This window comes from Homo sapiens, chromosome 7 (assembly GCF_000001405.40).
Source record: "Homo sapiens chromosome 7, GRCh38.p14 Primary Assembly".
Taxonomy (NCBI): domain Eukaryota; kingdom Metazoa; phylum Chordata; class Mammalia; order Primates; family Hominidae; genus Homo; species Homo sapiens.
In genome coordinates this window covers 1,648,099-1,759,385 of record NC_000007.14, presented here as the reverse complement: position 1 = coordinate 1,759,385, position 111,287 = coordinate 1,648,099, and the positions used below count along the sequence as shown (strand labels likewise).

Genomic DNA, 111,287 nt, shown 5'->3' with positions numbered 1-111,287 from the left:
GAGTGTGCTGGGTAGGATGTCAGGCCAGGCACAGTGCAGTTCCGTAGCACAGGGCAAGACCGGAGTCCCCGAGCAGGGCCACGCCGCAGCGGGGAACCACATCCAATTCCAAAACAGCAGCTCCTGGCGTGCTGGGGGGCCTGGTCCTGGCCGGGCAACTAACCACGGGGTGTCCAGTGACCGTGCCGCCTGCAGGCTGCCGGCCCTGAGCCAGGGGCTGAGAAACCCAACAAGCCACGGGCACACACTGGCCCATCAGCAGGACTGGGCTTGGCCAGCTACACAGAAGGATGGCCCGGACGCCAGCGTCTCCTGATTGTTTCTCCCATGGCTCTGTATCAGCTCACGCCTGTGGGTTCAAAGATGGGCTGATGAGAGACAGAAGGCTGGGCTTGTGGGAGCTGAGAGCACGCAGCCCACCAGGCCACGCTCCCCTGTGCAGAGAGAAGGGACGCAGGGTAGGGATCCACACGGACTCATGAGCAGCGGCAAATGGCGTGGCTGCTGGGCTGGGGAGGCGGAAGGAGCAAGATTGGAATACTGGGGACAAATAATTTTGGAAGAGACATGGGGGACCTGCAGGAGTGGGCGCAAAGTACGAGAATCTTTGCAGCTCACTGTGGCACCCACCAGAGGGAGCCCACGGCAGACGAGGCTCTGAGAAACCAGGTGGAAAGGATGGCTCATGCCGGGACACCAGCCAGCCTCCACCCTCAGCCAGCCAGTCTCCACCCTCAGCCACCCCAGCCTCCACCCTCAGCCAGCCAGCCTCCACCCTCAGCCAGCCAGCCTCCACCCTCAGCCACCCCAGCCTCCACCCTCAGCCAGCTAGTCTCCACCCTCAGCCAGCTAGCCTCCACCCTCAGCCAGCCAGCCTCCACCCTCAGCCCAGCCTCCATCCTCAGCCAGCCAGCCTCCACCCTCAGCCCAGCCTCCATCCTCAGCCAGCCAGCCTCCATCCTTGGCCACCCCAGTTTCTATCCTCAGCCAGCAGCCTCCATCCTCGGCCATCCCAGTCTCCACCCTTGGCCACCCCAGCATCGCCCTTGACCACTCAGTGCTGGTGCGGTGGCTCTTATTTGGCACAGCCATGGTAGCAGGGAGGGAGGTTCTGCAGGGCCCAATAGCAAGAACTTCCCCTCACCAGGGTTCATCTAGCTTCTGCCACTGCCAAATGTCTGAACCTCGCTATGAGGCCGTCTCTTGGTGGTGGTGGCAAGTGGATTTCAGTGGACTCCTTCCGGCCTGGACTCGTGCTACCTGGGATTCAGCCAGGACCAACCCCAAGGCCCATGGAGTGTCTCATGCGCTGGCACGAGGACCCACCTAACCTCACTCTGGCTTAAGGGACCCGCTTTATGGAGGAGAAGGTGAGTCGGTAAGCACAGGACCCCGGGATTCTCTGATCCCACCACACAGTACAGCACCCCAAAACTGCCAGCTGGATAGAGTGGTGGGTGGAATTGTAATGACAGCAAGGGGACCTGCTTGGAGATGACGCTGTGAAGACAGGGACACGTCCTTCGGCATGTGGCTTACACGTTGACACGGTGGTGCTATTTATACAGGGCTGTTTCCCCAATGAATAGAAGACAGGTTCCCGAGAGCCAGACGGGAGGAGGCGGGGGTGACCCCACGGTCCGTCACCACTGGTGACCCACCTGGGGAATGTCTGCTTTCCATCCCACAACTTTAGGCTCCGCGGCTCCCAGGATCCTGGCTCCCAGAGGCAAGAGACTTCCACCAGGGGACACAAGCAAAAGGATTACTTTTGAGATAAGAAAAAAATCAATAAAAGTTATTATTATTTCACATACTGGCTGGGCGAGGCAGCTCACACCTGTAATCCCAGTACTTTGGGATATCAAGGCGGGCGGATCACTTGAGTCCAGGAGTTCAAGACCAGCCTGGGCAACATAACAAAACACCGTCTCTGTGTCTCTATTTTAAACGTCCCACTACATTTAAAACGATTGCAACAGCGAAACAGCCAACTGACTCCATGTTTTCTAAGGGGACTTTTCCTTCTGCACCTAGGCTAGGATAGTTTTAGAGCACTGAGGCAAAAATGCAAAAACAGCAATCATGTGACTTTTAAAACTAACTCTGGGATTAAAGGGAGCTGTATAAACAGATAACTAGGTTTTGTTAAAGATTTACAGGAGCACTGTGACCTGGTCAAGGACTAAGAAGTGTCCAGCATCCTTGGACCCTCCCTGGCTCCCAGATGTCTGTGGTCATCAGTCACCTCTTGGTCCCAACCACCCTCCCCCACATGTAACATAAACCAAGGCTGAAACTTGTGCTGACTAAAGATGGTGTTTAGGGCGCTAGTCCACCGTCCTTCCGGTCGGCTGGCCCTCCGAATACGCCTGCTTTTCCTCCCACCAGCACCCGTCTCCCAAGTTTTGCCTCCTATAATAACAGCAAGCAGGTGAACCTGGGTTTGATTACGTGGTAGATGCTACCTGTTTACCCTGAGCTCCTTTTACCAAGATAGAAACAAGCAAAGAAAGCACTCACCTGTGGCCGGATGCGGTGGCTCACACCTGTAAACCCAGCACTTTCGGAGGCCAAGGCGGGTGGACCACCTGAGGTCAGGAGTTCAAGACCAGCCTGACCAACATGGTGAAACCCCATCTCCACTAAAAATACAAAAGTTAGCCGGGCGTGGTGGCGGGTGCCTGTAGTCCCACCTACTCGGGAGGCTGAGGCAGGAGAACCGCTTGAACCAGGGAGGTGGAGGTTGCTGTGAGCCGAGATCGTGCCATTGCACTGCAGCCTGGGCAACAAGAGTGAAACTCCATCTCAGGAAAAAAAAAAAAAAAGAAGAAAAGAAAAAAAGAAAGCAGTCACCAGCTGGCAAGAGTAATGGACCGTGATCAGCATGAGAAAGCAAGGCTGCCTGTGATGAGCGCTTATGGTTGGGGTTAGGGTTAGGGTTGGGTTAGGGCTGGGTTAGGGTTAAGTTAGGGTTAGGTTTAGGCTTATGGTTAGGTTTGGGTCATGGTTAGGTTTCAGTGGTCAGCCTGGGCGTACTGCACCTGTGGGTTAGGGTTAGGGTTAGTTTGGTGTTAGAGTTAGGCTTATGGTTAGGGTTATGGTATGGTTACAGTTACAGTTAGGTTTCAGTCTTGGGCCTGGGCATACTACACCTGTGGGTACTTGTGTTCACCCCTCTACCCCTCTCCAAATGTCTCAGCAGGTGAACCAACTAAAATGCAGGCAAGCTGTGTCGGATAGAAGCCATCTAATGCGAGAATCAAATGCATTTCAATAGTGCAAAGTGAGTCGGCAGCAGATGCTGTTGGTGACCTACCTACATGCTGTGGGATTCCCCCAACCCCTCTGGGGTACCCATGCTCCAGCTGCTGCCTGGCGTCTCTGCTGAGGTTCACACCTGCTTCCCCTCTGGAGGGTTTTCCTCGGGCGGTTTGCACCACCCCTCTCGCAGGTGCCCAGGGATCCTGCTCCCTCACCCTGGGGCAGCTTGTTGTCAGTGACCACCTCACAGCAGGGCACAAAAGCCTCACCGTCTTGCAGCAGGACAGGCTGCATGACAGCCTTCCCCAGCTGAAGTTCCAGGGAGGAATTAAGTCCTTCAGAAAAATGATTTGAGTGACTGTTTTCTCAAGCCTGCCAAGGATGGTTGATAGATAGTACCATACTCGATGCGTGGGAGAGAACATAGCTGATTATAGATGGTCCAAATCTTAGGGCTAAAGTCCAGAAGATTCACTGATTATATTAGTTTAAAAGGCAACACCAATCACAATGGGTGGCTGTCCTTGTTTAGAAATTTAGTCCCAGGAAAGGAAGAATCACGAACACTTTGGACTTAAGGACACTGGGCACAGCTGAAGGTGACGGCACTTATTAAAAGCAGAGGGATTGGCTGGGCGTATTGGCTCACGCCCACCATCCCGGCGCTTTCGAACATTAATCCGAAATAGGCCACGAATTTAAATGCAAAAAGTAAACTGTAATCTTCTAAAATAAAATATAGCAGAAATACTAGAACATCTTCAGGACCACTGGCTCGGCAATGTGGTACCAAAAGCATGATCTACGAAAGTGAAAAATGGATCAACTAGACCTCAAAACGTTAAAAAAAAATGCTTGCATTCAAAGGATGAAAAGACAAGCCACAGGCAGGGAGAAAATGTTTGCAAAGCACACATCTGACAAAGGTGTCGTTTCTAGAAAAATGTAAAGAACACTTAAGACCCCACAGTAGAAACAAACGAAACATTTAGAAAATGGGAAAAAAGGCTGGGCACGGCAGCTCACGCCTGTAATCCCAGCACTTTGGGAGGTTGAGGTGGGTGGATCACCTGAAGTCAGGAGTTCGAGACCAGCCTGACCAATATGGTGAAACCCTGTCTCTACTAAAAATACAAAACTTAGCCGGTTGTGGTGGCGGGTGCCTATAATCCCATCTACTCGGGAGCCTGGGGCAGGAGACTTGCTTGAACCAGGAAGGCAGAGGTTGCAGTGAGCTGAGATCATGCCACAGCACTCCAGCCCGGGTGACAGAGTGAGATTCTGTCAAAAAAGAGAAAGAAGGAAAGGAAGGAAGGAAGGAAGGAAGGAAGGAAGGAAGGAAGGAAGGAAGAAAGGAAAGAGAAAGAAAGAGAAAGAAAGAAAGGAAAGAAAGAAAAAAAGAAAGAAGAAAGGAAGGAAAGAAGGAAGGAAGGAAGAGAAAGGGAAAAAAGATGTAAGGAGACATTTCATCAAAGAAGAGCTACAGAGGGCAAATAAGCACATGAATAGGTTTCACATGAATAGGTGTTCACCATCAGTAGATACCAGCAAATAGAAATTAAACCACAATGAGATCACTACACCCTATTAGAACGACTGAAACAGAAAATAGTGATACGACCCAATGCCAGTGAGGGTGTGGAGAAACTGCATCTCGCATACATTGGTGGTGGTGATAAAAAATGGCGCAGCCACCCTGAAAAACATTTGAGCAGCCAGCATGCACTTACTATGCACCCCAGCAACTGCATGTCTGTGCATTAACCCCAGAAAAATGAAAACTTAAGTTCACACCAAGGCCTGCACGTGAATGTTCATAGCAGTTTATTTGTAATGGCTCCAAAGTGCAAAACCACCCAAATGTTTTTCCACAGGTGAATATGGTTAAATAAACCTGGGTGTGTCATCTATACAAAGGAATACTACTCAGCGATGAAAAGGAACAAACTAAACTGTTGATCCCATAAAAGAACTTGGGTAGACGAGGTGCGGTGGTGGCTCACGCCTGTAATCCCAGCACTTTAAGAGACCAAGGCGGACAGATCACCTGAGGTCAGGAGTTCGAGACCAGCCTGACCAAAATGGTGAAACCCTGTCTCTGCTAAAAATACAAAACTTAGCCGGGCGTGGTGGCAGGTGCCTGTAATCCCAGCTACTTGGGAGGCTGAGGCAGGACAATCGCTTGAACCAGAAAGGCAGATGTTGCAGTGAGCCGAGATCGTGCCATTGCACTGCATCCTGGTCAACGAGCAAAACTCCATTTCAAAAAAAAAAAAAAAAAAAAAAAGAATTTGGGTGGATCTTAAGGGCCTTACGCTGAGTGGGCGAAAAACACCTCAAAGGTTACACAGGGCATGATCCCATTCATATAACCTTCTCAAAATGACAGAAACGGAGAAGAGATGTGTGGCTGCCAGGCAGGGGTAGCGTTGGGGTGGAGTGGGGGGGACAAGATCCCTGTGGTGACGGAAGAGTTCTGAATCTCGACTGGGGCGGTGGTTACTGAAATCTATATACGGGGGGTAAGTTTGCAAAGAACTACACACACGTCCACGCAGGTGAATGCGTGTACAGGCTGCTAGGAACTGAATCAGATCTTAGTCTAGTTAACAAAATTACACCCAGGTGCAAGCCGACTTCCTGGTTTTGATACTGTACGCCAGTTACGTAAGGTGTCACCGCTGGGGGAAGCTGGGTGACTCTATTTTTACAACTTCCTGTGACTCTATAATTACCTCAAATTTAAAGTAAAAATTTTAAAGACTCCTAGAAAGTAGAACAAAAGGGCAATGCAATGGGGTGAGAAGAGATGCTGAGAAAATCGCAGTCACCCAAAGAGACTGTCCCTACGCCCCGCGTGTGCCCCCAGCTCCCACGCCAGAGCCCACATCCCCACCTTCTCTCCCGCTAAGGAGGAGCAACGGCCAAGTCCAAGACCTGTCTGGCCAAGCCCGGCCCTTCCATGGAGCACAGTGTCTCGTCCCGTCTTACTCAAACATTGCTCCAGCAATTCTTTCCCTCTTCCGTTCGCCATCAACGTTTTCTTCTCCACTGGATCCTAAAACACACGTTATTTCCCCATCTTCATGCACCACGCCCTACACCCCATCTGGGGGAAACAGAGGCTACAAACACCTGTTGTTACAGAAAATAAAGAGATACCTCTTTGCATATCCACCTGCGGGGTAGAGATTTCAAGCCTGCTGCATTTCTAGAGAGAAAGGGCTAGAAAGGCAGATACCAATATATTCCCATGGTTAGCTCAGGGTGGGGAGAGTAAATGATTTCTGTTTCCTTCTTTAACTGTTTTCTGAAGTTTATGTAGCAAAAGGATTACTTTTGAGATAAAACAAAAATCAATAAAAGTTATTATTCTTTAACATACTGGCTGGGTGAGGCAGCTCACACCTGTAATCCCAATACTTTGGGAGGTCAAGGCAGGTGGATTACTTGAGTCTAGGAGTTCAAGACCAGCCTGGGCAGCATAGCAAAACACCGTCTCTATAAAACAAACAAACAAACAAAATAGCCAGGTGTGGTGGCGCGAACCTGTGGTCCCAGCTACTTGGGAGGCTGAAGCAGGAGGAACACCTGAACCCAGGAATTTGAGGCTGCAGTGAGCCATGATCGTGCCACTGCACTCCAGCCTGGGTGACAGAGCAAGACCTTGTCTCAATAAAATTAGGATAGAATAGAATAGAAGACTTCAATGGCTTCCTATGCACAGAGGCCGACTGTCATTTCTTCACACTTGCAAAGCAGGCCTCTGAGCCTGGCTCCGCCCCATCCCTGGTCTCAGCAGGCCGGGCCCCCTCACTGCCCCATGGTGGCCCCTCTGGGTGGGGTCGGGGTCTGTGCTCTCTGCACCTTGGCCCCCGCCATCCTTTCTGGGTGGAAGTCCGCTCCCCGTCCCTGCCGCCTTGTCTCTGCCAAGCCAGCTCCTGATTGTCCTTCAGGGTCTTTTTGTCTGATTTTTGTTGTTGCTGTAGTTGCTTTGTGTACTTTTTTTTTTCTGTGAGACGGAGTCTCGCTCTGTCGCCCAGGCTGGAGTGCGGCGGCGCCGTCTCGGCTCACTGCAACCTCCGCCTCCCGGGTTCAAGCGATTCTCCTGCCTCAGCCTCCCAAGTAACTAGAAATACAGGCGCCCGCCACCACACCAGGCTAATTTTTATATTTTTAGTAGAGATGGGGTTTCACCATGTTAGTCAGGCTGGTCTTGAACTCCTGACCCCAGGTGATCCACCCGCCTCGGCCTCCCAAAGTGCTGGGATTACAGGCGCGAGCCACCGCGCCCGGCCACCTTCAGTCTTGAGCGATCACCTCCTCTAAAAGCCTCCCTGTCCCCAGTGGAGATGACGGCCCCCTCCTCTGTGGCTGCCCCCAGGCCAGCCTCCCCCATCACCCAGTCCGGGTTGTCTCTGAACCTTCTCACCCCTGCTGTCTGTGGACTGAGCCCTGCGGGCCCCATCACGGGCTCCCTGATGTCCTGGCCATGCAGCCAGCAGGGAGCCCAGCAGGAGATGGGAGGGAGATCGGGGGACAAGCGGGGGTGGGCATGTGTCCCCAGTCCTCCTGCGAGGCTGCTGAGGCCCACTGGGAACTTCCCCTGAGGTCCCTCTCCAGGGCCCCGTGGGCCTCTCTGCACCTCTCTCTCTCCCTCCGGGTTCGGGGGCTCTCCTCCTCCCCCTCTCCCAGGGGGCCAAGGTGTGCCGTCAGCTTGGTGTCTCTGGAAATGGCCCCTTTGTAGGTAACCCCTTGAAGGATTCTACTTTGGGGTGTCTGCTCTTTCCTGTCGGGACCGTGGCTGACACATTCTTGGTGGGGAGCGTGTCTGGTACAGGGTAGGCCACCGCAGCTGAGGTGTTCTCGGTGGGGAGTGGCAGGCAGCGTGTCTGGTACACAGTAGGCTCTTTGCGTTTGGGTGCTGAGTGAATGCGTGGGTGGCAGAGACCTGGGGCCTTGGATTTCCTGCTCTTCTTGCTCTGCCCTCTGCCCCGGGAGGGGACACCTGGACTCAGCCATGCCTTAGGCCTCGGTGCACAGAGGCCCCCCCTGTCTTTGCCCTCTGTGTCTGCAGCCTTGGCCACAGGCCCCTGGGCTGGGGCGCCCTGTCCACCCTTTTCCTCTGAGCTCGGCCCCGCGGCTCACCCTGGCCTGTGGGATGCCAGCAGATGTGACCCTGGGGTTTGCTCCCTCGGCTGTCGCCGCAAGAACCAGCCCGTGCTGGCTCGATGGAGGATGGGAGACTGTGGGGAAGAACCCGGTCCTCCCTGTGCCCCGTGACATGAGAGTGTGCCCTCTTGCCAGCCGCCCCCCGAGGGGCCATACCGCACTGTGGTTGTGGGTTAGGCAGCATGATCACGGCAATGGATAACCAGTGCACTGCAGGAGGGACAGGCATCGGCATCCCCCCCACTGGACAAACGAGGAGACTGAGGCAGAGAGGGCCAGTGGCTTGCTATGGTCACACGGTCGTAGGGGTACGGCCTGGGCCTGAGGCCTCGCTGTGGCTTAGCCCTGGTCTCACAAACGAGCAAGACCTGCCCTCCAGGGCTGCCCCTCGGAAGCTGGGCACCCATCCCAGCTGCAGGGCAAGGCTGGGTCTGGCAGGTTTTTCTCCTGCTCCTGAGCCCAGCTCTGAGCCCACAGGGCACCAACCCCTCTCACCTTGGCAACCTCCACCTCCTTCCTCGCCCAAACCAAATACCACCCCTTCCAGGAAGCCTTCCCGGCTCTTCCCAGTCAGGAGTTCCCATCCTTCCCAGACCTCCAGCGCCTCCCCTGCTGCCCTGAGCCGGGTCACCCACCTCTGCACTGAGTTCTCTGCCAGCCTGTGAGCTCCCCGGGGGGCCGGGGCCGGGCTGGGCTCCTCCCTGCGCCCACACAGAGCTTGGCACAGAGCCCTGCACACAGTAGCCGCTTCCTAAGTGTGTGTCTCCTCCTGCTTATGTCCTGTCACCCCCACCATGACACCTTCAAGCAAGGGCACGGGAACTCGGGCCTCTTTTTCCCAGGACTGGCTGGGCGTTTGCAGACACTCGGGGCCAAGCCCCGCGGCTTCCAGGAGGGCTGAGCTCCCGGGCGGGGTGTCCTGGCTGTTGAGGACCCCGCACCTCGCTGCCTGCCATTTTCCCTTGTTCCTCTGTGGGCCGTTGACTCCTGGCCAGCTGCCCGGTGTTCCCAAGGCAGGCGCCTCTCTTCTGTGTCTGCCCTTCTCCCGCATTTCCTATAAATAGCCCATCTTCGCTCCTCAGTGAAAGGGAGCAGCGGGCTGAGAAGGCCTGGCCACCTCTCTGTCCCATGACCAGACTGTCATCGAGTTGCTATGTGACCTTGGGCAGGTTGGGGCCCTCTCTGGGCCTCCACCCGTCAGCCCTGGAACCCGCTCCTGGTCCCCGCTCCTCTCCCCTGGGCCTGGCGTTGTGGTCTCCAGCGGTCTCTCATGCCCTCCCGGGACCCCTCATGGAGGACAGGGAGCTGCCCAGGGCTGAGAGTCCCGGGCTGGCCAGAAACCTTGGGTCAAACGGCGAAGAGCTGGTGATGCAGCGTCCTCAGAAATGGCCCCCTTTGGAGGGCTGAGTCACAGGGTGCCCGTGGAGCCCACCCGGGCGTGCACCCCCGGAGCAGGCCTCACACTCTCAGGTCCCTGGTGGGGTGACCGGGGTGCAGGTGGCAGGATCGGGCTGGCTAACCTGGAGGGGACAGATGGGCCCTCAGTTCTGTGGCCCCTGGGGGACAGCCCCCTGGGCTTCTGCTGTAAGGGAGGTCCCGAAAGCTGGAGACAGCTACAGAAGAGAGGGGTGAGCTTCCCGTCACCCAGGGCGTGCAAGCAGAGGCTGCCCCTGCTCCTACCTGCACTGGCCCTTCCTCCCTCCCTCCTTGTCCCCCACTGGGTCAGACTGAGACTGGGTCCTTTCTTGGGGGACCCGTCAGAGCCTGAAAACCGGCTTCATCCCTCCGGTTCCTGCCCTGGAGTCTCCCGGGTTCCTGTTGCCTCTGGGACCCGGCTCCAGCCGCAGCCTCCTCCCTCCCTGGGTCTGTGCCAGAGTTCAGAGTGGGGGTGGGTCTGCCATCAATGGAGGGGTGGGGTGGGGGCTCAGCAGCCGGGACTTTAGGAAGGACAGGGGAGGGGCCATCCAGACAGGAAGAGAGGGGTGACAGGGAGCTTTGACTCAGCAGTCCCGGCATCAGGCAGGTGTCCGGGCCCAGGGTGAGGTGTTCCCCTTCCTCACAGGGCCCTCCCCCTGAGCAGAAAGGCAGCTCTGCGTGGGATGCAGGGCTGGGGGCTGTTTCCCTGGGGTGGGTACAAAACCCCCACTCAGCTGGCAGGTGGATTCGAGGGCCTGGGAGTCCAGTCTCGTCCTCAGCGTCTCCCTCTGGCTCCTGTAGGTGGGATGAGGGGCACCCTGTGCTCTGGGCAGCAGGAAGCCAGGGACTCTCTCCATCCTCCCCTGGGGATGCTAAACAACCTGGTGCTCGTCCCACATGGACTCCAGCCTCTTATTCACTCAGAACGGGGGCCCACACCAGGGCGTGCTGCCTGGAGGGGTGGTGGGTGAGATGCATATGGAGGGGGCTGCAGTGCAGGGTCTGGCTCCGGGCTCAGCGTCCTGAGAGACCCCCGAAGAATTAGGGGTCTCTGGGCACTTCCTGTAGGTGGGGCTCTGGCGACAGCAGGGGAACCCGCCCTCACACAGACACACCCTCCAACCACCTCACGCTCACGCTCAATCACATGCAAACCCACACCATCGGCTCACCCGGAACCTCACTCAAGAGCCTCTGGGCGTCCCAGGCCCACTCACACCCCCTCGGCTGCTGGGTTCTGCACACACCCCGCTGGCACGCACAGCCAGACACACACAGAAGCAGCCCCGCACCGTGGATCCACCACACCAAGACCCTGCTCCCGCCCGTCCTCCCGCCGCCACCTGAGCTTGGCTCCCGCCTACCCTGTCCACACCGGCTCTCAGACACGCTCCAGCCCAGTGCGGGCCGCCCACCTCCCAAGGGTTCCCACGTGCACCCCCCTGGTCACACCACGCTCTAGCCAAGAGAGCACAGCGTGTCCCCACCCCAAGGCCAAAATCAGTAAAACCACCCCCTAAACGGGACATAAAAGAAACCTCAACTCTTTCCCTGAAACCCACAGTAAAAACCCAGGACAAACAAGCATTTGATTTGTTTTCCTTTGCAGATTTTTTTTTAAGTAGACATAGTCTTTTTTTTTTTTTTTTTAGTAGACATAGTCTTTTTTTCTTTCTCATTTTACAGCAAACATTGCAAATATAGAAATATTTTTTTCTGTACAATAGAACGACTACAGTGTACATGGGGGCTGGGCTGGGGGACGTGCCTCCCAGCCCTTGGCCGTCCTGGCCACCCCGGCCGTCCACAGGCACAGCCTCCACCCACCCTGAGTCCAGCAGGGCTCCAGGACCTGTCCCGGAGGCCACTTGGCCGCCGGCATTCACTCTGCCCCTCTGCAGTGGACTCCGGAGGCGGCAATGAAGAGACGGACTGGACAGAGAATCCACAGAAAACCACGGACCGAGGAGATCACGTGAGGGGCCCCGAGGTGGCCACGCCGGCCACACCCCCCACGGATGGCATTTTATGTCTTTTTAAAATAACTTGTCTTTTATTATATTTTTTTAAAAAAGGAAGAAAGTAAAGAGATAGAGAGGAAAAGAAAAGGCAGAGAAGACTCAAAAGAGGAAAGATAATGAAAAAAAAATCCCCACCCCCACCCCCCATCCCTAAGACACAGTTTTCCGAAGTCCCTCGTGTGTGTGTGTGTGTGTGTGTGTGTGTGTGTGGACACGTGCCACCCGGGGCGACAAGCGCATCCCAGGACCGGCCACAGGAGCTCGGGACGTGTCCCCCTTGTCTGTCCCCACTCGCTCCCCCCTCGCCTCTGCAGGGCCCCCCGCTGTCACAGTTGCTGTGGTGGCGTGCGTGTGTTGGGTTTGGTGCTGAGTCTCTGGGTGGATCCTGCATCCTTTTTGGTCCAGTGGGCATCGCCGGTCTTGGGGGGCTCAGGACTTGTGCTGGGCCGACACGCCCTTCCAGTAGTCCAGGATGTCGTGCAGATCCTCGTCTTTGGCGAACTGAACCTTCTTGCGCAGGGCATGGCCCGCGGCCATGAACTCCTCTTCCTCCTTGTGCCGCCGGCGGCTCAGTCTGAAGCGCTCCCAGATGCTCTGGGAGGCCCGGCAGGTGTACTCGGGGCTGGAGGAGTAGCTCAGGCTGTGGTACTGCGGGGACAGCTGCGAGTAGGCGAGGTCGCGGGGCCGCGGCCGGGTGAGTGGCTCCAGGATGGACGCCTTGCGCCCCAGGCCCTCGTGCGGAGGCGGCGGCGGTGGCCCGGGGGGCGCAGGTGGCTCGGCCGGGTGGGAGCCGGGGTACGAGTGCCGGTGCTCGCCGTACTGGCGACCCTTCTCGGCCTCGGCCCGCAGCACGGCGGCCGCGGGTGTCACAGTGAGGATGGCGTCGGCCGCGGGGGAGCCCTTCTCGATGTACTTGGCCTCGGCGGCCGCGGCCTTGTGCACCCCGACGGCCTCGGCTCGGAAGGCGCGGGGGCTGCGCACGGAGCCGCTGGACGAGGTGCTGGCACGAGGGGGCCCGGCGGCCTCCACGCTGTGGTGCCGCTGCAGGCTGTGGCCGAAGGCGTCCTTGTACCCGGGCGCCAGGAAGCCGTGCTTGGCGGCCAGCGGCTCGGACAGCAGCACCAGCGGCGGCTCCGCGACGGACACGGGCCCCGACTTGACGCCCTGGAAGGAGGTGGACTCGGACTTGAGCGCGTCGATGCAGTTGTTGATGATCTGGTTGACCTTGTCCACCTCCTTGGCGATGGTGGAGATCTCGGCCACCGAACTCTGGCTGTCGGGGCCCGGCCGGCCCAGCTCACAGTCCCTGCGTTCCGGAGGGTCCCCGGTTCGAACCTCCATGTAGCTGCCCTTGCTGGCCTTGGGGGTGTCCGCGCTCTCCACCAGCTTGTACTGCTCCACCTCGCCGGCCGCAGGCAGGTAAGGGATGCGCGTCACGGCCTCGGGGCCCAGCAGCGGGCCCTGGGACAGCGGGGCCAGGCCGGGCGCCTCCAGCTCTGGCCCGTACTTGAGCTCGATGATGGTCTTCTTGAGGCTGCCAGCTGCGGCTGCCGAGGCGGCCTTCTTGTGCTTCTCCTCCTGGCGCCGCCGCCTGCGCAGGCAGTAGTAGACGGCGCCCAGCACCAGCACCATGCCGAAGAGGCAGCCCAGGATGGTCATGATGTAGTGGGTGGCCGTGGAGGGGCTGGGCACCGGACCAGGCGGGCTGGGCAGCCGGGGCAAGCAGATGGTGAGGCAGGTGTGGTTGTGGCGCAGCCCGGCGCTGGTGGACACCACGCAGTAGGTGTAGTTGGTGAGCGTGAACAGGTTGGTCAGACGGATCTCCTCCTGGGCCTTGGTCAGCCTGGACACGGTGGAGGCCTTGCTGTTGTTGAAATGCTCCAGGGTGTACATCCGGTGGAACGGGCTGGGCAGCTGGACGGTGATGGTGGCCGAGTTCTGAGTGAGCTGCTTGACCTTGATGAGGGGGCGGGCCTCGGCCTGCGTGGCCAGCGTGGGCAGGGCCACCAGTGGCGTGGTGCCGTCCCCGGAGAAGCACTCATCATCGGCACAGGGCATGTCACTGGGCTCCGGCGGAGGCGGGGGCGGCGGGGAGCGGCCCGGCTGTGAGCGCCCGGATGCTGGACGTGGGGGCCCGACCACCTCAGCCGCGTACGAGTCCTCGGTGCAGACTGACTGCAGTTTGCTGAGGATGCTGCGGTGGCCGCGGCGGCCCTGGCCCAGGAGGTAGTAGCCGGAGTAGACGGGCGGCGACTCGCACTGCATGCGGTCGTACGTCTGTGTGGCGTTGGTGAAGGCGGCCAGCCAGCGCAGGAAGCCCAGCAGCTCGCAGGAGCAGTAGAAGGGGTTGCTGTAGAGCTCGCACACCGACAGCTTGGCCAGGCCGGCGAAGGTGCCGCTGTTGAGCTGCTGGATGCGGTTCATGGACAGGTCGATGTTGACGATGTTGGGACACTCCCAGAAGCTGCTGGCCATGACCACCTCGATGAGGTTGGCCTGCAGGTACAGGTACTCCAGCTTGCCCAGGCCGCGCAGCATGCCCTCCGTGAGGTTGCGCAGCCGGTTGTAGCCCAGCTGCAGCACCTGCAGGTTGAACTGGCCCGAGAAGGCGCCGTCCTCGATGTAGCCGATCTCGTTCTTGGTGAGGTTGAGGTACGTGAGGTTGCCAAAGCGGCTGAGCGAGGCGTACTGCACGCTGCGGATACGGTTCTCGTTGAGCCGCAGGTCCACGATGGTGCTGTTGATCTGCTGTGGGATGGCCTCGTAGGGGGGTTGGTTCTGGCTGCAGATGGCCAGCCACACGAAGCCCTTGTCGCCCTCGATCAGCCAGCAGTCTGCGCGGGCCAGGCCGCCAGCGTGCAGCAGGGTGGCGGCCGCCACGCACACCCACAGCGCGCCCCACCCACGCCCGGCCATCGGGACCGCCCTGCAGGGAGCCCCAATTCAGCCTGCCCAGGGGGACCAGGTGGGGGGCCAGGCGCCAGCCCCCAGAGGGATGGAGGGGCGGGAGGGGGAGGTGCCTGCACTCTCAGGGGTGTCCTGTCCCAAACCGCATGGCCGCGCGACGTAAGCGCGGGGAGGGAGGGCGCCTCCCTCACGGCCGGCCGCCTCTCGTCTTCCGCCCCAGTCCTGTGGTGACCGAGGCCTCCTGCCCCATGGGCCTGGGTGTCCTGATGGCTCCACTGACTCCTCCTGCTCCGACGTTCCTGCTGCAAGACAAGAGAGAAGACAGCGGTCAGGGGACAAGAGAGAAGACAGCGGTCAGGGGACGGCCGGCATCTCACAGCGGCGGCATCCCAATGTGGCCTGAGTCCCTGCTCCGCTGAGCCCCCTGAATCTCTTCTGTAAAACACAGAAAAAACAGAAGCTCCTTCCTCAGAAGCCCCTGGGGGGTCCTGAGACAGGTCAGGATAGCGGAGGAAATGCTTCACCCTCCCGTGGAGGGGTCTCCTCGGCTCTCGGCCTCAGTTTCCTCATCTGCAAAATGGACGGGGCACTGCCTGCTTGGCCATGTTCCAAGGTACTGACAGCCCAGAATCGAGGTCCCTGAAGCCCATTTCACTCTCGGCGCAACCCCGGTCGGATAAGGGAACTGAGGCAGGGGACTGGGACCTAAAGTCGCTTGGCTGAGGAGTGACTGGGCTTCCGCCGGCTGGCTGCGGCCAGGGATGTGCGTGTGAAGGCCCTCACTGGGCACGGTGCCTGTCACCTGGGGCTTCTGCTCCCAGGAGGCCCGGCCACAACGCCCCTGGAGCCGCCTGTAGGAGCTACCCTGCGCACTCACCGCAGGGTCCGCAGCCCTCAACACAGAATCCTTCCGGGGCGCGGGCTCCTCTCCAGCCCTCTGGGAGGGAGGCACCGGGAGGTATTCTGGCCTGTCCGGGGACTCGTGTCTGCCAGGTCTCGGTCTGAGCTCGCCCGCCCTGTGTCCCTGGCACGCTGTGCCCCCTCTGGGCCTCAGTTTCCCCAAATGAGCCAGCTGGATGGTCTCTGAGGGCGTCTACCCGGCACTGGGACTTGGCACTGTCTGCACCTCACCTTGGTGGATAGGGGCCACCTCCCTTCTGGAAGGAAGGGAACTGCTTGCTCTGCGGAGAATTTCCAGGCTCCACACATCCTCCTCAGGCTGGGAGAGGGACAGCTCCGAGGTCCCTGGGGGAGCCGCATGCCTCTCCTGCCATCCTCCCCACCACCATACGGGGTCCTCTGCTCTATTCCTCAGCCTCCACTGGACCCTGAGGGTCTCCAGGCAGGACGGTGCCTCCTCCATCTGCCTAGTGTCTGCTGAGCCTGGACACAGAGGATGTGGCGACCGAGCTGTAGGCGGGGAAGCCCCAGGCAGGAAGGACCCTGCAGACGGGGCTGGAGGTACGTCCGGGGAGCGAGGCATCCCGCTGGGCTCCTGCTCCCCCATGGACCCCCCCACCACTACCCTCGAGATAAGGGGGCCCCTGGTGTGCGACCTCACCTCCCGGCCGCCTGTGTTTTCCCTGCAGGATAGAGAAATGGGTGTGTTTGCTTGTTAATATGTGGATTTACAGTCGGCCTCTGTCACCGAGCCGTGGCCTGGCGGGCAGCCAGCTGGGTGTATTTCACTGATATTGACGTTTGCAACTAGTCTGCACTGAAGCGGTTTAAATTAGAGAAAAAAAATATAATGATGTAAAATGGGTTTTTTCCTCCCTTTGGAAACTTCATAAAGAACAATTTTGTTCCGGCTCCTGGAGAAGAGTCTATTTCTGATTTAAAGAGAGGGAGAAGTCAGACGGCATGGGGGCTACAACGAGGTCCTAGCGGGCCTCGGGGAGCTAACCCAGGGCTTGGCCTGGAGTGGCCAGGGGACGCCAAGCCCAGCCGGGCAGGACCTGGCTAGGCCCACTCAAAAATGGCTCAGGGGGCTGCTTGGGTAGGGAAAATGGGGTCCCCACGTGGTCCGGTTGGATGTGAAATCCACCATCACGGGAGTCAGCGCTGTCTTGGTCACCATCATGCCGTGTGCACCTGCCAGCTCGCACCCACGCCAGCCCCTCCATCCCTCCCCACCATCCCTGCACCGTGCCCAGACAACCTGTGCCAATGCTGGGATTTAGCTTTCCCAAGCCTCCTGGGGGCCCAGGTCTCAGGCAGAGGCGCGTGCTGGCCGGGGGCGGGCCAAGGGCATGGGGCGGATGGCGTCCGGCTGTGCCCGGCCTCCGGAAGGGCGGGTCTGGCCAGCGGCCGCACAGGAAGCGTGTAGGAAGCGTGGCGCCTCAGCCACAATCGTAATCACCTTTAATCTCTTGCTCAAAATAACCCAAAGTCAAGGTAAGGAGGATTACAGGGCCTAAGAGCCCTCACCACAGGCACAGGGAGGAGGCTTGGGGGCCTGGGGCTGCTCCGGCTCTCCTGGGCCCGCAGCTGAGGGCTGGAGGGCTGCATGCACATGGGGTTCACGTGTGTGTGTGTGCATGTGTGTTTGTGGACACATGTATACCTGTGTCCACCCACACACGTGTTTGTACACGTGAGCCCTCGTATGTGTGTGCCAGGTTGTCTGTGTGTGTGTACAGATGTGTGTGCACAGGTGTGTACACAGGGCAGGTGATTGTGTACATGAGTGCGCAGGCCATGCTCACTGGGGCCCTGGGCAGAGCAGGTGTCACTGAGGACCCCCTGTCTGGGCAGCGAGGCCTGGGGCTCTGGTGCGTCTGGGGCTGGGTGGAGGCAGGTGTGGGTGGCACCTCGGTAGTGCAGCTCGGAGCCCCCCAGATTTCCTCCTCATGTTCACACATGCACGGGGGTCTGTATGTCTGGCATGTTGCATGCATGCAGGAAACACGCTCTAAGTGTGCACCGGTGGCTGACATCTCCAGGGCCTGGCTGGGTGCCACACTCTCTCCCCCTTCCTGGCTCACCTGGTTCATCCCCTGCCAGCCCTTTCCGTACCACCATGCCCCACTCCCCCCATTGTGAGTATAAGAATCTGTGCATCAGACTCCTTGGGAGTGGTGCTGGGAACGCAGCCTCACCTCCCCACCCAGCTCTGAGCCCTCCTCCATCAGGCTGGGGAGCCTGTGTGATGAGGGAGGCAGGCCGTCCCCAGCCCAGAGTCCAGCCCTCACCTTCCTGCTCGGCCCCTGCCCCAGAGTACAGGTGAGCAGCAGCCTGGCCTGCAGGGGCTCAGGGAGTCCTCCCCCCACCCCCAGCCTGGCCTCGCTGCCAAGTCTCCTGGGCAGGGAGATCTTTAGGGCGTGTGGGCACGACTTCCCAGTGTGGCCAGCGCCCTGCCAGGGAGGAAGGGTGGGCCCACAGCCCCTTAGGAGGCACAGATTTTGCCCCCTCTATGGCCCCCAGCTTTGGAGGGACCCCAAAGTTTTCTTTCTTCTTTTTTTTTTTTTTTTTTTGAGACAGAGTCTTGCTCTGTCACCCAGGCTGGAGTGCAGTGGTGCAATCTCAGCTCACTGCAACCTCTGCCTCCTGGGTTCAAGTGATTCTCCTGCCTCAGCCTCTCAAGTAGCTGGGATTATAGGCACACACCACCATGCCCGGCTAATTTTTGTACTTTTAGTAGAGACAGGGTTTCACCATATTGGTCAGGCTGGTTTCGAACTCCTGACCTCAGGTGATCCACCTGCCTTGGCCTCCCAAAGTGCTGGGATTACAGGCGTGAGCCACCATGCCCAGCCAAGGGGCCCCGAAGTTTTCATTCTGCAGCTCACTTTACAGCGGGGAAACTGAGGCACAGACACAGAAGGACTTGTCCGAAGTCACACTGTGAGTCAGCCCTGTGCAGCCTCCTGTCAGGGGCCGGGGGGGAGAGGCTGGACAGGTGCTGTGCTAGGAGGGGTTCGGGGGGTGGCCCGGGTCCAGGAGTCCCCAAGGGCAGAGGCTGCGGACCTGGCACAGGAAACAGGGAAAGGCCGAATCACCTAGGAAGGTTCTGGACAGACCACAGGCCCCCCCAAAGCCCTTTCCAGCTGGGCTCGCTCACTCAAGTCACTCTCGATGCCCCGCCAGCCTGTGCCCTCGCTGATCCGCACTCACACCTGCCGCTGCACCCCACGTCCAGCGATCCGATCATTAAACAACATTTCTAGAAAGGAGTGCTGTCTGGCACGGAGGGCAGGTGCGGAGACCCCGCATGGGCGTTACTGTCCTTCACAGACCCAGCTCCAGCCCTGGTCCCCTCCTCAGCACACTTGCTGCCTCAGACCCAGAGGCTCGTATGGGCGTGGACCACAAGGCCCCAGGGAGGGCAATAGGCATCCCTCAGGAGGGCGGCTCCCCACTGCCTGAAAGGAGCTCCCTTCCTCTCAGCCCATCTGCACCTGCTCCCAGGGCCTGGCCTCCTGCCTCAGGGAGACACAGAGGCCGTGGCGCCTCTGGAATGGGCACCCCTCAGGTCTGATACCTCCAGCCCTCTGCAATGCCATCCTGCCCACACCACTTTCTTGGATGCACAGAGGTTCTGTACTTGCGCTGTCCAACAGGGTGGCCACGGGTCCCCTGTGGCTCTGGAGTGCCAGAAACGTGGCTAGTAGCTGCCGTATTGGAACTCGTAGTTCTAGAACCTTCCATAAAACAAACCAACTTGACCTGTGTAACTTCCAGCCTCTGCCTCATTGCAGCAGGTTTTCTTGGAAGGATCGCCAGCAGTTTCCATCCCCCTCCCTCACCTCCTCTTCCATCCTCAGCCCCGCCCCACCGGGCGTCCCCCCTCGGGCCCTCTGAGCCGCTCTCACCAAGGCCACCGGTGACCTCTGCCCTGCCAGGGCCCATTTTTGTCTTGCTCAGCCTCTCGGCAGCCCTTGGCCCAGGAAGCTGCTGGCTCCCTCCTGCCGCCCTCTCCACTCCAGCATCCCAGCCACCGCCCTCTCTGTCCAGCCTCCTTCACCTTCCCCACGACTCCACATGTTCCAGGCCAGGCTCGGTCCTCACTGCCTCCTCTCCCCAGCTCTCCCAGGGGGTCTTGTGCCCCGTGCTCTTGTCTCTGTGCAGCTGACCCTCGGTCTATCTTGAGGCCCTCGGCTGCCCCCGACTTGAAGATTCTCCCCCGTTGCGTCTAAGTGGCTGCTCCAAGTTCCCGTCCCCGCTGGCATCTCCCTGCCTCACCATCCGCCACATTCCTACACCAAAAGTTGACGCCGCATTCTGGACTCCTCTCTTTCCTCCCCCCACACCTGGTCCAACTCCAGCAGCATCTAATCCACCTGCAGAAGCATCTGGAATCACTCCACTCCCACCACGACCGCCCAAACCCACCTCCAGCGGGGACGACGCCCAAGGTACCACCTGGTCTCCTGGCACCCACAATCCATTCTCCCTCCACAGCCAGAGGGAGCCTCGCTAACCACCAAGGCGGTCCTGCGGCCCCGCGCAGCCCTGAGGGCGTCCAGTCCTCCACGCGTGGAGGAGAATCCGGCCTCCAGACACAATCTCCAGGGCCCACTGGATGGGCCTCCGCTCCTTCTCACTCCCAGTCCTCTGGTGCATGCCCCCTTCCTGGCTGAAGAACCTGCACCAGCCGCCCCTCCGCCTGGGAAGCTCCCTCCTGTCATTCACTCCGAGACGCAGCAGCGTTGCCCCAAGAGCCCTCCCTGCTCTGCACCCCGAATTCACTCTCAGCCCCCACCTAGTTTAAATCCTGGCCCTTCTCTCTCCCTGATGTTCTGCTTGGTTATTTACTTTTAATTCATGTTGGAGCTCCTCCTGCCACTGCAAGAGCAGGAGCTGTGTGTCCTGGTCACTGCTGTGGCATCCCAGGGCCGGCGCGGTGCCCAGCAGCCAGGACTGGACAGACTCGGGCCACGCTGCGCACGGGCTGGGATGCGCTGGCTCTGCTTCCTCTTCCGTTGAATGGGAGTAAAGACCACTCCTCCCAGGGAGCTTGTGGTTTCTCACAAACATTAACTTCCTTTTGTACTTTTTTAAAGAGGTGGGTCTCGCTCTGTTGCCCGGGCTGGAGTGCAGTGGTACAATCATAGCTCACTGCAGCCTTGGCCTCCTGGGCTCAAGCCATCCTCCTGCCTCAGCTTCCCAAAGCACTGGGATTACAGGTGTATGTCACGACACCCGGCCATCCACTTCATGTTTGATCAAGCCCATATGCTTCCCTGTTACCCCCTCAGGAAAGATATGACATGCCCGCAGGGGGTTAGGGGGTCCTAACCCTAACCCACAGGGGGTCCTGCATCTCAGCTTTGGGCCATACCCCGCCAGGTCTCATCGGTCTGTGCACATCCGTACCAGCTTCAGTGTCTGACGCCCCTCACCCAGATGGAGAGAGGCCTCCACGTGCCCGGCCCTGGGCAGCCACAAGAGCACCACAGGCCACGCCATGGGACATGGGACCACGCGCCCTCCGTGGTCTGGGTGGGAAGCCCCTCGAGTGAAGGGACTGGCCAGGGTCGCCTGGGCTAGCGGGGGAAATGGGCTCCCAGAACCGCTGCGTTCACTCACAGCCGCTGGCGAGGTCTGCTTGTCGCACGGGGACCTCGGCTGTCCTGGGGGCATCTGCCTGTCCCAGGACTGAGCCTACCAGGCTTCCACCTTGGGACAGCTCTGCCTCCCACAGGCAGGGCCTGGAGGGAGCTGGAAGGGGTGGCCGGCATACCCTATTCACAGAGAGTGCTGATCAGGGGGACAGACACAGAAGCCGGGAGAACAGAGAACGGGGTCAGACTTTAGGCCAGGTGACCCTGGAAATGTGCTCGGCTCTGGGCCTGTCTGGAGGGTGGAGAAGGGGCAGGAACCACCAGTGGCCTCTGGAAACAGGAGCACTCCTGGGACCCAGCTCTGTCCAACAAGCTGTGGCAGGTAGTGAGCCCCCCATCAGCAGGGGTGTTCAAGCAGGAGCTGGCGCAGAGGACAGGGCTGCGGGGAGGTGGTGTGAGCGGGAATGCCCCCGATGGAATGAGCTGGCCACTTCAGGGAACGTTGAAGGTGGAGGGAACACTCAAAAGGACGGAGTCTGAAGCACATTTGACCTTCCCGAAGAAGCTCTCTCTCCTGGATGGGTGGAGGGCGAGTGGCTTCGCATCTGAGAGTGGGACCCACCCGCCTCGGACAGCAGAAAAGACCCCGACTCCAGCTGGAATCTGCTGGGATTCAGAGCCAGGGGCCAGCCAGTCTACCGCCTGCTGTGCCCCCGAGACCCGGAGCAGGAGGGTCCGTGTTCATCTCCTGGCCTTGCTCTGTCCACTGAAGGTGGGTTGCCAGGGACTGGACATCTAGGAACCACGGGGCCCCTGAAGGACTTACAGACCACCGTGGGGCCTGCAGGGAAAGAGGAGGCTTGGCTGGGCTAGGGAGGTGTGCGAGACGGGGTGTAACCAGGCAGGGCTTTGGCAGGAGCTGCGCTCGAAGGGCCCCAGCAGAAGAGTAGGAGTTAGGGAAGGAGGGTAACAGGCATCCCAGGGAGAGGGGGTGTGTTCGAGCCATGAAGGCAGGAGGCCCCTCCAGGGAGTGTGGGGTGTCCAGGGCACAGGCAGTGGCGGGCAATGCTGGGCGGGAGGTGGGGCTGCAGGGGTAGCTGGGGGCAGGTGGAAGGGCTTGAGTGCTGGGAGAGGAGCCTGTTCTTTAACTGGATCATCTCCCCTCCCTGGGCTTCTCTGCTCAGAAGGGGTGGGAGGAGAGAGTGCAGCATTGCTCCCTGAGAACCCTCTCCTGGGAGACCCTCTCCCGTCTGAATACTGGAGTTGCTGGGAGAGCTGGCCACAGCAGGAGAGGCCAGGCATCCGGGCCAGAGCCAGAGTCCCAGGTCTCCAATTCCCACCTCCAGGCCTCAGTTTCCCCCATCCTAACATGAAATTGTTGAACCAGATGCCTCCAAGGACTCTTGGGATTGTGTGCGGCGCCTGGTGTCTCCCCAGCTGGAGCCCTTATGACATCTCGTGATCACCCTCACACACACTGCCCCCTGCAGAGAGCACCCCGCTGTCCCCCAGGGGACGATGGGGACAGTGCGTGTGAGGTGGGCACCAAGTTCCTTCCGCGGCCTGTGTCATCACTAATGAAATCAAGAAATATGGTGGTTCCAGGCTTTTAAACTTCTTACGACTGAATTTGCATAATCACAACAGCCGTGCTGGGACGGGCGTGCATCTGTCTAAAAATATTGTTCCTCGTCTCGATCATTTAAACCAGACAAGAGGCCAGGGCTGGTGTGGGGCCGGGGCCGGGGCTGGACTGAGGATTCTGCTGATGGAGCGAAGTTTCCAGCTCCAGGGGGAAAGGTGGGCGGAGGGCCAGACGTGTGGGGGAGGCGGGGAGATGGTTGGAAAGCTATAGATCGATAACTTTTCATCGTTCCAATGTTTTGCCGATAGATCATGTTTACTGCTAACGTCTGCCTGCCTCTGCAGCTTGGCTCTCGCCCTGTCTGTCTCCCTGGGCTCTGCCGCAGAGCCCATGAGGCTGTGATAGGCATATCAGGGCAGTTGGGCCTCGAGCCGCAAGGCCTGCCACGGTGACCCGGCCCAGCTAGGAGCAGGTGGGGGGCCCGCCTGTGCACCTGCTGCGTCAGGGGACACAGAACCATCGTGGGCCAGGAGATGGTGTTGGCTCTGCCGTGCGCCTGCTGTGTGACCTTGGGCATGTCACTTAACCTCTCTTAGCCTCAGTCCCCTCATCTGTCAAACAGAGATCATCACGGTGTCCGCCTCCCAGGGTTGTGGTGGGGGATGCATCACCAGTTACTGAAGGCTCCTGGCATGATGCTGGGTACAAGGGGGTGCCCAGTAGACACTCATTTCCTCCTCAGTAGGGGAGGGAAGGTGAGTGCAAGGCAGTATGGGAGATGGAGCCGCACGCTGGACATATGTGGGTTTTCCTTCAGCACAGTTGCCGGACCTGGTGCCCACAGAGGGGGGCCCATTGAGGGATCTCACCAGCTCTGGGGGCTCCCTCATGGCTCCCCCAGACCCAGTCCTCTCTTCCGCTCCCTGCTCCCATCCTATTGTCCAGGGGAGGCTGGCGGGGGTTGCAGGCAAGGCCAGGGCTGGGAGGGCTGACTCGGCGGGGCTGGCTCCTGGGGACATGGCCGCAGGGTTGGGTCTAGCAGGCCCCTGACCTCCGCCTTGCCCTCCAGGAGGCCGGGCTGGGGAGTAGAACGGAGGGGACTGCTGCCTGCACCACGTCCCCACTGTGTGAGGACTCGGTGAGTGCTGGGGAAGGTCAAGGGGCTATGGGAACGGTGCCGAGTGCCTGACGACCTTACCATGTGACCTTGGGCCATCCACACGACTCATGGAAGCTGCAGGGCTCCCCCTGCCCTGCCCCCAAGAGCAGGAACACCCTACAAGTGTGCAACAGAGAAAAGCTCCTGTTTCCTCGACGGTCCGCCGGTGTGCAGCACCTCCCGCATGCAAAGCCCCTCCCCAGGGTTCAGGGAGGCAAAGGTTAGTGTTACCTCAATTGGACAGATGGGGAAACAGAGGCTCAGCATGGGAAAGTCTAGCCAGGAAGTTGAGACTCCCCCACGGCAAGGCCCAGGAAGGCGGCAACAGCACTCCACTGCTACTTAAAAATGCAGATTCCCGGAGCGGGCGCAGTGGCTCACACCTGTCATCCCAGCACTTTGGGAGGCGGAGGCAGGAGGACGGCTTAAGCCCAGGAGTTCGAACCCAGCCTGGGCAATGTGAGACCCCATCTTTACAAAAAATAAAAAAATTTGCCGGGTGTGGTGGCGTGCGCCTGTGATCCCAGCTATTTGGGAGGCTGAGGCAGGAGGATCCCACCGGCTCAGGAGGTTGAGGCTGCAGTGAGCCATGACTGTGCCACTGTGTTCCAGCCTGGGTGACAGAGATCCTGTCTCAAAAAAAAAAAAGAAAAAAAAAGTGAAAATGCAGATTCCTGCCTCACCCCAGAATATGCAGAGGCAGGCCCCGGAGTGGGAGCCCAGGGCTGGGTGAGACAGACCCTCCCCAAGGCCCTGGCCCTGGAAGGTCGGGAAGGGGGTGCCTGGTCCCCTCTGCCTCCTCCCGACCAGAGCGGGGAGGGCTCAGGGCTGGGGCTGGGGCCCTGAGTGCTGCCTCCTGGGATACACCAGGCTTATTCTGCCATCCTACCTCTGGGCTCGCAGCCCCGGGCTGCTCTGGAGTTAATTAGAGACTCAAACATTTAATGGTCTGTTATGCTTCCACGGGGCATCTTTTAAATTAAAAAACATGATGTGTGGCGCCGTTGGAGGGAGAAATCACTTTGCAATGGTTCCCTGCTCCGGCGCTGGCAGGGATGTGGGGTGCGGGTAGCTGGCTGGCCCCGGGAGAGGAGGAATGACCCTCTCCAGGAACACTGGTCCCCCTCCCACCACCGTCAGAAAGCGCATCACTTATGCCAGGCAAGGGTCTAGGTGTCCAAGGATGCCTGGCACTTTCCTCATCACGCCCTCATAACCCTGGCAGCTGGAAGTTCTATCTTTAGTCTGACCTGAATCTCTCCAGTTGCTTTCAGGGATGGCTGGTTTGAGACTGAAGGCAGACAGGTGCTGGTTCTTCTCTTCCTAGTAGTACCCTGACCTCCAGGAGCCCCTGAGCTCTGGGAAAGCCTTTCTGATGATCTCAAGCTTGCAGATTCTGTCCCTGTTCTGACCGGGGGTCACAGCCTAGTGGTAGAACAGGACCTCCTGCTAAGATGCTGGAAGGACCCTTTGGGGGAGCTGAGGCCTGGCTCCCCTCTCCCCAGGCGCAGGTGCACAGGCGTGTGGGCTGTCTGCAAGCACAGATCCTGCCTCACAGCACCATTACCACAATGACTGAATCTGTGTTTCCTGGCTGCTGTTAATTGTGCTAGAGATTTGGGGCATGGTTTTGGGGTGAAGGTTAGAAATGAGCAATTAGCCCTCAAATGTTAAACTAATAAGGGAAATAAATGATCAAGCAAAGTCTAGCCTAGGAGGTTTCAGCAACGGAAGATGGGCTGGGACGGGGCTGGGATGCGGCCGCCCCAGGCAGGGAGTGGCCCAGCCCGGTTTGCTCAGTGACCAGGATGTTTCCACAGTCGGAAGGGGTGCTATCTCCTGTCTGTTACTAGAAAGTTCTATCATAACCCCAGGGATGCTGACATAACACCACGAGACAATTACTGTCCTACCGCCCAGGGCTCCTCCTGCCTCAAGAGGACAGGGAAGGGATTTGCTGTCCCCACGCCCATCAGCACCCGAGAGGCCTGTCACTCCCTCTGGAGGCTTCCCCGGCCACCAGCCCTCGCTCACACGGTCACACCATTTCCACTCCCCAAGGCCACCTGTCGGGCACTGCGTGTCCCGGGGACTGGTGTCCCGGCTGCCAAGGAACCTCAGCTGGATCTGGCTGAGCTGTGAAAATAAAAATGTGGGCTGGGTGCGGTGGCTCACACCTATAATCTCAGCATTTTGGGAAGCCGAGGTGGGTGGATCACTTGTGGCCAGGAATTCTAGAACAGCCTGGCCAACATGGTGAAACCCCATCTCTACTAAAAATACAAAAATTAGCCGGGCGTGGTGGCAGGTGCCTGTAATCCCAGCTACTCGGAAGGCTGAGGCAGGAGAATCGCTTGAACCCAGGAGGCAGAGCTTGCAGTGAACTGACATTGTGCCACTGCACTCCAGCCTGGGTGACAGAGTGAGATTCTGTCTCAAAAAAGAAAAAAGAAAAGAAAAATGAGATGTCTCTTGACCTCATCACACAGCCTTTCCCCGAAGCTTGTTCAGCGCCGTCCCCACTGTGGCTTGAGCTCACTTCCCAGGAAAGAGGTTTCTGCAGACAAAGCTACTGCCACAGCCTGGAGATGCTTGCTTTTGACTTGCTTGTCATCAGCTCCGTGGGGCATATTTCTCCCCACCGACATGGCCTTCCCCTGCTTTGCGGCTCGGGGAACTCCATGCCATCCTGAGACAGGACACCCGCCTCTGTCTACCAACCTCTTTACTGTTTGAATTCTTACATTTAACTGTCAATCCACCTGCAGACTATTTTTCTGGTGTAAAGAAGGATCAAAATTGATTTTCTCCCTTCCCCCAAATAGGCAACAAATTGCCCTGACACTATGTTGAGTAATCTATTCCCTCGGGCTGATTTCTGGTGCTCCATCTCCACCCAGGCTGGAGCATCTCCTGCCTCTCCTCCTACCCCCTGCAACCTTACGTGGCTCCCCAGTACCCTGGAGAGAGTCCGCACTTCTTAAAGGGGCTGACTGGGCATCAGTGAGGGTCCTTGCTGTCTCTCAGCTCTCATTTTGCCATTTGAGGCTGTGATTCGCCTGGACTTCTTGCATTTTTGCTGACATGCTGTTTCCTCTGCCTGGGACGTGAACCCCTCCCAGCACCCCAATGTTCCCCCACTCAGTGGGCTTCTCTGTTCAGCCCCCAGATTGGGGCTGGAACCTCCCCTCTGTAACCGGGGCTGCCTGTGCTTGCTCCGCTGTGACCCCACGCTGCCAGGCTCTGATTCCCATCTATCTCCACCTAGAGTCCACCTTCTGCACCGAAAGCTCGGGGCAGGTAGGGCTGGAGCTGGGGTTTCCTTTCCAGGCACTGAGTAGGCAGTGCATGCTGAATGAATTCAGGGAAATATTAACTCCATAGCTGCCTATAACGGAAGGCAACCAGGCCAGGCACCTGGCTCATGCTTATAATCCCAGCACTTTGGGAGGCCGAGGCGGACAGATCACCTGAGCTCAGGAGTTCCAGACCAGCCTGGCCAACATGGCAAAACCCCGTCTCTACTAAAAATACAAAAATTAGCCAGGCGTGGTGGTGGGGGCCTGTAATCCCAGCTACTCAGGAGGCTGAGACAGGAGAATCGTTTGATTCTCCTGCGGAGATTGCAGTGAGCTGAGATCGCACCACTGCACCCCAGCCTGGGCGACAGAGCGAGACTCCGTCTCAAAAAATATATAAATAAATAAAGGAAGGCAATCCGAAATCGGCATATGTCACGGTTTTCCTGGGATGGGCCCTGTGCATGTCTGTTTCCCCGTATAATGGTGAATACATCCTCTTGTCACTCTAAAAGTATCCCATTTGGGGCAATAAATTGTCATATGGTCACCCTCTCATGAGGCCTCTGTGTGGGACCATTTCTCCTATTTCTATTGATAACACCTCCCCTCTCTTCTTTTACCAATTTCAGCACAATATCAATCACCATAACTCTATAAAAAGCTTCCATACCTGGCAGGAAAGACATCCTTCATCATTCTCCCTTTTCTGCGTTTCTTTAGTCTTGCCATTTGAATATTCATTCAGATGAACTTTTAGAATGATTTTATCTCGCTTTGTAAAACTCGCTGCGAGCCTGTTGATGGATGGTGGTAAACCTGTGAATTAATTCTGGAAAGACTTTCGGGTAATATTCCAACACGGCACATCTCACCACTCTTGTTTTCTTTGATATCTCTCAGGATAACTTTAGAGAGTTTTTCATAATGATCCTAAATTTCTCTTGTCGATTCATTCCTGGGAATTGGGAGGGTTTTGTTGTTTTATTGGTGCCGTTGTAAGTGGGGACCGTTTATTTAATTATGTGTCTCGACTAGCTGTTGTTAGTTCAGAGAAAAGTTATTGATTTGTATATGTTGGTTTGATTTCCAGCCCAGCACCTTCGTATTAAATTTTTATATTAAGTCATTTTTTTTCTCAGTTGCTTCTCTTGGGTTTCTAAGATCTTGAATCATTTTGTCAGCAAATAATTACAATTCTTCCCTGTAGACATCCCATTTAATTCTGTTTCATGTCTTATTGCTATGTCCAGAATTTCTGGACAATGATGAAAGCATTGCTGTTTTTTAATATAAGTTTCTGAATGGGAATCATTAAAAAATCTCATCACCTAGAATGATTCTGGCTGTTGAACTGAGACAGATTCTTGACTTCGATAAAGACGTGTGTTTCTGGTTCTATTTCTAGCAGTTACTTTAAAATCCGAAATTGGCACTGGATTTTATCAAATGCCTTTCGTCATTATGAATGTGCATTCCAGCTGACCTGTGGACACTGTGTAGTTTATTAATAGATTTATCTAATATTAAGCCAACTTTGAATTTTTTGTATAACTTCTACATAATCATGGCCGATTCTTATCTCTGTGATATTCTGTGGAATTGGATTTCCTTGAGTGTCTTTGAGGCTTTTTGATCCAATATTCACGGGTGAGATCAGGGTGGGGTTTCATTTCCTGCAGGGTCTTGGCTGGTTTGGGGTTTGAGGCTGTCCTGGCTTCCTCCTCCAGCTCATCAAACAGTGTTGCTGCTGGAAGCCCCTGGCTCTGTAGGCTTGGCCCCCCTCCCCAGTGGATGTGTTCCGGAAAGTCCTGCAGGCAAACACCACACACTGCTTTGTAAAGTGAATGATCATTTTCTCAAGTGAAATGTCACGCCTCATTTGTCTTCTGTGCTTTCCAGATTTTCACGATTCAGGGTCAGCTCAAAGCAGGGTGAACGATAGAGAAGCCTCCTCTGGGAGAGCTCATGACCGCCTGGAAGGCATCCGACGTGGCGGATTCGGAGATGGCATCTGGGAGGGGCTGGTCCCCGGGTGGGGCTGCCGAGGGCCTTGGAGGGTGACCCCAGCTCCCTGCCCTTGAGGCTAGGCCTGTGAGACCACCCCCGCCCACCTCCTGGGGCCTGCTGGTCTACGTGCCTCGGCATCCGTGCTGACAGATGGACATCCCAGTAGGCATTTGAGAGGGGAGGGCACAGACAATACAAAATGAATAAACTGCAATCTCAGCCCCTTCGGGACGGCTGTTCTAACATAGGAGAAAAGGAACAGACGCAGGAAGTAAATAGGGGCTCAAGGCAGGACTACTAGGGCCGACCCTGTCTGCAAAAGACAGCTGCGTCTCTACCTCCCACCTGGAGTCTGCAGAGACCTTGACACCCCCTGCTGAGACACAGGGTCTAGCTCAGCACGCCTGAATCTGGGCTGGCCTGAGACAGCCTTAACCAAGGCGCTGGTAGAAGCGAAGCCGTGTCCGTCCTGGGCACAGCCCCTAGCTAGGCCGGCCACCCTGCCTCCTGTGTCCTAGAAGCAGCCACCAGGTGAGAAAAGCGACTTTCCCAGCACCCTGCTGTGAGGCCTGGGTGGTGGGGGGTGTGGTCCCATCGAGACTGAGAGGCTAGGGCCATGGCACTGGCTTGGGAGTGAAGGAGCCGCTGCTGAGCAGAGGTGAACCGCCCTGCTGAGCCCTTCCCAGTGCCTGACCCAAGAACCCTGAGCAAAAGAAGCTGGCCCTGAGCCCCGGGGTGCAGGACTTTGTGGGACAGTGGAGGATCACTGACTCACACCAAACCCAAGTCCTCAAGTAAGAGGGAGTGGGTGGGGAGCCCCAGGCCTCCTCCAAGCTCACGTTCCCCATCCACCACAGGGGGCCAAGCTCTGGCTCTAAGAATCCACTGGAGAATTGGAGGGCTCCTGGCAGTGAGTTGAGCAGAGGGGCCCTGTGTGGTGTGAGGGCCAGAGGAAGCTGGCAGTGGCAGCTCCGCGGGGCAGGAGGAGCTGGGCTTTAAGCTGAGTTTGCCTCCTGAGCAGCCGGCTGCTCCCCAGCTGGGTGATTTGCAGAATGTCCTTAAGTTCTTTGAGCCTCAGTTTACCTTTCTGACAAATGGGGCCACTGATAGCCATCATGAGATGATGGACATCATGAGATGATGAACAGGACCATCACGACAGTGAGATGCGATGGTGTTTGTGAACACGCTGGACACACGGAGGAGCTGGTGTGAAACTCCCCTTCCCCGACAGGAGCTGGGACCCGGGTGGAGCTGGATCCTCCCACTCAGTTCCTGATACTCACAAAACTCTGGGTCTTTCCCAGCCTCTGTTTTCTCTCCTCTGAAAACTGAAAATACTAACATCACCCTGGGGTTCCTGGAGGGGGGAACGTGAGAAAACGCATGTGCTGTGTGCTGCCTGGGGCGTGAAGTGGTCCAAAAGCCATCGGTGGGATTTGCATGGACAGAAGGAAAGGTGGGGGGTCTGAGCAAAGCCCAGGAGGTGCCTCCGAACCAGGGGACCCTGAGCGCTGGGGCAGTGGCTTTCTGTGAGGGAAGGTGGCCAGGACCCTGAGTGAAGAGGACTGGGTGCCTGTTGGCAGCAGCTGGCTTCTGCTCGCCCAGCCAGCTCTGCAAACCCTCCGCATCTCAGAGCCTATCAAGAATCTCTCTAATAACACAGCAAACATTAATTACAGCTGAAAGGCCGCAGAATGCGGTTGGTCTGAAAGAGGCTGCCCCTTGTTAGTCAGTGAGCCTCTGGGAAGGGTGCAGGCCGGGGCTGGGCTCCCTCCACAGGGGCTACTGCAGTGGCAGGGGGATGGGGAGCAGGAGTCACTCCCAGGGCTACAGTGCAGACCACAGGTCCTGGGGGAGACCTTCTGTTCTCACCCGTTTGGCGCCCTAAGGGAAAGCCTGTCCTCGCAACCTGGAGCAGGAGAGGCAAAAAGAGAGGCCCCTGGGTGGAGCAGGAAGGTCTGGGATCCAAGTCCGGCCCTGCCTCTCAATGGCTCTGGACAGAAAACCGCCCATGCAAAGGGGTGGTGCTTGGACCTCTCGGCCTCTCTCAAACCGCTCCCCTGCACACAGGGTGGAGAGAAGGCCCATTCCCTGGGCATTCAAAAGTCCAACAGGCTGCAAATAAGGACTAGGGGAGGTGAGGCACAGTGGCTCACCCCTGTAATCCTGGAGCTTTGGGAGGGCAAGGTGGGAGGATTGCTTGAATCCAGGAGTTCAAGATCCGACTGGGCAACAAAGCAAGACCCCATCTATGCAAAAAATAAGAAATCAGCTGGGCATGGTGATACATGCCTGTAGTCTCACCTGCTTGGGAGGCTGAGGCAGGAGGATTCCTTGAGCCCAGGAGGTGGAGGCTACAGTGAGCCATGATCACACCATTGCATGCCACCCTGGGTGACCAAAAAAAGACTACTGGATAAGGCCAAAGCATCCAGGCAGACAGAATATTGGAAGGGAGTGGAGTCCTCGAATTGAATGAGGAAATGAAGGGAGGCCCCTTGAGTGGGGCTGGGGAGACAGCTTGGGGCTACCCTTCTAGGGCAGCCCAGGACTGACCACAGGGGCACCCCACTACTGAAGGTCCCAAGACTTAGTTCCTTTCCCTGCCCCTCTCATGGAAAAGAGAAAAGGGAGGATTCAGCCCTAGTTTCTTGGCCTCTGGAAACAGCTGAGCTTCAAGAGATACCCCCACCAGAATAAAAGCCTCAGGAGATAACCCCATCAGAATAAAAGACCTTGTCTCATCATTTCTAGCTACCCCAGGGAGAAGAGCAAGACTGCATGGTGGAGAGGCCTGGCTGAAGCTTGGGGACTCACACTCACCATCTCCACCCCCCTCGTGTGCTCATTCATTCTTCATTCTCACAATCATTCATTCACTTGGTATTTATTGAGTGCTTGGGTGTGGGCAGGGAAGGAACCAAGATGGACGGAACAGGGTTGCTGTCTTCATGGATCACAGAGGCTATGAGTGCTGAAGAGAACACGCGTGATGGAATCCCACAGCCCGACCCCGATGCTGGACACCGATCCTGTTGCCTGCTGCTGTGTGCCCCTGAGTAAGTAGCCCACCCACCCTGGGCTTCAATCTTTGTGCCTGTAAAACGACCCTCAGAGGACTAAACAAAAGGACAAATGATGGGAAGAACCCAGCCCGGCTCCTGTCTCAGCAGACATGGGTCCCCTACGGAAGAATCGGGACGTGCAGGGGCGAGTTCTGGTGGAGGAGGCATCCCAGCCCGCCTGTGGGCCCTACGGGTAACAGCTGGGCTCATGTCCCACCTGAGGCTGGGACGACGGCCCCTCCCCTCTTCTCAGGGTGACACCCTTGCCGTGCCTCTGGCTGTCACCTCCCACCTGCTCACCTGTCTGTATCCAGGAGGTAGAGGGAGAAGGGACTTGGGGGCCCTCCCTGGACAGAGCCTGGGCTAGAAGCGAGTGGCTGGCTAGCTCTCCCTGGAGGCCTGGGTCCCCTCTGCAGCAGCTGCCACACCCCAGGGGATCCAGGGACCCCGGGGAGCACACTCTGGTGGGCGTGAGGCCTCGGGGGAGCTGGGCCAGCTTGGCCTTGGGGAGGGACTTGGCGTGGTGTTGGGCTGAGCGTGCCGCCAGCATATGTCTGAGCGGGCACATTTGGCAGGGTCCATATGCTGACTGCTATAAATAGATCTTCTCATTTAGGCTTCAAAGGGCCAAGGTGAGGAAGAACTGACAGGGTTTGGAGAGGCACGGTGCAGGCAGGGCTGCGGCTCTCGGCTTGGGGTGGGAGCACCACCCAGAGACCCACAGTGGCTCATGTCCCCATCCCAGCATAGTGGCCGGGACAGAGCTTGGGTGCGGTGGCCACAGGGCAAGGAGGGGTCAGGACCGTGGCGGGTGCGGACCTTGGAGCCCTGCGTTCTCCAGCCGAAGACCCACTAGGCCCTGGGAGAGAATAGTGCGTGTGTATGAGTGTGATTTTTGTGTGTGTATTGTGTGTGTGTGTATTGTGTGTGAGTGTGATTTTTGCGCAAGTTGTGTATTTGCGTGTGAGTGTGATTTGGGGTAAGACTGTACTATGTGTGTGTGATTTTTGTGTATTGTGTGACTTTTGTGCGTGTGTATTTGTGAGTGCGAGGGTGTGTTGTGTGTGATTTTTGTGTGAGTGTGTATTTGTGTGTGATTTTTGTGCGAGTGTGTACTGTGTGTTATTTTGAGTGTGTATTATGTGTGTCTGAGTGTGACTTTTGTGTGAATGTGTACTGTGTGTGTGCGCATGTGTGGGCATGTTCTCTGGCCCCTCCAGCCATGGGTCTACCACTTGCCCCGCCCCACCCTTTCCCGACGTGCACACACAGACGTGCACACATGTGTTACACACAGGAGCGTCTAATTACTGCCTCACAGCAGGCGGGCGTCCGACAGCTGGGGCAGCCAGAGGACATTCCATTTTCGGTGAAGCCGACAACACTGGAAACCACCCAACTGGGGTGTGAGTGCACCCTCTCAGGAGTGACTTAGTCAATGAGAGGCAGCCGGCCCGGGAGGGAGGCCTGTGTTCTGCTCCCACCCCACCCCCGCTCTGCCTCACACCTGCTGCCCTCCCTCCCTCCCGTCTGTCTCGCTCCCGCCTCTCTAAGGCTGCACCGACCTGGCAGACACACGCACCTGTCACCGGCCTCGCCTGCGCCCTGTCCCGTCCCACTGTCTCCTCTCCTCTCCACACCACCAGGGCCCCCGCCAGCTGCCAGGAGCCCCAGCACCAGCTGTGGGCGGGATTCTGGCCGGGCAGCCTCCCTCTGGGAATCATCGGCCTATTCCCTGGGTTCCTTCTTCCCTAAAGACAGTGCCTGGCCCCTGCTGTGGGCCAAACTGCCTGCACCCACCAGGTTTTGGGGTCTCAGGGTCACCTGCTTCCCCTCCCTAATCCTGGCCTCTGCCCCACTTCTGGGAGACCCCTTTTTGATCCCCAGCCCAACCTTGCTCAGGGACAGAACCACCCTCTGGGGTGCAGGGCTGGGCTGTGACACCTTGTTCTGCCTCCTGGGCTGTGCCCCTCCCCACAGGGGCCTCGCCAGGGCCATGCCCGGCATGGTGGGGAGGGGGCTAGCACCTCACATCAGGGCAGGGCCAGTGTCCATTGTGAGGTAAGGCGATGAAGATGATGATGCCCTCAGAAGTTGGCAAAGAGGCTGACACAGGCCAAAAGGGGTGCCAGGGGTGCAGGACGGGAGGTGGGTGTGAGGCACAGGTAACCTTGACCTTGAGGAAGGGGCAGTGGTGGCCGTGAACCTGCGAATCCACGGAGAAGAATCAGGTGAGACACACCCGGCCTCTGTGACAGGCCCTGGGGGGAGTCGCGTTCATGGGGCCCCGGGCTCTGGCAAGGCTGTGGTCAGTGATCACTTATGCTTGAGTCCCTCAAAGGGCGGGGGTTCCCCAAAGGGGGTCCGGGTGGGGGTCACAAGCTCTGTCCTCACCTGGTTCTACCTGGGAGCAGCAGTTTGGGCGAAATTTGAGAGTTTGCAGGAGGGCCAGGACCAAGATCCAAGCCTTCCCTCCTGCTGGACTGATTGAGGGTCAAATTCATCTCCACAAGTCACACAGGGCAAAACTCACACCCACGTAGCCAGCCAGCAGGGAGGTGGGGCCGCACGGCACCTCAGGGAACAGGAAGACCAAGAGCAAGTTCAAGGGTAAACACGGTCACCTGAGAAGGCAACGCGGGCTGACTTAATAGAGATCTGTTAGGTAGAATAGAGGAGGTGATCTGGTTCTGCCCAGCACTGCTTAGCCACGATGAAGGGTTTGGTTTCAGACCTCCAGGGAGATCACAAAAGCTCATGCTGACATTGCACCTACCACGCGCCAGGCACTGTGCTAGAAACTCTGCATATATTAACATGTTGGATACTTATGGTAACCCTGTGACGTCTGTGCTGTTATTTCCATTTTACAGACGAGGGGCAGACATGTTCGTGAACTTGCCTGAGTTCCCACGGCAACTAAGTGGTGGGGCCGGGGCCTAAGCCAAGGCAGCCTGGCCCCATAGCCCCTGTGACTAACCACATCCCACGTGGCTCACAGGTCAGCGTGGGCATGTTTCCGGGTGAATGAGTGGCCTCAATGGGAGGGGACACAACGTCAGCTCATCCAAAAAAAAGTGGGAGGAGATGGGGTGTCTGGCTGAGGGCAGGGGCGTCAGGTGCACTGCAACTTGCAGAGCTGCCTATAGCAGAAGGCTCCCCAACCCCGTGCAGGCACTGCATGTGGCCACTCCTCATCCTCCCAGAGACTTCTCCATGCCTGACAATGACAGCAGGACCCAGTACACAGTGCTGGAAAACAACTAGGCAACATCTCACCAAGGCAAAGATGCTCGTGGCCCACGAGCCCAAGCCCCAGGCCGGGGCACAGCCCTGGAGAAGCTGGGAGAGCTGCCCAAAGATGTTCATAACAGCATTGTTTATAATGGTGACAGGGCAGACACCAGATGTCCATGAGAGAGTGGACCAGAACCTTGTGAGGCGTGGGCCCGATGGAGTACTATGCAGCAGTGAAAAAGAAGGAACCACAGAGCCATGTGCACAGAGTGGATCCCACTCACAAATACGCCTCCCAGCCAACAAGCAAGCTCTCCAAGATACCTGCTGTACCACACGCCATATCCAAAGCGTCAGAGCCTGCAAAAGCGTATTACATAGGCGTTTGTACAAATATGGTCAAAGTATACAAAATGTGTCACGATAACGTTGTGGAGGTCTGTCGCACAACACCGCAAATCCACTGAACACCACTGAACCGCGTGCTGAAATGCTTAAGATGGTGAATTTTATGTATATTTGACCACTATGAAAAAAAATTTTTTTTGAGATGGAGTTTCACTCTTGTCACCCAGGCTGGAGTGCAGTGGTGCGATCTTGGCTCACTGCAACTTCCAACTCCTGGGTTCAAGTGATTCTCCTGCCTCAGCCTCCCGAGTAGCTGGGATTATAGGCACCTGCCATCACACCTGGCTAATTTTGTATTTTTAGTAGAGATGGGGTTTCACCATGTTGGCCAGGCTGGTTTTGAACTCCTGACCTCATGTGATCTGCCCACCTTGGCCTCCCAGAGTGCTGGGATTACAGGCGTGAGCCACCGCACCCAGCCAAAAAAATTTTTAAAGAGAAAGAGGGATAAAGGATCTAGAAGGGGAAGCTTTCATTGCACAGGGACTAAGCTGGGAAGGGGTGGGTATTTAGGTATTCATTGTATTACTCCTTAGGTCATTGATTGTATTAAATATTTTATAACTTTAAAATATTTATAAGGGATTTCTTAGATATTTGAGACATCTTAAATATTTTATAATCAATTTTAAAATGTTTTAGAAAGCAATGGGCTGCCATATAAAACTAAGCTCCCCATTAGTGGAGGTATACAAGGAGAGGCAGGACACCAGAGACGGTATTAAAGTACTGGAGTGGAAGTTGGACTGAAAAAGTGGCTCCTGCCCAGGCGCGGTGGCTCACACCTGTAATCCCAGCAGTTTGGGAGGCTGAGCGGGGGGTGGATCACCAGAGGTCAGGAGTTCGAGACCAGCCTGACCCATATGGTGAAATCCTGTCTCTACTAAAAATATAAAAAAATTAGCCAGGCGTGGTGGCAGGCACCTGTAATCCCAACTACTTGAGAGGCTGAGGCAGGAGAATCGCTTGAATCCAGGAGGCGGAGGTTGCAGTGAGCCGAGATCGCGCCACTGCACCCCAGCCTGGGTGACAGAGTGAGACTCCATCTCAAAAAAAAAAAAAAAAAAAGTGGCTCCTAAATTGGGCTAGCTGTGAGGATGACTCATGAACTTTAGAAAAAGAGGCTTCCAAGACGTAACTCTGGGGTCCTGATTTGGTAAGTCTAGGTAGGGCCAAGCACCTGTACTTGTTAATGTGCCCACTTCTCCAGCTAGACAACCTGTCTGGTCTAAGCACTGTTTCTCTAGTCCCAAGGACCAGGCCTGGGCCACCCGGGCCCCTGACCAGGTCAGCCATTCCCAGGGCTGCGCAGAAGACCGTCCACTTCGCACCTGTTGTAGTAAAGGATGGGATGTACACACCCCAGAATGTTCTGGGAGCCGTAAGCCAGGGGCCTCTGGCAGTGAGTCACACAAAAGCTCCCATGGCACAGATACAATCACTGAAGACCAGAGAGGGGAAGGGAGTGTCACAGAATCACAGGGGACCGAGGGAGACTTGAGCTTGGGCCTTCTCGTTCCCTTCCAGGACCTCCCTCTGCCATGGGCAGGGGTACTGATTGGCTTCAAAAACTCCTGGACAGCAGATCGTGAGCGATGGTTTTGGGTGCAGTCCCTCCCTCAGAACACCCTCCTCGACCCTGACAGGCCCGGCTTCCTCTGGGCACTGAGGAAACACCCGATGGACTGAGTGTGGTGGGCTTGGCAGGTGCGTAACTCGATGCCCTGCATGCAAATGGTGCCCGTGAGAAGCTGAACCTTCATCTCACAGGCTGATGGCTTTAAGGCCCCAGCTGTTCTTCTTCCAGCCGACAAGGCGTTTAAAGCACCTACTATGTGCCAGACGCCACGCTAGGGCATGGCACAGGGCAGATGCACTGTCCAGCAAGTTCGCTGCCTTGTGTGTGCCTTCCAGCGTGCCTGGAGTCACATCAAGAGACGCTCCCAATATTGGCCTCTGCCCCCTGAGAGCTTGCACTCACACACTTAGGCCCTGAGAGGGAAAGGGATTTTCCCTGAGTTACACAGTGAGGTCATCCCTCTCCAAGGTGACACCCCTGTAGCTCCCTGAAAACATCAGGCCTGGTTGGGCAGCCAGGAGGAGGGTGAGTGAGTGATCAGCCATGTAACTGCCTCCCACCGGCTCTCCCTCCCCCAGTGCAAGTTGCTAAATCTTTCTGTGCCTCTCAGCTACCTCACAGGGATGAGAGAGCTCATTACAGTAATGCCAGACAGGTTTTATCCAATGTTTAATTTTGCAAGTGCTGACACGTGTTTATTTAAACATGTTATTAAACACATAGAAATACCATGACGTGGAAAGTCTTCTGATCATTCTCATTTTCCAGAAGAGGAAACTGAGGCACAGAGAGAGTGCAAGGGACACGTTGGTAAGGGACACAGCTGGGACCTGGGCCCAGGCAGGATGGGTGTGGGGCTGCCTCTGTACCAGCGGAGCATGCAAGGTCTGAGTTTGAGTTAATGCTCACTATTTAGTAATCGTTACTTCAGACGATAATACAGTGATGTTCTATGTTACATAATAAAAGTAAGAGCTTACACTGTGGAAGAGAGATCCAAGTACTAGGTGCGGGGGGTGGGGGGTGCTGGGGGGAGGAAGGGATCCCACCACCGGAAGGGGAGAGAGGTGGTCTCCAGGGCCTGAGATGCACTGGAATAGGAAGGAGCTTTTAAGGAGCTCAGAAAGGCATCACAACCTGCTGAGGTTCTTGGCACACAAGCTGGCGCAAAGAGCCATCTGGTCTACCACCTGCCTGGTTAGATGGGGCCCGGTTATTGAAGGCGGTTTTCCATTCATTCATGCCACAAACCTGCACGCTGGTTCCCTGGCTCATGGCCTCGGTGTTCTCTGCTGTGCCTGGGTGGAGGCTGGGGACCCATTCCTGAGGCTTGTTGGGGCATAGCTGGCTGCCCCTTGCCCGCAGCTGTATGGGCCTCCTGGCAGGCGTGAGCCAGCAGGCCTCTGGGAAAATCAAGGGCAGGCAGAGGAAGCCTGGGGCCCACTGTGGAGACGTCTGCCCACCGGCTGTTCCCATCTTCGTCTTCCCACTGGAGTAAGGGCAGAGGCCGTGGACTCCATCCAGCCTGGGCCTGAGTGCAAGGATAGTGGCTTCCCTGGGACAGGGAAAATGGGCAGAGGGTGGGGTTTAAAAGGAGAGGTGTCTGGCTGGGACATCTCCAGGCAGCATCAGGCTCGCAAAGGACACTGTGCCAGAATGCTGTCAGCTGAGTCTTATTTCTGGGCTGAGAAAGGGGAACCCAGGACACGGAATGCCGGGTGGCTGGGGCTGGGGTTTGCAGAGGAGATGGTGGGGGAGGGTTTGCAGAGGTGATGGTGGGGGAGGCCCCCACCTGAGTGCCAGTGGCTGGGGCTGGAGCTTGCAGAGGTGATGGTGGGGGAGGGTTTGCAGAGGTGATGGTGGGGGAGGCCCCTGCCTGAGTGCCAGTGGCTGGGGCTAGGGTTTGCAGAGGCGGTGTTGGGGGAGGGTTTGCAGAGGTGATGGTGGGGAAGGGTTTGCAGAGGTGATGGTAGGGGAGGCCCCCCACCTCCTAGCCATTTGCTCCTGGCCTGATCCCAGTGCTTCGAACCCCACCATTTGGGGAGATTCCTCTGGGCCCTGTTGTGTCTTTGGTTTTCAAGAAGATGCCAAAGGTCTGCCAACAGATCTGGAAAGGGCAGTGTCCTCACAGAATCAGAGTCTGTGGCCCCATCCAAACTCGGCTCCTCCTTCTGTCGGTTGAGGTAGGGAGGGAGGGCACTGCGGGGGCTGGGAGGCTTGGGGAACAACAGGGCCATGTCTAAGACACAGGGGTCTCCAGGGGTGGGTGTGTCCAGAGGGCCCTGTCTGCGGAAGCGGGAATTAGACGGGGCTGCCTAGCCCAGAGCCGGTCCTGTTGGTGGGCGGGGCCCTGTTGGTGGGCGAGGCCCTGTTGGTGGCTTGGGTCCTGTTGGTGGGCGGGGCCCTGTTGGTGGGCGGGGCCCTGTTGGTGGCTTGGGTCCTGTTGGTGGGCGGGGCCCTGTTGGTGGGCGGGGCCCTGTTGGTGGCTTGGGTCCTGTTGGTGGGCGGGGCCCTGTTGGTGGCTTGGGTCCTGTTGGTGGGCGGGGCCCTGTTGGTGGCTTGGGTCCTGTTGGTGGGCGGGGCCCTGTTGGTGGGCGGGGCCCTGTTGGTGGCTTGGGTCCTGTTGGTGGGCGGGGTCCTGTTGGTGGGCGGGGCCCTGTTGGTAACCCCTGGGGGTGGAGATGGAGGCACTCATTCAACCCCAGATGTGATTCAGGCACTCAGGCCCCTGGACAGCTCCGGGCTGGTCCCAGACACTCTTGGGGGCAAAAAAAGAGGAAGCTCACGTTTCCAGCCTCCTGTGCATCCCATCCTAAGAACCCCTGGAGTGTGGCTCCGCGGAGGTGAGATTCTCAGGAAGAGAAATGAGGGCAGAGGCCCAAGACCCTTCTGTCCAGGATAGGATGCCAGAGAGGTCACAGCTGAGGTCCACAAACCAATCAATGGGCGAGAGGGAATCTGAACAATCTGAACCAACACGGCCAGGGAGGGGGCCCTTCTGGAGTCCTAGAGTGGCTCCATCATTAACTTGAGTGTGACCGAGGACCTCAGCTTCCCCAGCCAGAACACAGATGGGAGAGTCTCCAGGTGGGGTGACCGCACATCCTGGTCCGCCCTACTGTCCCGATGTCACTGCAAACGCCACCTCTTTGTACTCTCAGAAGTGCTCTGGTTTGGACACTAAGTTACATGGTCGGTGTCTCTCTGGGCACCCTTTGCATTCAAAGCATGCTAATGATTTCCTCATATTTCAACTTTTAGCAAGAAAGGCTTTCGGCCAGGACCAAGGAGAGGGCCTGTGGATAGGTCAGTCACCCCCAATGCTACTTCCCATTCTCCAGTCAGGCCCGCTGAGGGTGACCCACTCTCCCTTCTTCCCACAAGGTACTGCGGCCCCAGGGTGTCCAGAGGAATGAGTGGCCAAGACCTTTTGTTGGTCCCTATTCTCCTCTTCCTCCTTTACTAATTGAACTCCAAATTTAAGCTGGACCCACCTAAATACTACATTTCTAGCTTCCCTTGCACGTAGGACCACATTCTAGCCAACGGGACGTGAGTGGAGTTGAAGTGTTCCACTGGTGAACGACTCCCTTAAAAGGAATGGGCATGCATGCCCCTTGACAGCTGGGATGCAGATGTGATGGTGGGAGCGGGAGCAGCCACTTTGGTTCCAGACATGGAAACTGCAGGTGATGGTGACAGAGCCACCCTACCAGCCCTGGGCCACTGACTTCTGGCTGTTTGTGAAAGAGAAATAAACTTCTATCTTATTTAAACTACCGTTCTTCAACAGCTTGTCCTACCTAATACAGATGAGAGGCTTCTCGCTCAGAGGAGCAGATTACAAGGGAGGGGGCCTGGCACAATCTGGAGGTACTCTGCGCATAGGGGGAAGGGAGGAGAAGCAGGACTACAACTTCCTCCTCCCCTGCGACCTGTCCCTGACATGCCCACCCTGGCACCACAGCCCCACCCTGGCCATCCCTATATGCTGCACATGCCACGTGTGTTGGAGACGCCACTGTTTCTGCCATCTCTCATACCCGAAAGCACCCTGTGCCCCTCTAAGTTCCACACACTCTTCTTTCCTAGAAGGCCACTCTGATCTGTCTGATTCTCTGAGGTCTGCATGCATGCACCGTTCCTCTCTGGGAAGGTCAGGCTCCCCCATGAACCACATCCCCAGCCAGGCCTGGGCTCCCAGGGGCACAGCTAAGGCTCCAGCTCCCCCGGCACCTTCCTCTGAGTGGAGCACACAGTAGGACCGTAGCATGTGCCTGCAGACTGGACACACTGCCTACCTCCACCTGCCCCTTCCTGGGTGTCCCAGAGTCTCAGCGTGTCAGCTGAGCAAGCCTGGAACTGCGGCCCACTGAGGTGCTCATGGCATCTCAGGGCCATGCTGCAAGCGGCCAGGCCAGGATACTCCAATGTCCTGAGCAGCCTAAGCTAGGGCAGGCAGAGAGCCCCATGGGCTGCTCCAGGTACCTGTGATCTCCATGCAGAGAACAGCAAGGCTGTGATACTGGAGTGTGGGTGGCTCTCCTGAGCTCCGGCTCTGGGCAGATGCACGGCCCCTGTCTGCCTCTATTTCCTGCGTGCGGCGGCACCACTGATGCCTATCGCTCAGGGCTGTGGTGTTACGGAGAGGCTGCATCAAGAAGGTGCTCAGTAAATGTGTCCTTCTCCTTCCACGCCTTTCCCCCTCCTCCCTCCTGCATGCTCTGGCAGAGAAGCAGCTCCTTGAGCTCTGGGCCACATCTTTCCAGATCAAATCATTGCTATGAAAAAACAGCAGCCCTGTCTACTAATTTCCCTCTGGCTCCCATGCCCCATGCCGGCTGCCTGCGCCCTGGCCCCTGCAGATCCTCCTCTTCTCCCTACTCTCCTTCCTCTCCCCTCCCCCTCCATGGCTGCCGTCAAGCCAGGCCTTGGTGCTGGCCTCCTCCCCAGGCCCTCCAGTTCCCCTGCACGCTCTCTGACCCACTTTAGCTGCTGGAATCACAGTTTCCCGGGTGAGGCTGGGGGAGTGCGGCTGCAGTCCTGGCTGTGAGTCACTGGGGCTGAGTTTGCAGGGGGAGGGGACAGCTATGACACGCATGCAGCCCCAGGGGTCATCACGTGACACGTATGCACAGGGATGCCTACACCTGTGTGTGCAGAATGTGGATATCCTTGCACATGCAGGGGACCTGGGGATCACACCTGTGCAGGCATGTAGCCGGGCCAGCCTGGGGCACACAAACACGCACGCACACACAGACATACGCCCACGTCCAGCGGCAGGAAGGAAGGCAGCTAAGGCTCTGGAGGGAGGATGGGGGAGAAAGACTCAGTGGCACCTGCCCAGATGGCTCGCCGGGCACATGCCAGGGCCCCAAGAGGGCTTCAGAATTTACCCAGGCCGTCACCTCACCAGATGCTGTGTGAGCCCCTGGGGCCTCCACAGCACACAACACGATGACCCTAGACCCTCTGGCTGTGGGACCAGCAGGGAAACCTGGAATTAGCTCAAGCCAAGGCTGGATTGCAGGGTAGTAGGACCTCAGGGTGGGCAGAACCTTGGGGTGGGCAGGACCTTGGGGTGAGCAGGGGATGGGAACACGTGGAAGAGGAGCAGGCACAGCTGAGAGGGCTCCTGGCTTCTCATTTACTTACTCACAGACCCTCACCCCCAACTCACTGAGGAAGAGCACAGAGAGGTTACATGACTTGCCTCTGTGTGCACAGCTGGTGAGCAATGGCGCCCACAGTTAAACCTGGGCCTGGGACAGATCCCTCCTGCTGGGTGCCAAACAGCAGGTCAGAGACCAGGGGTCAGAGGCCAGAGTTCAAAGTCGGGGGTAGGGTCTATGAAGGGAGGAGGCCAGAGCTCAGGCTGAAAGACAAACTCTGCGGCAGGGATGGGCAAACTGGGGCCGGAGGCAGCCTTCAGGAGCCCTGACCCAGGGGGAGGAGGGAATCTCCAGGTCCTGCCCAGCGGGAGAGGCCAGAGGCAGGGGGCTGGGCATCTGCAGCCACGCCTTCTGTCTGCTAATTAAGTTACAGGAGTCACAGGATGTAAATTACAGGAGTCACAGGATGTAAATTACAGGAGGAAATTAAAAGACAAATGAAGATCTAGGAGCAGAAGCTGGATCCCTGCAGCCTGGCCTGCCTGCAGGAGGAGGCTGATTGCAGCGGGGAAGGGGCTTTCTGGGAGGCAGAAGTGGGCAGGAGACCCAGGTGCTGGGGAGGGGAAAGGAATAGCTCCCTTCTCATCCAGGGTGGCCCACGGGGCGACTCCATCCAGGCTGGGCTTGGGCAGTCCCAGGTGTGTGCAGAGGGGAGACAGGATGGAGGCAGGGGGTGCCCTTGTGCCGGGCTCCTATGAGGAGAAGCAGCCAGGTGTGGGGTGGAGGCGGAAGCAGGGAGAACCCAGGCTGGGGGATGCCCCACAGTGGGCCGTGGCTCATCTCACAAATGCCAGCATGCAGCCTTGTGAATACCACCAGGACAAGGTCTATTGCCTGGCAACTAGTAGGTGCCAAACAACTACTTGGCAAATGAATAAGACATATAGTAAGCACCAACCCAAAGGCAGCAGTGACTGCCGTGGGCAAGAGAACGGCTCTTCTCTGCCGTTGGCTGAGAAGCTTCCTTCTCAGGCTGTTGGCTGCTACCTTCCTAATGACAAGGAACAGACTTAGCTGGTGTATTCCCTTCTCCTTCACCTCTACCCCACTTCCCAGTTTCCTGCCTGGGATGCAGATACGATGGCCAGAGGTGTGGCAGCCATCCTGAGGCCATGAGGACAAACGTCCGCAGTGGCAGAGCAGGAAGCTACAAGGAACCTGGACCATTGACAACCCCCTTAGGCTGTGTACCAGCTCCACTGCTGCTGTCTTTGCGTAAGAAAAATGACCCCCACGTGGGGTTCAACCATGCAGTGTTTAGGTTTGTCTTGCGCAGCCAAATTCAGTCCCTAGCTGACACAGCATAAAATACTACTGAATCATTTTATGAGAAAGTTACTCTCACTTTAAAACTCTTGATTACAACAAGAAGAAAGTCTCAGATCAGGGTTGGTGAGTCTTGAACACCTCTGCACACTTACTGCTCTCCCTTTTTAATAAAGCAATAGTAGGCCTTGGGCTCTGAGCCTCCCCCGGGGCTACAGCATCCAACTAGAATTTAATAACATTGTTTTGTTTCCACTGAATTTATTTTTATGATTATGAATTCTATTTATGGCAAGAGAGGCTTGTTTTCCATTTGTAGTAGTGCTATAAATCTTCCCTTTTAAATAAATGTATTTAAGTTTTTAAAAACTGAATGGATTTAGAGGAAGGCGGTAGGCTTGAAGTCAGAGGTGGTGTGGGGGGTGGTGAACGGACAGCTCTGGTGGGGATGCTGCCCAGCCCTGCACTGCTGCTTTGAAGGACAGTCTGTCCCGGGCAGGGGGAGCGGGCAGGGCTGGGGTGGTTAAGCCTGGCCCCTCCGCATGCTGGGGGCTGAGCCTCTGTCGTGAGAGGGTTTGTTCCACCTGGAGACAGGCGATGGGTTTCCCTTGGGGCTGGGGAATCTCTAGAAGATGCAACCTCAGAGGCGTAGGCTGGTCAACTGGGCGATGAGCTGTGGGCTGTGACTTGAAGCTGACCTGGTCACTGAGCCACTAACTCAACGTCCCAGGTTCCTTCCAGCCCGCCCGTGTGAGGCATGACTTCAAATGCGGGGACTCGGGGAGCCGGCGTGACCTTTTGCTGATTAGCTCGTGCTGTTTGCTCAGCAGCCGCCAGCTGATCTCTGGACGGCGGCTCAACATGCCAGCCACAGCCGCCTGTCACCCTCTGGCAGATAAACAATTGCTCCTGGAGAGGTGGGGGAGGGGAGCCGGGCGTGCGGCAGTGCTGGGGGAGTGGCACGCAGGGTGCGGGGATTGGCGAGGTGGCCTTGGGCGAGTCGCTGGGATGCCAGCCCTGCACTTGAGCAGCACCTCTGCTGGCAAGGACATCGCCCCCCCCTCCCCAGAGAGGGAAACCGAGACCTACGGAGGGGAAGGGGCTTGCAGAGAGGGTCTGGGCTCACCTCCATGGGCTCCCAGGCCCTGCTGCCTTCAACAGGCCTCTGCCTCCTATCACAGCCACCGGCCTCTCTCCCTGGTGCTGAAGGAGTCCAGCCAAGGTCACCCAGGGTCACAGGATACCAGAGAGCCCCTTCTAAACTCTCAATCACTGCCTGGATAAAAGCAACTTCTAGGGACCAGGCCTTGAACACAGGAAGTGGAGGGGAGGGGCAGGGGCTTTAGAAGCTGGGAAACTTCAACTCGCTGAGTGACAAAAGGATGTCCCTAGAAGGGATCTCGGAAACAATGCGTCCCACCCCAAGTTCCTGAGGAAGACTCAGCGGAGCGGCTGCCTCCACCGTCAGACCGCACAGGAGCCAGGGCCCATCTGTCTTGCCACCTGCCTTCTGAGGTGGGCCGGGCTGGGAAGCGTCCCATCTACTCATTCAACAAACATTTATGCACTGTCTCCCACCTGCCGGGCTCTGAGGCTCACAGCACAGAGTCTGCAGCCTGGGGCTGAAGCGAGAGAGAAGACAGAGATTTCATGCCTGGCGAGGACTCCGGAGGCTATGGGGCTGGGGTGATCCCACCAGGCTGTGGTGAGCCTGGAGGAGCCTGAACTTGGGCTGGGATGGAAGGACAGATATCTGTGGGAGGAAGGAAAGAACTAACATGGATGCAGCATCGGTGTTCCGGAGACTGCTGAGTTCCCACTCCATGCTCAGGGCAGTACCCAGGGTGGTCGAATGAGTATCTACTTGATGCCAGGCGGTCTACACATCCCACTGAACGCTTCCCTCCTGAGGGGCCTTATTTTCCCCATTTTATAGATAAAATGTGGGCAGGGACTTGAAGCTGTCCTGATAAAAGATAAGAGATAAAAGAGGGACGCCAGAGGTAGAAGATGACTTGCCCAGCATTTCACATCCAAAACCCAGCAGGGCAGAGCTTGTCTGACTTTTAAAAAGGAAAGAAAGCCTGGGTGTGGTGGCTCACACCTGTAATCCCAGCACTTTGGGAGGCTGAGGTGGGCGGATCACTTGAGGTCAGGAGTTTGAGACCAGCCTGGCCAACATGGCGAAACCCCGTCTCTACTGAAAATACAAAAATTAGCCGGGCATGGCAGCAGGTGCCTGTAATCCCAGCCACTTGGGAGGCTGAGGAAGGAGAATCACTTGAAAATTGGAGGTGGAGGTTGCAGTGAGCCGAGATTGCACCATTGCACTCCAGCCTGGGTGACAGGGCGAGACTCCGTCTCAAAAAAAAAAGAAAAAAAAAAAGGAAAGAAGGCTGGGCACCGTGGCTCATGCCTGTAATCCCAGCACTTTGGGAGGCCGAGGCGGGCAGATCACGAGGTCAGGAGATCGAGACCACCCTGGCTAACGGGGTGAAACCCCGTCTCTACTAAAAATACAAAAACTAGCTGGGCGTGGTGGCGGGTGCCTGTAGTCCCAGCTACTCAGGCCACTGCACTCCAGCCTGGGCGACAGAGCGAGACTCCTTCTCAAAGAAAAGAAAAGAAAAGAAAAGAAACAGACAAACTTGGGGGACAGGGTGTTTCCGGCAAAGGGACCCCCACACGAAAAGACACAGAGAGGGAAGGCCCGTAGCTGCTGCCAGGCATCTCAAGCAAAGCCCAGCTCACGCCTCCCAACCACTGTCCCATCCCCAACGGCTGTGGCAAAGGCCTGGGGTCCGCACAGCCCAGTCTGCTGTCCTCGCCCTAACTGTCCACACTCTGCCGCAGCCCTGTGGGCCTCTGTGTTCTCTCTGCCGCAACGTGGGTCTCAGTCTGGAGGCCAGGGGGTTCCTGGGCTCCTGGCACGGTCCGAGCTGCCGCCCCCTCCCCCAGACTGCCCTGTCTTCCCAAGAGCTCCCAGCCCAGGGAAGCCTCATTGAGAGAGGGTCTGTGGGGACGCCCTCACATTTCAGGTGGGGACACTGTCATCCACAGAGGGGCAGGGGCAGGTCACTGTCACAGGGCTTTGCTCTGGTAGGGGATCAGCACAGACTGGATGAATACACGAAGAACTGAAAACTGGGATTTCCGTTTCCGAGTGCGCTTTCTCCCTTGTCTCATTCTCTCTCTCTCTCTCTCTCTCTCTCTCTCTCTCTCTCTCTCTCTCTCTCTCACTCTCTCGCTCTCTCTTCAAGGTTTTTCCTTCCCATGTCTCTCTGAGCCTCCGGCTGTCTCCTCCTCTTTCTGGAAGTCTCTATATTTTCTGGGTCTCTCTGTTCCTCTCTCATCTCCTCCTCTTCCCACACTCCCTGCCCTTCCCTCCCCTCCCCTCCTCTGGCCTCTGGATGTTTGGGGCATAGGCTGAGTAGGGGTCCCACAGGCGGGCCTCAGTGGCAGCTGCTACCACCCACCCCTGCACAGCAGACCCACCCTGGGTTCATTCCCTCATTTCCACTTTCTAGGCCAACCGACAGACCCACATGGAACACAGTCTGCACACAGGGAGGACATCACTCCACTCTGGAGACGCAGCCCCTCGGAGACTGGTCCACATATTCCCAGGGGAAGGGTATCTTTCCTGAAATACGAATGTGGTATTGAGGTCAGCAGGGCTTGGAGGGATCCCAGATGGGAAGGAGGGACTATCCCACTGGGGAGCTGGAAGACCTCAGATAGGGCCAGGTAGGGGCTGGCATTTGAGTCCCTGCTGATCCTGGCTCAGGCGGGGCAGCCCACTGTGCCGCAGGGAACTCCAGGCTGGGGGCCTGGAACACCTGGGACCTTGCCCTCACTTTGTGAAGATTTTGCTGGGTGGTCTCAGGAGTGAGTCCCTTCCCTTCTCTGGGCTTCAAGTTCCTTATCTATAAATGAGAAAGTTGGGTTCATGATCCCGAAGGTGCCTTCCAGCCCTAATATTCTAGGCAATATTCAAGGCAGCAGAGCAGGACAGAGCTAACAGCAGCAGTGGACCAGGGGCTGGGGCCTGGGCAGGGAGCAGCCTGCCCTGGGGACCCCATCACCTGCCAGCCTTTGTGGGAAGGAAAGAGAAAGACGTGGAGAAACGAACACTGGCCTGTGAGTTAGAGGAGACCTATGGCCCCGATCTGACTCTGAATCACCATGTGGCCCCCCGGGCCTCAGTTTCCCCACCTGTAACATGAGACAGCTGCAATGGATAAGACTTGAGGGCCTCCCAAATTGGAGATGCTACAAGCTGTTGGCAGGGCCAATGCTGTGCGTGGAACCCCTCCCTACCAAGTCCTGGTGAGGCTTTCAAATAATGCCTTAGTGGCAGGGGTGAGGGGGCAGGATAGAGCCTGGGAAATGAGGTCCTTTGGGATCCCTCCCCAGAGTTCAGTTCAACTTGTCTTCCTGAGATACCTCCCTCTAAAAGCTGTGGAGAGGTCTGGGGAACCATCTGACCACGAGCAGAAAAAGGCAAGCCTTGGGAGGTTCTAGACAGATTGTCTGTCCCCCCATGTAATGAAGGAGAGAACCCGAAAATTCCCAGATGCCTTCCTCTTGTGGTCCATTGGAATTGGCAGAACATAAGGAATACAACCACTTTAAATAAATTCAGTGTATAGAACTCTTCAATATGGAAGACAAGCTATTTATTGAGGAAACCCACAGTCTAAAATCCAGACTTTTCAGTGTACTGTGTTGCTTAACAATAGCGCCTCCTTCTGGTCAAGTTAGATATTACAACCGAGCTCTATTAGACAAAGAAACTACGGAACAGGACCTGCTAAATTTGAAAACTGCTGAGTTGGAGTCCCAGAACTGGGTGAAGTACAGTTTCCCAAATCCAAAGTACAGTTGCCCAGAGAGGACATATCTGCTATTTCTGAAAAATGCTGCAGAAAAAGAACTTGTCCAGCTACCTTCCCAATGCAGAATGAAACTCAGAAAAGACACAGCATAACTGGGTCACCAAAAGATCTGGCAAGCCATTGGGATGGAGACCTCCACCTGCCTATTCACCTAGGCATTCAATTCAACATTTGTATATATTTTTCCAGACAAGAACCTGCTTCAAATACATACTGCAAGTCAATATTAACCTACGTGACCTATGCCGTGTTATTCACATAGTGGTTTTACGCTCAAACACTGGACCATATCTGATCACAAAAGTGGTGGAAGATGAAGTCTCCTCTAATCCTCAGGGCTGATCCTGGCTTGTCAGGGAAGGATAATGGGCATACCCCGAGTATGGCCACCACCTACTTAGACTATTTCCGGGTCCCCCGGCAGCCCCAGGCTCCTTTTGTCCAATTCCGAGGCCACCCCTGCGGCCTCTGTCCACTCCCTTCATCTGAGGGCAGCACCATTGAACAAGAGTCAATCCCTAAGAAACGCTTATTTCTGCAGGACACCTGGCTCTGTCTCCATCTCCTTCCAGGCACACGTACTCACAGGTCATTAGGAATTGTTCCTGTCCCCCTTCTCTGCAACCCCCTGCGGAGAGCATGAGGAACAAGAGCATGCCTTACTTGTGTGTCAGGGCCCGCCAACGACCTGATGCACCAGCGAGGAATAGGCTGGAGGATTCCTCCCTGCTGGGCTCAAAGACATGTTCGCCTCATTCCAGCACACAGAAGGACAGCCTGGGTCCGGACAAACTGTAGGACAAATGGTCGCCAAGGCAGCTGCACCTGCACAGAGACAGAGGGGAGGAGGTTGAGGAGAGATGGAGCATCGCCTCCTGCAGCCGTCTCAGCTGCTGGAAGACCCCACCTGCCGGAGCCACCAGCTGTCAGTCACACGTGTCGGACTGCAGGTACGTCACACCTCAAGAACAAATCAGAGAGGCTGGGGACTTCCTGACACACAGAGCAGGCTGACACACAGAGCCATGTGCCAGCCGGGATAGAGGGGAGAGGAGCCAACAGCAGATGCAAGATATGAACTGAACTGCAGACCGAGGGAGTTGCCAGACCTGGGGTCACTGCAACCAATTCCAGCTCTAGTCACTTGGCGGTGGCCCAGGTGTTTGGGGTAAAGGTGGGGCTCACTTCTGGGGCTACAGCCCCAGAGCCTCTGGGGCTGTTGGGTCCGTGGGAACCTTCCAGGCACATCGCATCCAACATCCCTCCAGGAGGTGAAGGAAGATGAAACAACAGCTGGACTGATTAGGTAGAGACCCTGGGTATGCTCACCAGAACTGCTCCACCCCTGGCAGGGCCCTCTCCCTGGCACCTCCCACCCCAACTGCCTGGGAGCAGAGTATGCCAAATGCCAGGCCAGGCCAATCACTGAGAAGGAAACTAAGTCAGGAGGCAGAAGCCTCAGGCCCAAGCGCAGCTCTGTGCTGGTCTGCTGAGTGACAGACCTTGGGCTGGTCAGTGAACTATGCCGCCCACAGGTCAGGTCATTCGTCCACCCACTGGATCAATCCCAGGAAGCTTTACGCACCCAGCCCTGGTGCTGAGGATTCTCCAGGCCTCATCTCATTTCACCAGCGTACTTGCTTCCTTCACCACGAGGTGGCACCTGATCCCCATTTTGCAGATAGGGAAACTGAGGCTGAGAAGGGAAGTCGTCCTGCCAGGGTCGCACAGCTGGGGTGTGGTGCAGAGCCCAGCCCCATGAATGATGCTTTTGCATCTGGAGGGCAGGAGGGGAAGTGCTGTGGGGTGCTGGTGGGGTGCAGGGACCAGAGGAGGTAGTGTCTGCAAGACAAAGGGGGGTTCTAGGTGCAAAGGGGTTCGCGAGGTTGGTGCAGAGGCGGGGGGTTGGTGCTGGGCTCTGCCGCATCCGCGCCCCTGGAGGCTGAGGGAGCCTCAGGAGGCCCTAGTGGGGGCCAGGAGGGGCCCCCCGGTCTGTCTGTCTGCCTGTGCCCCGCTCCCACAGCTCCAGGGACAGAGTAAGTGCTAGAAGGCGAACAGGAACCTGTAGCTGGAGGAAGTGTGTGTGTGCAAATAGATGAGTGAGTGGCATGTAATTACCTAAAATTGTGGGTTAGAAGCAGATGTAAATAACCAAAAAATACGTGGGGAAGTGGGGGGATGCTCATCAGTTAGAGATTATTACTTAACCACTAATTGAAATAATAATGGTGTGTATTTGAATATGCTAATGAGGTTGAACCTGTGTTGGAAAAGGTAACTGAAATAAAATAAGAGGAGGCTTCCAGGCCCACACCCGCTCTGCCCCAGGCCTTTGCTCTGTGAGCCGCCCTGCCGTCTACCCAGCCCGTGCCTGCTTCCTTTGCTTGGTCCTGCCCAAGGCCCCTCCCAGGGCACCCATCAGCCCCAGGGTTGCCCCTGCTTCCCGCGCTGGGAGGGCAGATGCTGCGATGCAGGGCGTTTGCCCACCAGCCTCCCGCAAAGCCCCAGGGAGAGGCAGGAACGCATGCTTGTGGAGTGCCTACTGTATACCCAGCCCAGCTCTGCAAAGCACTCCATGTTATAGACTAGGAGACAGGCGTGTGCAGCCAGCCTGCAGTCACGTGGAGGGGTCGGGCCAGGACGCGGATTTCCAGCTGCTCTCGGACTTTCCAGCAAAGCCATCCAAAAGCGGAACAGCCAGACATCACGGAACCACCGTGTCACTGTGAGCAGAGGCCCAGACCCCTTGGGAGCGGGCTCTGCATGTTCTCACATGCGTGTGCTGGGCACGGTGTGCACGTCAGGGCACCTGCCCTGGAGCTTTTCACTCTCCATTACCGTCGCAAGCAGACTGTGAGTGTACACAGACATGTATGTGCGTGCACACATGTGTACACGTGTACGTGTGTTGCACATGTGTACACATGCACATGAACTCATGCATGCGCACACAGAGGCATGCACACTCAATGACACAGGCACACCCATCGCTCTCCACAAAGGCTCACTCAGACACATCCAGGCCCAGGCATCCAATGCACCACCTCGGGCACAGCCTGAGCTTTAACCCAACATCCTGCCTAGCATCTGCCAACGCATGGCACCCGAGGGGCTGGACACAAGGTGGGGTGCAGGGGCCCACTCATCCACCCTGTAGAAGCCAGCCAGGCCTGGAGGGTGGTCTCTCTGGGGCTGTGCACTTTATAGGGGTGAAGGTGATTAGACAACCTCACAGTGGTCCTTGCATTGCTGCTAGAAACCCATGCTTCTGAACAGCCAGCATCGATCAGGCATTCGTGGGGTCACTGGTGATCTAACACACAGCAGCTGCTGGCCCAGGGGCTGCACTGGGAAGGCCGGGGGCACGCCCAGATTTGCATGTCGTGGAGGGTGGTGTGGGTGGCAGCAGTGCATGGTGGAACTTGAAGGATGTGGAACTGCTGGGTGTTTTGTTTTGTTTTGTTTTGTTTTGTTTTGTTTTGTTTTGTTTTTTTGAGACAGAGTCTCACTCTGTTGCCCAGGCTGGAGTGCAGTGGTACCATCTCGGCTCACTGCAAACTCTGCCTCCTGGGTTCAAGCAATTCTCTGCCTCAGCCTCCCCAGTAGCTGGGATCACAGGCACCCACCACCATGCCTGGCTAATTTTTGTATTTTTAGTAGAGATGAGGTTTCACCATCTTGGCCAGGCTGGTCTTGAACTCCTGACCTCGTGATCCACCCACCTCGGCCTCTCAAAGTGCTGGGATAACAGGCGTGAGCCACGGTGCCCAGCCAGCTGCTGAGTTTTGAAGAAGTGGTGGCTCCTGCCCTTGTATGTGGTCCGCGGTGGATCGGAGGAGGAACCCAGAGGGAGGCTAGGCTGGCAGCTCAGCGACACCACCACTGCCGTGACCTGGACAAGCCCCTGGAATGCTGTGCCTCAGTTTCCCTCCCTGTAGAACAAGGACGATCGTGACCATCCCTTTGTCAGGGTGAAGGCTCACAGTTCAATCTCGTCTGGAACCGCAGGCTGGGGAACCTCAGAGACCACTGGGCTGGAGGGGTCAAAGCTAAGAACCCACCCTGGAAAATACACAGGCAGTTTTGTCTGTGATATTCGGGGGCTCATCAGACCTCCCCGAGGACCATCCCGGGACACTAAGACTCTACTTTACAGAAGGGCAACAAATCTGTGCAGGATGTTGTGGACAGGAAACCGAGGCCCAAAGCCATCCACTGAATTGCCATGAGCCAGAAAGGGCAGGGCCAGAAAGGGCAAGGGCCCAGAGGGACAGCAGCCCCCAGAGGCGAGGGTAAATTGAGGCTCCGAGTGGCTGATCACACAGGTGCATGGTGAGGCTGTGAGGCCTGCCATCTGAGGTGCCCACTGTGTGCCGTCGGAAGGGGGGCCCAGCAGTGCCCTCGGGCAGGCAGTGGCGGCTGCCACGCTGGACTCACTCCCCTGGCACCCTGGCGGTTGGGGGGAGCTCCTCCTCCTCCTTCCAGGATGAAGAACAACTCATCAACTTGCAAATGTCCGGGTGAGAGGGTTGGAAAAATGAAGGCGCCCAAACTTGACATTTGCATTTCAAACACTTATATCAGCAAAACAAATAACAGTAATTATACCATTTGCATATTTTGTGCAATGATTGTTTAGCGAGGTGGGGAGGAGGGGCGCCTGCTGATGCCAGCAGCCCAGCCTCCCGCACAGCTGTGCCGCCCCGCCCAGGGTCCCTGCCACCCTGCACCTCCATGCTGCCCACCCCTTGGCCCTGTGGGTGTGACCTGCAGCCCTCAGGCTGTTACCTCCTGCGGGCTCTGCCCTTTGGCCACTGGGTGTCCCTCTGTTCTCCAGTACGCGCCCCCCACCCCAGCAGGTCTCCACCTCTGCCCTCTGCACTTGCTGTGCCCTCTGCCTGGGAGCCTCTCGCAGACCCACCCAGGCTGGCTCCTCTGTTCAGGGCCCATCCTCACTGTCCCCGTCTCCACATTCTGACGGGGACACGCACGGCTGCCTTCTCTCCAGCCGGGAGCTCCATGAGGCTCTAAGCTGACCTCGAGCCCTGGTGGACAGGGCTGACCCTTGGTGTGGGGCCTGCCCAGCCCACACCCCAGCATACAGCAGGCAGGCCCTCAGCAGACAGGTGACGTTGCCACTCAAGTCCCTGCCCCCTACTGGGGGGCTGGGCACCTGGCTGTGGAGGGGTGCCCAGACCTGGCACTGACCTCGCAGGGGTGACGTGATGTGGGGTCTCAGAGTGAGGGAGACGGGACTCCCAAGCAAGGGCAGTGGGTGATCTGACTGCGTACCCCAGGTCACACTCAGGACCCCAAGCTGACCCCCACCTAGTACTGCTGTAGGTGGAGCCTCCTGGGGTGGGGAGGAGTCGAGACCCAGTGACCCACATGGCTTTGTGTGTATCACCATGTGTTTACGGAGGGTCTGGCTGTGTGTGAGCACGTGTGCACATGCATGAGTGTGTGTGCATGCAGGTGTGCTTGTGTGTGCATGTGTGAGTGTCTGTGTGCTTGTGTGTGTGTATTGTAGGTTCTCCAGACAACGCTGGTCCTTTTGTCCGGATCAGGACCAAGAGACTGGGTCTCTGGGTGCCCATTCCCCACAGCCCAGTTTTGGGGTGAGGAGGGGGAGAGTATGGCCTCCATCGGTGCTGGGAAAAGGAGGTGGCCCCACCCACCAGCCCACTCACAGCTGGCAGGGTCCCCCACCCAGAGGCCACCATGCCCGGCTGCAGGCTCCCTTCTCCTGAGTGGCAGCCGTAACAAGAACAACAGCGGTTGTGCACCTGTGGCAAATGCCAGGCCCTCCCATGGGCTGACTTGCAGAACCATCCTCCAGCCCCACGAGGAGGTGGAAACTCCAGCTTTATTATCCCTGTTTTCAGATGGAGAAACTAAGGCACACCGCAGTGACACCTCTTGCTGAAGGTCACACAGAAGAGCCGGGATTTGTACTGAGCCCTCCCGGCCCCTTGCTTTTTGCAGGACAAACCCCCCAGCACACAGTCCGGCGACAGCCCTTACAGGACAGGTGTCATCAGTACCCGCATTTCACAGACTGGGAAACCGAGTCTCAAACATACACAGAGACCTCCCCAAGGTTACACTGGATGTAGCTAAACTCGGCCGAGAGTTCTTTGCTTTGGACTGAAACTCAGGCAGAGGCTGCCAGTAGGATTGTCCCCGTGGTAATTAGGGCTCCACAATCAATCCCAGCGCACAAGATGCCACCTCCCTGCTTCCTTTAATCTCCCCCGCTCAGCACCGACAGAGGAAGCTGAGCCCAGAGACTTGGAAGTGCAAATGAGGCCCCATCCCCTGGTAAACTGCAAGCGGCAATTAACTCCTCACTTCACACCCCACAGCCCCACAAATTCCAGACGGGGTAAGCAGTTAAATATGAAATATTAAGCCATAAAAAAGCTGGAAGAAAACAGAATTCAATACTTATCAGTTCTCAGGAGGGAAACAGGCTTTCCAAGCTCAGAAGGAAGAGAATAAATTTTAAAAGAAAAAGGAGGCAGATTTGACCAAATAAAAATAAGAAAAAGGAACACAAAAAGTAACCCAAATTAAAAGCTGTATAGCAGAGAGGGAAAGATATTTGTGGCGAATGTGACAGATAAATGATAACTATCTTCATTATGTAAAGAACTCGTTCAAATTGATTAGGGAGACATCAACAGCATATAAACAAATTTGTAAAGGAACAAACACAAAACAGAAAATACAGGTGGTTACGAAACGTATGGCCCAATGCTCAACCTCCCGTATAATCAGGGAAATGCAAATTTTTAGAAAATACAGTGAGACACCATGGGCCCATCAAAGTAGACATGATCTAAAAAAACAAAAACACCAAACTAAAAATAAATCCCAGTGCATTGCAGTGCTGGCACGGTTGTGGTGAAATTGGCACAATTCTTTTGGAAAGTCATTTGGCAATACAGATCTAAACTCTTAACATGTGCATAACTTACAGCATATCACACCACGGTGCAGCTAAAACTTTTTGCAATCAAGAGCAACACAAGGATACTTGCTGCCACCACTCTGATTCAGCATGGTGCTAGTAGCTGCAGCCATTGCAATAAGGCAAGAAAAAGAAACAAAAATTATAAGATTCAGAAAGAAAGAAACGAAGCTCTCGCTATTCACAGACAATGTGATTATGTACATAAAAAGTCCAACAGAATGTATATGTTACCAAAATTAATAAAATATTAGCATAAAATTCATATACAAATATATATTGAATTTCTATATGTCTGTAATGAATAGAAAATGAATATTTATGAAACATCAACAGTCTTCAAATTAATTTATACATTCAAGGCAATCTCAATCAAAATCACAATCCATTTTTTTTCTTTTTGTGGAACTTGACAAACTAATTCTAAAATGTATATGGAAGAAAAAAAGGCCAAGAATGTCACTAAATAAAAAGAACAAGGTGGAGTGAGGGAGGGTCTTCTTCTTTTTTTTTTTCCCCCCCGACGGAGTCTCGTTCTGTCGCCCAGGATGGAGTGCAGTGGTGTAATCTCGGCTCACTGCAACCACCGCCTCCCAGTTCACACCATTCTCCTGCCTCAGCCTCCCAAGTAGCTGGGACTACAGGCACCCGCCATCACGCTGGCTAATTTTTTTGTATTTTTAGTAGAGACGGAGTTTCACCGTGTTAGCCAGGATGGTCTCAATCTCCTGACCTTGTCATTTGCCCACCTTGGCCTCCCAAAGTGCTGGGATTACAAGCGTGAGCCACTGCACCCGGCCGAGGATGGCTCTTCTTCCATCAGATAATGACAGTTGACTATAAAGCTATGGTGACTCAGATATTATTATAAGATTAGACACACAAGCCCATGGAACAAACAGAAAAATCCAGAAACTGACCCAAGAGGCAGCCCTTAATAGAGAGAGGAGGCATAACTTTTCAATAAATTGAATATATATGGGAAAAAATGAAACTGAATACCTGCTTCCCATCACGTATAAAGTCAACTCCAGGCTGATTACAGAGCTAAATGCAAAAAGAAGAACTATACATTTTGAAAGATAAAGTAGATAAAAAGATAAAATATGTATATATAATACAAATATATATTTGTGGATTGAGATAGGGTCTCACTCTGTTTCACAGGCTGGAATGCAGTGGCATAATCACAGCTCACTGCAGCCTCAAACTTCTCAGCCTCAGGTGATCCTCCCACCCCAGCCTCCCAAGTAGCTAGAACTACAAGCATGCACATCTGTGCTCCATTAATTTTTTTTAGAGAAGGGGTCTTGCCATGTTGCCTAGGCTGGTCTTGAACTCCTGGGCTCAAGCAGTCCTCCCACCTCAGCCTCCCAAAGTGCTGGGATTACAAGCATGAGCCACTGCACCCAGCCAGAAAAATATATTGATGACTGAGAGACAGGGAAGAATTTCTTCCCACTCATGCAAGAATATATTGATAAATATTACTACATAAAAATAAAGAATTTCTGCTCGTAAAAATATACTATGAAAAGCTAGCCTGGGCAACAAAAGAAGACACCGTGTCTACAAAATTTGTGTAAAAAATTAGCCAGGCATGATGGAGTGTGCCTGTAGTCCCAGCTACTCTGGAGGCTGAGGTGGGAGGATCATTTGAGCCAGGGAGGTCAAGGGTGCAGTGAGCCGTGATCCCACCACTGCACTCCAGCCTGGCCAACAGATCAAGACTCTGTCTCTAAAATATGCACACACACGCACACATACACACATGCATACACACACATGCGTGCACCACACACACACATGCACACACAGGCTCACATACGCACACATATGCGCACACACACGCGCACACACACACGCACACATACACACGCATACATACATCATGCAAAGTATTAAAACACAAGCTACACGACAGCTACCTTCTGAGAGAATGTGATCTCATTCAGAATCTATAAACACCTCTTATGAATTAATAAGGAAAACTGACACCTCAGTCATAAAATGAGCAGAGATCTTGAAAAGGCATTTCACAAATGAGGGCATCCACACGGCCAAAAACCCCGTGCTCAACTGTATTACTCGCCAGCGAAATTCAAATGAAAGCTTGGTAAGATACCAGGACACACCCGCCAGACCGGCGAGGCTTCAAGCATCTCATCAGATCTGGCGCTGGGGAAGGAGGATGTGGAGCAACGGGAACTCTCGTCCGCTGTCCTGAGGGTGCAAAGCCTCACCACCGCTTTGGGAAAGAGCCGGCGACTGTTCTCTGGGGTGTAAACCTCAGGGAGGGTCCCACACGTGTGAAGCAGGAGATATGCAAGGGAGCTCACCACAGCCCCAAAATGGAACCGACCTTGATCCCCTCTTAGGACAGCACACGCTTCAGTGATGAGAATGAACCAGCACCAAGCACAATGAATGGGTATGTCTCCCCCGGAGAGTGTTGACCAGAAGAACGAGGTCAGAAGGGAAGAAGTATGCAAAGATTTCATTTATGGGAAGTTCAGAAACAGGCGAATCCAGAATCAATTGTCCAGGAATGCTGGTTGCTACGATCAGGAATGACAGAGCTCTGGGACTGGGAAAGAAAGCGCCAGAAGCCTCTGAGGGCCGCCAGCATTCTACGTCTTCACCCTGACTGTGGTCACGCAGATGCATTCACACAAAGTTCACACGGTGGTTATTCTTTCCCTGGCTCAGATGGGACTTTCGCACCCTGCTGTATAGACGGCTTGTTCCAGCTCACAGTCTACACCTCCACAGGGCTGTGAGGGGATGTCGGGCCTTTCACCCAGCAGCCCCACTTCTGAGAACCTACCAGAAGGAGAGAATCCCAGAGAGAAAACCATGTACAGCCAAAGATTTCCATTGCTGCTTGATAGAGAAGGAAAAAAATGGAAACCACCAAAGTTTTCAATAAGAAGACAATGATGAGGCCGGGCACGGGGGCTCACGCCTGTAATCCCAGCACTTTGGGAGGCTGAGGCGGGCGGGTCACCTGAGCTCAGGAGTTCGAGACCAGCCTGGCCAACATGGTGCCCATCTCTACTGAAAATACAAAAATTAGCAGGGCACGGTGGCACACGCCTGTAATCCCAGCTACCCGGGAGGCTGAGGCAGGAGAATCGCTTGAACCTGGGAGGCGGAGGTTGCAGTGAGCAGAGATCATGCCATTGCACTCCAGCCTGGTCAACAGAGTGAGACTCCATCTCCAAAAAAAAAGTAGGAGAATGACTAAATCAATTAAAGCACACCCTTATTATTCTTGACTGTGGCAATTTATTTATTTATTTATGATGGAGTCTTGCTTTGTGGACCAGGCTGGAGTGCAGTGATGCATCATGGTTCACTGCAACCTGGACCCCTTAGGGCTCAGGTGATCCTCCCACCTCAGCCTCCTGAGTAGCTGCGCCCACAGGTATGTGTCACTGTACCCAGCTAATTAAAAAATAATAATTTTTAGAGACAGGGTCTCACTATGTTGCCCAGACTTGTTTCAAACTCCCGGGCTCAAGTGATCTGCCCACCTCGGCCTCCCAAAGTGCTGGGATTACAGGTGTGAGCCACTGCACCTGGCTGCAACTTGGAAACTGCTGGAGGTCAGTGAATGATCAGACTCAACAAGTCCATTCTCAAGATGGACAGAGATATCAACATGTCTCTACAAAACACATGTGCGGGGAAGTGCATCACTGCTCACAGTACCCACGATAGCCCAGACTAGAAACAACCTGAAAGGCCATCAGCAGAGAAGGGATACATCAACTGAGGTACAGCCTTACATGGGAATACTATACGGCAATGAAGAGGAAGGAACCGCCATCACATCTAACAAGGATGAATGAATTTCGCAGGTGCAATGTGCAGAAGCACCCAGACAGAATGTGTATATAATGGATGCTTCCACTTATACAACATGAAAACACAGGCAAAATTCAGCTATGCCGGAAGGAGCCAGGGTAGTGTTTACCCTGAGGTGGGGGAGAGGTGACCTGGAGAGACCATCAGGAGACTTCTGGGGCTGGTGACACGGGGGGCTGGTTTTGTTCTGTTTCTTCACTGGGGTGCTTGTGAAAATTCATTAAGCTGTGCACAGTGAGGATTTGTGAACTTTTCTGTATGTAACTTACATCTCAAATGTTTAAGTTTCTTTTAAGAGTGATATCAACCCTGAAACAAATGCCGATCCTCAAAAGAAGAAAAAAGACCAGAAGGAGAAGCTCTAAAATGCTGACAAGCTTCTCTTGCATGGTGGAGCCACAGTTTACATCTCCTGTTTTCAGCATTTTCCTAGTTTTCTTTAGTGTATACACATGTATATTGCTTTTGAAATTAAAGAGAGAAATAATATGCTATTACATATATTCAAATGCCAGGCCCCCAGAAAAGGATTCGTGTTTAATTAGGACTTTGTGATTCAGGATGGCACAATGTTTTATATGTTGTAAAAAAAAATTTCATTGCGGCTGCCAACGGTGGCCAGGCCCCCTCGCCCCATCTTCTCTCTGCTGTGGCCCAACCATTCCTCACCCGACAGGAAGCTGACGTGCTAATTTGCTTAGCAAAGTCAGAGGGAGCACCGAGGGTGCAACGCAGGAAAAGAAAATTGCCACAAAAGGGAGGCAGGAATATTCCGAAGGCATTAACCTGATGAATTGTATATGAGAGCTGTAAATTTGATAAGTGCTTATTAGAAGTAGAAAATGAGGCTTGAAATTTGCTTGTTTGCCTGAAATGAAGGCTGAGGTTCCCTTGGAATCTAATCGGCTAAAAATTTGGCTAGATGTTCAAATGTAGGCATCCTATGAAAAAAAGGATACCTAGAGAGATGAAGAAGGCCAGGAGAGATGGTAACTGTTGTGTCAGGCACATTTGGAAATATTTATTAGAAAGAGAAAAGAAAGTCTGATGTCTTCTCCAAGCCTGCTGCCTTAGTCAGCGCCCGCCCGCCGGCCGGCTCTGCGGGAAGCCCAGGCCTGGCCCCAGCCCCACTGCCCTGTCTGTCTCTCCTTTCTTCCCACACCTGGAGGCTGAGGCGGGAGGATCACTTGAAGTCAGGAGTTCAAGGCTGCCGTGAGCCATGATTGCACCACTGCACTCCAGCCTGGGCGAAAGAGAGAGACCCTGTCTCTCAAATAAATTACGATTAAACAATTTTTAAAAATCTGTTCAGGTGACACATGCCTTGATGTGTTCACGGGCAGGCAGCCCTGATCAGGGTGAAAAACAGAGATAAAGTCCCGGAAGGAGGAGGGGTGGGGGCAGGAAGTGGACACCGCCCTAGAGAAGGGTCTCAGATCACACAGCAGTTGTTGCAAATTTGGCAAATACCGATTTTCCCAATTGTACCCCTGGGTGCGTGGACGAGAAGACAGGCTAAGACAAGGCCAGTGGGAAGCTGGGAACCCAGACCCTAAACACGTGCTATACACCGGGCTGGCCTCGGCTGTGCCGGGACCTGGCAGGCAGGGTCAACCCAGCGGTGCTCAGTCCTACCCACAGAGCAGGGAGTGCAGGCCCCAGGGTGCTCCCAGCACCGGCTCCTCCCTGCACAGGCCCCTCCAGCAGCCCAGATATCCCCGTGGAGGAGGGGGCAGGGGCGCGACTGTTCCTCTCTGAGTCCCACACTCTGCGGCAGCCGAGCAGGGGTCTCAGGCCCTGTGCGTGTCCATGGATGGGAATATGGGCGTGAGACCCTCCCCTTTCCCCTCTAGACCTGGCCTCTCTCCTGCCTGGAGGGGTGGGGGGCTCCTCTCTGCCCTGCCTGGGGAGGCACAAGTTGCCATCCTCATCTCCAGCACTACCTCTAGGCTATCTCACCCCTGCCGCGAAGCCCAGATCAAACAGGGTAGCAGCTTCTCCAAGGTCACAAAGCCAGTGAGGGGCGCTGGGCCTTGGACCCCAGCCTGGGCGAGTCACCTCCTCTGAGAAGCCTCCCAGCCTGCCCCACTGAAAGGGGACGAGCAGTCCCTGCTAGTGCATTGCTCGTGGTCATTTCCTGTGGCCCTCGTTGTTTTCCTAATGCCTTCCTTTGCTCGAGTCATCCCACCGGACCCTCAGCTCCTTAAGGGCAGTGCCGTGGGCTGAAGTGTGCCCAGCATCCCTGGGATGAAGCCCTGGCCCCCGGCTGATGAGAGGAGGCAGCGGGTTCTCTGGGAGGTGATCGGAGTTAGCCGAGGTCATGAGGGTGGGGCCCACGATGGGATTAGAGCCTTTACAAGGAAGGATGCCAGGCTGGGCACCGTGGCTCACACGAGTAATCTCAACACTTTGGGAGGCTGAGGCAGGAGGACTGATTGAGCCAGGAGTTCAAGACTAGCCTGGGCAACATAGCGAAACTCCATCTCCACAGAAAAAAGTTTTAAACAATAGTTAGTGCATGGGTGTGGTGGCACGCACCTGTGGTCCCAGCTACTATGGAACCTGAGGTGGGAGGATGGCTTGAGCCCAGGAGGTGGAGGCTGCAGTGATCTGTGATTGTGTCACTGCACTCCAGCCCGGGTGACAGAGGGAGACCATCTCTGGAAAAAAAAAAAAAAAAGAAAGAAAGAAAGACACCAGGGCATCTGCATGCCCTCTCTCTCCCTGTCTCTCTTTCCCTCTCTCTCTCCATCTCTCCCTCCCTCTTTCTCTCTCCCTCTCTCTCTCTCTCTCTCCATCTCTTTCTCTCCCTCTCACCCTCTTTCTCTCTCTCTCCCTCTGTCTCTTTCTTTCTCCCTCTCTCTCTCACATACACACGCACACACACACACACACACTCTCTCTCTCTCTCTGTCTTGGGAGGACACGGTGAGAAGGTAGCCATCTGCAAACCAGGACACTGGCCCTCCTAGAACCAACCCCGCTGGCACCCGATCCCAGACTTCCAGTCTCAGGGCGGGGAGACAATGTGTGCTGCTGTCTAGACTCCAGTGTCCCGCTTTTGTTATGAGAGCCGGGGCCGACAAAGGCAGGCAGGAGTCAGGTCTGCCCTGCTCACTGCTGTGCCCCCACATCTAAACCAGCCTGGGGCTCGGCATACAGTAGGTATTTAATAAATGCACACTCCAGGAGGAAACAGACTTTGTCTGGTAACCCTAGGGCCTGGCGGGCCCAACAAGATTTGCTGAGTAAATGTTTGTGAATAAATGAATGGGAGTCAGTGAAACCAAACCAGCACGGTTTTTTTTTTTTTTTTTTTTTTTTTGACACGGAGTCTCGCTCTGTCACCCAGGCTGCAGTGCAGTGGCGCGATCTCGGCTCACTGCAACCTCCACCTCCTGGGTTCAAACAATTCTCCCTGCCTCAGCCTCCCAAGTAACTGGGATTACAGGTGTCCACCACAACGCCCGGCTAATTTTTGTATTTTTTAGTAGAGACGGGGTTTCTCCATGTTGGCCAGGCTTGTCTTGAACTCCTGGCCTCAGGTGATCTGCCCGCCTCAGCCTCCCAAAGTGCTGGAATTACAGGTGTGAGTGGCCGCGCACGGCTGCACAGTTTTCAAAGTGGGGTTCATGGGCTTGGCGGGCTGAGTCTGCTCCTGCCTCCCAGCGAGACTCGCCCAGGCTTGTGCCAATGGTCCTGCTCCTGCCCTTTAGGGAGTGCCCTCGACGCGGACACCTGAGCCCTGAGCTGCAGCCCTGGAGGAGGAGGACGCAGCTGGTGCTGGGAAGGGCTGGGAGGCCGGCCACGCACCTGGCACGCTACTACTTCCTGGGGTTCTCAGGCAGGAGCAGGGTCCTGGTGGCCTTCCTGGTGGATGGACAGAACCCTCACAGCCCCAGCGGGCTGCGCATGAGCTCTGGAGCCACAGAGCAGGTCCCACCATGTGCCTGTCGGCCACGTCTGCTGCCTGGCACAGCCACGTGCATCCGGAGCCGTCTGCAGCGTAACTCAAAGTGAGGGGGATGGGCACATGTGCACGACGCCCGACGCCCCTCTGCAGCACTCAACAGGGAGGGCAGGGAGCTGGAATTTGTCCCAGCTGGGCACAGGCTGCTGTTGGCAGCCAGGGTCAGGGAGACTCTCAGAGTCCCCCACTTCTGTGGAACAGACAGTTTCTTTGGTTCTGGAATTAAACTATTAATAGCAGTGGAGATCAAGAAACTCAAGTGCAGGGCAGCTGACAGGTGGTCTCGAATGCACCCTGGAGGGTGTGCAGCCAGCAGCCCTCAGAGTCAGTCTAAGTTTGGCAAAGGACCGCTGTGCGGGCCAGGCATGGTGACAGTGACGTCTTGGTGTCAGGGCCTCCTGTCTCATACCCTCGCTCCTGCAAGGGCCTCTGCACCTGGGCAGGTGGGCGTCTGGGTGCTGGGGGAGCTGACTCCTTCAAGGAGATGGTTTCCTGTCTCAGGGAGGTGGGGGGTACCCCTGGGATCTGCTTCTAGGGGCATAAGCTCCGGCCTATTGAGTGACTGATGGACCAGAGCTCTATCTTTCTAGAAGGCCTGGGAGAAGCCAGGAATCCCCTCCCGGAGCCTCACCCCACTCCTCCCTCCAGCCATCCTCCTCCAGCTCTTTGTGACATCACTGCCGTTGCCATGGGAACCCTGCCAACTGAGCGGATGACTTCACAGGAGGATGGGAGGCGCTGGGCTGGGCCGGCCTGGGTCTCGCAGCAAAGGTCTTTGATAACCAGCAAAACGGCAAAGGGAGGCAGGAAAACCACCCGCAGGGAGGCCAGTGTGGGTTTAAGGTGATGGCATTCCCCAGCCCTGCCCGGCACCGGCCTCCCAAGCCTGGGACCTGGGGGCTCCCTGCCTCCTTCCAGATGGAGGTGGGCATGGTGGAGTGTGAGGGGCCTGGGTCTGCCGGGGCTGGCTGGGGAACCCTGGCTGGAGCTGCTTCAAGCCTCGGTTTCTCTTTCTAGGAAGTGAGACCAGGACCACAGACTGGGCGCTCCCTGCTGAGTCTGTGGCCCTGAAGGCTGTTCAGCTCTAAGCGTCGGTGCACGGACAGGCCAGACAGGGCTGTATTGCTCCAATCGCCCTGCAAGAATCACAGCCAGACGGGGGCTTCCCGAGTGCTGCCCACCTTGCCGGCACGCAGGAGGAGGTGGCATGGACTGGGGAGGAGGAAGCACTCTCACTCCTGCTGGAGCCTCTGCCCAGGAACCCCGATTGGCCCAGCCGTCCCTGGGGAGGCCCATCCCACGTGTCCCGCACCCCGTGTCTGTCAGCACTGATCAGGGTCTCCCAGACACCTGCTCTGGGGTTGCCATGGGGACGAGCGGGAGGGTGAGTGTGGCGCACACAGCTGTCTGTAGACACACAGAGGGCATGCACGCATGTGTCTGTGCTCACCTGCATGTGTTCACACGGACTGGGCACCGCCGGAGGTGTTCACACAGCGGTGTACACCGACCCCTCTGCAGATGTGCACACACCCAGCAAGGCTACGTCCACAGGCGTGTATGTGTTCTTGCACCAGGAAGTGGGTCACGCCCCACACCACACATCGTATACTCTGTCCCTGCGGCACGCACCTGTCTGGGTGCACCAGGCAGTCTAAGCCCATGTCACCTATGTGTACACATATGTGCACATACCTACTCAGGCACACCAGTGTGTGTACACGGCTGTCCAGGCACACTGGGCAGTCCAAGCCCACGCCTGCCCAGACTCTTGGAATCGGGCACTTTCTGAGGCTGCCCCGATGGGCGTTCCTTTCCCCAGCCAGTACATCCTCTCTTCCTAACCCCACGTCTGCTGGACTCTTAAGGTGTCCACGCGGCCATGAACATCTCCAGGGCCTGCACTGCCCACTACCAGGACCCCAGCGGAACCCAGCATCTGGTCACTAGGGGTCTGCATGGGCAGTCACTTCCTGGGGGCCTGCACCCCTTAAGGAGGGTGAAGGACGGGCCAGCCCAGCTGGGGCTGAATCCTCACAGCCTTGTTCACAGGGAGAGGCTGACCTGCGCCCATTTTACAGACAACAAAACTGAGGCTGAGAGAGTAACAGCCCGGCCAGCACATGGCAGAGCGTGGCGCAGGCCCAGGCCTGCCTTGTGAGGTCCCTGCCGTTCCCTGCAGGGTACATAGAGGCGGAAGCTGATGTGGCCCCCACTGGGCGTTCTTTCACTTTCTCTCCTTTGATTCCACAGTCCTCAGACCTAGGAATTAAAGAAACGTCCGTAGTTTCCGATGAAGGAAATATTAATAGAAGCTCAGAGACGTAAGGTAACTGACCCTAGGTCACACAGCAGAGTCAGGGAGCTGGTGAGGTTGAGGGGAGGGAGCCCCAGGAGGGCCTCAAAAATCTCCCTTCCCACTCCACCCAGCCAGGGGCAGGTGCAGCCGGCAGGTGGGCCGCTGGCCCTGGGTATGCCCTGTTTATGCCTCTGCATCTAGCGTACATGACGAAGGCAATTTTCCATGTTTCAAGTGCCACGGTGTTGCCTGCCTCTGCTGATCAGCCCCGATCTTTCTTGGCTGTCTCTTCCCTAGCTCCATGCAGATGCACCCCCAATTCAAGATCCCTAAGCTCCCAGCCCCACTCCTCTCTACTCTGCCTGTTGCAAGGCCCTCCCGGCCCAGGCTTGGGAGAGAGGTGTGCCCTACACTGCCGTGAGCCCTGAGTGGACCCAGACGGCCAGAGGGAGCAGCCCTCAGCCCAGACTCCACAGCGCAGCCCAGCCCGTCCCTGCAGCCACGATCGGTACTCACAGAACCCTCTGGCAATCCGGCCTTGGCAGGGCAGGCCAGACAGATCTGTGCAGTTTATAACCAGCTTCTGCTTCTAAAAATAGGAGTGCTACTTGGCACACAGACCACAGTGAAAGTGGAGAAACTGAGGCCCAGCAGCAAAAAGTGTCTCGTCGAAGGTCACGAAGGCAGGAAATAGCAGATGCCAGGAGGGTCATGGCACTCAGAGATGAAAGGAGTCCCTCATGCCCGGCACTCCCCCGCCCACCAGCCATCGTGGCCATCCTGGGCACGTGAGCACCACTGCGCCAGCCCAGCCTGGAGCCTGGTACTGCTGGCCTTGGCAGGCAGACATTGCTGGTCAGGAATGCAGAATCGGCCTTTAAATACCTCAGCAATTTCATGCCCTGGCATCTCCTTCTTCCCCACACCGCCCGAGGCGCCGCTGAGGCTTAATGAGCTGTGAAGGTCCATTTTTCAAAGTTAAACATTTCCTGGGCTCCCTGGCCCAGCCTTTAGACACAGCCTGGCAATGTCCCAGGTGTGGGGTTCAGACAGCTGCACAGGGAGGCCATGGTTCACATGGATCTCCACGACGCCCTCGGCTCTCACCGGCCACTGATGCCAACAGAGACCTACCCGGTGGCCAGCTTGTGGGATGCAGAGCTGGCAGTGGGTCAGGCCTGGGCTGTGGGAGCAGTGGGTCGGGCCTGGATCCCTGAAGCTGGGAATTCCAGCCTAACACAGCCTTCAGAGGTGTCGATTCTAACCCCCTGCCCATTTTACAGATGAGGAAGCTGAGGGAGGGCCATAAGTCCCCTAACATCAGGGACCACAGCGCTTACCCAACCGAATATCTCAGGGTCCAGCCCAGGGCCTAACGTTTAGTGCCAAAAACAGCTGGTGCTCAATCAATGCTTGTTGCCAGGAGTAAGCACCCAAGGCTGCAGAGCAGAAGGTGGCAGCCTTGGGTGGAGACTGCAGAGCCCTGACTCCCAGACTCCCTGCATCAACCTCCGAGGGTGCAAACAGACCTCCTGTCTGCTGGGATCAGTGTCGGCATCCCGGAGGCCCCTGGCTCCTGGTTTAGACCCTGCTGTCTGCAGATGTGAAGCAGTGGAGAGGGAAGCCTGGATCTGGACTTAGGCACGGTCAAGTTTGGGTCCCAACTCTGTCGCTCTCTGACTCCCTGGGCTTGGACAAGCCACTTCTGGGGGCCTCATTATCTCCATTTGCCATTTGGTGACATTAGCCTCTTTACCTGGGGGACTTCTACACTCCCATTTCTTCCAAGCTCCTGTCCATACTGACATTGTATTTTTCCAGTCCCTGTAGGTCTCTGTATGTATCATCCACTCATTCATTATCTACTTCCATCATCATTAATCTACATCCTCCCTCATTCAGGCATCCATTCATCCATTCATCATCCATATATCCTTCTAGCATCCACCCACTTACCCACCAATTCATCCATCCATCCACCTCTCCACCCACTCATCCTTCATCCATCCATTCACCCATTCATCCACCCATCCATCCATCCACCCACCCACCTATCCATTCATCAATTCACACACCCGCCCATCCATCCATCCATTCATCATCCATATATCCTTCTAGCATCCACCCATCCACCCATCCACCCACCTCTCCACCCACCCATTCATCCATTCATCCTTCATCCATCCATTTATCCATTCATCCATCCATCCACCCACCTATCCATTCATCCATTCACACTCACCCATCCATCCATCATCCATATATCTGTCTAGCATCCACCCACCAATCCATCCATTTATCCATCCACTTATCTACCCACCCACTCAACCATCTACCTATCCATCCATCCATTCATCCTTCATCCATCCATTCACCCATTCATCCATCCATTCATCCACCCATCCAGCCACTCACCTATCCATTCATCCATTCACCCACCCACCCATCCATCCATCCATCATCCATATATCCTTCTAGCATCCACCCACCCACCAATCCACCCATCCACCCATCCACCTATCCACCTACCCACTCACCCACCTACCCATCCACCCACTCATCTTTCTTCCATCCATTCACCCATCAACTATCCATCCATTCACTTATTCATCCATTCATCCATTTACCCACCCATCCATCCACTCACCTATCCATCCATCCATCCACTTGCTCATCCATCCACCCGCCCATCCATCAACCCATGCATCCATCCACCCATCCATCAGTCCATCCATGTATACATTCATCCACCCCTCCATCTGATGATGCATATGTCAAGAAGGGAATGTGCCAGTTGTGTGCTAGGGCTAGAGTCCCAATCCCCAATTCCTAACCTAATGCCCTCTCCAGATGCCAGGTGTCCAGAGGGCTCAAGGGGTTCCCATTCTGTGACTGCATTGGCTCAGATCCCTGACTGCTTGGGGAAGAGCTCCTGTTACCACTCTAGGTCTCATGGAGACAACCAAAAGCTAAAGAACCAGAGGACTCCCCATTGGCTCTGCTTCAGGAAGGTGTGAATCTGGGCAAGACACTCATCTCAGTGTAGCACTCGCCACCTGTAATGGGCACGTGATTGCAGAGGCTTCAAACTGGGCCATGCCAGGGAAGTTGGCTGGCTCAAGGCGCTGTAAATGGATAATGTTGTTAGGAGATTCAACATGATTAAAAATAAGGAGACAGGATATGCTTTTCCCTTGTCACCAATTCCACAGCATCTCAAGGGTCTGTAGTGCACCAGGCCCAGCCCCCAGCAAAGGTGGAACCAGGCCTGCCCAGCTGAGCCCTCTGCAGATCCCAGGGGAACAGGGTCAGTCTGCAATCCCAGAAATGTATTCATGGTTCCTTAGCAACCAGTGGCTTGGGGACTGAGCCGGGAATCTGTGTTCCTCCCAGCGTCTCACCTCATCTTTTGTTCCCCTCACTTATCCATCTGAGCTCTGAGCCCTCAGACACATTAGATGACTGGAATGGTGACTACAAGCCTGTGCAATGCTGAAATTATATTTCCACAGTCACAGAAGCACACACATGCGTGAGCATGCACACATATATACACACTACATACAGTATGCTGAGTAGAGAGGCCCAGGTTAAGAAATAATGTCACTACTCAATTACAGAAAAGAACAAACTATAAGCATCACAACTTGAATGAATCACCAGGGAATCTTGTGGGGGAAAACAAATGTAATCCCAAAATGTTACATACTGTGTGATTCCATTTACACAGCAGACTGACAGTCCCTGACTTAACGATGCTTTGATTTATAATTTTTTTACTTTATAATGGGTTTATTGGGGTATTAAATGCATTTTTGACATATTGTTGACTTATGATGTGTTTATCAGGATGTAACTCTATCATAAATTGAGGAGCATTTGTACTTGAAAAGACAAAATTATAGAAATGGAGAATGGATTAGCAGTGACCAGAGGTCAGAGATGGGATGGGGTGAGGGAAGGGGGCATGGCTATAAAAGGGTAACAAGAGAAATATTTGTGGGATGGGACTTTTCTGTATCTGGACTGTATCACTGTCAATATCCTGGTTGTGACACTGTACTATAGTTTTGTAAGATGTTGCCACTGGGGGGAACTGGATAAAGGGTACATGAGATCTCTCTGTATTATTCTCACAATTGCAAGGGACTGTACAATTGTCTTAAAATAGAAAATTTAATTTTAAGGAAATAAAATAATGTCATTGAAAATGGATGGTATTTTTCAATAAAAGGGGTAAAATCAACTGGATTAGTATACCTAGGAAGAACTGACACTTGATCCTTACATCTCACGCCATAGATAAAAAATTACAGGTGGATTAAAAGTCTAAATGTCAGGTGTAAAACAATAAAGCTCCTAGAAGATTACATAGAAGAGCATCTTCAAGAACTTAAGGTGAGAAAAGATTTCTTTATAAGCTAACAGAAAGTGCTAACCATGGAGGAGAACTTGAGTAACATTAAAATGAAGAACTTCTTCTCATTAAAATACATGACTGAAAGAGTGAAATGGCAAGCCATGGAATGAGAGAAGATATTTTCAACATATGTAATCAAAAAATTAAGAATTACTAGATATATAAAGAATTCCTACAAACATATAAAGAATGCAACTCAATAGAAAAATGGGGCCAGGTGCAGTGGCTCATACCTGTAATCCCAGCACTTTGGGAGACCAACGTAGGAGAATCGCTTAAGTCCAGGAATTTGAGACCCGTCTGGGCAACACAGGGAGACTCTGTCTCTACAAAAAAAAAAAAAAAAAAAAAATTAGCCAGGCATGGTGGCATGTGCCTGTAGTCCCAGCTATGTGGGATGCTGAGGTGGGAGGATTACTTGAGCAGGAAGTCTGACACCAGTCTGGGCAACATAGTAAGACCCTGTCTCTATAAAAAAAATAAACAAATAAAAGAAAAAAGACAAATATGACTTTTAAACAGATAGGTCACAAAAAAATGACATACAAATATCCAAATGGCCAATAAACTTATGAAAAGGTGTTCACTAGTAATGCTAAAATTTAAAAGGACTGACAATATCAAAGGCTTTTAAAAGATTGTTTTAGATTTAACATTTAGACCTTTAATTCTTCCAGAATTAATTTTTTAATCTATGGTGTGAGGTAGGCATCAAGTTTCAGTTTTTTCCAGGTATACTAATCCAGTTGATCTTACCCCTTTTATTGAAATATACCATCCATTTTCAATGGCATTATTTTATTTCCTTAGAATTAAATTTTCTATTTTGAGACAACTGTACAGTCCTATGCAGTTGTGAGATTCCCCTGGAGGAGAGAAGGGTAGTGATCAGGAGGAGATGGGGTGGGGGGCTTCTGAGATACAAGTATCATTTTTATTTCTTGAGCTAGATGGTTCCTACATAAATTTCACTTTGTGGTACTTCATGGAATTGCATATGCTACCCTTTTTTAAGTTTTGTTTAAAAAAAAAAAATACCACAGGGTGGGAATTCTGGCATAGAATAGTGAAAAGGTCACCAAATCTTCTCTCCAAAAAACAACTATAAAGCTACTCCAAATTCTCAAAAACAATCATTTCCACATCCTTGAAATTAACCAAAGGCCTTCATTCATGAAAAACTGCTTAACTTAGGCTAAGACAGGGGGAATCTGTGGAGTTCTTACCTGAAGCTCTCCCATCTCCCCCCGCACCTCCCCCCAACTCAGTTAATGCAGTCATTCCCACAGGGCAGGGCAGGGCAAGGCAAATCATAAAAACTAGCAGCTTTGCTGTCAGGGGCTGATTTTATTTGAAGCAGAAGGCACAGACTCTCGTCTGGCAGAAGTGCTGTCAGTAAGAAGCAGCAATCTCGGTGGCAAGTGAATGGGGAAAGCCAGTGGTTCTACCAGGCTTAAGCTGTGATCCTGACTGGGGCAGCAATACACCAGTAGACTAGCTGGGAATCTGACAGAGAGTTGCATGAAATATGACAGTCATAGAGATACCTGATAAGCCTTCCACATGTGCCCAGTGGATGGGTACCACACATACACAGGGGACAGCAGAGAGGGCCCAAGCAATTCACAAATTTCTGGCCTGCTGAAAGCCTGTAGGCATATGCAGAGGAGACAAAAGAGGGTCTGGAAAAAAGTAGAAACCAGGTCAGGCCTGAAAACTACCCGATCTTTGGATGTGCTTACAGACCCACATGCAGATCTATCAACAGCATGTGTAGGCCTGACTGGCTCAAGGTATTTGGAAACAACCCCAAACCAATCACTGACTGACCACAGAGCTATGCAAACACAGAGGTAATCTAGGAGGCCAGAATTAAAACAAGTAGGGATTTAAGAAAAGAGAAGAAAGCCAGGAATGGTGACATGTACCTGTAGTCCCTGCTACTTAGGAGGCTGAGGTGGGAGTATAACTCAAGCCCAGGAGTTCCAGGCTGCAGTGAGCTATGATCACACCACTGTACTCCAGCCTGGGCAACAGAGTGAGATCCCATCTCAAAAAAAAAAAAAAAAAAACAAGGACAAACTAACAGAGACAATGATCTCACATTCACACATCAGGGGAAAATGAATTTCACAGCTTCAGTCCAGGTCAATTACTACACAAACAACAACAACAACAAAACCCAGCAATACTAGCAACTCTTGGGAATACAAATCAGCATCCAGAACTGCTGCAATATATTACCTGAAGTGTTTGTTTTCAACACAAACTTACAAGACATCCAATGAAACAGGAAAGGGTGACCCATACTCAGAAAAAAAAAAGTCAATGGAAACCGTCACTGAGTGTCCCCAGATGTTAGATATAACAAAGACTTCAAAGCTTTTTATAATATAAATATATATTTATATTATATATTTGTATAATATAACTATATATAATTTAATATATATATTTTAATACTTATATAAACCGTTGAAAGATAAACTATAATATAAATATCTTTCAATGGTTTATATATTATATAATATAAATACATTCAAAGACATAAAGATGGTTTATATATTATCTTTCAACAGTTTATATATTATATAATATAAATCTTTCAACGGTTTATATATTATATAATATAAATGCAGTCAAAGAAATAAAGACAACTATGTGTAAAGAATTGAAGAAAAGGATAATAATAGTGACTCAAAACACAAAACCTCAATGAAGAGACAGAAATTATTTAAAAAATGGAAAATTTAGAATTAAAAAGTATGACTGCGGAAATGAAAAATTCATTACATGAGGGCTTGCAAGATGGCAAAAAAAAATTAGTGTGCTTGAAGATCAATCAATAGAAGTATTCAATCTAAAGAACACAGAGAAAAAACTGAACAGAAAAATAAACTGTGCCTCTGACATACATGAGACATCAAGTGCACTAGCATATGTGGTGATGGGAGTCTCAAGAGAACAGGAGAGAGAGAAAGACACAGGAATAAGATTTGAAGAAATAATAGCTGAAAATTTCCCAAATTTGATGAAAAGCATTAATCTACAGATTCAAGAAGATCAACAAACACCAAATAAGATGAACACAAGAAAAATCCAAACCTGGACACATCATAGCCAAACTGTTGAAAGACAAATAAAGGAGCAGGAGAAAATTGATTCACAGTGTCCAGAGTAACAGCAATATGATAAATGGCTGATTTCTCATCAGAAACTATGGAGGAAAGAAGGTGGTGGAATGGCATATTCAAAATATGAAAACAAAAAAAAATTTGTTAGCCAAGAATGAAAGCAAACTAAAAACATTACAGATCAAGAGAAACTGAAAGAATCTGGGGCTAGTACAGCTTATTTAGAAGAAATACCAAGAGAAGTCCTTTAGGCTGAAAGGAAATGTCAGATGGTAATTCAAATTCACAGAAAGAAATGAAGAGTACCAGAAATGGTAAATACATAGACGAATATAAAAAGCTCTATAAATGTATTACTTTCTCTTTCCTTCCCTTAACTTCTTTTAAAAACATAAGATTGTATAAAGCAATATTTTTAACACTATATTGTTATATGTTATAACATACGTCAACATATATTAATGAAATATATGATAATAATAGTACAAAACAGGGAGAAGAAAATTGAGCTATGTTGGAGTAAAGTTTCTATATTTTACCATAATTGTTAGTATTAATGAAAAATAGATGGTAATAAGTTGGTATGCATACTGTAGTCCCTAAGGCAACCAATAAGAAAATAACTCTAAAAATTAGTTTAAAAATTAACAGAGGAATTAAAATGGCACATGAAAAGTATTTACCTAGCTCAAAAGAAGGCAGCACAGGAGAAAAGAATGGGTAAAGACATGAGACATGGAAAACAATGAAGAAAACAGCGACCATAAGAAATAAAAAAATTGCATTAAGTGTGAATGGACTAAACAGACCAAATAAAAAGCAGAGATTGTCAGACTGGACAGCAATATGATCAATGGCTGATTTCTCATCAAAAATTATGGGGGGAAGAAGGTGGTGGAATGACATATTCAAAGTGTGGAAACAACCCAAATATATACTGTCTAGAAGGGGTACATTTTAGTTCAAATATACAAATATGTTGAAAATAAAAGGATCGAAAAAGATATACATGCAAACAGTAACCATAACAAAGCTAGGAAAATATATACATGCAAATATTAGCCATAACAGAACTGGAGTAGGTAAAAAATTTTTTTGGGGAGACAGGGTCTCATTCTGTCACCCAGGCTGGAGTACAGTGGTGTAATCTTAGCTTTCTGCAGCCTCAACCTCCCACACTCAAGTGACCCTCCCTCCTCAGCCTCTCAAGCAGCTAGGACTACAGGTGTGCACAACCATGCCCAGCTAATTTAAAAATTTTTTTGTAGAGACAGGGTCTCCCTATGCTTCCCAGGGTGGTCTCAAACTCCTGGGCACAAGCAATCCTCCTGCCTTGGCCTCCCAAAGTGCTGGGATTACAGGCATGAGCCACCACACCCAACCTGGAGTAGGTAAATTAATGTCAGATAAAATAGACTTTAAGACAAGAAATATTGTCAAAGACAAAGAGGAAGGTTTCATAATGATAAATATGTCAGTATCTCAGGAATATGTAACAGTTATAAATAAATATCCTCATAACAACAAAGTCCCAAAATACATGAAGCAAAAATTGGCAGAATTAAAAGGAGAAATAGACAAATCAACAAAAATAGTTGGGGATTTCAATACTCCACTCCCTCTCAATAACTGATAGAACAACTAGACAGAAAACCAGCAAGGACAGAGAAGACTTGAATATTACCGCCAACTTGACCTAACTGACATTTATAGAACATTCCACCCAAAAGACCACACAATGTTTTCAAATGTATGTGGAAATATAAAGGAATATTATGAACAACTTTACACCAACAGATTAGACCTAATTTAGATGAAGTGAACAAATTCCTAAAAAGACACAAATTATCAAAACTGGTTTAGTGAGAATAGAAAATCTGAACAGACTTGTAACCAGTAAAACAAAAACAAAAAAAACTAAACTAAGACATAACAAGTTAAAAAACAAACAAACTGATTAATTTGAAATCTTCCCACGAAGAAAAGCCCAGGCCCCTATGACTTTAGTGGTAAGTTTTGTCAAATATTTAAAGAAATAATATCAAAACTTCACAAACTCATTCAAAAAAAAAAAGGAGAAAAACTTCTCCACTTATTCTGTGAGAGCAATATTTTCCCTGATACCAAAACCAAAAACATCACAGAAAATAACAGACCTTTAAACCTCATAAGCAGAAGATTCAAAAATCCTTAAAATATCAGCAAACCAAAACCAACAACATATAAATATAGGTAGAATTTTCCCCAGGAATGCAAGGTTGGTTTAGCATCTGAAAATCACTAATTTTGATCCCCTTAATAGATATAGAAAAATAATTTGACAAAATCCAACACCCATTCACAGAAAAACTCTCAATAAACTAAAAATGGCAGAGAACTTCTCAACCTGATAAAGACCATCTATGAAACCCCACAGTTCCCATCATATGGTGAAAGACTGAATGCTTTTCCTCTAAGGCCAAGAACAAAGCACCTCTGCTATTCAAGATTATTCTGAAAGTTCCAGTTAGTGCAATAAGGCAAGAAAAAGAAATAAAAGTGCTCCAAGAGGCCAAGATGGGAAGATCATTTGAGGAGAGGAGTTCAAGACCAGCCTCAGTAACACAGAAAACCTTGTCTCTACAAAAAAAAAAAAAAAAAATTTATCCTGGCATGATGGCACACGCCTGTAGTCCCAAACACTTGGGAGGCTGTGGTGAGGAGATCACTTGAGCCCAGGAATTCGAGGCTTCAGTGAGCTGTGATCATACCGCTGCACTCCAGCCTGGGAAACAGAGTAAGACCCTGTCTCTGAAAATAAAAAAAATAAAATAAAATAAAAATAGGCATATACTTCAAATGGAATAGAATTGAGAGTCCAGAAATAAACTTTTCCATTTATGATTCCAATAAGATGTAGTGCAGAAAAGATAGTCTTTTTCAAAAACATGTATACAGCAAAACAAGCTCTGACACTCACACACCATACAGACGTTAGCTAAAATTGGACAATAGGCCTAAGTGCAAGAGCTAAGGCTATAAACGTCCTAGAAGAAAACGGAAGAAATCTTTGTGACCTTGGGTTAGGCAAACGATTCCTAAATATGACACCCAAAACATGCTCCATAAAAGAAAAAAAATGATAAATTGGACTTTATAATAAGTTAAAAAATGTCTGTGCTCCAAAAAGATACCATTAAGAAAATGAAAGACAAGCTCCAGAGTGGGATAAGAGATCAGAAATTACATTTCTGATAAAGGACTTGTATCCAGAACATATACAGAACTCACAATAATTCTGAATAATTTTGAAACTCAATAATAAGACAAATCCATTAAATATGGGCAAGAGATTTGAATAGACATTTTATCAAAGAAGAAATATGAATGCCTAATGAGCACATGAAAAGATGTTCAACTTCATCGGTCATTCGGAAAATGCAAATTTAAACCACATGGGACACCATTACACATCCGCCTGAAGATCTGTAATAAAAAGACCGACAATAGCAGGTGGTGAGAGACACGCAGGGGCTGGAACCCTCACGTGTTGCTGGTGGGAATGTAACATGGTCCGGCCAGTTTGGAAAACTGTTGGGCAGCTTGTTAAGAATTTAAATATGGCCGGGCACAGTGGCACACACTTTGGGAGGCCGAGGTGGGTGGATCACTTGAGGTCAGGAGTTCAAGACCAACCTGGCCAACATGGCGAGACCCAGTCTCTACTAAAAAATACAAAAATCAGCTGGGCATGGTGGTGCGTGCCTGTAATCCCAGCTACTTGGGAGGCTGAGGCAGGAGAATCACTTGAGCCTGGGAGGCAGAGGTTGCAGTGAGCCAAGATTAAGCCAGTGCACTCCAGCCTGGGTGACAGAGTGAGACTCCATCTCAAGAAAAAAAAGAATTTTACAATATGAACTGACCAGATGAACTCTCCTTCCAGGAAGCTGCCCAGTTTGTGCACGAATGTTCACAGCGGCATGATTCATAATGGCCCCACGCTGGACACACATGCTCTGCATGTGTTTTGGATAATGGATAAGTAAAACGGTCTAGCAATACAATAGAATACTATTCAGCAATAAAAACCAACAACTACTGACACAGTCTATAAGATGACTGAACCTCAAAAATATGACACTAAGTGTTAGAATCCAGCCACAGAAGACTGCATATTGCAGGATGCAGGATCCCATTGATGTGAAATGTCCATTAAATGTAAATCCACAGGCTGGGCGCAGTGGCTCACGCCTGTAATCCCAGCACTTTGGGAGGCTGAGGGGTGTGGATCACCTGAGGTCAGGAGTTCGAGACCAGCCTGGTCAACATGGTGAAACCCTGTCTTTACTAAAAATACAAAAACTATCCAGGCATGGTGGTGGGCGCCTGTAATCCCAGCTACTCAGGAGGCTGAGGCAGAAGAATCATCTGAATCCAGGAGGCGGAGGCTGCTGTGAGCCGAGAACGCACCACTGCACTCCAGCCTAGGCAACAGAGTGAGATTCAGTCTCAAAAAAAAAAAAAAAAAAAAAATTGTAAATCCACAGAGACAGGGTGCAGATCAGTGCCTGGGGGTGGGGTAGGGGGTGCTGACTACAGTTGGGCATGAAAATGTTTTATAGCTGGTATGTAGTTATGGTTGTGCAACTCTATGAATGCATGAAAACCACTGCCTGGTGCCCTTGCAATGGGCTTGCAGATGGAGAGTGGAAGGCACGGTGACGGTGTCGGCGCACAGGATGCCTCTGTAAAGCTGCTCAGGAAGAAAAAAGAAGCAAGCTCACGCAAGGGAAACAAGCGCAGCACAGCCGCTGCCCCTTTCAGCATCGTCCCCCAGGTGATCAGATTCTTGTCCCGAGGGTGGTGAGAACCAGAATGACTTTACCAGACCCCAGACCATCCACGTCTTGACCATCCTGCCACACTTGGTTTCCACTCAAAACAGAAGGATCTCCCCGTGACCTTGGGGTACCTTCCCAAAAATCAAACACACAATTTGTTCCCCTACGTGATCTGCCTTGGGCACTCCTCCAAGGGGTGTTCCAGCACTGCCCTGGGCCCACGGACCGGGTCAGAATGAGCCAGAGTGCCCAAGGCAAGCCCAGGCTACTCCCAGGATAACACCTGTTTTGCTTTCGTATCCAGACCACGGAGCCCAGCATCGGAGAATGTCCACTGGGTAGGTGAATGAATGAATGAATCAGTGAATGAACACTTCTAATGCGTAACTCCCATGTCCCGACTTCATGGTCATGTTTAATGAACTGTGCACCTGCACACAGGAGCGCTCAGGGGCACACGCGCCCCCTTCTGCTCCCCGTTCCATCTCTGTCCCTGCCCTCTCCTTTCCTCGAGGATGGTGATCTGGGTGCCAGGGCCCTGTGGTGGACAGGACAAGGCAAAGGTGACCCTGCACAATGGGGCTTTCAGAGGACTGGGGACACCACGCCCGCAATGGCCAAGGACAGGGGCAGAGTCACAGGAGGGAGCCACTGTTGGAGTGTGGCCAGGGGGCAGGGGGAAGGGACCCTCATTCTGAGCACCATGGCATCCAGGCTGTGCCAACGCCCCACAAATGCCACCCCGCTTGGTGGGACTCACCCCAGCAGACAGGAGTTAGCAGCTCCAGTGCACAGGTGCGAACATGAGGCTTGCAGGAACCCTCGGTTCCCCTCCCCACATCCTCCCCGGGAGAGCTCGGTAGGGACGGGGCTGAGGCAGCAGCCTGGGCCTCAGTTTCCCCTCCTGCCTGAACCTCCAGGGAACGTTCCTGTGGGTTCCCTCAGCCAGCAACCTGCAGGGGACCCCAGAGCAGGCCCCGGGACTGTCCTCCTGGCCCCAGGCCCAGAGTTCCCTGCCCACGGCCCAGATGGTCAGGCCAGGCACCCCCAGGCTTGGGGAGGTCCCAGAGCCTCCTGCAGGGAGGGGGATGTGCAGCCGTGATAATGCCAGCACAATGGACCCAGGCCTGGGCTGTAGCTATGGCCCTCCCGCCCAGCCCTGGTCACCAGCTAGACCCTGGCAGGGTACAGAGCCCTGGCTGCTCTTTTGTCAAATGGGAGCCATGCGCAGTTGTGTGTGTGTGTGTGTGCGCGCGTACGTGTGTGCACGCGTGTGTGTGTGCGCGCACGCGTGTGTGTGTATGTGGGGGGTGGGCTCTAGCTGAGTAGGTGCCAACATCCCTGCAAGACGGGCATAATCATTAGTGTGTAACTCAGGGTCACGCAGCCCAGCGGAGGTGATGGGAGATGAGGGTCAGGGTCCCCAGGCCTCTCCTCTCCTCTGCCACCCAAGGCCAGTTCCTCGGGGTGAGCACTCCTGGGAGCACAGGCCAGCCCCTGACATCACCCACTCTGGCATCACCCGTGCTCCAAATCCCAGTTCACAGCGTGTCCACGCGATGCCCGCACCCCACACTCCCGATTTCGCTGCTGTGCCAAATATTCCCTCACTCGCTAAGCCGGGTAGTCACCAAGACTGTCGCAGAGATGGGGGATGCTCTGGCACCCACGTGGGCAGACAGAGGGCAAAGTGAGAGCCGAGGCTCAGGGTCCACACCCACGACCGCTGGGGCCAGGCAAGGGCAGCAGGGCTGAGGCTGGTGGTGGGTGCAGGAAGAGGACACCAGAGGAGGCTTGGGGGAAGTCTGGGCACCATGGGAGGTGCTGAGGCTGTTTACAGACCTTTCTGTAAAATGTGGGGTGGGGGCCCAAGGGTGTCCCAGACAGGCTATGCTGGGTTCTGGCACATGTGAGCCGTGAGCCTGGACCATGTTACTTCCCCACTCCATGCCTCGGCCTTCTGGTCTGTGAAATGGGCACACAGCACCTCCCTCCGGGCTGTGTGAAGATTCCCAGTGGCGCGGGCCTTACCCACAACTGACATGCAGGGCCGCAGGGTGGGGCGGGAGAGCTGCTCTGAGCCCAGGTATGGGGTGTGAGGCTCAGGTGCCCTGGGTGGTCGTGGCAGGATGGGAGCTGAAGTCCCATGTTGGCACAGGCTGCACTCCAGGACCCCATGGTGTGTGTGTGCGTGCACCTGTGCCTGTGCACCCCTGTGCATGCCTCCCCAGTGTGTGTGGGAGCACGGTGGCACACACACTGTGCATGGTGAGGGCACAGGCGCCCAGGGCTGGGAGCTGCCCATTCAGCTGAGTCCCCTCGGTCCCTGACTGGTGTGGATTCGGGTGCGGGAACACTGGATTTCTGGTGAGTTGTTTCTCTGAAAAGCTGTCTCTGGGGACTCACAGCCCTCAGATGTAGCATGCTCTTGCTCTGTGGGGACAATGTAATGAAGGAACAAAAATAAGCCCGGATGTCTGTCAGACAGCAAACACCTCAGGGGCCTGACTCTCTTCCTGACGTCCCTCCCTGCCTACCCCAAGGACAGGGGAGCCGGCCGCTCCCAGACCCACCAGGAACCCGCGGGAGCTCCACACGCTCCCTGCATCTCAGAGCCTCCATCCGCTCGACTGAATTTGCAAAAAAAAAGAAAAAGCAGACAACAAATTCATTTTACAGAACCTAACCCTCAGACGGAAGGAATTTCACATCAGAGCCACGATCATTCATGAACCCACATCGGCTGCCCACTGTGGTGTCCAAGAGGGGAAAGGGGTGGGGGGGCCAGGAGGGTGTGCACACACCTCTATTCACGCAGACACTAATCTACACACACGTGAGTTCATGCACGTGTGTGCACACTCCCATATTCAGACACGAATCTACATGCACACACCCGCGAACCTACACACACCCCTGCACAGTCCTCTGTTCACACAAGTGGTAATCTACACGCACACACGTGAACATGCGTGCCTGCTCCCATATTCACTTGGACACCCATCTGCACCCAGAGCCACACGCAAATGAAGATCTGAGAATCCCGTCTCCTGGAGGAAGCCGGGGTGCCGGATACCTGAGGAATGGGCCCTGAGCCCCACTTCTGTGGGCACCCTGAGGGGTTCTGTGCCAAGATGACCCCACTGTTTCATACCAATCCATTCTGGGGGGTTCATCTCCCCAAGAACACAGCTCTGAAATGCTAATGGCTGTCAAAGGGAAGCAGGACTTGCTTCGCACAACCTTCCTCTCCACAGGACGGCCTCCCTCATTTCCTAATGAATATAAATAGGAAAATGGGTTTTGCCTTACAGAATATTTTTCTCTATAGGAATGTAGCTCCAATTTCTAAGCACTGTCAAAACAGAAGTTACATCCTCTCTGTCTCTCCGCTGCCAGCGTCGGCACCCAGTACGGGCTACCCTCATGGCTTTCAGACGTCGGCAGTCCCCTGGGTGGCTCATTCCCTCGTGTGCCCTTAAAAACCCTTTCTCCGTCGACATCAGAGGGATGCTTTAAAGCCAGCCTTGTCTCTCAGCTGCTGCAAACTCCCCAGAGACTTCCCGAAGCAATCCGAGTACCAACCAACTCTTCCCAAGAGCTCCGACACAGGAGCAGCCCGGACCCTGGGGCCTCTCCCGCTCACCTCTCAGCCCCCACGGCCAGCTGCACTGGCCTTGCCCTTCACCCACACGAAGCGTGTCTCGGCTGCGGGGCCATTACACCTGCTCTCCCTTCCCCAGCATCCTCCTTCCCTGTCTCTTTGCACAGCAGGGCACAGAGGGACGCAGGGACCGAACCTGCGCCCCATCCAGGTTCCAGGGCTGCAGGTCTGAGGGCCATGCAGGGCAAGTCAGAAGGGCGGGGGATTCTGCCAGCAGTGGCGGCTCTGCCCTTTCCAGAACTGGTGTCAGCCATTTACACTCCCCACAGCCATCCATCCACCCCCGTCCTCACATGACGGAGGAGAGGCCGAGGCTCCGGGAAGGGAAGGGACCCACCTCAGGTCACGCCGAACACCAGAGGCTCCCCAGCCCGGGCCACCCCATGATCTGCAGCCAAGCCCTTCCACCATTCCACAGGACAGATAGATGCAGGGGTGGTCCCTCAGTGAAGAGGGCAGAGGCCGGGCCCTTCCACAGCTTCCACGGGGCAAACAGACACAGGGGCAGTCTGTCAGTGAGGAGGGCAGAGGCCTCAGTGCAGGCTCCCCTCAGGCAGGGAGACAACAGACTGGGGGTTCCTCTCCAGGGTGCCCTGGAGCCACTACCAGCACCCTTTAGGCAGAGGTAGGCACTTGGCTAATGCCATCTCCCTTGGGATCTGGTCTAGGAACCAGCTGCCACCTTTCCAGACATGTCCGGGAAGCATCCCAGTCCCCCTCCCAGGCAGCCTCCCTCGGTCAGCACTCTGACCAGTGCGGGGGCCAGGCAGGAGCCACAGCACAGCCCAGAGTCCACGCCCAGGAGACACATCCTGAGGGTCCCCAGCCCCTTGGGCTTCTAGGGAGGCCGTGGAGGTCGAGATGGCAGTGAGGGAGCCAAGCGCTGGCCAACCCTTCATGCAGCCCTGGCGGGGCAGCTGTGCTGTGGGTATCTCCGGGACACCTTCCCAGCCACTACTTCGGGCTGTGTCTCGACAGCGCGGGACTGTGAAGGCACACAGCTGTCCTTGACTCGTCCCTCCGGGCCAGCGACGCCTCACTGTGTGCTCTGCAAAGCCCTCTCCCTGCAGGGCCTCCTGCGCACCGGCCGAGGGTCTGGGGAGCCCCCCGACGGCCCCCCCATTTCCAGACCCCGCTCCTCGGCCCCAGGAAGCCGGGCGGGATTCTCATCCATGTGGGGCGGGCACATGGCTGGCTGTGTTTGTATCTGTGTTTATTAAACTAGAGAGAGTTAATGACTAAGAGGTGCCTGAGTTTGATCCTGCTGAAAATAAGACTCGGATCTGTCGGTAAACACGGGGGAGCCTCCAGGCTGTCAATCATCTCCCGGGGTTTCCATCCCAGGAAGGATTCCGCCTGGACCCAACCCAACAGCCTCCAAATGTCAGGGCAGCAATGCCGGGGTGTGCACCTGTCACGTGGACAGACCCCCGCCCCCGAGCCCTCGGCCGCCACCTGGCCACATGTCCAGCGCTGGTGAGAAGCTCTCAGCGCGGTCAGCACTCTGTGACAAGCCCTCTGACAGAAGTTACCACTGGAGTGGGGCGGACAGCAGAGAGATGCGCTTCTGTGGGGTGGGGTCCTAGAGGGGGTAGTGGGCCACAGAGGGCCTGGGGGTGCACAGGGGTGGAATGTGGCTTCCCAGACAAGCTGGTTCACCTCCACGCCGTGGGCTGCCGGGTCCCCGTCGGTAAGGCCAGGGCACTCTCCCAGCTGAGCCCGGATATGAGGTGTGGGGAGCCCAGCATGGGAGCAGGGCTGAGCCCAGATACCACTGCCTGCAAGCCTCAGTGGCTTGCGGCCACTGCCCTGTCTGCGCCTCAGTGTCCCTATCTTTAAAATTCAGAGATTGAATTGGGGGCTCTAGCAAACACAGTGGACCTGGTGATGGCTGGGCTGGCCCGGGCCGAAGGATGTTTCCCGCCCGGCTGTGCCTCCTCTGTCCCCATCCCTCCCTCGGAAGCCCAGAGTGCAGTTTTCCAATATACCCCAGCCTCATGTGGGGGCACTGGGCACAACACACAGGGAGGCAAGGCCCTGTCCCTTCCACCAGTCTCTCCCACTGTGGCTGCCCGAGTCTGTCCTGGAACTGGCAGAGGAAGACATTAGGGCAGACGTCGAGGGCGGGGGGGTCACCGTCCACTGTCATGGCCCCTCTCCCCACCCCCCTCACTGCTCTGGGGGCCTCACACCTTCCCTTCCGCTGCCTCTCCTGCCTGGATGCCTGCCTCTTCCTGTGGGGTTATCTAAACTCTGCCCACCCTATAGGGGCCAGCTAGACCCCTCCTCCTCAGCCCCAAAGAGGAGCTTGGGTCCGGCTCACAGGCGAGGGGAGCCTGGAAGCCGTGAGTCCTGAGGAACTAACTGCTGGGCAGAAGGGAGGCAACCGGGGCTGAGTAACCGAGATCCTGAGACTCCAGGGTCTCCCACCACAGAACAGCCCCAGGAGTCCTAGCCATGTGGGTGGGGAAGAGCTGTGTGGACCAGCCTCCATGGCTCAGTTTCCCCACTGGCTCCTGTGCACCCCCATGGCCCGGAGCAGGGAGCGGAGGAGTGGTCCTCTCTGCCTCAGTTTCCCCACCGGCTCCTGGGCACCCCTCATGGCCCAGAGCAGGGAGCAGAGGAGTGGTCCTCTCTGCCTGACTCAGTTTCCCCACTGGCTCCTGTGCACCCCTCACGGCCCGGAGCAGGGAGCAGAGCAGTGGTCCTCGCCGCCTGACTCAGTTTCCCCACCAGCTCCTGTGTACCCCCGTGGCCTGGAGCAGGGAGCGGAGTAGTCGTCCTCTCTGCCTCCCCTCTGAAGGTCCCTCAAGCCCTGCTGGACCCCCTCCTGCCTCAGCCTGGGTTCCAGCTCTTCTCCAAGACCAAGACCCCAGCTGCCCCAGGACAGCTCTACAGGTGTGGAGGCCTGGTCCAGCCACAGCTCCAGCTTACTTGCTGTGTGACCTCGGGCGATGCTGGACCCTTCTGGAAAATGGACCGGCTGGACCATCTTCAGGGGCTGGACCGGCTGATCTCCGAGGGAAAGGAGGCACATTTATTTGTGAGACCATTGTCTTTCCATCTGGGGATGCCAGCTCCAAGGCAGCCAGGCTCCTCTGGGCTTTGTCCCAGGCTCCAGGTAGGGCACACAGTTGGCCCTTGTCTGCCATCAGCGCTCCCAGGGTGGTCTCTCACCTCCCGCCCTCCCTCCCCAGGAGGCTGGAAGAGGTGGGACAGAACCAGGTCTCAATCCACCAGCCTTGGGAAAGGGACATCCGGGGCAGGGGGCGGGGAGGGGGGGCACGGTGCTGGGCTCGAGTGCCCATAGCTGCCACCCTGCTTCCTGTTTACTGTCGGTGCCACTGACTGGCTCAGGGTGCACAGGGGTGAAGGGAGGCAGCAGCCCCCAACGACCAAGGCCTCCCACCCTGCTGGAATCCCCTGACCTGAACCAACACAACAGGACACAGACGCCAGACATAGGACCCCTCCACCACCCTCTCCGGCCCCACCCCAATCCGGGCCTCAGTCTCCCCATCTGTACAGCTGGTGCTGGAATGGATGGCGCCATCGTCCACTGCAGTGGCTCCACCACCAGCCACCCCCACAAACACCCACCCAAGGCCACTTGACACCTGAGCTTGTGCTGGAAGAAACCAAATCCACAACAAAAACAAAAAGGAAAGAGCGGGGGGGGGCGCTGGAGAGATGACAAATGTATCCAATGTCCGCGGCGGTGCCACCATCCGCTCCAGGTTCACGCCTGGAAATTTATGGCCTCATCACCCAGCCCTGGAGATCTATCTATCTCTCGCCTGTCACTCACTTGCATTTTTAATCCTGCCCCCCGCCCCGCCACCGGCCCCCTCGTGTATTTATGCACCACCCACCCGGGCATCTCGAGGGCCTGCCTGTTTCTTTCTTGTGAAGATATATGAACACCCCAAGTCCATGCACCTCTGCTCATAAATTTCCTCCAATGCGATGGTGTCTGAGTCTGGCACGGAGAAACACAGTCCCCTACCAAAATGGGGAATTGGCTTGTCGGGGGGGAAGGGATCCTGGGGTGGGGGCTCTGACCTCAGGGGGACCTTAGAAGGAGGCTTTCCTGAGTGCTTAGAAAATTCTATCAAAATCTAGAGCTGATGCGTGTGTGTTGGAAACAGATAGAGAAAGTCACCAACATGGGACCCAGGCAGCCACTCCGATTTTACCCCATTGATCTCAGGCACTGTGGTCATATTTTAGTCCCATTAATTTTTCTCTCCTGGAGAGCAGGTGAAGCCTACAAGTATACATTTAGGGTGAAAATATTCAAATGCCGGGGTCCGAGACAGGCAACTACTCCAGGCTCTGGCCCTGGGCGCTTGCTGGGACCCCGGACACCTGTTTCTTGGTGGGGACCGTGGTAGGGAGGTGGAGGAGCAGCAGCCTCTCCCTGGCCCAGGTGTGGGGAGCCTGCCTCCAAAGACACTTTGAAAAATCAGTGCTTTCCAGTGGCAGTCCTGGGGCATGGTGGGGAAGGGACGCCGCCCTCCCTCCCCTCCTCTGGTCCTGGGTGCAGGTGCCCACCACATCCCTGCACCCTTACCCCAGACTTACCAGGCCTCAGGAGTGTGGCTCTGGTTCAGGTGCCCACTGGCTTTTCTGGGAGTCGGGAGCTGCCTGCCGAGCCTGCTGTATCATCCTGAATTATACGCACACAGCAGTCCTGCTGCGGCCGAGGAGGAGGGGGCTGCACAGCTGGCTGTAGGACAGGGGGAGGGGCATGGCCCCCAATCTCTGACTTGGAGACCCCCAGGTCTTCTGCCCACTAGGGGTGGGGATCAGAACTCCCTGACCACCGTATGCCCAGGAAAATGAGGGACCCAAGTGCTGGGGTCCTGGCTGGGCTCCAAACCCCCTCAAATCCAGGTGAGGGGGTGACCCCCTCCCACACACGGCCCCCTGGAGTTTGTCCCCCTGCTTTGGTGGAGTGGGGCGCAAACCTGGGCTGGGACCTGTAAGCCAGTCTTCTCAATGCTTGTTCAATTAAAAGGTGGCAGGGGCAGGGACCCAGGGGGCAGGAGGCCAGGGGGCCAGCCAGGCAGAGAAGAGGAGCATGTTGATGCTTTTCAAGCAACCTATGCCCAACCCAATGGGGTTTCCCCCAAGGCTGGGTGCAAGCTGGACCTCTTTGGAGGCTGGGGGCCTCTCTAGGGGGCAGCCCCTGAGAGAGGCAATATGGGGAGATTTGCCATTTACATCTGCTCCTGGCTCCCGGTCCCTCCACAGCTTCTGTCCCCAGGCTCTCCGCACAGCCCTTAGCCCAATCGAGGGAATGAGCGGCAGAGGCAGCCAGCCCAAGCCAGGGTCCAAAGAGGCCCCACTCCGGGTGTGCAGGAAGGGAAAGTGCTGGCACGGAGGCTTTTTGAGGACGTGCACACCTGGCTCGGCCGGCCTCGACCCTTTCTGCTAAGCCTTCGTTTTTTTCAGAAGGCATGATCATCCTAGCCCCATTTCACAGGTGTGGAAACTGAGGCTCTGAGATTCACCTGCCCCAAGGTCACACAGCTGAGACCTGGAAAAGCCGGATTTTCATCTCAGAGGGTGTCGTTTTTATGGGGGGGGGGGCGGTGTGCGGTACGGCAGGCAGTGCCCCCCGCCCCACCCTCAGCATCAAGCAGGTGACCTGCAGGTTTCAAAGGATGGAAATGGGGGCGCTTGTCTTTAGAGGCAGGTTGGGGCACGGAGGCTTGGCAGCCTCCTCCCAGCCCCCAGAGGGACGAGGACGAGGATGGACTCCAGGTGGGGCGAGGGGTGGAAAGCACCCAGTAAGTTCAGTTCGGAGCGAAGCCCCCCACCCCACCCCCCCGCCAGTGGTTGGACTCAGGGGCTGGGACCGAGGAATGTGACCCCTCCCCGTGCGTGACTGGACGGTCCCCGCGCGGAGCGAGGAGGCTCGCAGCGTCGGGGGGAGGGCGGCCCAGCAGGGAGGGCGATGCGAGCCTGGGGAGGGGTCAGCGACTCGGCCAGGAGGTGAGGACAGCCCCCTAATTTCCGGGAAGGGAAGGGCAGGGGGCCGCGTCTGGGGGGCGCCGGGCAGGGTGCGGACGGCGAAGGGGGACGGAAGGGAGAGAGGCGCTGGGGAAGGGACCTCTCGGAGGCACGGGGCAGCGTGCGGGCTGCGGCAGCGACCCCGACCCGGGCCCCCGGGCTTTGTCGGGCTGAGCCTGCGCCCGCTCCGCCGCCGCCAAGTTCCTCCAACTTTGCCCGCTGCGCTCGGATCGCGCGCCAGGCCTGGGGGCGCAGCAGGGGCTGGGGGCGCACGCTGCGCACTCGGGGACGCCCGGGGTTCGAGGTGGCGGGGGGCTTGGCCGCGCCGCTCCCCGGGGGTGGTCCGGGTCCCAAGTCCCCCAGGTTCAGCGCCCGGCCGCGCTCGCCGCTTACCTGCCCGCCCGGCCTCGGTTCCGGGGCTGCGCCCGCAGCCGCCGCCGTCCTTCAAGCTCTAACTTCGCTCCCGGGATTGAAATTCCTCCCCAGCTTCGCCCATCGATCTGCGCGCGCGGCCCCGCCCCTCGCCGCGCGGCCGGGGGGGAATTCAAGCTCGCCCTGCCCCCTCCCGCCCCCCTTCCCTCCCTCCCTCCCTCCTTCTCTCCCTCCCTCGCTCCCTCGCCCGCCTGCGCGCTCCCTTCCACCCCCTCTTCCTCCGCCGCGAGTCCGGCTCGGAGCCTCTGGCCCTCCCCTTCTCTCCCTGGCCTCCCGAGCCCCCTGCTCTCCTCGGCTCCCCGCGGCAACCCGCTCCTTCCCTCTCCCGGCGACGCGCAGGGGCTGGGGAAGGAGGGGAGGTCCTAGAAAGCGCAGGGGGCGTCCTCGCGGTCCGTCCCCGGCCCTCCCCGCCCACATCTAAAAGGTGGAGGGGGTGGGTGGGTGGGTGGGGGGAGTGGGGGCGACAGCTGTTGGCTGAACAAGCTACCCGCGACTCCCACCACCTCAAGCAAAGCCAAGGCGTTCTCAGGTCCTCCCGTCGGTCCGCCCCTTATCCGGGAGGGCAGGGACCTAGGGGCGGAGAACGCAGGGCGCAGGCCGGGCCTCCTCTGCCCAGCCCTGGCCCCGCTTCCTTCCTTCATTCACCCCAACCTCTGTGAGGACTTCAGGGGGTTCTGGAGCACTCTTCGGCTCAGTTTCACCCTGACAACCTGCCTGTGCGGAAGCCCCCGTCCGCATGTTACAGGAAGGGAAACTGAGTCAAGAGAGGCCCAGAATCTGGCCCTACACAGCGCGTCGAAGGCAGAGCCCCAGGGGCAGCCTGGACCCCCGGCAGGAGCCTCGGGACTCCACGCTCGGGCCGGGCAGGCCCCGGCGGTGCCTGGACAAGCCCGCGTTCGCAGAACGGCCGGCGCCTGGGGACCCTCTCCAGTCCCCGCGCAGCCCGCGCGTCCCCGCCGGCGCCCCCTCCCCGCTTCCTGTCCCCCGCCCGCCTCTGGTTCCCGGCCTCAGTACCCCCGGCACGCTCTCCGCTCGCCGCCAGCAGCTGGGCAATTCAACGAGCATACAAAAGAGTTGACTCAATTCAAAGGCAGCAAATCAAGATAAATCCTATAGTGTGTGGGGACCGGAGAGGGAATGTGAATGAACGCCCACGACGCCGTTCAGTCCTGTATGGACCGGCCTAGCCCGGCTGCAGGGCCTGACACGCCCGGGTCCTAGGGTTCTCCAGGAGCCAGAATCGGAGAGTGGGCTCTGAGCTGCCTTGGCTCCCAGGCCCCCAGCACTGGCCCGAATTTAGTAATTTAGAGCTTGTGGCCTCCTTCGGCTGGCTGGGTGGGGCTCCCGTGATAGGGGTGCAGAGCCTTGAAGGGGAGTGCTAGGACGAAAGCCAGTGCGCCCCCACGATTTCATGCAAATACTGGGGGGCAGGGGCCCTGGAAACCCAGCACAGCCCCAGGGGCCGGCAGGAAGGGCACCGGTGGTTTGGAACACCTAAGCTGTGGCCTTTCTCCCTCTGCCCCGACCTGGACCACGGTCAGAGCCAGGCCGCAGGCCAAGAGCAGGTCCTTGTTTACCCACCAGATAGATACTGCAAGCCTGGGATGTGCCAGGCCTGGGCCTGTGGAACGAGGCCGGCGGTGAGCGGGGCACCCTCTCCTCCCTGCCTGTCTGTGAGGTCTCCCCAGCTGCAGCTCCACTAGGGAGAAGCTGGTCGGCCCCCAGAGCTTCCTTGGTCACGCTTGGAAGGTCCCAGTAAGCTACCCTCCAGCTTCTGGCCTGGCCAGCCTTGTGCAGAAGATGACCACCGGGCTCCGGGCCCCAGCCTATCCACTCCGCCTGCCAAACATAAACCCCAAGAGAGGTACTGGATCCCCATTTCCAGCAGGTTCCCCCAGGCCTGTGCTGGCCAAGTGCAGCCGAAGCTCTGGAATGAGCCTCCTTTGCCTTCGCAGGTGTCCCCCGTGTGCCCTGCGCTGTGCTGGGCGCCTGCCCGGAGGAGCCGCGCCAGGACGTCCTGCTACTTCCCAGGAGCAGGCATGATGAGTCCATTTCCTCGGGGTGCAAACTGAGGCCGAGGGCCTCTTCAGAGCGCCCTTGACCGGTACTGCCTGACCCCAGAGGTCAGTTCTGCGGTCACTCGGGGTCTGAGATCCACGGAGAACCTCAGAGGTCAACTTGAGGGGCGGGTAGGGGTACGCGCGCGGGGCCGTGGGAGGCGAGATCCCGCAACCTGAGGAGCCAGGACCCCAGCAGAGAGCGAAACCTGGAGCTGGGGGAGGGGACGGCAGAGGACTGGAGGCCGGGCTGCACGGCAGGGGTCGAGTCCTCGCGGCCGCCCCCCCCCCCCACCCCGAGCGGAGGCTGCGCCGTCCGGCTGCGACCGAGTCCCCGGAGTCCCGGCCGGGTCGCCCCTCCCCCGTGGCCGCGCCGATTGGCGGCCTGCTGTTACCCGGACGCCGGCGCCGCCGCCGCGAGGACATCTGTCCGGGGCCCAACGCCGCGCTCCACGCCCCCTGCCCCTCCCCCAGACCCAGAACCGGGGAGAGGACGCGGCGGTGAAGCTGGGAGGTTGGAACCTGGAGGGCGGCGGAGTCCCGGAGTTAACGGGGCGGGGGGCGGGGCCGGCGCTGGCCCTGGGGACAAAGATCCCCACGCTGCCTGAGGGCTGGGCTCTGCAGACACCGAGGCAGGAAGAAGGACTCCGTATTCCCCGTCCCCCAGATCCTCAAATCCACTCAGGCTCAGACCTGAGTGTCCAGGTGGGGTGGGGGAGACCGAACCCTCCTGGGCCCTCGAGGCGCGCGAAGGCGACGCTGAAGGGGGGACGCCGGGACGCTGCTTCCTCCCTGCACACGCCGCCCGAGCTGCATCCCTAAACGCTCCAGGAGCTTCGCGGGTCCCCCCTGCCCTCCACAACCCCCGAAGCTGCCCCCAGCGACCTCTCCCCGCCCTCAGATGGGGCCGCAGGGGCGGGCGAATGTGTTGCGCTCGCCGTGGGTTGGGAGGAAGGGCGCGGATTGTAGGAAGTCCCTGCTCCTCCCTGGGCAGCCTGGCCCCGGGGACTCGCGCTCAGCCCGCGGCGGAGGACTCGGTCGGGAATGGTGCTGAGATTGCGCGGGTACGGCCCAGGGCCGTGACCGGGTGGCCACCGTGCAGTTTGGGAAGAGAAAAAGTTCGGGGGGGGGCCGACACCCCGAGATCGAAGAGGGAAAATGGGAGGAAAGCAGGCGGCAGGGAGGGAAGAGCGGCGGAAGAGGGACCAGGAGAGCTGGGGGTCCGCTCTGGGCCCCGGGGTCCCGCCCCACTCGGCAGCCCAGCCCAGCCCAGCCCCGCCGCGCCAGCTTCCCGGACCGGGAGAGGCTAGGGTCACCGACGCCTATTAATAGCCGCGAGCGGGTCCTTCCCGGGAGCTCCGCAGCGGTCGGCAGAGCCCAGCCACCGGCTGGGGTGGGGGCGGGGGTCCCGTAACACCCCCTCCGGAGGTTCAAGCGGCGCGGGGCGGGGCGCTGCGCCCCCCCACGCCGGCTTTGCGAAGTCGAGGCACCCACAGCCCACTCCCTCCCCACCTCCGACTCCGAGACCAGGTTTCAGATGAAGAGGGGTTCGTCTGTGGTTCAACTTGGGGCGCCGCGGCTACCCCAGCGCACTCGAAGGCGCGCCCAGCCCCCTCCCCCTCTTTCTGCCCAGCCGGCTTTTTGCTCTCAGCGCGCTCCGGAAAGTTTCGGGGTCCCCGCGGCGCCTCCCTAGCCCTAGGGGTCCGGAGTCCTGGCCCTTCCAGCCGCGGCGTCGGGGAGGGAAGTTTGTCCGGCCCAGGCTCGGCGGCCGCTAACTTCGGGTGCGCCCGCCTCCGAACCTGGGTGGGTGGATGGGGACGCCCGGGAGCCGCGGGCCCCGAGCGCCGCATCCAGAGCCCCGCGGGCGGGGAGACTCGGCCCTGGCGCGGACGCCGAGGTCAGGGCACCAGGGATGGGGTGGCCCGGGCTGCGAGAGCCGCTGGGGACCCTGCGCTGCCCCCCGCCGCCCCCCCCAGAGAGCATCCTCTTCCCTGCCTCCCCTAGGGGCGGGGACCCTCCGATCCCGCAGCGGCGACAGAGGGGTCCCCCGGCCCCGGACAGCCCCCTGCCCCTCAGGCCCCTTCTTACCTGGGCCGGGGTGCGGGCCCCGGGCTGGAGGCACTGTCGCGGGCGAGCAGAGCGCGCGCACCCCGGTTCCCCGAGCGCGGCGGCGGCGGCGGCGGCTTCCCCTCCTTCCTCCTCCTCTTCCTCCTCCGGGCTCGCTGGCTCCAGACAGCCCTCCTCCCCCTCCCGCCCTGCCGGCCCCTCCCGGAGCCCGCCCGGCTGGACTCGGCCTGCGACCCGGAGCCCAGCGGAGCCGGCGGGAGCCAGGCTGCGGCGCTCACTGCGTCAAGCGCGGGGCGAGCGCGGGGCGGCGGCGGCGGGGACCGCGCGCTCGGAGCCCGGGGCTGGCCGGGCAGGCGGGGGAGCGGCGGCTCCGGCTCCGACTCGGGCTCGGGCGCGGGCGCAGTGGTGGCGGCCGCGGCAGCGCCGAGGTTGTAGCACATTCTTTCTGAGCGTGATGGAAGGTTTCATGTGGGAGAGCGCGCGGGGAGGGATGGGGAGGGGGCGGGGGCCGCGGCGGGGGCGACCGGAGGGGCGGGGGGCGGGGTCGCTGCCCGCACGTCGGTGGGCTGGGGGGTGGCCGGAGGGGGGCTCCGGAGGGGAAGTTGGAGCCAGCCGCGGGGGCGGCGTGGGAAGCCGAGTGGCGGCCTCGCCCCCTCCTCCTGGCCCGCCCCGCTCGCCCCCTGCCCCCGCCCCAGGCCACCCAGAGGCTCCCAGGCTTCGGTTTGGAAGAGAAGCGTCCGAAGGTCTGGGGGTCGGGACCCTGGTGGCGCTGGGAGGTGGGCCCCTGGGTGGGGACACGGCTGTGCTCACAGGCGCCCGGCAACCTCGTGGAAGTTGACCCCAAGTCAGACCCTCTGTGAGCGCGCGCGTCCGCGAGGGCCAAAGCACAGCCCGCAGGACGCGCGTTTGCGGGGCGGGGGGAGAGCGGGGCACTTGGGGGCGGGGAGGTGGAGCGAGAGGGTCGTCGGGCCCCTGGCGGCCCCGCGTCCCCAGAGACTCGCCCTCCCCTAAGGTCGCCGACCCCTCCCTCCCTTCCCTCCCCGTTGCGCGTCGCCCCCCGCCTTTCGGCCGGGAGGAGGGGGAGGCGTGGGAGCGGCCCGGCGCCTTCCGATTCCCGGAAGGTTCGGTTTAGCGGATTTCCCTCTCCCTTCATGTGCCTCCGGAATCCCAGCGGATCCGAAATCGCGCCCTCGGGCTCTGAGCCGAGGGGTCCCCCGTCGCTCCCTGGTGGTCCCGAGCCCTCGCCGAGCGGTCTCACGGCTTCCCAGGGCGTCTCCCGCTCCCACCCGCCCCTTCCCCAGCCTGCGGCTTTCGTGTGGGCTAAAAATTCCAAACCAGGCTCAAGAGCGCCCTCGCCCGGCTAAGCCCCCGCGCGCCGCTTCACAAACCGGCCGCGTGCGGAGCTGCGGAGCCCGGGACCCCCAGCGCGCGCTGGGCGCGACACTCTGGACCCCGCTGCCAGCGCCGCGCCCCTCCGGCCGGGGAGCCCCACACCGTCAAGAGGGCAGGGAGAGGGGAGGGGAGGGGACTACTGGAGGGGAGGGGGCTGCTCCCCGGGTGTCTTTCCCGGAGGAGGTCCCGGGACAGGGGTGGGGGTGGCGCGGGAGGCCGCAGACAGCGCGCCCCGAGGATGGCCGGGCCGGGGATGGGCGCGCGGGGCTCCTGTCCGGACGTGGGTCCAACGGCCTCTCCGCAGCCCAGAAACTCCGTCCAGCCCGCGGGACGGCCGCCCGCCCTCCGACCCCGAGCCTCTACCACACTTGTTCCTGCAGGACGGGGTTGGGGGGACTGAGACCGTGATTGAGGCCGGGGCATGGAGGAAGTGCCGCCGCCTGCTCCCGGGATTGCTGGACACGAAGGGTGGAGGCCAAGGACGGAGCCCCTGCCTGCGGCTGTCCAGCCCTTAGTCCCTGCGCGGGGGCGCCCAGACCTCCAGGGAACAGGGAGACAGAGCGGGCCGAGCCCGGCCTGGGGGGGGTCTCTTCCTGGTCCCTCAGGGAGGGTCCCGGCTGCTCTGAAGCGCGCAGTGGCCTAGGTGCGCACACAGCCCCTTTCTCTCACTTCCCCCCTCCCCTACTCGAGGGGCCTGGAGAGTCCCGGACCTGGCTCCTTGGAGGAAGCTGGGAGAAGGGAGCTGTCCCGCGGACCTTCCAGGGCGCTGAGGAATTTCAGCCCTGACTGACTCCCTCTGCAGCGCCTTCCAATGCTGAAATATGCCCTCCTGTCCCGTGAGAAGGCAGGGCCCCCGCGGGGCCTGGCTGGCCTCGGGCTGCTGTCCCCCCTCAGGCTGGGAATGGGCCACCCCAGGACAGACCCGAAGAGAGGAGGTGGGAGGAAGGCTGGCTGTCTCTGGCCTCTTCTGGAGCTCTCTCTCCCCGCCTCTGTTTGCCTCTGTCAGAGAATATGTTTGTTCTCTCTCTCCCTCTTCCTCTCTCTCTCTCCCTCCACCCTCCTTTTCTGTCTCTTTCCCTCTTCCTCTTCCTCCTCTTCTCCCCTCTCCCTTTCCGCCTCTCCTCTCTCCTTTTCTTTCTCCGTCTTGGTCTCTTTCTCTCTGACATTCATCTCCTCCTGATCCCCCTCCCCCAGCAGACAGAGGTACCCAGAGGCAGCCTGTGTGGTGTAGACACCTTACAGCACATCCAGGGAAGATGCGTGTGGATACCCACCCCAGCTCCCCGCCGCAAGCCGGTGTCCCACAGGAAGATGCCGCAGCCTCACTGGGACAGGAAGGCTGGAACCCCCCCCACCCCATAGCTCACACTGTGGTTGTGCAGAGAGTTGCAAAGGCATCCTGCTTCACACACCCCCGAATCGCACACACCCCGCCCCACCCAGTGTAACCCTCACACGCAGGCACGCACACTGGTGTGGCACTATGACGATCCTTCCTGTGATGGAGGTTCCTAATGGCTGGTGGCTGGCATGAAGTCATTTAGTCCTCACAGCAACCCTAGAAGTGAACCAGCTGTGAAGATCTCCAGTTCCCAGAGGGTAACATCGAGGGGTCCAGAGATCAAGTACCTTGGCCAGGGTCACCATAAACTGGAAATGGCCAAGCCAGGGTTTGAATCCAGATGGTCAAACTTGAAGGCAGCTGTACTAAGCATGTTCCCATCTGCATATGCACATGCGTTCACGCACAGTCGCTCCACACACACGTGCTCGCTCAGGCCTCCTTTCTGAGGTGCTGCCACTGCCCGGCAGCAGCCCAGACGCAGCAGCGATGGCCCGGTCCATCAGACAGCCTGTCTTTCCAGAGATGAGTCAGCTGGGCCAGGACCTAGGACAGAGCTAGGGATGGTGGGTGCACCCCCACCCACCTGGGCACCGTTGCTAGATCCAGGGCTTAGCAGGTCCTTCTGATGTACAAAACGTCCTCGTTCAGAAGAAAACGGCCCAGTTTAAGACCTGCCTGGGCAACATAGTGAGACCCTGTCTACAAAAAATAAAAAATTAGCTGGGTGTGGTGGTGTGTGCCTATGGTCCCAGCTATTCAGGAGGCTGAGGTAGGAGGATCACTTGAGCCCAGGAAGTGGAGGTTGCAGTGAGCTATGATCGCACCACTGCACTCCAGCATGGGCAACAGAGCAAGACTGTCTCAAAAACAAAAAAAGAGCTAAACTGCCAGTAAGATTCTCATTTTTATGGAAACAAATCAACCACCATCTCATGACCCACCCAGCTACCCTTTGGGGAAGAGGCTGGTCAGTAAGAGCCGTAGGGGCCTGGGGCTGTGGGGCCTCAGGGCTTTCCTTAGGTGGTTGGAAGCACACCCCCTCCCCTCCACCCTGCCACTGCCCTGAGCCTGTGTCCCTGGACGCCCTGACTTGATGTGTCAGTTTCATCCAACAGAGTGTGAGCTTGAGAGAGCAGGACAGACTGACTCACCTCCAGGCCTCAGTGCCCCACTCCAGCCCCACATGACCACACCCACTTCCAGGATAAGTGAGGACTCATCTGGTGGCTTTGATACCTTTGCCCCCCTGCAGGTGGTTCCTGCGCCCTCTCTCTGCTGAGGATGGCCTGGCTGGAAGTGAATGACCCAGTTGCCTGAGTGTGTTTGGGGGAAGCAGGGGAGGGATAGAGCAGCTGGGATTAACCGCGAAGGAGTGGGGAGAGAATTCCCCCCGACCCCCGGACCCATCCTAAGGAAATGGTAACCAGAGAAGAATGGTGACAATCTCTTCCTGTCCCCAGAACTTCACAGCAAGAACAACAAATGCCCATAAAACCCCGAAGCCATAGATTAAATGATGTGTCCAATTTCTATCTCAGGCAAAGAGCCAGTTCCCCCTATATAAAGAGCTCTTACAAATCAATAAGAAAAATAGCCAAGAGGCCAAAAAAAAAAAAAAATAGACAGAGGTAATGAACAGAAAAGGAAATCAAAAGGATGTTTAAACAAATGAGAAAGTGCCTATGCTCACTCCTAGTGACAAAAGTGCATGCTGAAACTGTACTGATGTGATTTTTCACTCATCAGATGGGCACAGATTAAACAGTCTAAGGACACACCCTGTTGCAATAGTGTGGGGAAGCAGACACCCTTGGAACCTCTGAAACAATGTCAAAATTCCAAATGTACACACCCTTTGGCCCAGCATTTGCTTCTAGGAATCTGTCCTCCAGATACTCCTCCCAAATGTGAAAAATGATATATTGCTTTGTACAAGGTTATTCGCCGAAGCACTCTTTGTAACAGCAGCAGATTGGAAGGATCCTAAGTGCCCGCTGACAGTGCAGTGCTTAAATCATCATGGCACATCCAGCCGGATAAAGGTGGACTGATTGGAGTCCATCTGCAGATGTTCTTTAGTGTGAAAAAGCAAAAGGGGCCGGACAGTGTATATGGCACCTTTTTTTTTTTTTTTTTTTTACACTGTGTCAAAAAGGAGTTAATGAAATGACATTTTAGTTGCCTGCACACACTGATTACTGGAAGGAGACCCAAGAAACTAGAAATAGTGGGTGCCTCCTGTAGGAACCTGGGGGCTGCAAGTCTTGGGGAGAGGGTAGAAGGGGACTTTTTTTTTTTTTTTTTTCTGAGACAAAGTCTCACTCTTGTCCCCCAGGCTGGAGTGCAGTGGTGCGATCTCGGCTCACTGCAACCTCCACCTCCTGGATTCAAGTGATTCTCCTGCCTCGGCCTCCCGAGTAGCTAGGATTATAGGCACGTGCCACCACACCTGGCTAATTTTTGTATTTTTAGTAGAGACGGGGTTTCACCATGTTGGCCAGGCTGGTCTCGAACTCCTGATCTCAGGTGATCCACCCGCCTCAGCCTCCCAAAGTGCTGGGACTACAGGAGTGAGCCACTGCACCCGGCCGGGGACTCAATATAAAAAAATATTTTTAACGTATTATTTATTTACAGACAGTGAAATTCATACTTCTTCAGTTTTATACTGTTCAGAACTACAGTTCTGAAATTGGACAAATGTGGACACTGGTTGCCATCACTACCTCCATCAAAATACTGAACATTCCCATCACCCCAGAAAATGAGACTTTTCCCCATATGCCCCTGTAATGCCATTTGAATTCTGTGCAATGTGCAGACATGTTCCTTTATAATAAATTTCAATGTGAAAATGAAAATGGAAAATTGTTTTCTATCATCTCATCTGGTTCCCACTGTAACCCAGGGAGGTGAATCCTTCCTTCCCCCTTTTACAGGTGACAAAACTGAATTTTAGGGGGCAACTTGCCTAAGGAAATCCTGCAGGAGCAGGTTGGGATGGGAACCCAAGGCTTTTCTTTTTTTTTAAGACAGAGTCTTGCTCTGTCACCCAGGCTGGAGTGCAGTGGCACGATCTTGGCTCACTGCAAGCTCCGCCTCCCGAGTTCCCACCATTCTCCTGCCTCAGCCTCCCAAGTAGCTGTGACTACAGGTGCCCGCCGCCACGCCTTGCTAATTTTTTGTATTTTTAGTAGAGACAGGGTTTCACTGTATTAGCCAGGATGGTCTCGATCTCCTGACCTCGTGATCTGCCCGCCTCAGCCTCCCAAAGTGCTGGGATTACAGGTGTGAGCCACCGTGCCCGGCCTATTGTAGCTATTTCTTATAAATGGAATCAGACAATATGTGGTCTTCTGTGACTGGCTAGTTTCACTGAGCATTGTTTTTGAGATTCATCCATGTTGTAGCATTTCAGTATTTTATTCCTTTTTATTGCCAAATAGCACTCCACTGAGTGCCTGGAGCACATTTTATTACCCATTCATCAGCTGATGGTCATTTGGGCTGTTTTCGCGTTGGAAATGTGAGTCACACAGCTAGATACATTCATGTACTAGTTCTCACGCGCACATGTGTTTCCATTTCTTTTGGGTAAACACCTAGGAACGGACGTGTTGGGTCATATGGTAAGCCTATCTTTCACATTTTGAAGAGTTCACAAACTCTGCCAAAATTTTGATGCCACATGTTATGTTCCCAGCAGCAACGTAGGAGAGTTCCTATTTCTCTGCATCCTCGTCAACACTTTTATTATTATTATTATTTTTTTTTCTGAGATGGAGTTTCACTCTTGTTGCCCAGGCTGGAATGCAATGACACGATCTCGGCTCACCACAACCTCCACCTCCTGGGTTCAAGGGATTCTCCTGCCTCAGCCTCCACAGTAGCTGGGATTATAGGCATGAGCCACCACACTCAGCTAATTTTGTATTTTTAGGAGATGCGGTTTCTCCATGTTGGTAAGGCTGGTCTTGAACTCCTGACCTCAGGTGATCCACCCACCTCGGCCTCCCAAAGTGCTGGGATTATAGGCGTGAGCCACCATGACCGGCCAACACTTTTACTATTATTATTATCATTTGAGACAGGGCCTCACTCTGTCACCTGAAGGGTGACACTCTGTCACTGTCAGGCTGAAGTGCAGTGGCACGATCTTGGCTCACTGCAACCTCCACCTCCTAGGCTCAAGCAATCCTCCCACCTTGGCCTCCAGAGTAGCTGGGACTACAGCCATGAACCACCACGCCTGGAAAATTTTTGTATTTTCAGTAGAGATGGGGTTTCAACATATTGCCCAGGCTGGTCTCGGACTCCTGGGCTGAAGCGATCCACCTGTCTCAGCCTCCCAAAAGTGCTGGGATTTCAGGCATGAGCCACCACACCCGGCCTCAACACTTACTATTATCTGTCTTTTTTATTATGGCCATCCTAGATGGTGTGAAGTTGTATCTCCTAGTGGCTTTGATCTGCATTTCCCTGGTGACTAATGATGCCGAGCATCTTTTCTGTGCGATTGAACTTCTACATATCTTTTGGAGAAATGTCCATTTGAATCTTTTGTTCATATTTAAATTGGGTTATCATTTTATTATTGAGTTGTAAGAGTTGTAAAATATATTTTAGACACAGTCCCTAATTAGATGTATAATTTGCAAATATTTTTCTCCCTTTCTGTGGGTTGTTTTTTCACTTTCCCGTTGCTGTTATTTGTGGCACACGAGTTTTAGATTTTGATGAAGTCCAATTTTTTCATTTGTTGTTTGGGCTTTTGATGTCACATCTGACAAAATTTTGCCTATGACGAAGATTTAGTTCTGTATTTTCTTCTAAGAGTTTCATGGTTTTAGCTCTTCTGTTGAGGTCTCAGATGCATTTTTTTTTTTTTAATGGAGTTGTGCTCTTGTTCCCCTGGCTGGAGTGCAGTGGTGCGATCTCGGCTCACTGCAACCGCCACCTCCCAGGTTCAAGCGATTCTTCTGCCTCAGCCTCCTGAGTAGCTGGGACTACAGGCATTCGCCACCATGCCCAGCTAATTTTGTGTGTGTGTGTGTTTTTAGTAGAGGCAGGGTTTCACCATGTTGGCCAGGCTGGTCTTGAACTCCTGACCTCAGGTAATCCACCTGCCTTGGCCTCCCAAAGTGCTGGGATTACAGGTGTGAGCCACCACACCTAGCCTTGGATGCATCTTGAGTTGATGTTTGTATATGGTGTGAGGTAAGGGTCCATCTTCATTCTCTTGCATGTGACTACTTGACCCAGCACTATGTGTCAAAGGTCTCCTCTTCCCCTAGCCCCATCAAATTGTCTTGGCTCCCTTATTGGAAATAAATAGAGTAAAAATACAAGGGTTTATTTCTGGACTCTCAGTTCTAGCCCATTGCTGTTCATATCTGTCCTTACCACAGTACCACACTGTCCTCATTACCGTAGGAAGTTTTCACAATAGGAAGTGTGAGTCTTCCCACTTTTTTTTTTTTCTAGAAACAGAGTCTTGCTCTGTTGCCCAGGCTAGAATGCAGTGGTGCAATCATAGCTCACTGCAGCCTTGAACTCCTAGGCTCAAGCGATCCTCCCACCCTAGTCTCCTGAGTAGCTGGGACTACAGGCATATGCCACCACATCCAGCTAATTTAAAATTTTTTTTTGTAGAGATGGAGTCTTGCTATGTTGCCCAGGTTGGTCTTGAACTCCTGGACTTAAGTGATCCTCCTGCCTTGGCTTCCCAAAATGCTGAGATTACAAGCATGAGCCACTGCACCCAGCTGAGTCTTCCCACTTTGTTCTTTCCTTTTCAAGCTTGTTTTGGCTCTTTGGGGTCCCCTGCACGTGAACCCAGTGCAAATCCCAGCTGTTCCTCAGCATCTCTGAGTAGCTGGAGGACACGTGGCTGATACTTTCAGGGCTGAGGAATAACATCAACAAAGGGCACATTTATTAAGCACCTGCTGTGTGCCAGGCACTGTCTAAGTGCCCTGCCTGTGTTAATTCACCCACGCCGTGGGCAGCGGTGCTATTACCACCCACACTTAACAGTCAGGACCCTGAGGCACCGTGAGGCTGAGAAACCCACCCAGGACCACACAGATACTGGGCCGTGGCCACCTCCCAGCAGTTTGTCTGCAAAGCCCAGATTCTTTTTCATTGCTTTTCATATTGAACTTTGAAATGTTTCAAACATCTGGAAAAGTTGAGATGATTTCACAGTGAGCACCCAGATGCTATCACCTGTTATTCCACAACTGACGTTTCGCTAGACCCGCTTCATCTTGTTTCTCTGTCCCTCTGCCCACCCATAATCAATCTCTTTCCAAGTTGCAGGCACCAGTACTCTCTCCCCCTTAACCGGCCGACTGCATGTCATGATCTAGAGTTCAATATTCGTTTCAGATTTTTTATTGCTTTGAGTAAAATTCACATACCATGAAATGTATAACTCTGAAGGAGCCACTGAATGCTCTGACTAACGGACCACTTCTGCAGCCCAAACCCTTATCAAGAGACAGACATCAGGCCGGGTGCGGTGGCTCACGCCTATAATTCCAACACTTTGGGAGGCAGAGGTGGGAGGATCACTGGAGCCCAGGAGTTGAAGACCAGCCTGGGCAATGCAGGGAGGCCCCATCTCTACAAAAATAAAAAAATGAGCCAGGTGTAGCAGCACATGCCTGTGGTCCCAGCTATTCAGGAGGCTGAGGTGGGAGGATGGCTTGAACCCAGGAGGTCAAGACTGCAGTGAGCCATGATTGAGCCACTGCACTCCAGCCTGGGCAACAGAGCAAGACCCTTCCTCTGAAAAATAAAAAAGACAATGCCCCCAAAATGTTGCTGCATACCCCTGCCCAGTGCCTTCCTACCTCTGGCCCCCAGAAGCCACTGCCATTCTGATGTTTTCCACCGTAGGTTAGTTCTAGAATTCGTTCTAGTTAGTTCTAGTCTGTTAGTTCCAGTCCAGGTTAGTCCAGGGTAGATCTAGTCTGTTCCAGAATTCCACACACCTGGGCTCCTGGCGAGTGACTTCTTCCCCCTGCACAGTCTCCCAGCCTCATGCATGGCGTAGGTGTCCCTTTATTGCTCTGGGAGCTGAGTCCTCCACGTGTGGCTGCACCGCCATCTGCTCATCATGCTCCCCAGGGCAGGCACCCTGGACCCTCATCTGCATCACCCACCATATCATTTCTCAGCCTGAGGAAGGCAACCAGAATTTTTTAAGCCTTTGGACACCCAAGGAGCTCCCTGGTGGCCTCAGCTCTGGCCTCCGCAGCTGCTCACCTGTGTGACCCCGTGAAGGTGGCCATACCTCTCTGTGCACCTGGTTCCCCATCTGTTCCTCAGCCGCACGATGATCAGAGGAAGTTGGGGAGGGAGGCAGCCTTCCTGGAAGCCAGAGGTTGCAGAAATGCCGATCTTCGTTGGCGTCTTGTGTCAGAGACAAGCCATGGGATCTAACATTAGGTGAGGAGACAGCAGATTATAAATTGCAAACTGGGGCTGGATGCGATGGCTCACGCCTGTGATCCCAGTACTTTGTAATCCCAGCACTTTGGGAGGCCGAGGCAGGCGGATCACTTGAGGTCAGGAGTTCAAGACCAGCCTGGCCAAAATGGTGAAATCCCATCTCTACTAAATATACAAAATTAACCAGGCGTGGTGGCGAGCACCTGGTTACTGGGCTGGTTACCTCAGCCACTTGGGAGGCTGAGGCAGGAGAATCGCTTGAACCCAGAAGGTGGAGGTTGCAGTGAACTGAGATTGCACCACTGCACTCCAGCCTCTGTCTCAAAAAAAAAAAAAAAAAAAAAAAAAACCCTAAAAACAAATAAATTGCAAATTAGGGAGCCTAGTAAGAAGAATTCCAAATTTATAAAAAAAAAATTTTAAAACAAAGGAAAAGAGGGAGGGAGGGAAGGAGGGAGAGAAAGAAAAAGAAAAATTACGTATGTATACACACAACACACAGACACTTTGGTAACCAATGGACCACATTTGCAATGGTGGTCCCAGAAGAGTATAATACCCTATTTTTACTGCACCTTCTCTGAGTTTAGATGTGTTTAGAAACACAAAGACTTGTCCTTGTGTTGCAGCTGCCTACAGTGTTCAGTGCAGTCACCTGCCGTGCGGGTGTGTAGCCCCGGAGCCACAGGCTGTACCGCGAGGCCCAGGCGTGGGGTAGGCTCCGCCATCTGCGTTCGTGTGAGTCACTCTAGGATGTACGCGCGATGACAAAATCACGGAACCATGTATTTCTCAGAACGTGTCCCTGTCGTTGAGTGATGTGTGGCTCTGTGTGTGCGTATACACGTGTGTGTATATATATGCAGACACGCACACACATATGTAGCCTGGCAGAGTCACCGATGCTTTTTCTCTGTCTGCCTTATTTCATGTCTCTGAATTGTCCATATTCACTAGCAGCAATGTGGATTGCAGCTGGGCGCCGTGTTCCCAGGAGCCACGGCCTGCCCTCCCGGGCTGCTGCAGGGGTGCGCTGGGCGGGGCGAGGCTGGGCACCCCCTTCGCTCCCCCTGCATGCTGAAGGCTGGGGTGCAGACGGCCTCCTCAGTGATGAAGGCAAATGGCCCAGGCCTCGGGCTCTGCTCACCTGGTCCCCTGTGATTCATTCTGCTTTATTCAGACTGAAATAGGGCTAAATGAGAAGATAACAGGAGTGACATTTTGCAGGCTCCTACGTGGACTGCGCCCGGAGGTATCTTATTTCTTAAAACAAGTTTCAACCGCCAGGATGTTTCACTTGGAGGGAGAGACCCGTGATGTCTAGGAGTGGTAAGGAAATGGTAGAGGGGCCTCAGCCTCCACGCTGTGGGGTCCCTGGGTGGAGATGGAGGCACTGTCAGCAGCCACCTGTGAACGTGGCCTTGAGCTCAGTGCACCCCTCCTGCTGTTATGATGAAGTGGGGCCTCAGGACTTGTCTTCCCTCCTCCCCGGCTTCCCTCTGTGAGCCCCTCGGGGATCAGGCTGGTCTCATCATCACTGTCACTTTTGTACACAGTAGATGTTCACTGTAGGCGCTTTGGAACCCGGGTATGCTCTTCCTCAAAGCACGCCCTCAGCAAACAGCCTGTACACGCTGGGCCTTAGCCCCAGGACCAGTGCCCTGGCCCGCTCCCAGAGCTGAGCATGGCGCATTGCTCCCCAAGGCCTGACTCACTGCAGCCAAACACTGGGGCGCAGACGCCCGCTGGCTCCAGGAGCTGGATGGGCAGGCAGGGCGGGGTCTGCGTGGGGGCTGGTCTCCATCTCTAGCAGGGTGCTAATCTGGGCCTGTGTCCACGCACATACTGCAAGTGTGTGTGTGCCTGTGTGCATGCGTGTGAACATGTCTCTATGTGCACACGTATGTACCTGTGTGTGCCTGTGCATGTATGAGTATGTGAGCATGTCTGCATGTGTGTTCACAAGTATGTCTTGTGCACCTGTGCGTATGTGAGCATATCTGCTTGTGTGCACAGTATGTACCTGTGTGCACCTGTGTATGTGTGTATATGTGAGCATGTCTGCCTGTGTGCACGTCTTGTGCACCTGCGCATGTATATATGTGAGCATGTCTGTCTGTGCACACATGCATGTGCCCTTGTGTGTGTGCCTGCATGTACGTATGTGTGTGCCTATGTGAACATGCCTGCATGCTTGTGCACATGCATGTGCCTGTGTTCCTGTGTGTGTGTGTGAATTCCTGCATGTGTGTACACATGTACGTGCCCTTGTGTGCATGTGCCTGCATGTATGTGCACATGTGCCTGTGTGCATGCCTGCATGCTTGTCCACACATGTATATGCGTGCATGTGTGATCACCCTATTTCTTTCCTCCATCACCTATCAGCATCTACATGGAGCACCTGGGGCTGGGCCAACAAGGTGCCGTGAGTCTGACTTCAGGGCACACAGACAGGGGCAGGTGACAGGGGCTGCTGGGGTAACACCACAAGGAGCTCATAGCATTTCTGCAGGGAGCCCACATCTGTCCCTGTATCTGCGTCCTGGGGCCACCATAACACATTGCCACACGTTGGGGGGCTTAAGACAACAGGTGTCTGCTCTTTCGCAGCTCTGGAGGCCCAAAGTCCAAAATCAAGGGATTGGCAGGGCCGCGCTCCCTCTCATAGCTCTTGGGGAGGATCCTTCCTGCCTCTTCCAGCATCCCTGAGCAAGCCTTGGTGCTCCGTGGCTGGAAGACACGTCACTCAGTCACAGGGATGTCTTTCCTCTGTACACGTCTGTCTGTGCACAAATTTCCTCCTTTAAAAAAATAATTGGCCGGGCGCGGTGGCTCACGCCTGTAATCCCAGCACTTTGGGAGGCCGAGGCGGGTGGATCATGAGGTCAGGAGATCGAGACCATCCTGGCTAACAAGGTGAAACCCCGTCTCTACTAAAAATACAAAAAATTAGCCGGGCGCGGTGGCGGGCGCCTGTAGTCCCAGCTACTCGGGAGGCTGAGGCAGGAGAATGGCGTGAACCCGGGAAGCGGAGCTTGCAGTGAGCCGAGATTGCGCCACTGCAGTCCGCAGTCCGGCCTGGGAGACAGAGCGAGACTCCGTCTCAAAAAAAAAAAAAAAAAAAAAATAATCGAGGCCAGGTGTAATGGCTCATGCCTGTAATCCCAGCACTTTGGGAGGCTGAAGCGGGCAGATCACCTGAGGTAAGGATTTAGAGACCAGCCTGGCCAACATGGTGAAACCCCATCTCTACTAAAAATACAAAAATTAGCTGCGTGCGGTGGCAGGTGCCTGTAATCCCAGCTGCTCGGGAGGCTGAGGCAGAAGAATCGCTTGAACCCGGGAGACAGATGTTGCAGTGAGGCAAAATCATGACACTGCGGTCCAGCCTGGGCGACAGAGGGATTCTGCCTCAAAAAAAAAAAAAAAAAAAAATTGGAGGTTGGAGGAACAAGGTCTTGCTCTGTTATCCAGGCTGGAGTGCAGTGGTGCGATCACAGCTCACTGCAGCCTCCACCTCCTGGGCTCAAGTGATCCTCCTGCCTCTCAGCCTCCTCAGTAGCTGGGACCACAGGCATGTGCCACCACACCCGGCTGAAATGTTCCCTCTTCATAAGAACACCAGGCACACTGGATCAGGGCCCACCCCAGAACATTTTAACTTAATCACCTCTGTAAAGACCATGTCTCCAAATAAGGTCACATACTGGGGATAGGACATCAGCGTGTCCTTTGGGGGACACAGTTTAGCTCATGATAATCCCCGTCTCAGTTCCTTCACCAGCCCTGGAGCTTGACTTTATTAGTCCTTTGACAGTCAGGTGGTATTGAGGCTCAGAGATGTCAAGTCCTTTGCCTAAGATCACCCAGCCTGGGCACTAATATTCCCCACAGCAAGCTGGTGCCACAAATACCAAGAGGGAGCTGATCTCCATCCCAGGCAACCCAGGGTGGCTTCCTGGAGGAGGCGTTGTTTGACATGGGTATTGTTGGTTAGGGGGACTTTTAATCACTTAGAAAAGCATCGAGAGTCAAGTTTCAGGGAAAAGTCCGACCCCTGATGGGGGCGCTCCCCTCACTCTCTCCACCCCATCTTTTGGGCAGGGCCTCCCCCACCCAAGGGCAAGACTGCAGTTGCCCAGGACCTCCTGCTCGGGGCAGACCTCAGGTTCCGAGTCCCCATCTCAGTTCTCTGAGGCTACATGGGTTGGCCTTACCCCTTGATGCACTTTTGACCCTCCCTTCTCCTGCCACCCCAAGGTCCTCTGTCCTCCCAAAGCTGGGCCTACCCCAGGGTTCCTGACTCAACCTGGACAATGAATTGGCCTCTAGGTTCTGCCCCCCCTCCCCCTGAATAGTTCCCTGATCTGCCCTTCTGCAGAGACAAGAACTCCAACCCCCTTTGGAGTTTAGAGTAGATTTGGCATTTAGAAACGTGGGTTCACTGAGCGTAAGTCCCCACCCCACCATGTTCTCTGGGAACACCATGCCCGCCTCCAGATTTCAGCCCCTCCCCAGGGGCCTGGTCACCGCTCGGAGAAGCCTGGGGCAGGTCTAGAGAACATGGGAGGGGGAGGAGGAGGTGTGTGCCCGTGTGTGCCTGGGGTGGCAGCTGCCTGGCTCCGCCCGCTTCACCGTGCAAGATTCTCTGGGCCTCCATTCCTGCCTGCTCCAATCAAGCCTCCCTCAGGCTGTGACTGGAGCCCAGCCTTCCAACATTCCAATCTGGAAACCCTCATGTTCTCAGAAAAAGTCCCCATCCTCGGCCTGAGGACCCAGGGCTGTATCTAGCGCTCCCCTCCGGGCCTTGACTCATGCTGGTGCCTCCGCCTGGGGTGCCCTCCCGAGCCTTGGCTGGCTTCTCCCACGCCTCTGTCCTTCAGCCTCAGCTTAGGGGTCCTGGGCTTTTTCAGGCACCTGTCCGTGGGCCCACTTCCTGAGCCGTCATCGTGGGGTGCCTTGGTGGTGAGCCCCTTGCCAGGAGGGGCTTATTAGACTCCACTCCGGCAGCACAGGACTTTGGACCTACCTGGCTGGGGCCGAACCAGCCTGGGGGAGGGGTGGGCAAGTGGCTCCAGGGAGCGGGGTGCTTTGGCAAAAGGCCAAGGTCTCAGCACCCCCTGCAAGCCACGTCCTTGCCAAGTGGACTGGCCCAGCCCCGGCCCCTACTTCAGTTCCCCTTCTCCTGCAGCGGGCCTTCCCCTGCGTCTCCCATGGGAAGGCCACTCGCTCCAAGCCCGCATCGTGATGGACAACCAGGCCTAAGTAGGAGCTCTGCAGGGCTCTGCGGCAGCGGGGATCGATCAGGCTTCCTCCGGGAGGGGAGCCGGCACCTCCATGTCCGTCTCCTTGGCAGGAGCTCCCTGGTTCTGGCCTGATCCCTAGGGTCAGAGGCAGTAAATGACAGTGGCCTCCATTCCTAACCAGCCTCATCTGCCTGGCTCGGGGCACGCTGGCCCTGAAAGCCGCCCCTCGGTGGGCATTCGGTGCCTCTGCAGGGCAGAGGTTCAGCTCTGAGGCCAGATCGACGGCTGCAAACCTCAGATCCCACCAGAAGCTGACTCCAGAGAAATCACTTCCTCCAGGGTTGCTGGTGTGTGGACCCTGAGCCCACAGCCTGACTTGTGCTGCCCGGCCCCTGGGCCTCCATGAAAGCACGAATTCATGCAGAAAATGGGGCAGCTACTGGGGATCCATCCCTGGACTCCAAAAGCCATCTCCTCCAGTGCTTCTTCCCAGGACTCGAAACTCCCCCCACTGCTTTTGATAAGAATAAAATCCACCCCTCCATGATGCTGGTCTTCCTGTTTCTCCCATCAAGTCTCCCCACTCAGTGAGCATCAGGATGTGCTTGATTTCCTCCAACGCCAGGGAGCTCACTACTGCCCAGCTGTGGCAGCTGCTGGCTTTGTGCACCAAAATTTACTCACCGGGCTGTGTGCCGGGGAGGGATGAGCGCCCCTCACTGCACCAGACAGTGTGGTCCCTGAGGCCGTCCCCTCCTTGCTCTTAGCTGGTCTCCTCCACATGGCCTCTCCTCCAACCTCATCACCTCCACAGGGTCTCAGCAAAGGCCCCATCTCCCCTCTACCTCTCCTGGTCACCCAGCCACCGGTGTCACCCTGCGGACACTGATCTCTCGGGAGTCCTTGTGGAGCAAATCCCCAAAGCTGCCCATGGAACTTAGCACAAATGTTTCCCCAGGGTTTGAGGCCCACTCCACCCCAAATAATCTCCCCTTTTTTTGTGTGTGAGATGGGGTCTCACTCTCTCGCCCAGGCTGGAGTGCAGTGGTGCGATCTCGGCTCACTACAACCTCCACGTTTCATGCCTCAGCCTCCTGAATAGCTGGGATTATAGGTATGCACCACCATGCCCGGCTAATTTTTGTATTTTTAGTACAGACAGGGTTTCGTCATTTTGGCCAGGATGGTCTCGAACTCCTGACCTCGAGTGGTCCACCCGCCTTGGCCTCCCAGAGTGCTGGGATTACAGGCGTGAGCCACCGCGCCCGGCCACCTCCCTTCATAAAGCCGCCTTCTCAAACTCCTCCTTCAGCCCAGACAGCGCTCACCAGGCACACCTTACCCATGTTCGTTCATTCTTTCCAAGCACCGGCCCTAAGGGAGGGATCACGACTATCCCTGTTTGCCAAATGAGGACGTGAGATCCAGGGAGGTCATATAACTTGCTGATGGTCACATGGCCCGTATGTGGCACAGCTGGGGGCCAGGCACAGGCGTTGGGCTCCAGCGTCCATGCCGCAGACATTCTGCGGGGCCCGGCCCCTTCTCCACCCTTCCCGTCACCTGCAGGCTCCCATAAGTGCAGCATTTCAAGCTGGCAGATAAATGACCCTGATGATCCTGGCCCATCGTCACACCATCCTTGCAGGTCATGGAGGCTGGGAGCGGAAGGGGTCTGCCCTGAGTCACTCGGGAAGGGTCAGGAGGTGCCAGGAAGAGGACTTCCCAGGAAGAGGGGGGTGTTACGGGCTGCTTGGTGCCCCCGAAGCTCAAATGCTGAAGCCTGGACCCCCAGGACCTCAGAATGGGGCTGTGTTTGGAGACGGGGCCTTTGAAGACGTGACTAAGACGAGATGAGGTCATACGGGTGGGTCCTAATCCAATCAGACGGGTGTCCTTGTAAGAAGAGGAGATCAGGACAGACACGCACAGAGGGACAGCCCGGTGAGGACACAGGGAGATGATGCCATCTGCAAGCCACGGGCTGAGGATTCAGGAGAAGGCAGCCCTGCCCGTACCTTGATCTCGGACTTCCAGCCTCCAGAATGGGAGACGATAAATTCCTGTAGTGTAAGCTGCCTGGTCTGTGGGGTGTATTACTGTGGTCAGAGCAGACTCACACAGATGGGGCCTTCCTGACTCCACGCTGGGGGCTCCGGGGGTGCAGCCTGCTGTGGAGCTGGGCCAAGGGCTCGCTTGGTCCCGCAACGGGAGCTCCTCTTGCAGGCGCTGCTCAGGGCTCTGCCGGCTCCGCTCCGCAGGCAGCCTCCCCGCCACCCCCCTCCCCGGGACAGGCTGGGCCAGGACTCCGGCAGGGCCTGGCTCTGTGACAGGCTGTCAAGCAGGCAGCAGATAAAACGCCTGGCCAGGGTGACAGAACAAGATATAAAAAGCCTCCCAGCTCCTCTGTATTGACTAGAAACCTCGTGCTTCACGTCCCATTATCTCCCATGCTAACGGGCCCATACGAAGGCCGGTCAGTGGGGAACTCGGCGTCCTGGCAGGCAGGGAGACACAGCACCTCACAGGGCGCCCCAGCCCTCCGTCCTGGTCCTCGCCCAGCCTGGACGGTCTGACCGGGTAGGTCCTTCTCACCCCAACGCATTTCCATCCCCTTTGTTTTGGAGGGCAGGCAGAACATGACCGCCT

General features: G+C 55.5%; 2 protein-coding genes and 3 long non-coding RNA genes across 17 annotated transcripts, besides 16 other annotated features; 4 read left to right on the top strand and 1 right to left on the bottom strand.

Annotated features, from left to right (window-relative positions):
* Nucleotides 1-11,439: 11,439 nt before the first annotated feature.
* ELFN1 (extracellular leucine rich repeat and fibronectin type III domain containing 1) lies at nucleotides 11,440-93,322 on the bottom strand. Of its 9 annotated transcripts, XM_047420362.1 has the most exons (5): nucleotides 89,032-89,109; nucleotides 87,205-87,349; nucleotides 71,236-71,328; nucleotides 50,134-50,295; nucleotides 11,440-15,082 (listed from the first exon to the last, which is right to left on the bottom strand). In XM_047420362.1, the coding sequence occupies exon 5, from the start codon at nucleotides 14,787-14,789 to the stop codon at nucleotides 12,303-12,305; it is 2,487 nt and encodes an 828-aa protein (XP_047276318.1). In that variant the 5' UTR covers nucleotides 14,790-15,082; nucleotides 50,134-50,295; nucleotides 71,236-71,328; nucleotides 87,205-87,349; nucleotides 89,032-89,109; the 3' UTR covers nucleotides 11,440-12,302. The 9 variants fall into 9 exon arrangements, with proteins under 9 accessions (XP_047276318.1, NP_001381117.1, XP_047276319.1 ...); NM_001394188.1 differs by lacking the exons at nucleotides 87,205-87,349; nucleotides 89,032-89,109 and adding an exon at nucleotides 93,216-93,322; XM_047420363.1 differs by having other exon boundaries at nucleotides 87,205-89,109.
* Nucleotides 16,233-16,282: an enhancer, noted in NCBI's record as "active region_25499". NCBI's record gives its function as "activates an Ori minimal core promoter by ATAC-STARR-seq in GM12878 lymphoblastoid cells {active_cell/tissue: GM12878}" and the evidence as "EXISTENCE:reporter gene assay evidence [ECO:0000049][PMID:35858748]".
* On the top strand, nucleotides 17,076-20,756 carry ELFN1-AS1 (ELFN1 antisense RNA 1). 3 transcript variants are annotated; one of them, NR_120510.1, is made up of 2 exons: nucleotides 17,076-17,177; nucleotides 20,184-20,756. It is a non-coding gene; the product is annotated as an ELFN1 antisense RNA 1 (long non-coding RNA). The 3 variants fall into 3 exon arrangements; NR_120509.1 differs by having other exon boundaries at nucleotides 20,048-20,756; NR_120508.1 differs by having other exon boundaries at nucleotides 19,851-20,756.
* Nucleotides 25,972-26,473: an enhancer, noted in NCBI's record as "H3K4me1 hESC enhancer chr7:1772549-1773050 (GRCh37/hg19 assembly coordinates)". NCBI's record gives its function as "activates a minimal SCP1, AML or CMV promoter by ChIP-STARR-seq in primed H9 embryonic stem cells {active_cell/tissue: H9 hESC(primed)}" and the evidence as "EXISTENCE:reporter gene assay evidence [ECO:0000049][PMID:30033119]".
* Nucleotides 33,006-38,362, top strand: LOC105375124 (uncharacterized). 2 transcript variants are annotated; one of them, XR_001745057.2, is made up of 4 exons: nucleotides 33,006-34,638; nucleotides 35,281-35,408; nucleotides 35,803-36,146; nucleotides 37,580-38,362. It is a non-coding gene; the product is annotated as an uncharacterized LOC105375124 (long non-coding RNA). The 2 variants fall into 2 exon arrangements; XR_001745059.2 differs by lacking the exon at nucleotides 35,803-36,146 and having other exon boundaries at nucleotides 34,516-34,638.
* Nucleotides 34,129-34,715: an enhancer, noted in NCBI's record as "H3K4me1 hESC enhancer chr7:1764307-1764893 (GRCh37/hg19 assembly coordinates)". NCBI's record gives its function as "activates a minimal SCP1, AML or CMV promoter by ChIP-STARR-seq in primed H9 embryonic stem cells {active_cell/tissue: H9 hESC(primed)}" and the evidence as "EXISTENCE:reporter gene assay evidence [ECO:0000049][PMID:30033119]".
* On the top strand, nucleotides 39,001-41,247 carry LOC124901819 (uncharacterized). The gene is made up of 4 exons (XM_047421176.1): nucleotides 39,001-39,125; nucleotides 39,951-40,474; nucleotides 40,893-41,015; nucleotides 41,161-41,247. Exons 1-4 carry the CDS (start codon nucleotides 39,001-39,003, stop codon nucleotides 41,211-41,213), a joined length of 825 nt encoding a protein of 274 aa, XP_047277132.1. The 3' UTR covers nucleotides 41,214-41,247.
* Nucleotides 41,536-42,235: an enhancer, noted in NCBI's record as "H3K4me1 hESC enhancer chr7:1756787-1757486 (GRCh37/hg19 assembly coordinates)". NCBI's record gives its function as "activates a minimal SCP1, AML or CMV promoter by ChIP-STARR-seq in primed H9 embryonic stem cells {active_cell/tissue: H9 hESC(primed)}" and the evidence as "EXISTENCE:reporter gene assay evidence [ECO:0000049][PMID:30033119]".
* Nucleotides 42,236-42,935: an enhancer, noted in NCBI's record as "H3K4me1 hESC enhancer chr7:1756087-1756786 (GRCh37/hg19 assembly coordinates)". NCBI's record gives its function as "activates a minimal SCP1, AML or CMV promoter by ChIP-STARR-seq in naive H9 embryonic stem cells {active_cell/tissue: H9 hESC(naive)}" and the evidence as "EXISTENCE:reporter gene assay evidence [ECO:0000049][PMID:30033119]".
* Nucleotides 44,855-45,754: an enhancer, noted in NCBI's record as "H3K27ac-H3K4me1 hESC enhancer chr7:1753268-1754167 (GRCh37/hg19 assembly coordinates)". NCBI's record gives its function as "activates a minimal SCP1, AML or CMV promoter by ChIP-STARR-seq in naive and primed H9 embryonic stem cells {active_cell/tissue: H9 hESC(naive and primed)}" and the evidence as "EXISTENCE:reporter gene assay evidence [ECO:0000049][PMID:30033119]".
* Nucleotides 45,755-46,655: an enhancer, noted in NCBI's record as "H3K27ac-H3K4me1 hESC enhancer chr7:1752367-1753267 (GRCh37/hg19 assembly coordinates)". NCBI's record gives its function as "activates a minimal SCP1, AML or CMV promoter by ChIP-STARR-seq in primed H9 embryonic stem cells {active_cell/tissue: H9 hESC(primed)}" and the evidence as "EXISTENCE:reporter gene assay evidence [ECO:0000049][PMID:30033119]".
* Nucleotides 49,875-50,375: an enhancer, noted in NCBI's record as "H3K4me1 hESC enhancer chr7:1748647-1749147 (GRCh37/hg19 assembly coordinates)". NCBI's record gives its function as "activates a minimal SCP1, AML or CMV promoter by ChIP-STARR-seq in primed H9 embryonic stem cells {active_cell/tissue: H9 hESC(primed)}" and the evidence as "EXISTENCE:reporter gene assay evidence [ECO:0000049][PMID:30033119]".
* Nucleotides 50,376-50,876: an enhancer, noted in NCBI's record as "H3K4me1 hESC enhancer chr7:1748146-1748646 (GRCh37/hg19 assembly coordinates)". NCBI's record gives its function as "activates a minimal SCP1, AML or CMV promoter by ChIP-STARR-seq in naive H9 embryonic stem cells {active_cell/tissue: H9 hESC(naive)}" and the evidence as "EXISTENCE:reporter gene assay evidence [ECO:0000049][PMID:30033119]".
* Nucleotides 53,148-53,857: an enhancer, noted in NCBI's record as "H3K27ac-H3K4me1 hESC enhancer chr7:1745165-1745874 (GRCh37/hg19 assembly coordinates)". NCBI's record gives its function as "activates a minimal SCP1, AML or CMV promoter by ChIP-STARR-seq in primed H9 embryonic stem cells {active_cell/tissue: H9 hESC(primed)}" and the evidence as "EXISTENCE:reporter gene assay evidence [ECO:0000049][PMID:30033119]".
* Nucleotides 53,858-54,567: an enhancer, noted in NCBI's record as "H3K27ac-H3K4me1 hESC enhancer chr7:1744455-1745164 (GRCh37/hg19 assembly coordinates)". NCBI's record gives its function as "activates a minimal SCP1, AML or CMV promoter by ChIP-STARR-seq in primed H9 embryonic stem cells {active_cell/tissue: H9 hESC(primed)}" and the evidence as "EXISTENCE:reporter gene assay evidence [ECO:0000049][PMID:30033119]".
* On the top strand, nucleotides 65,036-67,480 carry LNCRI (lncRNA radiation induced regulator of PLK1 and RAD51). Of its 2 annotated transcripts, XR_007060188.1 has the most exons (4): nucleotides 65,036-65,126; nucleotides 65,301-66,612; nucleotides 66,880-67,090; nucleotides 67,182-67,480. It is a non-coding gene; the product is annotated as a lncRNA radiation induced regulator of PLK1 and RAD51 (long non-coding RNA). The 2 variants fall into 2 exon arrangements; XR_007060189.1 differs by lacking the exon at nucleotides 66,880-67,090 and having other exon boundaries at nucleotides 67,182-67,267.
* Nucleotides 87,557-88,263: an enhancer, noted in NCBI's record as "H3K4me1 hESC enhancer chr7:1710759-1711465 (GRCh37/hg19 assembly coordinates)". NCBI's record gives its function as "activates a minimal SCP1, AML or CMV promoter by ChIP-STARR-seq in naive H9 embryonic stem cells {active_cell/tissue: H9 hESC(naive)}" and the evidence as "EXISTENCE:reporter gene assay evidence [ECO:0000049][PMID:30033119]".
* Nucleotides 88,264-88,970: an enhancer, noted in NCBI's record as "H3K27ac-H3K4me1 hESC enhancer chr7:1710052-1710758 (GRCh37/hg19 assembly coordinates)". NCBI's record gives its function as "activates a minimal SCP1, AML or CMV promoter by ChIP-STARR-seq in naive H9 embryonic stem cells {active_cell/tissue: H9 hESC(naive)}" and the evidence as "EXISTENCE:reporter gene assay evidence [ECO:0000049][PMID:30033119]".
* Nucleotides 88,971-89,677: an enhancer, noted in NCBI's record as "H3K27ac-H3K4me1 hESC enhancer chr7:1709345-1710051 (GRCh37/hg19 assembly coordinates)". NCBI's record gives its function as "activates a minimal SCP1, AML or CMV promoter by ChIP-STARR-seq in naive H9 embryonic stem cells {active_cell/tissue: H9 hESC(naive)}" and the evidence as "EXISTENCE:reporter gene assay evidence [ECO:0000049][PMID:30033119]".
* Nucleotides 89,678-90,385: an enhancer, noted in NCBI's record as "H3K4me1 hESC enhancer chr7:1708637-1709344 (GRCh37/hg19 assembly coordinates)". NCBI's record gives its function as "activates a minimal SCP1, AML or CMV promoter by ChIP-STARR-seq in naive H9 embryonic stem cells {active_cell/tissue: H9 hESC(naive)}" and the evidence as "EXISTENCE:reporter gene assay evidence [ECO:0000049][PMID:30033119]".
* Nucleotides 109,730-110,237: an enhancer, noted in NCBI's record as "H3K4me1 hESC enhancer chr7:1688785-1689292 (GRCh37/hg19 assembly coordinates)". NCBI's record gives its function as "activates a minimal SCP1, AML or CMV promoter by ChIP-STARR-seq in primed H9 embryonic stem cells {active_cell/tissue: H9 hESC(primed)}" and the evidence as "EXISTENCE:reporter gene assay evidence [ECO:0000049][PMID:30033119]".

Bases quoted from the DNA above. Each gene is read 5' to 3' on its own strand.
- ELFN1 (NM_001394188.1), bottom strand. From the start codon at position 14,789: ATGGCCGGGCGTGGGTGGGGCGCGCTGTGGGTGTGCGTGGCGGCCGCC.
- LOC124901819 (XM_047421176.1), top strand. From the start codon at position 39,001: ATGGGCCTCCTGGCAGGCGTGAGCCAGCAGGCCTCTGGGAAAATCAAG. The intron at 40,475-40,892 runs GTGAGATTCTCA...TTCAACTTTTAG, and splicing joins TGGAGTGTGGCTCCGCGGAG to CAAGAAAGGCTTTCGGCCAG. The intron at 41,016-41,160 runs GTACTGCGGCCC...CCTTGCACGTAG, and splicing joins CTCTCCCTTCTTCCCACAAG to GACCACATTCTAGCCAACGG.